This window comes from Gordionus sp. m RMFG-2023, chromosome 3 (assembly GCF_954871325.1).
Source record: "Gordionus sp. m RMFG-2023 chromosome 3, tfGorSpeb1-WG-v2, whole genome shotgun sequence".
Taxonomy (NCBI): domain Eukaryota; kingdom Metazoa; phylum Nematomorpha; class Gordioida; order Chordodea; family Parachordodidae; genus Gordionus; species Gordionus sp. m RMFG-2023.
This window is the reverse complement of record NC_088777.1, coordinates 24051754-24195932: the sequence shown is the minus strand read 5'-3', so window position 1 is coordinate 24195932 and position 144179 is coordinate 24051754. Positions and strand designations below refer to the sequence as shown.

At 27.6% G+C, this 144179-nt stretch overlaps 2 protein-coding genes across 2 annotated transcripts; both read left to right on the top strand.

The window, feature by feature from the left end:
* Positions 1–24884: 24884 nt before the first annotated feature.
* On the top strand, positions 24885–25403 carry LOC135926819 (uncharacterized). Its single transcript, XM_065462749.1, has one exon. The coding sequence runs from the start codon at positions 24885–24887 to the stop codon at positions 25401–25403; it is 519 nt and encodes a 172-aa protein (XP_065318821.1).
* An 18087-nt stretch (positions 25404–43490) lies between these two features.
* Positions 43491–122197, top strand: LOC135926534 (clathrin heavy chain 1-like). Its single transcript, XM_065462443.1, has 33 exons — positions 43491–43606; positions 43648–43855; positions 43898–44047; positions 44091–44206; positions 44248–44412; positions 68765–68878; positions 75762–75935; positions 75979–76176; positions 76221–76421; positions 76471–76563; positions 76615–76800; positions 76864–77001; positions 80069–80233; positions 80703–80883; positions 80962–81032; positions 81075–81293; positions 81340–81482; positions 81543–81665; positions 81717–81828; positions 81876–81998; positions 82044–82189; positions 103338–103521; positions 105518–105710; positions 111378–111535; positions 111629–111793; positions 111900–112056; positions 116749–116867; positions 116910–117044; positions 117090–117333; positions 117386–117570; positions 121473–121694; positions 121737–121800; positions 121845–122197. The coding sequence occupies exons 1-33, from the start codon at positions 43565–43567 to the stop codon at positions 121976–121978; spliced, it is 5028 nt and encodes a 1675-aa protein (XP_065318515.1). The 5' UTR covers positions 43491–43564; the 3' UTR covers positions 121979–122197.
* The last annotated feature ends 21982 nt before the right edge of the window (positions 122198–144179 follow it).

Genomic DNA, 144179 nt, shown 5'->3' with positions numbered 1-144179 from the left:
TTTGGTTTATAGGTGTATTTTTAGGTGTTAAACATTATCCTAAAAAATATTTTGAAAATATTATGATTTGACCGAATGGCGAGCTCAAAACCGACTACTTACTAAATATTCGATCTACCAAATTTGGTAGTAATATTATTTGGAAAATGTTCATTTTTGGTTAATATATCTATAAATACGTGCAAATCATTATCCAAAAAATATTTTAAAAATATCGTGATTTGACCGATAACCGATTTGAAACCGAAATACTGTCTTGCTGGCGTTATACATAGAAAATCTCTTCATATTTGGTTTATAGGTGTATTTTTAGGTGTTAAACATTATCCTAAAAAATATTTTGAAAATATTATGATTTGACCGAATGGCGAGCTCAAAATCGACCACTTACTAAATATTCGATCTACCAAATTTGGTAGTAATTTTATTTGGAAGATGTTCATTTTTGGTTAATATATCTATAAATACGTGCAAATCATTATCCCAAAAAATATTTTAAAAATATCGTGATTTGACCGATAACCGATTTGAAACCGAAATACTGTCTTGCTGGCGTTATACATAGAAAATCTCTTCATATTTGGTTTATAGGTGTATATTTAGGTGTTAAACATTATCCTAAAAAATATTTTGAAAATATTATGATTTGACCGAATGGCGAGCTCAAAATCGACCACTTACTAAATATTCGATCTACCAAATTTGGTAGTAATATTATTTGGAAAATGTTCATTTTTGGTTAATATATCTATAAATACGTGCAAATCATTATCCCAAAAAATATTTTAAAAATATCGTGATTTGACAGAAAACCGATTTGAAACCGGCCCAATGACTAAATACTGTCTTGCTGGCGTTATACATGGAAAATTCTTTATTTTTGGTTTATACGTGAACAATAACGTGTTAAGCATTATCCTGATTAATATTTTGAAAATATTATGATTTGACCGAATGGCGAGCTCAAAACCGACTACTTACTAAATATTCGATCTACCAAATTTGGTAGTAATATTATTTGGAAAATGTTCATTTTTGGTTAATATATCTATAAATACGTGCAAATCATTATCCCAAAAAATATTTTAAAAATATCGTGATTTGACCGATAACCGATTTGAAACTGAAATACTGTCTTGCTGGCGTTATACATAGAAAATCTCTTTATTTTTGGTTTATACGTGAACAATAACGTGTTAAGCTTTATCCTAATTAATATTTTGAAAATATTATGATTTGACCGAATGGCGAGCTCAAAACCGACCACTTACTAAATATTCGATCTACCAAATTTGGTAGTAATTTTATTTGGAAAATAATCATTTTTGGTTTATTTATCTATAAATACGTGCAAATCATTATCCCAAAAAATATTTTAAAAATATCGTGATTTGACCGATAACCGATTTGAAACCGAAATACTGTATTGCTGGCGTTATACATAGAAAATCTCTTCATTTTTTGTTTATAGGTGTATATTTAGGTGTTAAACATTATCCTAAAAAACATTTTGAAAATATTATGATTTGACCGAATGGCGAGCTCAAAACCGACCACTTACTAAATATTCGATCTACCAAATTTGGTAGTAATTTTATTTGGAAAATAATCATTTTTGGTTTATTTATCTATAAATACGTGCAAATCATTATCCCAAAAAATATTTTAAAAATATCGTGATTTGACCGATAATCGATTTGAAACTGAAATACTGTCTTGCTGGCGTTATACATAGAAAATCTCTTTATTTTTGGTTTATACGTGAACAATAACGTGTTAAGCTTTATCCTAATTAATATTTTGAAAATATTATGATTTGACCGAATGGCGAGCTCAAAACCGACCACTTACTAAATATTCGATCTACCAAATTTGGTAGTAATATTATTTGGAAAATGTTCATTTTTGGTTAATATATCTATAAATACGTGCAAATCATTATCCCAAAAAATATTTTAAAAATATCGTGATTTGACAGAAAACCGATTTGAAACCGAAATACTGTTTTTCTGGCGTTATACATAGAAAATTCTTTATCTAAATAAATATTTTATTTTTTATCTATTATATAATATCATATTAATCCAAAAAATAAAATATAATTTTATTAAATTAATTTCGATATAAGACATTTGATACAAAAATTATACCAAAAACAAAAGCGAAAAATAAATATAATTAAACGAGGATCAGATATCCCTAGTATTTTCATCTATATATATCATCATTTCCTCATATATTTTAAAAAATATTTAACAAAATAGAAATTATGAATAATCAATTAAATTATGCGATGTAAAAAAAATTATTTTAAAAAAATTTGGTATTTGTGATGATATGAATAAAAATTAAAAAAAATTAATATTTATATGCGATGTCAATAAAAAAAAAATTTAAAAAATTTGGTATTTGTGACGATATGAATGAATATAAGTTACAAAAATATATTTAAAAAATTTGGTATTTGTGATGATATGAATAAAAATTAAAATAATTAATATTTGTATGCGATGTCAATAAAAAAATTTTAAAAAAATTTGGTATTTGTGACGATATGAATGAATAAAAGTTACAAAAAATTAATATTTAAAAAATTTAGTATTTGTGACGATATGAATAAAAATTAAAAAAAAATTAATATTTGCATGCGATGTGAATAAATTTTTTTTAAAAATTATGATTAGGATGAAGCATTGTTTCGATACAAAAATCTATTGTAAAATTAAAAAATTGATTTGATAAATATGAAAAAGAGTACGAAGTTTAGGGCCTTATTATTTTTCAATTTTAATTTTTTTTATTGATACTGTTCTATTTTTTTTTTATTCTAATTTTTTGACATGGTTTTTTAGAATTTTTAGGCTTTAAAAGTATTAATTCCCCGCATGATGACATGACATTTTCTCTTTCCCGTTTTTTACTTCCTTTTATTAAATTTTCTACCTCTTTTTTTTTATCTTCCTCACTAAATTTCTCCCAAATTGATAAATCTATCTGAAATGACTTATACCCCTCAGCCAAATAAAATTCTCCTCTTCCTATCAAAGCTCTTTCGAGATCTTTTTCTTGTATTTGTACTTTATTATATATTATATCAATTAAATTAATTAAATTACTTGATTGCCAATTTGTACTTTTAAATACATGATTCATGGACTCACAATTGTTGTTAGTCCATAAATCACTTATAATTTTATTTTTTATTGGGATAAACACATGATTGTACAAATTATTTTCTAAATTGTTAATATATTCTATAAAAAAATAGTAGTGATTATTTTCGCAAAATTTTCGTAAATTATTAAGTTTATCAAAAAAAATCTCATCAGAATTGGAAAATATCAAGCCATTGTTACCAAAAATTAAAAATATTATTTTATTTCTTATTACTTCGGGAACCTTCTTAAAATATCTCTAATTTTTACTTATTAATTCTAAAATAACTCTATATTTTAGATTTCTTAATATATATTTAATCTCTTAATATTTCTTGATATATATATTTAATCTCTCAATTTAAATATATTCTATTTAGTATTTTTTTTTTAATTAATTTCTAGGTATTTCTTTATTCTATTTTCATAAAATATAATCCATAAATTTTTTATATATCAATTTCATAATTGGGGAAAATTTTATATTATTTAAATTTGATTTTATAGGAGTAAATTCATGCGATTCGTTAATAGATTTATTATTATAATTACCGCTGATATCATTAATTGGGGAAGAGTTTATATAATGTAAATTTGATTTTATAGGTATAAATTTAGGCGATTCGTTAATAGATTTTTTATCATAATTATCATTAATTGGGAAAAATTTTATATTATTTAAATTTGATTTTATTATAAATTTAGGCTATTCATTAATAGATTTTTTATCATAATTACCGCTGATATCATTAATTGGGGAAGAGTTTATATAATTTAAATTCGATTTTTTAACATTATCCGTATTAGTTATAAAATCATGGGATTCATTAATAGATATAGTATCAAATGAACTGTCAATATTAACTATTTTATCATGTGGGTTGAAATTAAGCTTTTGTAAATAAATAAAATGATTTATAGAAATATTTAAAATATCATTGGGTATACTACAAGATGTCCACATTATGTTAATTTTTATATCAGAACATCTGCTAACATCCCGACCATATATATCAAGGGTATAAGGACTTGGGCTTAATAAATTAAATGATAAAGGGGGACAAAAAGATTTAATAGGCGTATTTAAAGCCCCACTTAAAACAAAAATAATAATCATGCCCGACCAATCCCCTATTTTAAGTATGTTATTTAAAGTATGATTATAAGAATAAAATAAAATACGTTCTCTCATGGAAACTGGTAAAATATAATTAACATTTTCTAAATCATAAAAGTCTCTATTGAGTATGACCTCGATTGCGGCTATAATACGAAAATAAATGTGGTACGTTTCTTCACCGAAAATTGGTAATGACACAGCACGATATAGGCAATTTCCATCCCCAATCGTTTTCCTTGGTGAAAATCTTAATAATATAGTTTGTTTTTAAAAAAATATTCATTATTTTTTAAACAATTAAAAATGATTCAAATAAAAGTTTAATATAGTTCATATTATCTAATCAATATTCATAAAGCAGATTTTCCTTTTAAACGGCCTGGCCGAATTTTTTAAAAAAAATACCAACCCGGGTAGAATTTTTATTTTACAAAATTTTTCGGTACGGCCATTGTCTTTTTTATATTTTAAAAAATTAAAACATGGCCTGCTACATATACCCGGGGAGTTGTAATATATATATATATATTTATATTTACTTCAACAATATTGTTGGTTGAATTCTCTCTAATATATGCTTAGTAATTACATCAACATACCCGACTAATCCATTTGAAGAATGATACATCATAGGCACAATATCTTCACTTTTTATCTCTTTAAGAATTTCGAGAGCCACCTCAGGAGATGGCTTCTCAATTAATCTAATATAAAAAAAAATTAATATTTATAATTTTATAGAACTTACCGATTCATATAGGGCAGGAAATCAGGCATTTTATCACAAAAAGAATATTTATAATTATATAATAATAATAAATTTTAACAGAAAATATTTGTGATTATTTATTTATTTGTTTATTATTTTTTTATGCACATTAATTTTTATTTTTTTTAGGAATATGCCAAATAAAATATTATAATTTTGTATAAATTTTTAATTTTTATGAAATAAAAAAATAACAGGAACCCGAGAATTTTCGATGGAGGTGAGGGGAGGGATGATTTTTTATAGAAATTATTTTTTTTGGAGATTAAAAATTTATTGTAATTAAGATTATCTGAGCTCGGTATTCGGTCATATCTTAATATTTTCAAAAAATAATTTAGGATAATGCTTACTTAACCTTATTGTTAACTTATAAACCAAAAATAAAGAATTCTACATGGAGAGCGCCAGCAACGCAGTATTTCGGTTTTAAATTAACCAAAAATGAATTTTCCAAATAATATTACTACCAAATTTGGTAGATCAAATATGTAGTAATTGGTCGGTTTTAAGCTCGGCATTCGGTCAAATCATAATATTTTCAAAAAATTAATTAGGATAATGCTTAACACGTTATTGTTCACGTATAAACCAAAAATAAAGAATTTTCCATGTATAACGCCAGCAAGACAGTATTTAGTCATTGGGCCGGTTTCAAATCGGTTTTCTGTAAAATCACGATATTTTTAAAATATTTTTGGGGATAATGATTTGCACGTATTTATAGATATATTAACCAAAAATGAACATTTTCCAAATAATATTAACACCAAATTTGGTCGATCGAATATTTAGTAATTGGTCGGTTTTAAGCCCGGCATTCGGTCAAATCATAATATTTTTAAAATATTTTTTAGGATAATGTTTAACATCTAAATATACAAGTATAAACCAAAAATGAAGAGATTTTGATCAATAACGCCAGCAATATGTTCCTTACAAACTTTCTACTATTTTTCGTTTCTAAACCTACTCATTAATTAATTCTCAAAGAAACCTCTATTTTTAAAATTTTTTTAGGTTTTTCACATGTATTTACACCCAAATACAAAAAAAGCGCTATCCAATATTTATTATGGTTACCTAAGAATATATTTTCATATTTATGTATTTAACGCCCTCTTATGGATATAAATTTGTTAAATTTTGTAATTGAAAAATAAAATATAAGTTGTAATAAGCTAGTAAATATATTTTTTTTCCAATAAAATTAAGTAAAATTAAAATTTTAAATTATTTGATATTTATTATCAATTTGTTAATTAATTAAAAATTGATTTATGTAAAATAAAAAAAATGTTTTTGAAAAATTTTTTTAAAAGATATTATATCATCAAATTATGATTAATTGCTTTTTAGCAAGACAGTTTAGCAAGACAGTATTTAGTCATACCGATTATAATGTAATGTTATTATAATATTTTTTCTCTAAAAAAAGCATAAATCAATCAAATATCTCATTAAACATTTTCTTTGTTATTTTTATTTTCATTATTATTTTTTAGCCTTTCGTATTACCAAGCCTTTCGACTTATAAAGCTTGCATATAAAAATCATTTCAAAAATATTTATTTAAAAATATATCAATCTAAAAATATATTTAAAAAATATTTTAACAAAAATTTATTATAAAAATCATATAACATAAAAATAAAAAATATTTAGCTATCAAAAGATATATCAAGAAAAAATTTAATCTTTTTAAAAATATATATTAAAAAAAAATATTAATCAAAAAATCAAGTTAATAATCCCTTTATTTTCGATTTTCAAATAATAAATAATATAAAGTATTAAAAAAAACAAAAATATAATATTTTATGTTTTAATATATTTAAAAATGTTTGAAAAATATATAATAATACTATAAAAAAAAAAGAACGGAGATGGTGTGACGCGGAAACAAAAATGAAAAAGGGACGTAAGTGTTGTCTAGGATAGCTCTTTGGCTAGAAGACTACCATTGAAACTGATATAATTAGCCTTGAGAATCGCTATGGATAATCGTTGACGAAGAAAAAAACCCTCTCGAGGTTCTTTAAAAAAAAATATCAATCAAAAAAATATAATTAAAAAATATATATTAAAAAAAATATCAAGCAAAAAAATTTATTAAAAAAATCATATAACACAAAAAATAAAAAAAATTTAGCGATCCAAAAGATATATCAAAAAAAAATTTATGTAAAAAAAATATATATGTCGTAATTTTTAAAGGGATCATGACTATCCGGGATTTTCACGGGATTTAAAGGGATCCCTTTAAAATTTCAATTTTTTAAAGGATAAAGAACTATACGGTATTATCACGTTTTAATCGTGATAAAGAGGAATCTTATTTTAAAAGCGTTTTCCACTAGTTTCGTTGCGTTTTTTAATTTTCAATGTTGTTTTTTTGGCCTTATGATATAAGATATGTCTAGTATAGGGTATCAATCGATAGCTAATCAAAAGATCTATTCAACTGGAGATCAATCTCTGCCCCATAATGGGCGGTCTAGGGGGGTAGGGGTGGGGGGGTAAGGGGGGGATGTAAAAAATAATTTTTATAATATGGATATCAATCGATAGCTAATCAAAAGATCTATTCAACTGGAGGTCAGTTACTGTCCCATAATGGGCTGTCTAGGGGGGTAGATGTGTGTGGGGGGGGGAGGGGGGGCGGTTGTAAAAAATATTTTTTTAAATATGGGTATCAATTGATAGCTAATCAAAGGATCTATTCAATTGGAGGTCAATCTCTGCCCCATAATGGGTGGTCTAGGGGTGGGAAGGGGGATGGGGGGGGGGGGGGGGGTGTAAAAAATATTTTTTTTGATATGGGTATCAATTGATAGCTAATCAAAGGATCTATTCAATTGGAGGTCAATCTCTGCCCCATAATGGGTGGTCTAGGGGTGGGAAGGGGGATGGGGGGGGGAGTAAGGGGGGATGTAAAAAATAATTTTTATAATATGGATATCAATCGATACCTAATCAAAAGAACTATTCAACTGGAGGTCAATCTCTGCCCCATAATGGGTGGTCTAGGGGGGTAGGGGTGTGGAGGGGAAGGGGGGGTTTAATAAATAATTTTTTATATATGGGTATCAATCGATAGCTAATCAAAAGATCTATTCAACTGGAGGTCAGTTACTGTCCCATAATGGGCTGTCTAGGGGGGCAGATGTGTGTAGGGGGGGGGGGGTTGTAAAAAATATTTTTTTAAATATGGGTATCAATTGATAGCTAATCAAAGGATCTATTCAATTGGAGGTCAATCTCTGCCCCATAATGGGTGGTCTAGGGGGGTAAGGGTGGGGTGGGAGGGGATGTGTAAAAAATAATTTTTTTTGATATGGGTATCAATCGATAGCTAATCAAAAGATTAATTTAACTGGATGTCAATCTCTGCCCCATAATGGGTGGTCTAGAAGGGTAGGGGGGGTATAATATATAATTTTTTCTAATATGGGTATCAATCGATAGCTAATCAAAGGATCTATTCAACTGAAGGTCCATTTCTACCCCACAATGGGCGGTCTAGGGGGTGGGGTGGGGTGTAAAAAATAATTTTAATATTTTAACAAAATTTAAACTTCCGCTCGCTATCAGTCTCTAAATAAAAATTGAATATTTTATTTATATATTTACCCCCCTAATTCTATAAAGGTTTGGTTCATACTCTTCCAAGACTAACATCAAGCGAAAATTCATTGATAGAATATGATCCTAATTAAATCAGTAATAAAAAAATATGCTAGAATAAAAATATAATTTTAACTCCTAAATATTTTAAAGGTTTAATTCATAATGTTACACTTAGTTCAAGGTTCAATGATAACTTATTGATAGAGTCTAATCCTGATGAAATGAGTAAGAATTGAATGATAATAAATATTTTAAACTTAAAATTAAAATGTTTAATTCAAAATTCTATACCAAGCTCATATGGCAATGGGTTGAGAAATCATTCCTTTTCTGATGAAAGTAATAAAATCAATAAATATTTTACTAACTCTACAAATTTAACTCTTCATTTTTATATATTTTTTATTTTAAACAAGATTTCACCATATTTTCTAATGAGACTTGCAATACGTCATACCTACTTTATAACAATAATAGTACTGATAAACCTGAGGGTGTTCTGATTTATTACAAAATAAGGAGGGCAACTTCTTATGAATCCTTTTATAATATTGAATATATTATTTCGGAGGGAACAAATTATAAAATTGGATATATAATATTATGGAAAGATAATTATACAATAAACTCGATTGGCAACAGCATCGAAAATATTTTAACCAGACTACCTTCGTTCATTTCATATTTAATAGATAGGAAGAAGCAAGAGAATGCTTATAAAAATAAAATTAAAAAGATAATATTTTGCATTGGGGATCACGTACTGATCCCAATAAATAAAAATGATAGATCTAATCTATGCCCCAAAAATATTGAGGCCGGCAATATAAAAATGGAGGGAGAGAAATTATGGGCTGGAACTAATTTGGGGAAAAATGATTCCTAATTTTTAAAAACAAACATTCATGAATCAATAAAATTTACCAATTTTACCATTCTTAATAAGACGATCTCCATAATAACAGCATCAAGAAGTACACTTCTTATGGTAATTTTAAATCAATTTGCAATTGCCAAAAAAGTTGCAACAATAAGAGGTGTCAATGTTTTAAAAATGGCATTAATTGTTTTACAAAATGTCACTTAAATATTATTTATGTAAATAATAAATAATTGTTCATATATATTATATTAATTATCGAAATCAATAAAATATGTTGTTGATTATATGGCTTGAAAATAAATATTATAATATAGATGATTTGCTTATAAAGAAGTGCAATAATTTATAACTGCAATAAGAAAAATTTATAATGTCATTTTAAAATTTGTGAAACGATGGTTTCAAATATAGCCGAAATTTGAGATTTAAAAATATTACAAATTATAATAAGTTGCTAGCAAATAATTTTATTTGTAGGCTACAATGAGTTTATAAATTGCAATGACTATATTTAACCCCTGCTTATAATTGTATTTAATAATGAAGTCTAAATGTATTTAACTTTTATTTAATACCCATGTTTATGTTCTGCGTGAATAATAATATTCATTATATCTTAGGATGCCCGCCTAGCCTGGTAAAATTAGTATCATCAAAAGATTTTTTAATTACTATTTATTAGATACCCATAAAAATTCACTATCTTATGGCCAGTTGAAATATAGTATGTTTAGACTAGACCAGAAAATCAACTTTCACCCAAACTCATCTAACTCAAAAACTATTATAGATGCTCTAATTTTTTTTAAGATTAAGAATTGAGCTATACATTGATATTAGTTTTGGTTAATATATTACCTTTAAATGTTTTCTAAAGTTGAAGCAACTAGTTTTGTTTGATGATAAAACCTCGGCCACATTTTACAGCAAAATTTATATATTGTGTTAATTTTTTTTATCGAGATTAAAATAATTTGTGAATTAAGGAAAAAAAATTCCATATCATCATCATTTTCAAGGGATATTCCTTTGTCAATATGATCTGTATCAAAATTATTTTCATTATCATTCTATACTGTCGACATTTAAAAATTTATTTTTTTGAAAAATATATTCTACATATTTTTAAATGTAAATTTAAATTTTAAAATAAAATAAAATTAAAAGATTATTATTTAAAAATAATTATAAAATTGTTATAATAATTTTTGCTATTTATTTAATAACGAGCTACCGTTATCTCTCTTATTAAAAAAATGTTGCACGCTAAAGATATCGATACTAAAAAAAATAGCTATGGAATATCGTGCTAATATAGAACACTGCATATTATATATTACAAGTTCAGGATTGGAACCGAAAAAAGATTTAAAAAATAGTTTTATCTTCATTCTCTTTTATTTCTGTAAATTCTATTTGTTAATAAGTTGACCCCCCTCCAGACCAAGTCATACGCATTAAAACCAATAATGAAGACTTTCAGTCAAACCATATTAAAATTAGCTTTTATTTGATACCCATATCAAAAATATAAATTTTTACACCCGCCCCCCCACCTCCACCTCCTAGACCGCCTATTACGGGGCAGACATTGACCTCCAGTTAAATAGATCTTTTGATTAGCCATCGATTGATACCCATAACAAAAAAAAATATTTTTTACACCCCCACCCCACCCGCTAGACCGCCTATTATGGGGCAGACATTGACTTCCATTTGAATAGATCTTTTGATTAGCCATCGATTGATACTCATAACAAAAAAAATATTTTTTACACTCCACCCACCCCCATTATGGGGTAGAAATTGACCTTCAGTTGAATAGATCCTTTGATTAGCTATCGATTGATACCCATATTAAAAAAAATTATTTATTACACCCCCCCCCACCCCTACCCTTCTAGACCCCCTATTACGGGGCAGAGATTGACATCCAGTCGAATTAATCTTTTGATTAGCTATCGATGAATACCCATATCAAAAAAAATTATTTTTTACACCCCCCCCCCCACCACCCCTATTCCCTAGATTACCCATTATGGGGCAGAGATTGACCTCCAATTGAATAGATTCTTTGAATAGCTATCGATTGATACCCATATTAAAGAAAATATTTTTTACAACACCATCCCCCATCTACCCCCTAGACCGCCCATTATGGGGCAATGATTGACCTCCAGTTAAATAGATCCTTTGATTAGCTATCGATGGATACCCATATTAAAAAAATTATTTATTACACCCTCCACCCCTTACCCCTAGACCGCCCATTATAGGGCAGAGATTAACCTCCAGTTGAATAGATATTTTGATTAGCTATCGATTGATACCCATATCAAAAAAAAATTTACACCCCCCCCCTCCCCCTTGCCCCTACCTTTCTAGACCACCCATTATGGGGGCAGAGATTGACCTCCAGTTGAATAGATCTTTTAATTAGCTATCGATTGATACCCATATCAAAAAAAATTATTTTTTACCACCCTCCCCCCCACCCCCTAGACAGCCCATTATGGGGAAGAGATTGACCTCCAGTTAAATAGATCTTTTGATTAGCTATCGATTGATATCCATATCAAAAAATATTTTTACCCCCCCTAGACCGCCCATTATGGGGCAGAGATTGACCTCCAGTTGAATAGATCCTTTGATTAGCTATCGATTGATACCCATATTTAAAAAAATATTTTTACACCCCCCTCCCCTACCCCCCTAGACCGCCCATTATGGGGCAGTGATTGACCTCCAGTTGAATAGATCCTTTGATTAGCTATCGATTGATACCACCCCCCTTACCCCTACCCCTCTAGACCACCCATTATGGGGCAGAGATTGACCTCCAGTTGAATAGATCTTTTGATTAGCTATCGATTGATACCCATATCAAAAAAAATTATTTTTTACCACCCTCCCCCCTACCCCCTAGACCGCCCATTATGGGGAAGAGATTGACCTCCAGTTGAATAGACCTTTTGATTAGCTATCGATGAATACCCATATCAAAAAAAATTATTTTTTACCACCCTCCCCCCACCCCCTAGACCGCCCATTATGGGGCAGAGATTGACTTCCAGTTGAATAGATCCTTTGATTAGCTATCGATTGATACCACCCCCCTTACCTGATACCCCTCTAGACCACCCATTATGGGGCAGAGATTGACCTCCAGTTGAATAGATATTTTGATTAGCTATCGATTGATACCCATATCAAAAAAATTATTTTTTACACCCCCCCCCCCATCCCCCAGACCGCCCATTATGATGCAGAGATTAACCTCTAGTTGAATAGATCCTTTGATTAACTATAGATTGATACCCATATTAAAAATTATTTTTTACACCACCCCACCCTCCCCCCATACCGCCCATTATGGGGTAGAGATTGACCTCCAGTTAAAGATCTTTTGATTGGCTATCGATTGATACCCATATCAAAAAAAAAAAATTTTACACCCCCCCCCCACACCCACCCCCCCCCCCTCTCCAGACCGCCCATTATAGGGCAGAGATTAACCTCCAGTTGAATAGATCCTTTAATTAGCTATCGATTGGTACCCATTGTTTAAAAAAAATTTTTTACACCCCCTCCCCATAACCCACCACCCATTATGGGGCATAGTTTGACCTCCAGTTGAATAGATCTTTTGATTAGCTATCGATTGATACCCATATCAAAAAAATTATTTTTTACACCCCCCCCCACCTTTACCCCCCTAGACCGCCCATTATGGGGCAGAGATTGATCTCCAGTTGAATAGATCTTTTGATTAGCTATCGATTGATACCCTATACTAGACATATCTTATATCATAAAGCCAAAAAAACAAAATACTCGTGGAAAACGCTTTTAAAATAAGATTCCTCTTTATCACTATAAAAACGTGATCATTCCTTAATTTAAAATCCTAATTTTTTAGTTATCCCTTTAAATCCCGTGAAGATCCCGGATAGTCATGATCCCTTTAAAAATTACGACATATATAAAAAAAAATATCAAGCAAAAAAATTTATTTAAAAAAATTAATATAAAAATCATATAACACAAAAATAAAAAATATTTAGCTATCAAAAGATATATCAAGAAAAAATTTAATCTTTTTAAAAATATATATTAAAATAAAATATCAATCAAAAAAATATAATTAAAAAAATTTATTAAAAAAAATCATCTTACGCAAAAAATAAAAATAAATTAGCGATCAAAAGATATATCAAGAAAAAAATATATATTAAAAAAAAATATCAAGCAAAAAAATTTATTTAAAATAATTTATTAAAAAAATCATATAACACAAAAAATAAAAAAAATTTAGCGATCCCAAAGATATATCAAGATAAAATTTATGTAAAAAAAATATATATTAAAAAAATATCAATCTAAAAAAATATATTTAAAAAAATACATGTACCAAGTTTTTAGTCCTGTATTCACAATCAGCTTTTTATAAGGTTATAAGTAATATAGTAATAGAGTATCTAAACAACCGTCAGTCCTTGATCATATTCATACCAAGCTGCAATAATAAAATTAGTCCTTGGATCATTCTCTCCCAAACCAGCAATAACCAAGCTTTTAGCCCTTTATTCACAATCAGCTGTTTATAAGATTATAATCTAGTATTTTTAGGATCCTTCCTATAGCTATTAATGAAATCTAAACAATTATATTAACAACATGAACCATTCATTTATTATCATACCTACATAATTTTAAAATATAACCAATTACTCAAAATGTATTTATATTTCAATTTTTCCAATTTAAATTTCTTCTTTCAAGAATTTAGTATTTGATTTTTCTTATTTAAAAATGTATATTGTTTTCAATGTATCTATAATTTTTACTATTCCAAAATGCTCTCCTGAATTCTTATTATTATTAATGAATTTATTCAAAATAATCAATTATAACCTCATTATTCAAAATTATTGCTGGCCCATAGTTATTGTTTGAGTCAAATTAATTTTTTCTACTACATGAATTCTTAATTTACCATCCCCTGTATGTCTTCATCACAAATCTGTCCCTCTTGTCAAAAATCAGTACATATAAGGAAAAATGGATGCTTACAAGCAGGGTTTAACATTTGCTCAAAATTCAAAAATCTTCACAGATCGTTGCTCTTTTGAAGATCAAAAAATAGATTTTTTCGCTAAAAAAAATTTTGATAAAAAATATTTTTTGTAAAAAAATCTTCCATAATTTTGAGAAAATATTTTGAGAATTTTATAATAAAATAAAATCTTTTGTAAGGAAATCTTTATTAAAACATTTTTGAAATTTTGATCTAAAATCACAAACATCCATTCTCTCCAAATTACAAACTTCTGCAACAAAATTTTAAACGGTGATGTTCCAAATTTCGTTTCACCTATCCTTTTTGGTGCTAGGCTAATCGCACTTCAAAAGCCTAATAATGATATCAGACCCATTGACATTGGTTCTACCTTTCCTTTCTGAGTTCCTCAAGTAATCTTTTTCCCAGTTACACTAAGTTTTTTTATTCGTGTTATCAACAGCCCTCCACTCTTCAGTTTGATACCTTAAAAATTCCTTCCGTCGAGGGCATTCAGCAGGGAGACCCCCTAGGTTCCCTATTCTTTATCCTTGCATTCCTGGTACATTGATGATGTTATCATTGGAGGATCCAATGTTGAGGTCAATGAAGCCGTGAACATCATCAAGGAGGCCGGATCAGCTATAGGACTCTCCATTAATCCAGAGAATCAGAATTTATCCCTATCAATACAATCGAACCTAATACAAACAAATTCAAACTAACGACTCTTGATGGTCTCTATCATCTGGGAGCCCCCGTTGGTGGTAACTCTGCTATTTCTTCCCCTTTGGATATTTTATTTGAGCTGGCAGATTTATTTTCCATACTTCCCTCTCATAAAGCCTTTTTCCTTGTGAAAAATTTTTTCAATATTCCCCGTATTCTTTACGCACTTCGTTCAACTGCCATATTTAAATTCCCCATTCCACTTGGAGTTTATGAAAATGGGATCAAAATACTTATCGAAAATATCCTAAATCTTAAATTTGATGAAATTGCTTGGACACAAGCCTCTTTACCCACTAAGATGGGAGGTCTAGGTTTCAGATCCCCTTCCGATCTCGCCTTAACAGCTTTCATATCCAGTTGCCTTCTAACTAAAAACATAGTAAATCCTAATTCTTTAAAACTCGACTCGTCTTATAATGAAGCAATCATCGAATGGAAGACTCGAGTAACTGCGGATCACCATCTTCCCGAATCGAATAAGCAGAAGGATTGGGATAGGCCTATTATTACACTCTGCGTTGAATCACTCCTTTCCAGAATGCAATTATCTGACCGTCCTTTATTCTCTTCTCTGCTTAATGGTTTAGGCTATGAGTTTCTCGAAGCTATTCCGTCTGTTAATCTGCAATTATAACTGAATAAAAGCGAACTCACACACGCGATCGGTATTCGATTAAATTGTCTTATTACCCAACCCCACATATGTTCAGGTTGCGGTTCTGCAGTTTTGGGCAATGGTAGACATAGTCTTCATTGTCGCCATGTAAAGGTCGAATTGTAAGACATAATCTATGCAATTCTATCATCCTTAGAGCTCTTAGATCCGCTCAAATCCCCTCCACTCTTGAACCATCTGGTCTTTTCAGATCTGATGGGAAACGGCCTGACGGAATTTCGCAAAATCCTTGGAAGCGCGGTCAATTCCTGGTTTGGGACTACTCTTGCATTGATCCACTCGCTCCATCAAATCAAATAGTTAATATACTCGAGAAAAAGGAGACATTCAAAATAGCGAAATATTCTGAAATCTCAAGAATATATTTTCATCCCATTATTTCCACTACCCTTACTACTTTTGGGAAATATGCCTTATTCTTTTTCAAGGAACTCGGCTCCCACATCCGTCAACTAACCGGTGAACCCCACGAGGGCTTCTTCTTAAGGCAAAGGCTCGCCATCGCAATACACAAGGCTAATTATATTAGCTTCATAGGCAGTCTCATCCCACAAGATGATCCTTCCTAACCTCAATACTTTTTATAACATCGTCACAAACACATTCTCCAATATTTTATTATATATTTCCTTTTTTTTATTATTATACTACTAGATGTATAATCTTTTTAATGTTTTATTCCCTATATTGTGTATTAGAATTACTTATATTTTATGTAATTGTTAAATTACATTTTTTTTTAAATAGAGTTTTTATACAAATTAATATATATTTTAAAAAAAATATAAAATATTATTAATAATAACGAAAAAATTATTAATAATAACGAAAAAATTATTAATAATATAATATTACAAAAATAACACATTGCATGATTTAACCCGGCAATGTGCACAATGCCTGGTTATTTCGGCAAAGTATACATTGCCGAAATAACAAAATCGCCCTGCCTAAATGTGTAACAATAAATTAAATCCGTATTAAAATTGTATACTTCTGCAAATTCCCCACTCCTTCGACACGCTCTCACCGACAAAATCCATCGAAGAGCGTCTCCTATGATTCCTCAGTCCCAGAATCAGCCGGCCCCACCTTCGTCCTCCCAGAGGCTTCCAATTTCTGAGTCATTTACTAGCACGTCCAACCAGCTTCCCAGCTCCCTCTCCAGACCTCCCATATCACCGAGTTCCGCCTCTAACTTCCTCAAATCCTCTACATCCCTCGACCTCTGCTCTCCCACATTCTCTCCAACACTTAACTCCCGGGCTAACTCCTATCCGATAGGCGTCAGATTATTCCAGGTCGTGCCCCCACTTGTTTTTTCTCCACTAGTAATTCTTATTTTTTTTTTAAATTTTTCCTAAAATTTTGTTAATAAACAATTACCAATTTATTTTTGCAATTCCCCTTTCCTTTTCTTGGCTTTCACCTCCCTTCAACAAGCCTATACTATTTATTCGCTTTCACATTTGGGGTAATTAATTATCTCCTAATCAAATATTCTTGTGCCAACGATTGTCACCAAAATAAATATATCACCATATACATTTGGCTACCAATTTTTGACATTTGTTTCTCTCCTTCATATTAATTTATTTCTTTTCTCCCAAAAACCAAATTTCCATATTATCTTTATGCTCCAACTCTTTTTCAATCTTCTTTGTAATTTATTTTCTCACTTTATATTACTAAACACATACGCACACCGCCCAACAAAAAACTCCCCCCCCCCTTTTTTAAAAAAAAAATCTTGATCTCCAAATTTTAGATCTATATGGGAATATATTTTTTCCTGAAGGAATAATTTAACATAAAATTGGCCCTGGTTACATTATCATCAATTTGCATTGGTTTGAAATAATAAAACAAAATATACTTAGAATCAATTTTTCCGACACATCTAGATTAGCACTTTTATGCCCAAAGACTTTTCACTTTTCTATTTCCTCCTTCCTGATATTATCCCGACTATACCATTTGCTCCTCAATTTAGCTTACTTTACCCATAAGATTGATCTCGGAGATTTTTTTATATGTTTATATATATATTTCATTTGTTAGATTTTTTCCATCATTACCGTCAAATATCCTTCCATCACTTGAATGCTATTCCTGTTTCCTTTTGAATAATATCTAAAGTTTTTTGCCACTGCTCATCACCTCCGGACTCTATCTAAGCCTTCCGGGCTCAACCCCCTTTCGTATTTGATCCTGGTGTCTAATCCATTCTCTCCCATCTCTGAACCAAATCCTACTCATTTTTCGTCCAATATTTCCATCTATCACCCCGAATTCCCATTTTCTGCTATTTCCAAATTAAGTGGCCTATACTGTATGTCCCACCATGAATCGATAACTAATTTTCCTCATTTTCTACCTCAACATCAGGTTTCCGCTTTAAAAGGTCCAGTTGAATTCTGGTTCTCCTTCTTAAAAGTTTTTCCAATAGAGATTGTTCCTCTCCCTTTCGACTGTGGTTGTAACATGTCTCCGCTATCCAGATTTCACCTCCCCCATATTTTGATTTCCGTAACCAATTTTTGACCACCACTACCACCCTCTCTGCATGCCCATTAAAACTCAGATTATACGGCGGTGATAAAATTTGTTTCACACCGATTTCCGCGCAAAATTTCTTAAACTCTATGCTAATTATAGGCTGGACCTCCATCCAATTCAATTGTTCGCGCTACCCCGAACAGGACCCATAGATTTTCAAGATTATTACTACTATTTGTGGGCCGTTAACCCTCCTACTGCTTCGTACTGCACCCATTTTGAGTACGCATCTACCACGAATATATATATCTGATTTTCAAAGTTCAAAAGTCGATGTGGAGACGCTTCCACGGCTGTGTGGCTTTTGGCCAAACACTCTTCTTGTCCTTGTGAGGCATCGTGGTCCACAGATTGCACATTTCACTCCTGATTATGTCCTCGATCACTTTATTCATTCCCAGTCACCACACATAATTCTTAGCCCCACTGTTTTATTTTTTCAACCCCCTGATGTCTCGCATAAATCATTGCCAACACCGCATCCTTTAATTTGAACAGTACTATACCTCGACCACCTCGTACCACACATTCGTCCACTATAGCTAATTTTTTCTCTATGTATCTCTGTCTCGCCAAGGTTTCCGCCCCTTTATGCATGCTTTGATTCAGGTCAATTCACAATCTTTTAAGGTTGCCCTTTTGAGTTCCTCCCACGTTACCGGTCCTCCTTTGGCTATTTTGTCCATCGTTCCATTAATCCTTCTTCCTTCTCTTCGTCTAGATCCTTCGGCACCCTCTCGCCTCCATCCTCTCCAGCCCCACATCTAGAAAGAATATTCTGTAAATAATTTTCTCTTCCCCGTCGATATTCCAACTGTACATCAAAACTTCCTACCTGTAACAGCCATCTTTTTAATCTTGTTCACAACATTAGCTCCTTATTCTTTTTCTAAATACATGCACCAGGGGCTTGTGATCAGTATAAATAACAAATTTACATCCAATCAGATACTCCCGACATTACGTCAGTCCAAATACAGCCAACACTTCCTTTTTCCCTGAATACCTTGTTTCCGCTGCTCTAAATATTCTTGAGAAAAACAAACCCGTTCTTTCTATTTCATCTATACAATGAAACAACGCCTCACCTACCCTCTTAATCGAGGCATCTACGGCCAACACCACCTCCAAATCGTTAACATGAGAATTGGTTCCCTTCCGATTCTAGATTTCAACTCTACAAACTTATTCTCCTGTTAATCTTTCCAATCAAACCTTTTCCCTTTCTTTAGCAAAGTATACAACGGCGCCCCTATCTGGGCAAATCTTTCTACAATTCTGTGATTACTTTATTACTAGGCCTCAGCATACTCGTAATTCCCGTCATATTTTTATCCAATGGTATCACCTCTTTTCCCATAATTCTATGCCCCAAATATATGACTACTGTCACTCCTAACAAGCTGATATTGACGGGCGTTTACGTGATCAGTTTATAGTTGGCATGGAAATACCGGGATTGGAAAGAGATGTTAAGGCTCTATATCCCGACAATCTTGATAGAGATAATAATGTATTGACTTTCCAATTTATTCTTATCAGGCGATTGCTTTTGAGCAAGCAGACAAAAAGATAGCGAATAAAAATGTGCCGATTGTTAAAAAGATAAATGATAATAATAAAAGAAATGATAATAATAATTATTATAATTATAAACATCTATTTAAAAGGAATACGTTTGATAGAGGCTCAAAAAAGCTTGATAAAGAATATAATAAAGCCAAATATAATAATACATTTTATAAAGATTATAATAAACTTAAATATTACAAATGTGGGTTTATTCATAACTGAGAAGGATGTCCAGCCACAAATACGGCATGTAACAAATGTAAAAAAATTTGTCGTTTTGCAGTTTATTGCAAATCAAGGAATTTAATTTATATAAGAGTGCATTAAGTAATTCTATTCATAATATATAGAAGATTCAACAAAATCGATGGAATCGAGCAAAACCAACTGCAGGGATTAATGAGTTAGATGTTGAATTTGATTTTGACACTAGAGCACAGGCGTCATTGATCAGAATTGATATATGGACAAGTATTGGACGACCAAATATTAGACCAACAGCCAGTCCATTGACCGCATATGCGGACTATTTGTTAGCCGTTAAGAGCGAGACCCAAGTTAATATTAAGATTGGATCACAGACAAGGACCCTAACAGTGTTAACAATGAACACTAATGTGGCGCCTCTTTTCGATTTACCATTGATAATAGCTTTCAAACTAGGGTAAACGCCAACCATATGGATGCGCTGATTTCAAGGTTACGCTTAATCAGTGTTTATTGTATGACCATCATGTTATTCCTACCTTGACGATTTATTAACGAAATTCCAAGGCGGTAAATTTACCGTGAGAGATCTGAAGGATTCATATTTACAGATGGGGGTAGGAACAGTTTGTATCCAATTATTTTTGAGCGGGGTAGGGGGTAGGCATTTAAGGGAGGTAGACTAAAAGTAGAATAAATTTATTGGTGGGTAATCTATTAAATTTTTAGATGAAATAGGGAAAAATATATTGCTGCAAAAATTAATACTTTTATTATAGACATATTATAATACAATGATATTGCTAAACATTGACCAAATCTATATATTGCATACAATTATAGACATTGTTTTGGAAATAAAACAATTTCTGGATAAGTTTCAGCTCTCCTTTAAAAAGTAATTTAAAAGGGTTAGAGATTCTATCATTAAACTTACATTCATGCCAAACAATATACTATAATAATGCATTGTAAATGTGAGTTCTTTTAATTGAATTCATGGTACCAAAAAATAACTCATTTACGTTCACAATATTTTGATAGTTGTTAGTAGAGCATTAATAATATAATTATTTTTTTTTAAATATATAAAGGGAGTATTATCATAATTAAAAAGGTATAATTAAGAATGTATAAATATCGCCGGCGGAGGCGGTATTTAGGGGAGGGGGGGGGTATTGATTTTTGAGGGGGGTTTGCATCCAATAAATTTCCTGTCATGTAGACGCTGCCGTTAACGACCAATGTCTTTTGGATTAGCAGATGCTACTATATTCTATAGATATATAGATGAGTTGTTAAAAGATTGCCAAATGACAGGCGCATTCTTAGATGACGTAATTATTACTGGCCGAAGAGCATATAAAAAATTTGCGTATCATTTTAGACAGATTACAGAGTGCTGGTTTTAGGGGAAATTGACGAAAGTCCAATTTTTGCTAAAATCGATATTATATTTAGGGTTAATTATTCATAATTCGATATACATCCTAATCCAGAAAAGGTGATGGCTATCATGCACCAAAGCCTAAGAATATATAACAATTTAGATCTTTTCTGGGACTCGTGAATTATCATATATTTATTCGTAATCTACATAGTAAAGCTGCGAAAGTACATGGATTAACGAGCGTGAAGTACCGGCGGTTGACAAAATATGAAAAAAATTTCTTCGAGATTAAAAAATTGTTGTCATCCGAGGAAACGTTAATTCCTTATAAGCAGTTGCCGATAATTTTGGAGTACTAATTCAGGATTAGGGACTGTGTTGTTACATCAATTAATAGACGAAAAGACAAAACCTATTTAGTTCGCGTCACGGACTTTATTAGAATCAGAGAAACACTAATCTTAGATTGATAAAGAATCTATAGCACTTTTATTTGATAGTGAAAAATTTCATTAGAGAAATTATTTTTGGAGAAAGGCTATCTACCTAAAATTTCTAAAAATTGTTTGATTCATTGGACCTGGAAGATAGTTTCTTATGATTTCACAACATACTAACTTTAAAGTAATGTGTGCAATTATATTATTAAAGCTAGCGATATTAGTGGAAAAGAATCAAGATTCTAAACATGTCTTGGAGATTTGAAGTTTTAATTTGGATGACAACATTTGTCAGAAAATATTCTATGATAAGAGTCGAAGCAAGATTTAACTTTAAAAAAAAATATCATTGCATATTGAGCAAATTTGAGATCGTCATAAAGATGAGACTAGAGGTCTTCATTGGGCGGGTTTTAGCACCATAAGCCCGCCCACCCAATGTTTTAAAAAATTTAATCCACCCGCCCACCCATAGTTTTCAAAAAATATATACCCGCCCGCCTGCCTATCAGTATAAAATTCCTTACCCACCCGCCCATTAATCTATAATTTTTTACCCGTCACCAATTATTTATAAAAAAATTTTAACCCAAGCCCGCTTTTAAAAAATTTAATTAAAGCCATTCTTTCAATTTTTTAAGTAACTAATAAAAAAAAATCAACATTACATCTCTACAAAAAGTTTTAATAATTTGAAATTACTATATTATGCATTAAAAAATATTCAATTATAATAATGGATATTTTATTTGATCAAATAAAATATCTTTGAAAAAAATATAAATATAAATTTGATATTATATGTAATTATGCAAAAATAATTATGAATCGTCATTTCTGGACTCAAACACGTTCTTCTTTGTTCTAAAAACATTCCAGCAATTCTAAATCCTCATTAAGAAGAAGCAGTTTCAGGAATTGCCAATAATATTCTTGCTAATCTTGATAACTTTAGCAAATCTTTCTTGTCGTTTCAACTAAAGTAGTTTTAAATATAGAAAATAGTTAATTTATTTTATGAAAAAAGTTTTATGATACCAAAAAAGGACGATTTAATTTTTAATATCTAAAAAAATTCATAAGAACAATTTTTTATTAATATTTAGTTAAATGATTTAAATTTTTTTTTAGCCCGCCCGCTCATGTTTAAATTTCTTAACCGGCCCACCCACCCGCCCAAAGTTTAAATAATTTTTTAATCCGCTCGCCCATTTGCCCGTTCTGGCCCACTTAGATGGGCTGGCGTGGGCGGCATGATCAAAATCCCTCCCAATGAAGACCTTTAATAGAGACATTGTTAATTTTTATAAACAGCGAGAGGAGATAGAATGGAATGGGAGATTGGTTATACTTAATAAATTAAGGAATTCAGTGTTAGGAATGATTGACCAGGGGAAAATGTGATGAAATCTATATTTAGATTATATTATTGCTGACCCAGATGTGATATTTGTTATTGAATGTTTATATTATATATATTTTAAAAGGTTACGTTATTTGAATTATATATTATTATAACTTTCTTACATTTAATATTATCTTATCAAGGTCAATGTAATTGCATATTAGTAGAAGTTAAATGACATAAGCGGTTTTCGGTCTTCGGTCAAGTTTAATATTATATAGAATTATAAGTTTTTTTCTGTTTATAAAAAAAATAATATATTTTAGAAATTATATTTAAAATAATTTTACAGGACTTTAAAAAAAAAGATTGTTCCATCGATGACTACATTGATTATATAAAATATCTACTGAATGTGAAAAATATTCCTCAAACTGACGCCACTTTAAAAAAATTATTTATAGCTTATGGAGGAATAAACATTATAACTGATATCAAAAAATTACTCTATCCTAGGAAAATAGAGGAAGTAAGATGGATTGACATATACAAAATTGCTAAACAACTGTATAAAGATGAAAGAACTATCTTGGCATCTAGAATTGATTTCATTAGATTAAGTCGCGGGCCTACTGAATCCGTAATGAGCTATTTAAAAAATATAAAGGAGCTAGCTCGAAGATGCGAATTCGAAGATAACGTAGAACTAAGAATTCGTGATCAATTAATCGCCGGACTAAAGATCTCACAACTAGATAAAGAACTACGTTTAAGATATCCAGATACTAAATACGAAGACCAACCGTTGAGCTTAAACATTGGCTTTAGCTATGGAACGAGCTGACTTAGAAATAAATAATACTGATAAAATGATATATAAAATCAAAGAGACGAATAAACATAATGATAATAATAATCGGATAAATCAACATGTTAAAAACAATCGGCAGTATAATAATAATGATAATGATAATCAAAAGGATAATAAAGCATATGTAAAAAGAGAACTAGTGGCTGGGTATAATAACTACCACATAATAATAGTAATCGGAGAAAACCATGCTATTTCTGTAATCGGTTTCATGCTATTAGAAATTGTCCCGCCTACGGAAAATTGTGCAGCAAATGTAGGAAACCAAACATTTCGCCGTATGTTGTAAAACTAAAGAAAAGATTTACGGTACAAATTACAATAATAAAGACGACGATTCGGATGTCTCAATAAGAAAAATATACAAATATGGACAACATCTAACAATTGAGGTATTAATAAACAACTAAAAAATTAAAAGGGAATATGATACGGGCTCGGCAGTAACCATTATTAATGAAATAATATGGAATAAAATGGGAAGGCCAAAACTTAGAAGAGCTAAAGCACCAACTACATATGGAAATAATAGAATAAAAATTATGGGCGAAGCTGATGTAAAAGTACAATTAAATGATAAAATAAAATGGCTTCCGTTATTAGTTACACAAACAAATGATGCAGCCCTATTTGGATTTCCGTGGATTATAGAATTTGACTTATCGTTACCAACAAATATAAAAATCAATATGATCAACAATAGATATAAATACAATGATAATGGGAACGTGAATATTGACAAACTATATAAAGAATTTGCTGCAATGTTTGATAATAAATTAGTATTAATAAAAAATGTCGAACCAATAAAACTACAATTGGAAGAAAATACAAAACCAATTGCACTGTCAGCTAGAAGAGTACTGTTGCCTTTAAAATTAGAAATTGAAAATGAACTGAAACGTTTGGAAGAAAATAATATAATAAAGAAAATAGATCCATCAACAACACGAGTAACCTGGGGTACTCTAATGGTAGTGGTACGTATCAGGTGAACTACGATTATGTGGAGATTCCAAAGTAACATTAATTAAATTTCTACTAAAAGACTATCACATTCTACCAACGTTTGAAGAATTAATCGCAAAAATCGCTAATGGAAATAAATATACAACATTAGATCTAAAAGATACATATTTACAAATGAGCATTGACGATGAAAGAATTATTAACAATGGTAACACCAAATGGATACTACCGCTATTTACGATTACCTTTTGGTATAGCTACAGCACCAATAATATTTTAACGATATATAGACGATTTACTGGCTGATTGTAAAGATACAGCAGTTATTTAGATGATGTTATAATCACAGGGAAAAATGATACTGAATATATAGAAAATATAAAACAAGTCCTCAAAAAATTACAAAATGCGGGATTAAAAGTCAAAACAAGCAAAATAAATTTTATGAAAGAAAAAGTATCATATTTAGGATACATAATAGATCAAAATGTACACCCAGATAAAAATAAAATAATAGCAATACAAAAATATCCAACTCCAAAAGATAGACATGACATAAAATCATTTTTAGGTATATTAAACTATTATACACGGTTCATACCAAACTTACATGGAATTCATAGCGAATTACATAATAAAACTAGTAAAAATGTAAAATGAAATTGGACTAAAAAAGATGATGCATTATTTGAAAAAGCAAAAGGAATAGTAACATAACAAAATACTATATAATTTTATAAATCGGATCTTGAGCTAATACTAGAAACAGATGCATCTAACCAAGGATTTGGAGCTGTACTCATGCAAAAATATGATAATGGTAACGAATACCCAATAGCTTACACCTCTAGAACGTTACAAGATGCTGAAAAGAATTATTCCACAATCGACAAAGAAGCCAAAGCCATAGTAAACGGCGTAGAAAAATTTCATAACTATTTGTATGGACGAAAATTTAAAATACAAACACCGCAAACCTTTAATAAAAATGGTGATAACAGAGATTTAAACTCCTTAACAAACCAAAGATTATTACTTTGGGCGTATAAATTATCTGCATATGATTATGATAAAATGTACAAGAATGGCGCTAATAATATAATTGCAGATGCTTTTGCGCGAAACCTAATAGAGAAAAATGATAATAAAATAACAAGCGAAAACAAAACAGTGAAATATATACGAAGTATAACTTATGACTCATTAACTCTATCAAAAAAAGAACTTAGAGATGAAAATGTGAAAGATCCAATTTTAAGAAGATTAAAAATATTATCAAATGGTACAAATATACAAAATCAAGCACCAGAATTACAAGTTTTAGAACAAGAATAGATGAGATATAAAATGATGACTGTATCCTATTTTGGAATGGTCGATTAATAATTTCATATTCACTACAAAAACGAGTTTTACAGATATTACATACTGGTCATCTCGGTATTACATCAATGAAATCCATTACGATACATTATATATGGTGGGAAAAATTAGATAAAGCTGTCGAAAAATTAGTCAACCACTGAATTAGGTGTCAAAAACACGCAGATCAACTACGAATAAGAGAAGAACTAGATGAAACAAAATCAATAATAACAAATAACAATATAAAGTTAGGAGACGCTAAAACAGTAGAAACAATTGAACCGCCAAAAAAGGTGGGCAAACGCGATATCCAACAAGGGAACGAAAGCCAACAAAAAGATTAATAGATGAACTTAAACTTGGTAATAAAAAGATTGATAGATGATCTTAACTTGTGGGAAAGAAGATATGTTATATTTGAATGTTTATATATATTTTAAAAGGTTACGCTATTTGAATTATATTTTATTATAACTTTCTTACATTTAATATTATCTTATGGAGGTCACTGTAATTGCATATTAGTAAAAGTTAAATGACATAATTATAAAATACTATATATATAGGAAACAATTTTAAAATAAAAAATCTATTGTTTTAACTATAAAAATATTGATAGAATAATTTATCAAAATATGCTCTAGGTGTCAGAAACTGAAATTCAAGATGCACCTCAGTATTCTTGGACTGTAGCTAAAGAATCTTGGGAGCTAATCCTTATTGATTTTACTGGACCAGTGGATTCGCAATATTGGCTAATTGGTGTCGTTTCATACTCCAAATGGCTAGAAGTAAATCTAATGTAGAATACATCTATTGAGTCTCTTATAAAACGATTTTAAAAATGGCTTGCTAGGTTTGAATACTGTTAATATTTTATATTTACGTTTTATTTTATCAAATTAACATTATTTTAAAATCCATTTATTTTGGCAATTGATATATTTTTTTGATATCAATTTTAAACGAACATTTTTATTTTACATATTTGGTTATTTAATTATTTATTTATTGTTAAAAAAAGGATATAAAAGGAAAATTATTTTTGGTTAAAAGAGAATAAAATGTAATTTATCTATATTATAATTTTCCGATGCCCTCACTGTTGCATTTTTGCGTTACTAAAAAATGCATTATTCTTTTCGTAAACAAAAATAATGTTTTATTAAAATTAGTAAGTTATTATTTAGATCCCCATGTTCATGAAAAAAAAACGCGTGATAATTGTAGATTTTTTCATACTTTAAGAGTTTTAACAAGTGAGATGTAGAACTTTTTATTTTTAGCTTGGGAGACTATGTAAATGTTGATTAAAAAGGAAATATAATGGAGAAATTATTATGCGAAAAATTATTTTTTTTTGTTAACTTAAATTTAAATTTTTACTTTTTAATTTTTTACTTTTATTTTTCTTATATTAATTTTATTTTTCTTTTATTTTGATTATGTTTGTCACTTTGTATTTGATTATAGTTATTTATTTAATAAAGATTAATAATCAGATTTTAGTATATATATTTTTTATTTTTATTTTATTAGGTTCTGATTCCCAATGTCAAAATCTATCAATTGTGACAAATACGTCATCGTGACGTTATGTCATCGCTACTCATGTCATCGGTAGGTAATATATTTTTATTTTTTTTATTTGTTGATTTTATTTATTTATTCTATACAAACAGATGAATGGAATTTCCAGAATTGATGGTGTACACATACCTTACATGGATTGAGAGATTTGAAAAATCATCTTTGAATTGATAAAAACAATATTCCCTCAACTTTGTAAATATGAATGAAACTTTTTATTTCACTTAATCCTTTCTTTATTTTTTAGATTACCATATCAATTTTCATCTCATATTATCAATTACACATTAATGAAATCTCTACAAGATACTCAACTTGTACATTTATTTTGAACATACTCACAATTTTTGTCAGTACTTACATTACAATTTTTAATACTCATATTTTTCTTTCATAACCAATAATTAAGAAGATAACCAAGTATATTCAAATATTTAAATATTCTTATCCTTAATCTCCAATCCTTATAAATAGCTCTTTCTTTATTTTTTTCCCTTCCCTTAATGAATTTATTTATCACTAAATTTTATTATCTCATTCTTTTCTTTCTATCTCTATTATCTATTAACCACTATTTCTCAAAACCTTATCAATTCCTTTAATTTAGTTTTTATTATTTTTATAATATAATAATTTATACCTTCTTTTTCCCTCCCTTTTTTAATCTTATTTTTTATTACCTTATAATTAATTAACCTTAATCTTAATAACATTACATTCATCATGTTATTTTTTAACTTTTAGAATATCATAATAGGCTTGATAAGTCCCCCAAAAATTTTTTTTGATGATAGCCCTCCAACTACTAGAAATATGCATCTAATATTGACCCATCTACCGGTTTTACATTATTTTAATGTTTGTTTAATTTTAACAATAGTTTATTTATATTTTTGTCTGATTTCTTTATTTGTCTAGGCTAACCCTAATCCCTCACATTGCTACAAAACATGATGAATCTCTTATTAAAGATAAGCAAAAAATATAATAATGATGATTAAACAAACGCCTTACCCATTCTAGAGTTACTGGTAGACAAAATAATAAAGAACTACGCTTGAAATGAACTCATCTGGAGGTTTATTTTGTTTTTTTTATCTTATGTTTTATATCTATGTTTATTTTATTTTCACCCAGTTCTCCAAATTATACTATCACCACTACCACAATCCCTATGCCTCCGCCTATTTTTTAACAAATATAAACATTTAATTCTGTACTATCATTCACATGATTCTATTTTAGAAGGGGATACCAATGCTGACATTGACAGAAATATCGTTTTGCGTGTTCAAACTTGAATGTACAGTACGCCCAATTTCATCAACTTTATTAATGGAAATATATGCAGTAGTTCTGTCGTGGCCTTTATAACGATACTTACGACCGTTTTACGATTGAGTTAACATTGTCGTTCATGATTCTATTTTAGAAGGGGATACCAATGCTGACATTGACAAAAATATCGTTTTGCGTTCTTCTTTTACCAGTCCTAAGGCATAGGCATATCATCTTTCATAATGTGTTTTGTACACTGCTTTGTTAATCCGTCATCACTTTCATTTACAACCCTTAATGATATAAAATTATACATTAATTATTTCCTCTCCAGACGACCGCCCAGATTTATTTTGTCGCTTTTTCCATCAAAAATTAAAATGTCAACAAGGATTTGCTCTTAATTTTATCAAATACATAATAAATAATCTTCATTATTTTTTAAAAAAATTAGGGTATGACTAAATACTGCCTTGCTAGCGTTATACATGGAAAATTTTTCATTTTTGGTTTATACGTGAACAATAACGTGTTAAGCATTATCCTAATTAATTTTTTGAAAATATTATGATTTGACCGAATGGCGAGCTCAAAACCGACCACTTACAAAATATTCGATCTAACAAATTTGGTAGTAATATTATTTGGAAAATGTTCATTTTTGGTTAATTTATCTACAAATACGTGCAAATCATTATTCCAAAAAATATTTAAAAAATATCGTGATTTGACCGATAACTGATTTGAAACCGAAATACTGCGTTGCTGGCGCTCTCCATAGAAAATTCTTCATTTTTGGTTTAATAGTGAACAAAAAGGTGTTAAGCATTATCCTAAATAATTTTTTGAAAATATTAAGATTTGACCGAATGGCGAGCTCAAAACCGACCACTTACTAAATATTCGATCTACCTAATTTGGTAGTAATATTGTTTGGAAAATGTTCATTTTTGGTTTATTTATCTATATATACGTGTAAATCATTATCTCAAAAAATATTTTAAAAATATCGTGATTTGACAGAAAACCGATTTGAAACCGGCCCAATGACTAAATACTGCCTTGCTGGCGTTATCCATGGAATATTCTTCATTTTTGGTTTAATAGTGAACAATAAGGTGTTAAGCATTATCCAAAATAATTTTTTGAAAATATTTAGATTTGATCGAATGGCGAGCTCAAAACCGACCACTTACTAAATATTCGATCTACCAAATTTGGTAGTAATATTATTTGAAAAATGTTCATTTTTGGTTTATTTATCTATATATACGTGCAAATCATCATCCCAAAAAATATTTTAAAAATATCGTTATTTGACCGATAACCGATTTGAAACCGAAATACTGCATTGCTGGCGTTATCCATGGAAAATTCTTCATTTTTGGTTTATAAGTGAACAATAAGGTGTCAAGCATTATTCTAAATAATTTTTTGAAAATATTATGATTTGACAGAATTCCGAGCTCAAAACCGACCACTTATTAAATTTTTGATCGACCAAATTTGGTAGTTATATTAATTGAAAAATGTTTATTTTTTTTTATATATCTATAAATACGTGTAAAACATTATCCCAAAAAATATTTTAAAAATATCATGATTTGACCGATAATAACATATTATGACCTCGGCCTGTAAATTTGTATATTTCATTACTATGAAAAATTTTCTCTGTATTTTTATAAATTTTGAAAATATGATCCGAAAAAAATTTTAAACCCTCTATTATATGATTCCAGTTATTGAATTGATATTTATTAAATCCATTCTTTTAAATTGGCAAGGTCAATGTTTAATTTAATAAGATCTTAGGACTGGGGCATTTGACTCAGGACATGGGTATCTTGTATAATATTATAGAAACGATTAATAAATCAAGTAGTTTGAGAAAATTTAAAAAATATAATATATATTCAAGTCTATCTAACAATGAGTGGAGAGGGTGTGATCGATTTATAAAATATTAAAATTGGTATAAAAATTCTTGTTTTCATCCATAAAGATAACCTTTTCAACTAACTTTTTATTTAAAAGCCTTATGTTTGGAAGAAACTCACGCTTAAGAGGAATTTAAATAGTTTCTGTTCGAAAACAAAGGATGACTATATAATAAATACAAACAATATTATATATACATAAATTATATTTAGTCTCTCTTTAATAAATACTTTTTGTATTTTTTATTTTTTGGTTATTCCTTTCAAGCAAATATATTTTTTATAAACGTAACATCATGTTTAATTAGTTAATAAAATATTAAAATCATAAAATATACAAAGATGCTTTCTACAATTTTTATAAAAATAATAAAGATTTATATAAATCACTATTTAATTATTGTCATTAAATTTTATAAAGTTTGTGGCTAAAGTTAAATGGATTTCATAATAAAAGGAAGGACGCTTTGCAATGCTCTGAATCTATAATTACGTAGAGCATATCTTCGAAAAATATATGATTGAGTTCTTACATGGATAATCAAATTATTTGAAGATCGACCTTTTCACTAGAGATTAATTAAAATCAAAACGAGCGAAGAAATTGAATATTTCAAGTATCGGGATTCTAATTTACATTTATTTTGATCATAAGTAACTCGATACTAAGAAGGCATATTGGCTAGAATCCATACCCTCTCGAGAAGTTCATAGTGATGGGCTTAGAAGTTCTGGCCATGCTTAAAAACTATCATATTCGGTTGCAGTCTCTAGGTTCTAAAGCTTTCAAACTTCGCACATAAATGTTCATGTAATAGAAAATCTTTAAATAATGCTATTTTTTATAAATATCTATTCGCAAATATCTAATATTTTATTTTATTGTTTTCTATTTTGAGTGTAATAAATTGCTGGAATCTTCATCTATAAATCATTGATAAACTGGTATGATTAGAAAGAAAAAAGATGAGAGAAGATATAAAAAGTAGCAAAAAGGAAGAGAGAAGTAAAATATATGAAGAAAGAATCGAGATAAAATAAGATAAAAGAAAATCTAAAGAAGTAAGACAAAAGAAAATATGTGGTCGGCTTTAAGCTCGGCATAAATCATAAACCACGTTATTGTACACGTATAAACCAAAATTGAAGAATTTTCCATAGAAAATGCCAGCAATGCAGTATTTCGGTTTCAAATCGGTTTTCTGTCAAATCACAATATTTTTAAAATATTTTTTGGGATAATGATTTACACGTATATATAAATAAATAAAACCAAAAATGAACATTTCCCAAATAATATTACTACCAAATTTCGTAGATCGAATATTTAGTAAGTGGTCGGTTTTGAGCTCGCCATTCGGTCAAATCATAATATTTTCAAAAAATTATTTAGGATAACGTTTAACACCTTATTGTTCACTATTAAACCAAAATGAAGAATTTTCCATGGAGAGCGCCAGCAACGCAGTATTTCGGTTTCATATCGGTTATCGGTCAAATCACGATAATTTTAAAATGTTTTTTGGGATAATGATTTGCACGTATTTTCAGATAAATTAACCAAAAATGAACATTTTCCAAATAATATTACTATCAAATTTAGTAGATCGAATAGTAAGTGGTCGGTTTTGAGCTCGCCATTCGGTTAAATCTTAATATTTTCAAAATATTATTTAGTATAATACTTAACACCTTATTGCTCACTTATAAATTAAAAATGAAAAATTTTCCATGGAGAGCGCCAGCAACGCAGTATTTCGGTTTCAAATCGGTTATAAATCAAATCACGATATTTTTTAAATATTTTTTGGATAATGATTTGCACGTATTTATAGATAAATTAACCAAAAATGAACATTTTCCAAATGGGCCGGTTTCAAATCGATTTTCTGTCAAATCACGATATTTTAAAATATTTTTTGGGATAATGATTTGCACGTATTTACAGATAAATTAACCAAAAATGAACATTTTCCAAATAATATTCCTACCAAATTTGGTAGATCGAATATTTAGTAAGTAGTCGGTTTTGAGCTCGCCTATCGGTTAAATATTAATATTTTCAAAAAATTATTTAGGATAATGCTTAACACCTTATTGTTCACTATAAAACCAAAAATGAAGAATTTTCCATGGAGAGCGCCAGCAACGCAGTATTTCGGTTTCAAATCGGTTAACGGTCAAATCACGATATTTTTTAAATATTTTTTGGGATAATGATTTGCACGTATTTACATATAAATTAACGGAAAATCAACATTTTCCAAATAATATTACTACCAAATTTGGTAGATCGAATATTTAGTAAGTGGTCGGTTTCGAGCTCGCCATTCCATCAAATCATAATATTTTCAAAAAATTAATTAGGATAATGCTTAACACGTTATTGTTCACGATGAAGAATTTTCCATGTATAACGCCAGCAAGGCAGTATTTAGTCATTAGGCCGGTTTCAAATCGGTTATTTGTCAAATCACGATATTTTTAAAATATTTTTTGGGATAATGATTTACACGTATATATAGATAAATAAACCAAAAATGAACATTTTCCAAACAATATTAACACCAAATTTGGTGATCAAATATTTAGTAAGTGGTTGGTTTTGAGCTCGGCATTCTGTCAAATCATAATATTTTCAAAAAATTAATTAGGATAATGCTTAACACGTTATTGTTCACGTATAAACCAAAAATGAAGAGATTTTGATCACAACGCCAGCAATATGTTCCTTACAAACTTTCTACTATTTTTCGATTCTAAACCTAGTCATTAATTAAATGTCAAAGAAACCTCTATTTTTTAATTTTTTTTTAGGTTTTTTACATGTATTTACACCCAAATACAAAAAAAGCGCTATCCAATATTTATTCTGGTTTCCTAAGAATATATTTTCATATTTATGTATTTAACGCCCTCTTATGGATATACATTTGTTAAATTCTGTAATTGAAAAATAAAATTTAAGTTGTAATTATCTAGTAAATATATTTTTTTTCCAATAATATTAAGTAAAAATAGAATTTTAAATTATTTGATATTTAATATAAATTTTTACTTAATTTAAAATTGATTTATGTAAAATAAAATAAATGTTTTTGAAAAAAAATTTTTTAAAAATATTATATCATCAAATTATGATTGATTATAATAATTGCTTTTTAGCAAGGCAGTTTAGCAAGACAGTATTTAGTCATACCGAAAAAATTATCCTAAATTTATATGTCATTAAAAAAAAATATCTTAAAAAATATATAAATAATTTGCATATAAGTTTCATTAGTGTTTAATGGCATTTTTGTAATTTAAATAGACAGCATTTTTTTTTACTTAACATAAAGAAATATATATCCCTTATCAAATTCTTTATTTCAGAAATGCAAGACATACATTAAATTTATCTGAAAAACAACAATAACCCTATATAATAAACAACATATTTTTTGGATATAATTTTAATTTATCATATAATAAAAAAGTATAAGAGTCGGTTATTTTTATTTTATTTGTCATGATTCTCTAATAAGTGGTTGCCCAGGCCTCCCAGTTTCCTTTAATATGAAATTATGTTTTTTTTAATATTAGACTAATTGGTAAATCAGATATTTCCCTTTCATGTGATGATATTAAAAATTTAATTATCTCCGAGGCGGGAAAAAATTATCAAAATTATAATGGGTAGGACTGGGCTTGGAACCTCAAAATTAATATTTACTTGCACCTGACTTGGGAATATCTTTTACAAATTATTAAGGGTTGAGCTGGGCTTGATAAACTTTTTTAAAATTATAAGATCTTGGATGCTTCATAATATTGTGAGCTTGAACCTGGCATGACATCTATCGTAAAAAATGAATAAAAATCTCATTCCCCGTCATTTTTGACGGGCTTTCTACTAGTAATTAATAAATAAAAGGATAATGTGACTATTTTAATATGAATATTGTAATAATATAAAAAAAGAGAATTCATAATAATTTTATGTTAATTCTTCATGGAGGCCAAATTACGTACGAACTTCGCATAAGTGTTATCTCAAAATTCGATCTAGATTTTGCACTATACTTTCCTAAATTTAGTAGCGATGACACGCATATATAGGGAAATTGCAAAATCTCTTCGACACCAGCAAGATCTCCAACGGAGAAAAGGCCGCGTTGTTTCTCCGAAGTATTCGAGATGATGAATTCATTCAATATCATTGGAGCATTTTGCACTGAGGCAGACTTCCAGGACTCAATCGCTCTTCTTGGCAAATTTAAGCTAACACATCCGTCGAAGACTGAGAATGCCAAACTCTCATTATTTTATGCTACCACTCAAGGCAAAGATGAGACGTTCTCGGCTTGGGTCACACGCGTAGCAAGACTCAATAAAGAATGCAAATTCAATGGCATTCAGCGCATTATTGAGAAAGTGAGAGTTGCTTCAAATTCCAAAAATGTCAGGAAAGCGGTCAGGAGCTCTATGACTATAGAAGATATTCACAATCTAGGTCTAGAAGAAGACACCACGGAGCCAAGTGACATCAAGGGCGTGATGAAAGTTGAAGCCATTCATTTGAATGAATCACCTGGAGTACAAGAAATCACATGGACAGAGCCAAAAATAGCCACGTAACCATAAACCCCATTCAGGACTCTCATGCACATGGTAAATCTCTTATCAAGCAACCCCAGCTCATCAATGACAATCACCACGGACAACATTTAGATGAACGTTACGACGCTGCGACTACTAAACGATTTGATGAACGTTACAAGATACGCTACGACAACGGCCGCGACAAACGATTCGATGGACGGCATGACAACTTCCACGACAATCGTTTTGATCAAAGCTACGTCACTATAATCGCAACCGTTTCGACAATCGCAACGATAACTACTACGACGATCGATACAACAATCGCTGGTACAACTTCAATGGCAACCGCTACGACTATCGTAGCGGATGCCATAAAAGTCCTGATTGACGGGATGACTGCTATAGAGGTGATGAACCAACTATCCACTTCGCGGTCAGCATAGACATAACCCTCAAAATATCAATTGTTTTCCTAAATATTCCCCAAGGCCCAATCATTACAAAAATGACAATAATACCTACAACATCTCTTATGATTATAAAGATCATGATTGTCAATCGAATACAAACCATGCTATGAACATCGAAGTAATCGATGAAGACGACGACTCAAACACAGACCTTAAATAATATAAATTTCAGAATCTGGAATTGTACAATCTGGGGGTCAACGATACCAGCTTTGACGAGTACAACACGGTGAGCATCATAAACATACCCACGTTGTTGCAAGTAGATATCGGTACTATGTACACAATACTTCCGAAGCATTCAGCTAAGACTGTAGGCATAACTACGATGCGTAAGACGGGACAGGGTATGACGGCAGCGCCACCAAGGTATTAGGTCTGGTCAATGTGAACATTAAGTTTGAAGGTAACTCACAAACGTTGAAGGCGATAGTGGTGGATTGTGATGAGATCCCCCTGCTAGGGCGTATGTGGCTCATGTGCCTTCAACAACATATTAAAATCGTTCTTAGTGGGTAACGTAGAGAATGATCTCGATAAGGTAATCTCGACAACAAAAAAGGACCTCGAATCAACTTACTCCTACAAACCTAAAATAGTCAGACAAGAGAAAGTTCACTTGAAACCCGATGCCGTGCCTAAGATCATACCTTCAAGGAGAGTTCCGTGTGCCAAGATTAATGCAACGACTCAGAAATGGAATGGCTGGCTGAAGGACAACATAAACCTTGCACGAGAGGAATCTAGGTGCCCGATACGATGCACAAGCGATTTGAATGAGAAGTTAGCTAAGGGCTGCCTTTACTTTACCAAGCCATCGTTCGGTTTGAAAAGAGACTGCACCATGAACATGGGTGGCGTATTGCGTGGCGATCATGAACGTCAATGGCATTACTACACAACATATCCAAGAAAAACATAAGTCCAATTTCTTTGGATGATCGATATTATTTTATATTAATCTTTTATTTTATCATATTAACATTATTTTAAAATCAATTTATTTTGGCAAATGATATATTTTTTTGATATCAATTTTAAACTAACATTTTTATTTTAATAATTGGTTATTTGATTGATGATTTATTTATTGTTAAAAAAAATATAAAAGGAAAATTGTTCTTGGTTAAAAGAGAATAAAATGTAATTTATAATAATAAATTAAAAGGAAAATATGACTTATTTTAATATGAATATTGTAATAATATAAAAAATGAGAATTAATAATAATTATATGTTAATCCATCAAATACAAAAGTAACAATTCGTATCTGGGGAGATCCGTCGCCACATACGTTCGATACCTTATCATTCAAAAATCAATGAATTAACTAAGCGTATACGCAACGAGAGATTCAATTTCTGATCCAGAAGAGGCTTTGGTACCCATCGGAGATCTTCTTCCAATATTATGTTTGGAAGATAATTTTTTGGATTGGAAATGACTAAATGTGGAATATGAGATTGAAATGGAAAATGAAAAGATATCATGATTTACATTTAAAAGGGCGAGAATTCGAGATTTTAAAACCTCTGTGGTTAAACAATGAGAACACCAAAGATTAGAGAAAGGTAGTGATTAAAGAAAAGACAGGTAGCCAGGATTTCCTAAGGGGGGGGGGTTAAAAAATTACTGGGGCTTCGCCCCCAGACCCGATTTTGGCGGGCTTTTGGCCCGCTTTTGCCCGGCCTTTGGCCGGGTTACTTTATTCTATATACTCATAAAATATTTTTACAAGTAAGGAGGTTAATTTAAATAAAAAAAAATAAGCCTGGAACAAATATGAAATATATTTTTATTAGTTGTTTATTTAAAATATAATAAATTACTTGTATATACATTAATATAAAAGCATGGTAATAATTTATTTCAAACAAGTATAAGAAATTTATTTATAAAAAGTAAGTAGACATATAGTTGATATTCCTCTATTATATAGAATTAATTAGAAAATACTACGTATAATTCCACTTTTACAAACAAATTTGACAGTTAAAGATTATATTACATAAATATTTTTAAAATTTTACTAATCAATACTCTTGATAATAAATATAGCAACAATTTGCATTCAATTATTTAACGCCATCTATTTTTTTAAATATTAAATGATATAAAAAATTGATCTTCATATTATTCATCCCACAATGTCTTTAAAGATATTTTCTGATGTCTTTATCAATATTTTATAGTTTTCTGTAAAATATATAATTCGCTATATTGGTAAAAATTACTTGATTGTCATATGAATTGATAAAATTAGATATAATACTGTAAATCTACGACATATAATATTCCACTGTTTGTATTGTGCTTTAATTTTTTTTATTTAATTTATAATTAATCCCCCCCCCCCCCTACAGAAATTTATCGATTTTTATCTATATCATTATAAGCTAATAAAAAATATCCCCCTCAGTCCCCCCTTCCCACTCCCTGACCCCCAAAAATGTATGCATATATCTTAAACAATAATTTGAAAAAAAGAATGTAAAAGTTGATATATTTTTATAAAACTATTCATCATAAAATATACATTTTTGTAAAAAAGCATTTATATACAAAAAAAAGTGAACCAAAAATGTTTTTTAAGAAATGGAATATATGCTAAAGATAAGTCTTAAGACAAAAGTGAAATGTATTATAATTATTAAAAATAGATCCCTAAAATTACTAAATAATATAATATGTTATAATAATCCTCAAAAAACGTCAATCAAATTTAGCCAATAGTTTTCTTTTAAAAGATATTTGTCCAATAAAAATGATTATAGCGTATTCGGTCCAATAGTAATCACCTTACCAAGCTCAGCATTCATACACTTACCATTTCATTCACTTCACATATCAAAGCAATTGTATCCAGCAACCAAGTATAATTTTTTCAGTTCTTATATATAATTATATTATTTTTATTAGATTCTTAAATAAAATCCAACTACCAATATAAGAAAAAACAAACCAAGTTAAAAAGCAGAATAAGCAAAATGCATTGTTATCATCATTCCAGAGGTATGTGATGCTATATGGAAAACTTTAAAAGATATTCATATGCCAGTTCTAACTAGAGAACATTGGAGAAGGTATTATAAATTTAGATATATTAATATATTTTTAGATTGCACAAAAATATTTTGACCTGGCTCATTAGATGGTAAGCACTTTACATCAAATAAATTTATAAAATTAATAAATAATATTTAATTATTTTAGAGTTAGAAAAACCAATATCAAACACTTTAAAAACTATGAAACCTTATTCTATGAAAAATACCAGTCCAGAAGCAAAACATTATAAGTTAAGTAGTGATTGAATGCACATTTGGCATAACTACTGATAAGTTTGCCATTAATTCTAAATCTATAGAGTGCTCAGTTGAAAATGCCTGTAAAATATATTATTGATTATGAAAAAATTGAATAAACACCTATAATATTATACCTATTCCTGAAAATTTAGGGATCAGTAGAACTTTAAATGCATCAAGTACCAATTCAAGAGGAATAAGATATTTATTTAAAGACTATTTATTTAACATTTGATATCATTATATATTAAACTAGATGATAGCTCATCAAGATTAATGGGGAATAATTTTCTCCTTTATTCAATGATGGATAATTAGAAATTTTTCTATTTAATGGGATCTTATTCAGAAATTTATATTTATTAAGATCAGGGGTTATTTTAAAATTTTTCAAAAATTGCAAATAAATGAATAAAAATTTAGTTCAAATGATTTTTTATTGTGCACATAAATTAAAATTACTAATAATGGGCTAAATATAATTAGCACTGCCTAACCTACTATTGACTCTTAACCAAGTTCAAGAATCTATGAGTCATAAGTATGGATTCTTCATTTTATCTGACTATTTAAATTTTTAATTTTTATAGGTAAATTTTAACTATATAGATGAATAACAATAAAAAATACAAATTCTCTTTCACCTAATAATCCTATCCTTTCAATAAAAAAGGTAACCTTATTTTCCATATTCTTTTTAATTCAATATTCATTTTTTTTTAAATTCAACCAATAAAGGATATGTAATAATTTGTTCTATTAAGCACTAACAAACCTATCATTGAACCCTTAAACCAATACAAAAATTTTCATGACCCAGTTATATATTTTTCATTTTATCAGACTTTAGATTTTTATAAGTAAATTTATACCCTATTTTTTTGTGACATAATAATTTACTATGTTATTTATATATTAAGTTATCTATATTATTTTATATAGATAAGAATAACAATAAATTCTCATATACCTAGAAATCCTATCTTTTCATAAAAATATGATATTCTTTTTTATACATTTATTTTAAGATAAGTCAATTCAAATTATATCTCACAACAGAGAAAGGATCAAATTCAATAATATAAAATTTACATCTATTATTCTATTCAAACAAAATAATTTAATTACTCATTTGCTTTCAACTATTCTTTTGCAAAAAGTTAAATTTAAAAAATTTATATTTTAAATAGCAATAAATAATAATTAAACAAAATATAAAACCTTTTTAGAAATGAGAATAGTTGGAGGCAAATGAATAATATAATCATTTTGTTTGTATAGATGTAAATTTTATATTTTTAAATTTGATCCTTTCTCTGTCTCTGTTAGATTTAATTGAAATGGAATTATCCTAATAAATAGAAAATAAGATTGGATTCCTAGGTATATTGCTTATCTATATAAAATAATATAGATAATTTAAAAAAATATATAAATAACATAGTAAAGTAATATGTTACGCAAAATTAGGGTATAAATTTACTCATAAAAATCTAAAGTCAGATAAAATGAAAAATATATACTTGAGACTCAAATTTTTATATTTATTAAGGGTCAATGATATGTTTGATGGTGCTTAATAGGAAAAATTAATTATTACAGATCCTTTATTGGTGGGAATAATTGAAATAGACTTATAAAATAAATGGAAAAATAATTTAGGAAATAAAGATACCTCTTTTATTGAAAGGATAGGATTATTAGGTAAAAGAGAATTTGTATTTTTAATTTTTATTCACCTATATAGTTAAAATTTTATAAAAATTTAAAATCTCAATAGTAAGATATAAAGAAAAATCCATGCTCATGACTTATAAATTCTTGGACACTGATGACCAGTATAATACTTACCCCTTTTAGACCCCCAGCTTTATTAATATACAGTTATATGTTTTTAAGATTGGTTATTTAAATAAAAAGGCATTTAATAGCTATTCTATAACACTTTATTATTATAAGATAAATCTGATATGATTCGCGCTTGCTCTAGAAGATTTAGGAAAAAAATTCAAAAGATCTTATTATCAAAATAAAGATAGAAAAACTGGCCAAGATCCAAAATATTGCTCTCCTAAAATCCATCTCCTACCTTCACACGGTGAGGAGTGAACAGCAATTCTGACTAACAGGAGCTCTGATAAATAATGTTAGTATTTAGGGTGCTAATAAGATATATTGTTTCATTTTTGTAATTTGAAATATAAATTTCTAAATCACATCTCAAATTATAATTCCCTATCATTCTTGACGGGTGATCAGTGTGATGCTAATATGAGATATTTTTTCATATTCATTTTTGTAATTTAAAATATAAATTTCGAAATCACATCTTATAAAATAGGAAAATTTATGATTCACCCATCATCAAATAAAGGTAATATATATTATTCATCAATCATTGAATAAAAAAGACAATTCATCACTCTTAGTCTTAATGGGTTGGAATTGGCCTGAAGGAGGAGGGGGAGGGGTAAAAAGAATTATCGTAAAAGAACGAATAAAATTCTCATCCCCGTCATTTTTGACGGGTTATCAACTAGTATCAAATATAATTTTTTATAAAGTGAGTAATTTTAATTTATTTATTTTAATAAAAGTAAAATATAATTATAAAACTATTGATAAAATTAAATTATAAATTAAATTAAAAAAAATTAAAGCACAATACAAACAGTGGAATATTATATGTTGTAGATTTACAGTATATCTAATTTTATCAATTATCATAATAATCAAGTAATTTTTACCAATATAGCGAATTATGTATTTTACAGAAAACTATAAAATATTGATAAGGACATCAGAAAATATCTTTTAAAGATATTGTGGAATGAATCATATGAAGATTAATTATAAATTTTATTTTTATTTAAATTATATAGATGGCGTTAAATAATTGAAAGCAAATTGTTGCTATATTAATTATCAAGAGCATTGATTAGTAAAGTTTATTAAAATATTAACTGTAATATATATTCTAACTGTCAAATATGTCTGTAAAAATGGAATTTTACCTAGTATTTGGTAACTAATTCTATATAATAGAGGAATATCAACTATATGTCTACTTACTTTTTACAAATAAATTTCATATACTTGTTTGGAATAAATTATTACCATGCTTTCATACTAATGTATATACAAGTAATTTATTATATTTTATATAAAATAATAAAAATAGATTTCATATTTGTTCCAAGCTTATTTTTTTTTATTAAAATTAACCTCCTATTATGTAAAATATTTTATGACTTGGAGTCTGGGGGCGAAGCCCCTAAAAATTTTCTAATCCTCACGGTGGTTTTATTAATTTTTCAAAAACCAGAATTAAGTCGAGGCCGATAATAAAAAGGATTTACAGAATATTTGAGCTTCTATTTTTTTTTATCAAATTATTCACAAATTTAAAAACTTTTTTCGTTTCCCAAAATTATCAAGTATTCATTCAAACTATAGATAAATATATGAATCATATTACAGAACTTTTTAAAATATATTTTGCACTAAAATATCATTTGTAGTTATAGTCTGTGATTATACAAATATTTTAAAAACACTTAAATATTCTTTTTAGATTTAAAAATATTTTGTAAAAGCCCTCTAATAAATCCACTTTGTCACCTTTGAAACGTTTTAGGATTTTATGACATGACTGATCCATTACCTATAAAATTTCAGGAGCATCTCCAAGTATTACCATTTATAATGATAATTTTTTGATATAGCTTTAGTTGCAAAACATTGGAATAGCTCCTACGAATATCGGATTTACTACTGTAACGTTAGAGAGTGATAAATATATTTGTGTAAGAGAAAAGCTTGATGAAAAGGTTCAAGTTGTTATAATTGATATGGCTAACCCAAATAATCCTATAAGGAGATTTATATCAGGGGACTCTACAATTATGAATCCGAATAGTAAAGTTCTAGCTTTGAAGGGTAATAAAATCTAATTTTATGTATTTTTCATATTTTTTTTAGCTAATAAGACTCTTCAAATATTCAATATTGAAATGAAATCTAAAATGAAATCATATGCAATGGCAGAAGATGTTGTGTTTTGGAAATGGATATCAGTAAATACTATTGGCCTTGTAACTGAAACTGCTGTTTATCACTGGTCAATGGAAGGTCATTGTTTATAAGTTAAATTTTCAATTGTTATTTATTATAGGAGAGACAAATCCTATAAAAATGTTTGATCGTAATAAAGATATGGATTGCCAAATTATCAATTATAGAGCTGATGCCAAACTTCAATGGCTCTTACTTATAGGAATATCTGCTCAAGTTTTTAATTTTGGTCTTACATAATTTAATTAAGCATAAAGAATAATAGAGTGACAGGTATGATGCAACTTTATTCAATTGAGCAAAAAAGATCTCAAAAGATAGAGGGCCATGCAGCTGCATTTGCAACTTTTAGATATGATGAGAATAATCCTGAGCCATCTAATCTATTCACTTTTGCAGTTAGGAATGGAGTGACTGGCAAAGTATATTATATTTTTATCACATTACTATCTTTATTAAGATTAAAATTTTGCAAATCAGTTGAAAATTAATTAAACTTTACCAATTAGCCTAAATTTTATGATTTTACATAAAATAATCCATACACATTTGATACATTACTAATAATTAACAAATATTTTGTTAGGTCAATATGTTGATTTTCTAACTATGGATTTATATATATATATATATTCTTTAGTATTATATTGAAACATCCACTATAAAATTTGAAAGATTATTTTAACCCTCTATTGCAAGACATATCAGGGTCATTCCATGTCAAATCACACTTTTTGACCGACCCCTTTCGATTTCAATAAAAAATCGTAGGCTGGTTATATATGTTCTTATTAGATTATAAACAAAATTTTAGCGCATTAGCAACTATATTAGAAGAGATATTCGGGGTTAAAGGTCCAAAAAACGTCTTATTTTGCTTTTTACTGTTGTTAAATAATTAGTTTTTAATTTAAAACTAAATATTATCAAATATTGAATTTAATATCAATAGCTAATTTAATAATTGATGATTATGGCGAAAACATCAAAATTAATTTTTGATAAAATATGGGTCATCTTATGGTCAGTTGAAAACTTAAAATTAATATTTTGAAATGTATATGATCTCCGATTTTTAATTTTTTTAAGAAATATTATCCGTTTACTATTTTTTAAATAATTTCTTCAACAATTAGCATGGCTGGATATTTATTTAAAAAAATATTGTGAATATTATACTTTAAAAAAATAGATGGCGCTATATATAATAGTTTTAATATGTTAAAATTTATTTTTTTATTGATTAAAATTTTTTTAATATATATATATCATACTAAATCGATTACAATGTGCATTATATATATTTATTTGTAATTCAGATCATATATTTTTAAAATCTTCACAAATTTTGCCTAATTAAGATAGTTTATAAATTAAATAAATCTTACTTCATCTAAAGGAATACAAAATCTGGCTAGCTTGTGAGATTTCTTCAGGAGATAATATATATGTTCGACTGGTGGGAGTAGAAGGATTGACCAGCGAGAGAATATGAGATTTAGTCAACACTAAAATATCATCTTTCAGAGGAAATTTAAATGAGGCTTAAGGTCCACAAGGGTGTAAATATTGGATTTTTACTTCTTCATTTGTATCATTTTTATCGATTATATATCCTAACCACCATTTATCATCATATACACATGTTATATATATATTAATACTTTAAAATATAGTTTTCTCATTTAAAAACGAAACTTGTTTTATATTATATTTTTTGGAATTTAAATATATTTTGGTTTTTAGTCTATTTTGATCAATGGGAATAACCCCGTGATTTTTTTGGGTAGCATGTATGGGCAGTGCAGAATTAAATCTTTTACGAAGGGCTAATTCCTTTGATATATTCTTGATTGGATACATATTCTAATTGAATTCCAATAATTATATAATTTTAATGGGGTTAGGATTTGATTTTTATTTGGCCTTTGAAGACTAGCTCTGGCAACTAATCTTTTGACAGTTCCTCCGATACCGTTACATGCATTTTTGCCGTGAGCAGTGGCAAAGAAATGCCATTTTACAGGAATATTATAATCATATTTATGAAGGCATATGTTCAGAAAATTTTTGCGATTCTTGTATTGAGATGCGGCTTCATCTGAAAAATATATTATTTTTTCTGGTTTAGAATTAAATTTGGCTGTTAAGAAATTAATAATTTTTTTTTGATAAAGGTGGACTGCACTAGTATTATGGCTTAATGATTCGGATAAAATAACAAAATTTATATTTTTTAATTCTTCTCCAGAGTTATAATATGCTACAAATGGAGGTATATCCAATGAAATCCCTGAACTTCATCTTGTAAAATGATGGAATAATTCTCAGAATAATCTAAAATTGTTAAAAATTACCCATCTTTTAAATTTTCCTTGTAATTCTTCAAAAATAAACTTTGTGTTTAGCTATAAATGAGTGACACAGTAAAATTTGAACTTTTTCTAATAGATATTCGATAAAATCATCAAAGGACTTTATGATAGTTTCAAGATTTGCTCTATCCATCGTGATCCATTGTTTAAACGTGACATATTCTATATGATTTCTCTGAAACAATTGGTATAATTGGTTCTTAAGAGATTCTATACCAGGACATTGGTCACAATTTGTTAAATAACATTTTGGTTGAGATGGATTATAAATATTTTGAGCCAAAGGATAGTTATAAGAATTTATACAGTAATCTTTTCCTGCTGTAATTTCAGCTATTACATTTGTCATTAATTTCACATTCTGATGAATGGTGCAGACACAAACAGTGTGTGTGCCACTAGCTCCAACTAAAATACAGTTTTTTGGCCTAAGTTAGGCTAATTTAGAGAATAATTGATATATTTGGGTATTCTTCCTTAAACATCTTGAATATTTCTTTAAGATCATTTAATATAAGTCTTTGGACTGATTCTTTTTCGCCTTTAACAGATACACAATCTTTTATTCCAGGCTGAGTCGGCTTATTTCATCAGAACTATAATTTTGTTATTTTTATTGCTTATAAAATTTTTCAAAATCTTCTAAATTTTCTTTATCTCTGGTTATTTTAATAATTTAAGATAATGACAATTTCATAACATTCTTGGTCTTGATGGGTATGACTTAGTCTTCGGGGGGGGGGTGGAGGGTTAAGAGTAGGCCTGATAATTGATGTGATTTTCGATTTTTCCCTTAATAATTTTTTTGCACATTTAATCCTGCATTTTTGTTCGTGTGCTAGTCGGATTTTTTAATTATTTTTAATTTACATTGAAATATTAAAAAAAATATTAAAATTTTTTATCCTGCGAATATCTAAAGGGAATAAGGTTTACAAAGTTATATAACCGAATTTTATGTTATATTATACTTAAGAATATTTTTAAGCAATAGAAAAATGAATATACTAAATCTTTTATATAGCGCCATCTATTTTTTTAAAACTATAAAATCATAATAATTTTTAAAATAAATATCCAGCCATGCTAATTGTTGAAGATATTATTAAAAAAATAGTAAATCTTAAAAAAATTTAAAATTGGAGTAGAATTCGAATTTAAATATTTTTATATAAATTTTAAACCTTTAGAAAATCTGTCATTCCTTTATTGTTTATAGAATCAAATGACATTAAATCTAAGCAGCACATCAAAATGATTAGAGCTGGAATGAAACAAATTATAAATTAGATGTAGTTTTAACTTTCAAAATAAAGCTTTACATAATTAATTTAATAAATTATATATTAAGTTTATACTTTAAAAGATATTTAAAAACAAAATAATTAGAGCTGGAATGAAACAAATTATAAATTTGATTTAGTTTTAACTTTCTAAAATAAAGTCTAAAAAAATTAATTTAATAAATTGTATATTAAATAATACTTTAAAAAGATATTTAAAAAACATCAAAATATTTAGAGCTGGAATAAAACAAATTATAAATTTGATTTAGTTTTAACTTTCATAATAAAGTTTTACATAAAAAAATTAATAAATTATATATTAAGTTTATACATTAAAAAGATATTAAAAAAATATAATAATTAGAGTTGGAATGGAACAAATGATGAATTTGATTTAGTAGTACCTTTCAAAATAAAGTTTTACATAATTAATTTAATAAATTATATATTAAGTTTATTTATTAAAAAGATCTCAAAATAGAGCTGGCAATAAATAAAATAAAAATCTAGTTGTTAGCTAAATAAAATTAATTTAACAAACCAGTTAAAAAATTTAAATGAATAATAATAAACAATAATACTAACCTAAGAGAAGGGTTGGGCAAATTTTCAGAAAATTGTATTCGGATACAGATACTTTATAAAATTTTGTATTTAAGATACAAGATACTAGGTACTTTAGAAAAATTTCAATAAGATATAAGATACAAGATACTTGTATTTTTTAAAAAAAAGTATCTAAGAGACAAGATACTTTTTTAAAAAACTTTAAATAGTCAAAATCAAAATGTATAAAGCTTTATTTTCTTATCTATAATATAAATTTAAAAAAAAATATTTAAAATAAATTGTAGAAAATAACAAATTTATTATAAAAGATAATGCGATATTCCATTTAATAATTATATAATTAGTAAATAATAATAAATCAGCATCATAAATCAGCATTATTTTTTAATATTTTATCGTTCAATCTTTGACGATTTGGTCTATTAACCATAGCTAAATAATCTTTTAACGAGGGCTGAGGAGGGTAATATTGTGTTATATTTAATAAATATTTCTTTTATATAGTTATAACTATTTAACATATTTATACTCCGCCTGTCATCTTTCATATAATTTTGGACCTTTATTTCAATATCATTTATTGAATTATTAGAATTGGATGTGGTACTTTTAAGGCAAAAGTAATCATCATCTTCATCAATTAAAGATTTCGTTGAAGTATTAATTTCAATATTATTTTTAAAAACAATTAAAACTTCATGTAATAACAAATCCTGAAGGTATTATTTTTTCTTTTTCACCATCAATCCAACGATTTTTAAAATAGGGATGAGAAATAGTTGCCAAAAATGCACTTTTAAAATTGTTATCAAAATCATATATATTTTTAAATCTTTTATTTAAATAATTTTCTATGGCAATAGCTAATGGTTTGCAAAATTGTAGATTGGTTTGAATTAAATTTATAATTTTTTTTAACGACATTCAAAATTGGAGCTGATTCTCCATAATAGCAGTTGATTTCACTCTGTATTTTGTCAATCGCTATAGCCAATGGGGCCATTATATTGCAATATTCTTCTAAATATTGAATTTCAATATCTCATAATTTAGGAAATTCTAATTTTTGACATAATTTAGGAAGTTCGCCTTTAAATTTTAATAAACTATGAAGACTATCATACAAACTATTCCATCTAGTGCAACAAGGTGTAACTAATTGTTTTCCTAAAACTGCTTTGATAAGTTCTGCAGTTTAGGCCTATTATTTGCATTCCATATCTTAGTACATTTAGCTATTGCAGGATGATGAATTTTAGAAATGTTAGGAGAATCCTTAATAGCTCTCTCGACATCTGTTGTGGCAATTAGACTTATCGTATGACACAAACAACGAATGTGTTGAGGCAATGTTATTGAGGCTTCTTTAGACCCTTACAAATAAATAATTTTTTTGAATAAATTTTTTTACCAAATTTACAATATAATAATAAATTTTAAAGAAGTATTAAATAATACTTTCAATGATTTCGAATTCTATACATTCATCATCATTGATGTCAAAGTCATTCTCTACAGCTTCCATAGAATATACAAACTTCTTGAAAGCTTTCTTAAAGTTAGAGCCGTTATCTGTAAAAGTTGCTATAACTTTTACGTCAATACCAAAGTCACGATGAATTTCTTTATTATGATCATCTTGAAGTACTTCAAAAAATTTGCCATTAAGTATGCTTAGTTTAAATTTATTGTTATAATTTTCGGTTGAAGAATCATCTGAAGACGAAGATAAACATATTATTCTATTTTCTTCTTCCATAATTTTAAAATAGACAGATATAAAACGATTCAAATATGGTAGTTCTAATTGTTAGCAAATTGCTATATGACGACCAACGTCATATATCAAAAATTATCTTAAAATATCTAAATTTTGATTAAATTTTTCATTTAAATCTTAAAACAATATCATTTTAAATTTTAATACTATTTAATTAACCAATATAAATTTTTTTGTATCTGTATCTTCTTGAATACAAAGTTGGTTAAGATACAAATACTTTTAAATAATATGTATCTTAGATACTGGATACAAGATACTTTCTAAAATTTTAAAAAAGACAAGATACAAAAGTATCTTGTAGCTTGTAATATCCGCGATACTGCCCAACCCTGCCTAAGAGCCATTTTTTATCTTTTATATTGTTGCATCTTGGTGTTGGCTTTAAAGACATTTTAGATTTTGAATGGATTATTATTATTCATTTTTTCTGTTAGTTTGTGATAATTGATGAGGTGCCGAGATAGATTGCTTTTACACTAAAACATTTTATTTCATATATATAATATATATAAATATAAGTCTAAAATAAAAATAAATTACTGTGAAAATGAATTATGTTTATTCGAATCTTCCTCATCTTATTCGCCAATTTTAAGCAAAATTCACAATAAATATAATCAAGCATTATTGTGCTTTTATTTTCATTCTTCAAAATAAGATTTCCAAAGTACCTCCAGACACAACTTGATTTATGATTAGTAGAGAGAGTTGTTATTTCATAATTGTATATAGGGTGGTTTAAAACGTAGTCCATAAAAATAATTAATATAAATTGTTTGCGGAAATAAAATATGAATAATGAATGTAGATGATATATACTTGTCTATTATATATAGCAAAAGAATACAATTCATATTTTAATTTTATTAATGTTAGTATTCAAATTAAAATAATAATAATTTAATATATAAATATAATTAATATGCTTTCTAAAAATTACACACTAAAAATACCGGCGTGAGCCGGCGGCGCACAGGTCTAGTCATAAGTAAGATTTCTTATATATTTCACTGTTTTTATAATATTTTCCTTTTTCTATTACCTCTTATATTTTTATTATATTTTTTTCAAATTCTTTTTCTTTTTTTTTACATCATAATAAATTTTTCTGAAAAATCGATAATTAAAAAAAATATTTATAATTCCGAGAAAAAATAAATTCCATGAAAAATATTGATAAATTTCAAAAATCGATAATCAAAAATAATATTGATAATTCCGAGAAAAAAAAAATAAATAAAAAAAATGATGAACATAACATCTCTCCTCTTAGAGAATGTCTGTTCTATTCCGCATTTGATCTTGGTGTCTTCTCCATCGGCCCTTGGAGGTATCCACAACGTATATGCACCTCCCAGCACGAGCCACTATTGTTCCTTTTATCCATTTTACCTTGTCGTTGTACATTTTGGCCCACACCGGTTGTCCTATCCTAAATTGACCTCTCTGTTCCGTTTGTGTATCGTTTGATCGGCTTTCTTGGGTGGTCTCTTTAATCATTTCAAGATGATTCCGAGCATTCCGTCCGAACATCATCTGTGCTGGGGTTTCTCCTGTAGTCGTATGCTGGGTGTTTCTATATGCTAATAAGAATTCGTTTAGTATTTTTTTTTTATTTTCGTATCCTGCTTCCATTTCCTTCCCCTTCCGAAGTCGAAGTTGAAGATCTTGGATGTGAATTTAGTCTTGTTGGAATTCGTAAATTGTTCCCTCATCGGTAGCTCTATTTGTTGAATTATTCTGATCGTGAGTCTCTTAATCTTTTTGTTGCCAATTTCTCCTAATTTTATCGGAGGTGCTGATACATCGTCGTCCCAGATGTTATATTGAAATATTTTTAATTTACATATATCGAATTTGTATTTTTTGATTTTGGGTGAATATTTTCCCTTATTTTTGTCCTTTAAAATATTTTTCACTTTTATATTGTCATTATTTAATTTGATTTTTTCACTATTTTTATTTTTTAAAATATTTTTTATATCTTGATAATGTCTAGTTGGAGACTTGGGTATTACATCAATTTTATTACACTCATGTAAAATTTTAGTGGTTTTACCGTATAATTTATCCTTTAATAAATACTTAGAACATATCTTTCGTTTTGACGGGACTTGCTCTTTTTTCTCGATACTTGATACAAGTGCTAAACTGTAAGAATTTACAGAATCGTTAATGGAAGTCATATGACAAGGCATAAAATCTGGTAATTTTTTTGAGTGGGGTGCTTTTTCCCGGAATTTTTTATCGAATATTGTTACGTACTTCTCCGTTAGGGCTTTTAATTCTTGTTCCACATAATATATTTTGTTATTATTATCGTATGTGTTTTCTGTTCCTGCTAATATTGATTCTTTCCATACCAATTCTCTGAATTCCTTTATCCAGTTTATACCTACCAATGAGGGTCCATCAGCTTTCACTATTATTAAGGGTAGATATTTTATGGTTTCTTTTATTTGAACTTTTACGTCCACGCTGCCTATGATGGCGATTTCGTTACCTTCGTACGTCTTTAATTTTGTGTCCGAATCATGAATTGTTTTATTGGAGTTGATTTTATTCCATGTCTTTAATGAAATGATTGATACTGATGCTCCTATATCTAGGATCATGTTTGTTTTCTTACCTTCTATATTTAAATTGATTTTGAATTTTTCTTTACAAGATTTGATATCCACCTAGTATATATACGATATATCTTCCTCTTTGTCTCTTTGATCGCAATATTTAATCAGATGTTTATCGCTACCGCATTTGAAGCAAGTTTTTTTTGTCTGACTGTAATATTGATTGTCGTTGTATTTAAAATTATTATTGTTGGTGTTGTAATTTCCCCTTGTCTTATCGTAAGAATATTGATACTTATTTTTATGATAATAATTATTGTTGTCGTACCAATTTTTATGTCGGTAGTTATCATTGTTATTATATTTGTTGTCATTATTATTATATTTGTTATCATTATTATAATATTTGTTATCATTATCATATTTGTACCGCGGATTAACGTTATTATATCTTCCATAATTCGAGTTGTCATAATTATTATATCTAGTAAATCTGTTATCGAATCTCGTTTGGTGGGGATAATAATTGTCACTGTAGCGTTCCTGAACTCTGTTATTATTATTATTACTATTATACCTTTTATTGTCTTGTATATAGTTTATCTCCTTATTTTCTATTTTGTCTTCCTCTTGTTCCTTTCCGGCTTGACAATAAAATATACCTTTTGTTTTTTCCTTTTCGTCTATCAAGTCCATGGTTCGAAGGAGTTTTTCAATTTCCTCTATACCCATATCTTCTTCGAGTAATAACTTTGTCGTGATATCTTTGCTTTCTAAACCATTAATTATTTGCATTTTTAAGTTCTCTTCATATTTTTCTTTGAATTTGCATTTAAGTGCCAAAGATTTTAGTGAATTTAGAAATTCTAAATTGGTTTCCCCGTCCCTTTGGGTACGTTTATAAAATTGAAAACTTTCCAATGGTGCAATTTTTTTATCGTTGTCTATTAGCGAATCTAGCATATTGTCGTATTTTATTTTATTAATTGACTTCGGAGCGAATTTTAAAATAACCTTATTTAAGTCATAGGTTGATAGTGCCGATATCAACGCTGCTCTCTTTTTCTCGTTGTCCGATATATCATTTAGTGTAAAGTAGGCTTCTAGTTTTATTCGAAAAGTCGTAAATGAGTCATTATTTTCTTTAACAGGAATTGCTGCTGGCATTTTAGACAATTTTATATCAAATTTAAATTTTCTCTTTTTTTTTTTTATATATATTTCCGCGCGGGTTATTCCGTATACATAGTCGCCATTATAATATTTTCCTTTTTCTATTACGTCTTATATTTTTATTATATTTTTTTCAAATTCTTTTTCTTTTTTTTTACATCATAATAAATTTTTGTGAAAAATCGATAATCAAAAAAAAATATTTATAATTCCGAGAAAAAAATTACATGAAAAATATTGATAAATTTCAACGATAATCAAAAATAATATTGATAATTCCGAGAAAAAAAAATAAATAAATAAAAAAAATGATAAACATAACAGTTTTGTTATTCATCATCATTTTTCTCTATTGGGTTTCGCGATAAAGCATCTGCAATTATATTATTAGCACCATTCTTGTACATTTTATTATAATCATATGTAGATAATTTATATGCCCAACGTAATAATCTTTGGTTTGTTAAAGAGCTTAAATATCTGTTATTACCATATATCTATTAAAGGTTTTTAGTCTGTTCAAATTTTAAATTTTCATCCATACAATTTTTTTACGCCGTTTATTATCGCTTCTGCTTCTTTGTCTATTGTAGAATAATTCTTTTCAGTATCTTGTAAAGTACTTGAGGTGTATATTAGAAATTTGTTTCCATTATCATATTTTTGCACCAAATCCTTGATTAGATGCATCTGTTTCTAATATTAACTCGAGGTCTGGTTTATAAAACTGTATAGTATTTTGTTCTGTTACTATTCCGAATAACATGAAACGATTATAAAAATAGCACGGTATTTTATTTTTGAATGGCAGATTAATTATTTCGTACTCACTTCAAAAAAGAGTTTTACAAATATTGCATAAGGGACATCCGGATCTAACTTGAGGAAGAGGATATACTTCAAACGGATATCCTACTTTGGTGGAAACGACAGATTTGCCAAAGCTATCAAGATTAGCAAGAAAAATATAAGAAATTCTTGCAACTAGTGTTTCTTCTGAATGAAGATTTAGCCTTTCTGGAAGGTTTTTAGAACTTTGAATCCAGAAAATATCGATTCATTATTATTTTTGCATTATAATTAAATATAATATTAATTTTACATTTATATTTTTTTCATAAATAATCAATTTGATCAAATAAATTTAAATTGTCCTTAATTTACATTGATTATTTTTTTTATGCTTAAATTATTTTCTTAAATTATAAACTTTTTGTAGAGGTGTAATGCTGAAATATTTTTATTAGATGTTTAAAAAATTGAAAGAATGGCCATAATTAAATTTTATAAGCGGACCTGGGTTAAAATTTTTTATAAAAAATAGGCGGGCGGGTAAAAATTTTAGACTAATGGGCGGGGCGGGCGGGTATATATTATTTTGAAAACTAAGGGCGGGCTGGGAGGGCGGGTTAAATTTTTTTTAAAACATTGGGTGGGCGGCCTCTAATTTAAATACACAATGCGTGTAAAAAGTATCATATTTTTTCAATTTCAAACCTATTACAAAATAGACATATAATTTTATTGTTTGATAAATAAATAATAAAACAAATTTATATTAATTTTCATGAAATAATTAAAAACTATCGTTTTTTGAAGTATAACATAAGATACACTACATTTGGTACAAATCACTTTTGTAACCAATTTACACCCAGCTTTTTTACTATATTTTGGCCAATGTGCTATTAAATCCTGTCATATTTCTTTCTGTGTAATGACTTTTCGGCCCCTTGCTAGATTTTTCTTTATATTTACTGTAATTATGCCAGCATTCATATTTTTGTTACATTTACAGAGTATCTCTACTGTTGAAATTTTAAATGTTATGGCATCTGATCTTTTACAGTAACTTTAAAGCTACTCAATCTCGTCATATAGTCAATAATTTATGAGAATCATATCAAGTATGCGGAATACTATATAGCGATATCATTTACACGATCTTATGTGAATTCGATATAAAACAATCAATGAATCCATTAAATCTACACTAGAGGTCTGCATTGGCAGGTTTTTGGACCAAAAGCCCGCCCACCCAATGTTTTAAAAAAATTTAACCCGCCTGCCCAACCCGTCCATAGTTTTCAAAAAATATATACCCGCCGCCCATTTGTCTAAAATTCCTTACCCGCCCGCCTGCCCGCCCATTAGTCTAAAATTTTTTTCCCGCCCGCCCATTATTTATAAATAATTTTAACCCAAGTCCACTTATAAAATTTAATAATGGTAATTCTTTCATTTTTTAAACATCTAATAAAAATATTTCAGCATTACCTCTATAAAAAGTTTATAATTTAGGAAATTAATTTAAGCATAAAAAAATATTCAATTTAAATTATGAACAATTTATTTGATCAAATAGAAAATTTATGAAATAAATATAAATATAAAATTGATATTATATGTAATTATAATGCAAAAATAATAATGAATTAACATTCTGGATTCAAACACGTTCTTCTTTGTTCTAAAAACCTTCCAGCAATGCTAAGTCCTCGTTCAAAAGAAGCACTAGTTGCAGGAATTTCTTATATTTTTCTTGCTAATCTTGAAAGCTTTGGCATCTCTCTTGTCGTTTCCACCAAAGTAGTATATCCGTCTGAAGTATATCCTCTTCCTCAAGTGAGATCCGGGTGTCTATGCAATATATGTAAAACTCTTTTTTTGAAGTGTGTACGAAAATTAATCTGCAATTCCAATATAAAATACCGTGATATTTTCATAATCGTTTTATGCTATTCGGAATAGTAACAGACCAAAATACGATACAGTTTTATAAACCAGACCTCGAGTTAATATTAAACAGATTAACCAAAGATTTGGAGCTGTACTCATGCAAAAATATGATAATGGTAACGAATACCCAATAGCTTACATCTCGAGGACGTTACAAGTGCTGAAAAGAATTATTCGACAATCGACAAAGAAGCCAAAGCCATAAACGGCGTAGAAAAATTTCATAACTATTTGTATGGACGAAAATTTAAAATACGAACACCGCAAACCTTTAATAAAAATGGTGATAACAGAGATTTAAACTCCTTAACAAACCAAAGATTATTACTTTGGGCGTATAAATTATCTGCATATGATTATGATAAAATGTACAAGAATGGCGCTAATAATATAATTGCAGATGCTTTATCGCGAAACCCAATAGAAAAAAATGATGATAGAATAACAAGTGAAAATAAAACAGTTAGTTATGACACATTAACTCTATCAAGAAAAGAAATGGTACAAATATACAAAATCAGATTTACAAGCTTTTAGAACAATAGGTGAAATAAAAAATGATGACGGTATTTTATTTTGGAGTGGCAGATTAATCATTCCGTACTCATTTCAAAAAAGAGTTTTGCATATATCAGAGACCTGCAGAGGCACCATTTGCACGGCCCGGCCCGGTTTTAAATTTTTTAGGCCCGGCCCGGATATTAAAAAAAAAATTTTTTTACGGCCCGGACCGGCCCGGATTTAAAGATTTAAGGCCCGGCCCGGATAAATTAAAAAAAATTTTTTACGGCCCGGCCCGGCCCGGATTTTAAAATTTAAGGCCCGGCCCGGATATTTTTTAAAAAAAAATTTCAGGCCCGGCTCGGAATTTTTTAAAATTATATTCGACCTGGTATATACAAAAATTCACCTATGAGGTATTTTACCATATTTTTCAGCGAGTATTATCGCTTATTATTTAAAAAATACATAAGCTAATATTTTGAGAATATTATATTGAATTTATAAAAATTATAAAACTGTTATTTATAAAAATGGATATTTTGAGCATATACTATATTTTTTGCATTTATAAAAATAAAACTATTCATAAAAATTAATAATATTTTGAGCATATACTATATTTTATATTGCATTTAAAAAAAATAAAACTAGTATTTAATTTATAAAAATTTAAAATATTTTGAGAATATAATATATTGTATTTAATTTACTATTTAATTTATAAAATAAAAATAAATCGCTATTTAAAAAATTGCATGTATAATAAATAGTATTTGAAAATATAATCTAATTGCACAATATTAATATGATTTATTTTATAATTTTTAAATATTTTATATTACATTTATAGGTTGGTTTTTCAGGTGTAAAAAAAATTATTAATTTTCATGGATTTACCATCACATTTATGTCTTTTTAGATGTGATGTACCATGTTTATAATTATAAGATAATATACTTGAACAATTTTTACATTGTATGTAGCCAATGTTTTTTTTATTTTCATCTATGATGATGTTAAATTTAGCCCATATTTCAGATTTTAAATTATTATTTGTATTTCTAAAAGAATAAATATTATTTTTAATTTTATTAATTATATCATTAGTATTTTGTGCCATGATATTCCTTTATTTGATTGTTTTGGTAAATATTCTAAAAATTTAGATATGAATTATAAAAAATATATTATTAATACTTGAATATTGGGGCTTATTTAAGATATTCCTTTATTTGATTGTTTTGGTAAAATATGTTGTAAAAATTTAGATATGAATTATAAAAAAATATATTAATACTTTGAATAAATTTGCAGGAAATTAATAATTAGATCGAACTGTGGGTGTTAGGTGTGTTAACCATTACCCAATATTATATTAATCATAACTATAATATAATATAATCTTATAACCATTAACTCATAATGTAAAAATTTTTATAAAAAATATTAAGGCCAGGCCCGGCCAGGGTTTAACAATCTTAGGCCCGGCCAGGCCCGGATATATTAAAAAAAAAATTTTTAGGCCCGGCCCGGATATATTTAAAAAAAATTTTTTTAGGCCCGGCCTGGCCCGGATATATTTAAAAAATTTAAAATACGGCCCGGGCCAGGCTTAGGGCCGGGCCTGCAGGTCTCTGGCATATATATTACAAGGAAATCCATTACGAGATATTATATATGGTGGAAAAATTAGATAAAGATGTCGAAAAACTAGTAAAGTGTTCTTCACTTAAAAACGATTGGCACAATAAAAAAAGAAATATTGTATTGATCATAATAAATTATAATTTTCTTTAGTTTGTTTTTGAAAAAAATTTTTAAATTTCCTTAACCCGCCCGCCCATTGTTTAAATTTATCCGCCCGCCCGCCCATAGTTTGAAAATTTTTTTACCCGCCCATCCGCCCGCCCACTTAGATGGGCGAGTGTGGGCGGTCGAGCCGAAACCCCGCCCAATGCAGACCTCTAATCTACACCTCCCATATTTTTATTGTAAAAATTTATAGCTGCTGGACATGGAATTTTAATTTTCCGTCATTCCCTTAACTACCTATATACGTACTAGGACAGTGCCGATATTAAATATCAGAGCGGCAGCGATATTTAGCGTTTTCCAAAAATATCGTGGGTCGATATCTATAAAAAACCGATCCGATCTTTTTATTTTTCTTTTTTTTGTTATTTTATGTTATATATATTTATTTTACATAAATTAAAATATTTTTTTTTTATCTATTATAGTATAATTTTTTTAAATTATAGTCTTAATTGTAGAAATAAAAAAATTAAATTAAATGCTTGATTTTTTAATTACATTTGGTTCTGAAAAGTCAGTATAAATATCGGATCGGTTTTGAACCAATATCGGATTGGTGAAAAATATGTGGATCGACACAGTCCTAATACATACTTAGAATAATTACAGACCTATTATCATGCCATTTGGCAACATGAAATTATACACCATTTATTTTAGCATTCTTCACGATAAAAGATTCACTCTCCATCTTTTTGAATTCTTTCTCAGTTGGAAACTTTTAATTATAAATTCTTTTAGCTCTTACTGTAGCAATAATATAAATTCCCTTTAGGGCGAATAATACTTGTTCTATACAACAGAACCTATTATCTTAACAAAATTTAAAATTGGAATGTAGTGGTACATTTACAAATAGTTGAAATACCGTATATCCGCTAGAATCAATATCTGCTGATCTTTAATTAAGAATTTTCTCATCTGATAAATCACTAAAGTTAGAATCAGAACTACCTTCTGGAATACAGTACATTACTTTCAATTATAAATTCATTTAGCTCTTACTGTAGCAATACTATAAATTCCCTTTAGGGCGAATAATACTTGAAATTCTATACAACAGAACCTATTATCTTAACAAAATTTAAAATTGGAAAGTAATGGTACATTTACAAATAGTTGAAATACAGCATATCCGCTAGAATCAATATCTGCTGATCTTTAATTAAGAATTTTCTCATCTGATAAATCACTAAAGTTAGAATAAGAACTACCTTCTGGAATACAGTACATTTTGACTAAAGATAGCAATAAAGAACATTTAATATAAAAAATATAATCAAAAAAGCCCAAATTCATATTGCATTTGTGCACATTATGTATCTGGGTACACATACTTTAAAACCTAAATTTTAAACATTATTAATGAATATAACAATATATTTATGTAAAAAATTTCCTTTACCTGTATTTAATAGGATTTTTAACTTCCTGTTCCTTAAAAATTTGTACAAGAGAAGTGATATAATTTATAAAATGGAAAAAATGCAACTGTTCGAAAGTTTTGAACTACATATTTTTGAATTTTTATCTTCATAGCCCTCTTTCATTTTTGACAAAATTAACTAAAAATAAATAAAATATATGTGTATCCAGAGAGTTGTTAACCATCCTTTTTAAAAGTAACTAGCTCCCGCTCCCGCTCCTACCTTCTCAAAAGGAACCAACTTCCGCTCTTACATTTTTAAAAGGAGCTAGCTCCCGCTCCAAGTAATGGTGTGCCACTCCATAACCGCTCCTTTAATTTTCATTTTTTTTAGAGGGTATACGAAATAAAATCTTATTTTTTTTTATCAAAAAGCTTTATTTATATTAAATTATCTATCAAAATAATTATAACCTTTTATTAGCTTTTAAAAGTAATAAATTTTAAATTAGAATCTATCAAACATCCACGCCTCTCCCCTAAGACCTCTTTTGCAATACTAAATAGGCACTCCACAGGAGCACTAGAGGGAAGCAGGGTATTGTATTTTATAAAGATATTTTTTAATTCAGGGAATTTATCAAAAATAGTAATTTTGGTATCATTATTTAAAAAATATTTGTCCAATATATTATCTTCTTAATGATCAATATCATGGAATCCAAAAAAATCTTCCAAATTAATTTGTATTTAAAAGAAAGATTTTTTTAGATGCTTTTTTAGATTGAAGCTGCTCACTTTTGAAAATTAAATAGTTTTATTTAAACACAAAAGACATTTTGCCCGTAATTTGTTTGATCATGTGGATTAACAACTTTTAGAAGTTTAAAATATTTTTTGTATGATGGAAATGGAAATTCGATTTCTTCATTTATGATATCTAAATCCATAATATCTAAAACTCTTTTTTATAATAAATCTATAAAATGAATATTAATACGACTTACAAGATTTTTCAAAAAAATTTCAATATAAAAAGGAAAACTTGATGTTTAATATTTAAAATGATAAGTGTCGTACGTAATTATATAATATTTTATTTTAATAATCTAATATTTTAAGGTATTCTATTACAATTAGATAAAACCAATATAAAACTCGGCTAAACATTTAATAATGGATAAATTTAAATTAAATAAAATTTTATTTTTATTGAATTTTAATTAATAAATATTATTAATATTTAAAAAATAATTTAATTTATGCATTAAATTTAAAGGGTTCCACGTCATTACAGAGAAACCATTACAGAGAATGTATTCTACAGAGAAACTTTTATAGAGAAAACAAAAATAGAGAATGCACTTATAGAGAAAACAATTATAGAGAATATCGTTTATAGATAAAATTTTATAGAGAAAGTTTTATATAGAGAATGACGTTTATAGAGAATGCACTTATAGAGAAAACAAATATAGAGAATGTCGTTTATAGAGAATAATTTTATAGAGAATAATTTTATAGAGAATAATTTTATAAAGAATAATTTTATAGAGAATAATTTTATAGAGAATAATTTTATAGAGAATAATTTTATAGAGAATAATTTTATAGAGAATAATTTTATAGAGAATAATTTTATAGAGAATAATTTTTTAGAGAATAATTTTATAGAGAATAATTTTATAGAGAATAATTTTATAGAGAATAATTTTATAGAGAATAATTTTACAGAGAATGATTTTATAGAGAATGATTTTACAGAGAATGATTTTATAGAGTATTTTATAGAGAATATTTTATAATGAATGTATTTTATAGAATTATTTTATAAAGAATGTATTTTATAGGGAATTATTTTATAGAGAATTATTTTATAATGAATGTATTTTATAGCATTATTTTATAATGAATGTATTTTATAGCATTATTTTATAAAGAATATTATTTTATAGAGAATTATTTTATAAAGAATTTTATTTAAGAATATGATTATTTTATAAAAAATGTTATATATAGTCATAGGAAAAAAAATTACAGTATTTGACATAATATTATATATTAGAATTACCTTATATAGAAGAATAATTGGGTAATTTTTGAATTATTACAATCGGTATAGAAAATTATTTGTTTTTCTTTGCACAAGGCTTTTCGATTATTAGATGAATTAATGGTAGAACAAAATTTTTACATGATTTGTAAGGAAAATCATATAGTAAAAGAATATAAAATTTTTTTACAAATTTAAATTTATTATTATATTTATTTAAATTAGTTACTTTCTAAAAAATGTAGCCAGCTACAGTTACGATTTTGTAAATGTAACTAGTTATAAATATTTTTTAGCTAAAGTGTAGCTAGTTAATGGTAACCACTTAATTTGACAAAACTAATGTAGAGATTTTTATTTATAAGCTTTTTTATCTCCAGAAAAATTTATTTAGTTCTTACTTATATTATTATTCTTCCTAAAAATTTTCAATTATAGAAGGGACACACCGATAATCCATTCTTAAGTTAAAAGTTATTTGTCACTAAGAGATAAACAAATTTCGACATTTTATAAGGAATTTTACGAAATTTATTTTTAAAGATAAGAATACAAAAATAAAATATATAGTGTTGTTAAAAGTTACTTTGGCAATGTGACTTAAAGAATATGTTTAATACTATTTGTATATGAAGTTTTTATAAGATAAACCTTGATAATATACTGAGTTTAGCAATATTCATTTCGAAATATCAAATAAATTTTTATTCATAAAAAATCCAAATAAACATAGTATAAATAATATACCAATATAAAAAATACAATTATATGATTAAATTAAACATTTAAATTTAAATTATGGGATAAAGCCCTTAAATAACCCAGCATTTTGACAGCGGAGCCAATAGTCCTAAAGAATATTGTTCCACTTTGTAACAATTCAGGCTATCTTCGTCTTTGAGAGCTAAAAATTAAAATGTTAAAATTTATAATATAATAAATTACTAACTCTATAAATTTCCAGATCGTTGGATGATGGGAACTTATATGAGACGAAAAACTTCGATGCCTGTCCTCTACTTAATTCTTTGTATTCGGTTCACGAGATAGTGTCAATTCGTAGCAATTCCATAGAGAAATGCTAAATATTGGCGACTTCCTCTCCATCGCTATCATTTTTCCAATCCACGTCTCTTCAAAGTATTCTATCAAGGGGGAGAGAATATCCCTATTTTCTTAATAAAATTTAGAGGTCGAATTCATGAATTACATTCTCAATTGGTACATATGCCAGTGACATTAACATTTTTATATACATATCAAAATTTGTTTCAGTTTTGTATGCATTGCAAATTAGCGGATTTTTTTGAACCGTGCGCCATATGCATTAAGACATATGAAACAGGCATCCGCGCAATTACTTAATTTATATATATTTCAATAAATATAATTAAATAATAAATTTAAATTTGTAAATTTTTTTAACATTCTTTTATTAAATGATTTAAATCTTAGCCAATGAATTTATATTAATATAAATATTCGATTTAACGTAATTTAATCGATCCGGCTAGCCCTGAATCTACTATCTACTAAAAATAATTGTAACTAATGGCTAGTTATATTTAAAAAAAGAAAACTATTAACTGTGAATTGTTATATTATCCAAAATTTAACTACTAACTCAACTAGTTGCATTATATTGTCAAAGTAACTTATAACAACACTATCTAATTTATTTTGTATCTTTAAAAATAAATTTCGTAAAATTCCTTATAAATCATGTCAAAATTTTATTCTACCATTAATTCATCTAATAATCGAAAACCCTCGCTTATATAAGGTAATTCTAATATTTAAAATTAAGTAAAATACTGTTTTTTTCCTATGACTATATATAAAATTTTTTATAATATAATCATATCTTTAAGTAAAATTATTTATAAAATTATTCTCAATAAAATACATCTTTATAAAATAAAAAATACCTTTATAAAATAATTCTCTATAAAATATATTCTTTATAAAAAAATTCTCTATAAAATCATTCTCTGTAAAATCATTCTCTATAAAATTATTCTCTATAAAATCATTCTCTATTAAATCATTCTCTATTAAATCATTCTCTGTAAAATCATTTTCTATAAAATTATTCTCTATAAAATCATTCTCTATAAAATAATTCTCTGTAAAATCATTCTCTATATACGACATTCTCTATAAATGACATTCTCTATAATTGTTTTCTCTATAAAAAATTTTCTGTAAAATAATACATTCTCTATAAAATAATTCTCTATAATCGACATTTTCTATAATTGTTTTCTCTGTAAAAGTTTCTCTATAATTCTTTTCTCTGTAATGACGCGATACCAATTTAAAGGAGCGATGGAGCGGCGCTCCTCCACTCCAGCCCTAAAAGGAGCTAGCTCCGGCTCCCGCTCCCCAATTTTAAAAAGGAGGGGCGGCGCTTCAGGTGTTTTTGAAAAAATGTAGCGCCGCTCCTTAACAACTCTGTGTGTATCTAAATACAGCATGCGTATTAAGTTGTAAAAATTTTTATATTAAAAATTATACCTTTTTTAATAGTATGGGTGTTCAAATGTGATATATGCAATAGAGGGTTAAACCAATAAAATTACTAATATCTAGTCATGTGATTTCTAAAATGAGCCTATTTCAAAAATAAAATAATTATTGATTTTTTATTTTGTTAGTATTTAGCATATCCATTTAAAACTTAAATTAATTTATTTTAAATAAAAAGACTTTTATAATGCTATTTTTGGATAAAGATAATTTCCACTTATTATTTTTTGCTTTATGTTCATTTTAAAGGGATAAAAATAAGTTTCCTAATAATACTATTTTAGGGTAAGATATGATAAGTTTCTTATGTCTTTGTTGAAAATATACCATGTTACATTTTCAAATAGATCCAAACCGAACCATTAAACAGCTAAAAACCGGTATTTTCTATCGAACCTAAACCGCTAAAAAAATTTCTAGTCGAACCTGAAAAGATTCGCTAAAATTTCTCTGAATCGGTTCGATACTTATAAAATAATGTGTAAGTTATTACTAGTATATTGCAAAATTTTTAATTATTTTCGAATTGTTTGAAAGATTATTATCAATCACATTTGATTGATAAGTGTCAGTCATAATTTTTATAAACTTTACTATATTGCCATTTTACAACATTTTATAAATATTTTAAGCTTATAAATTATAATGCCTAGAGAAAAAATTAAATCCAATATATAAATTATTTACATATAGTATTATAAATGACATCAAATCTGATATCATTACTGGCAGTGCTGGCTACCCAAATTAGTGTGGGAAGATGTTTTCAACAATTAAATTTATATCATGTGTCCTTATAGATGTAATTTGAGTGAGACGACTTTTGTAAATATATTAATTGCGGGCTTATAAAAATTTTTTTAATAATTGTTCATATTAATATTAATCATTGATATTTATTTGTTATATTTATAAATTAAATATTATTTTATAATGTACAATTAATAAAAATGAAGGTTGTATTATGTATGTGTTTTTTATTTTAATTATGAAATATAAAAAATTCTTCCTTATACATAATTCGAATGTAGGTTTGAATGCAAAAGTGTTCAAACCGGTTTTTAGAGGTTCGAACCGAACCGATATTTTCATTTTTTGCGAACTGAACCTGAACTTTTAACCCTTATTTTTATCCTAACCTGAACCGAACTGATATGCGTTTCGGCTTGGATCCCTGTTTCAAACATAAATATTGCTCCAACAATATTATGCTACCCCACATAGACATAGCCCACCACCTAGTGTTGTTAATTGGTTGTTTGTATAACCCAGATATGGGGTTTGGGTCTAAAAATCGACTAAACAGCTGTGCGCACATACCTCAACCACAGACACGGGGTTCAGATGAATAACGTTATTCCAAATAGTTCAAATAAAAAAATATCTCCCAAAAATATATAGATAGCAAAATCCAATGACATTTTCTGAGGTTAGATAGTAAAGTCGTGCAAGGAACTCAGCTTAGGGTTAAAATATTTATAATCGGGATCACCTATGGCTTAGAAATACTAAAAAAATAGGATTAAAATGAATTATGTTTGTAAGCCGAGCGATTAATTCCATCTATACTATCTTAGTTCAGAATTAGATACGAATTTCTAGCCGGATTTGTTTAATTTCATCGTTATTTTTTAAACACATATTTATTTTTCTTCTAATTTTAGAAATGTATCTTAAACAACTACATTTGATAACGTTAGTTTCTAAATTCGGCAAGATTGAGCTTGAATAGGATATTTAGAATACTTTTGGATCGTTTGTATTTGGGGGGGGGGTGGTTATACAAGCGTCTTTTTGTCCTGCTTATTCTGACGTCAAAATATGTGAAATCTTCATAAAGTTTGTGTAATTGCTATAATTGGGTAATAGCTAATTTACAAGCTCAATCTTCAGGCGCTTGCCGAAGAAAAGCCGTTAACATTGACGATTTTAATTTATATTAATTTCTTCCAAATTTGAGCCCTATCTTTTTAAGAATAACTCCAAAAAGCCAGAGTGATAGTTTTAGCCTAAAACACTTGATCTAGCTATTTTTTAGCCGGCTAATAAAATTAAAATTATCTCAAATTAGAAATATTATAAGTTTTAATTAAAATAAGTTTTTTTTAAAAAATAAGGTTTTTTCAACATTTTCTTTCAAGATTTTAAAAGTAAATGTGTTATTTTAATTATTTTTGTAAACAAAATATTTATATCTGAATGGGTTTTATTTTTAATTTTATCGTCAACATGATTTAAATTATCACATTCACAACACCGAAAAATAATAATTACTAACCTCAAAAATATAAAAGGAAATTTTTTTTTAAATAATATAGTGAAAGTTAAATTTAATAAAAAAATATTTTTTTAAAAAACAATTTTCTATATAAATAATTAAAAAAAAATAATTAATAAACAACTTCAAATTTATAAAAAAAAGCTGAGGATAATTATGGCAAAGTAACATATACACTAAATATAAAGAAAAATGCAAGGGACCGGCAAGTCTTATTACGCAGAAAGAAATAAGACAGGATTTAATAGCACATTGGCCAAAATATAGTAAAAAGGCGCAATGCAAGAATCCTGGGTGTAAATTCGTTACGAAGTGATTGGTATCAAATATGGTGTATCATTATGTTTAACAAAAAAAAACAATTGTTTTAAATTATTTCATGAAAATTATTATAATTTGTTCTATTACATTATTTATCAAATAATAAAATTATATATCTTTATTTTGTAATAGGTTTGAAATTGAAAAAATATGATACTTTTTATACGCATTGTGTATTTAAAATACACACACTGAAATTTTTTTTACGGTTTAAAAAATTACTTTTAGTTTATTAAGGGCCCTTTAAAGACAAAAATAAGTTTTTTTAAAACATTATATCGTTTATTGATATGTCGCGCAATAGAGGGTTAATTTTATTTATAGAATACCAATATCTAATAATAAAATTAAATCAGGATATTGTAAGTATTACCTTAATATCATACTTAGTATATAGAAAATTAAAATCTAGCTCTTTATATATAATTATATGAAAGCATAGTATTTAGTTATAAAAATAATTATTTATATACAATTCTAAAATTTCTATATAAGGTCAATTATATTTAGTTCTAAAATAATTCCATTGATTTTCTTATATATCTATTTATTTATATTTCCTACTATCATTAATATAAAATTTATTATCTTTATAATATTGATATCATTCATTAATATAATTTTATTTTGTTTTAAATAAATAACATGTAATGTTGGAAACTTTTCTATCTGTTATTTATAACTTTGATATAAAAAATATATGTATCAAAATGAATAAATAATAATTTAGATTAGATACGAATATCATATGTATAAATTGACTATCCGCTATTCCAAGAAAATAAGATCACTACTAGCATATATAATATATTTAAACATGATATATAATTCTGGATTTTTTCTAAATAATCTAGATCTTAAAATTCCTTTACTGTATTCTAAATAATCAAACAATCTTACATCTTTAGTTGGAAAAGCTGAAATCTTTCTTTCTTTTTCTTTCTTCTTTCTTTCTTTCTTTCTTTCTTTCTTTCTTTCTTTCTTTCTTTCTTTCTTTCTTTCTTTCTTTCTTTCTTTCTTTCTTTCTTTCTTTCTTTCTTTCTTTCTTTCTTTCTTTCTTTCTTTCTTTCTTTCTTTCTTTCTTTCTTTCTTTCTTTCTTTCTTTCTTTCTTTCTTTCTTTCTTTCTTTCTTTCTTTCTTTCTTTCTTTCTTTCTTTCTTTCTTTCTTTCTTTCTTTCTTTCTTTCTTTCTTTCTTTCTTTCTTTCTATCTATCTTTCTTTCTATTTTTCTATCTTTCTTTCGTAGAAGTTTTTTTAAGGTTTTTTATGGTCCGAGTTGTTTAAGAAAAAAATGCCCTAAGCACATATTTGGAAGTCCCAGTCCATTTTAACCAATTCAATACTAAACCTTGTTATATTTTTATTACTTAATTTTATTCACAATTAAATTTTAATATTATTTTCTATTTCAGCTTCATATCATTGAGCTAGGATCACCACCAACTGGCAATGAACCATATCCAAAGAAAAATGTGGAGGTATTTTTTCCCCCAGAAGCTCAAAATGATTTTCCAGTAGCTATGCAGGCAAAAAATTATTATATTTAATGTAGTGTCTTTTTATTAATTATGGAAATATAGAAATCTTTTGTATTGTATTTTTTGTAGATCTAATTTTTTGTTATTCAAATTCATATGATAATATATATTTTTTTTTCTCTCTTTAGCTTTCACCTTTTCTGGTGGTAAGCTCCTTCAACATCTCTCTCCACTTTATGTTATTCGTACAATCTCTTTTATCTATTTTATACTTCTTTATATTGGCTCTAACTTTATGGCCCCATTGAAGTTTTGGCCTTCCTCTTTTACGTTTGCCCATCACTTCCAATCTTTCAACTTTATTTCCTATGTAGTTCATAGGCCTTCTCATTGTGTGCCCATACCACCTAAGTCTGTTTACCATTAACTTAGTCTTAATGGGCACTACCTTTAAACTATTTAGTATTCTTGTACTGCGCACCTTATCCTTTCTTGTTACCCCAGCAATCATCCTCAGCATTCTCATCTCCATAGTTTGTAGACTTCTCTCGTCTGATTCTTTGGTTGGCCATGTTTCCGAACTATATAGAATAGTTGGTTGTACTATGGAACTGTAAATTTTTCCCTTTAATTTGTGTGGGATTCTTTTGTCAAATAGCACTCCAGATAAAGATCTCCACTTTAACCACCCTTGATTAATCTTATTCTTTATCTCTTTTTCTATTGTGCCGTTTGTTTGTATAGTGGAGCCCAAATATTTGCAGCTTTCAATTGCGGATATCTGCCAATCATTTATATCAATACTCTCCGTTTCATCTCCTCCTATCACCATATACTCCGTCTTTTCTCTATTTACTTTTAATCCGTGCGTTTCTAGGATATTTATCCAATTCACTAACCTTTCTTTCATTTCATCCTTGGATTCGGCAAGTATCACAATATCATCTGCAAATATCATATTCCACGGGACTGTTTGAGGTATAGACTGTGCGAATACATCTATTACTGTAATGAAGAGAAGTGGGCTGAGAGCCGACCCTTGATGAACTCCTTCGGCTATTGTGAAGCCTGCTGAAGTACCTGTTGTGCTACGGACCATTGTTGTATGTCCCATATACATATCCTCTATTATTCTTATATATTTTTCGGGAACTTTTTTGTGGTGTAGCGCCCACCAGATAAGTTTTCTTGGGATTCTATCGAAGGCCTTTTCTAGATCGAGAAAGACCATGTGTAGCTTTTTGTTCTTTTCCCTGTATTTTTCACTCATTTGCCTAATTGCATGGATAGCATCGGTTGTTGATCTTCCAGGCATAAAGCCAAACTGTGTCTCTCCTATTTCGATTATATCTCTTAATCTTTTTTCTATTATTTTTTCGTATAGTTTTAGACAGTGTGACATTAGTTTTATGCCCCTGTAATTTTGACAATTGTGTGGATCCCCTTTATTTTTGAAGATAGGAACTAGATAGCTCTGCCTCCATTTTTGGGGGACCTCTTCATTTCCAAGTATTTTATTGTACAGATTTGTGAGGAGATGTATTCCATCATCTCCTAGTGCTTTAAGGCTTTCTATTGGAATATCGTCTGGACCCCTAGCTTTGTTGTTTTTCATATGCTTGAGGCATGTGATTATTTCTTGTTCTGTTATAGGTTGTACAAGGTTTTGACAAGGGGAGTGTTCGTCGAGATGCAATATGTGGGAATTTAAGTTGAGAAGCTCCTGAAAATATTCTTTCCATCTATTCATTATTTCTTTTTCCTTTATTATCAATTTCCCATCTTTATTTTTGATTACTTTCGGAGCTCCGTTTATATCCCTAGAGTTCTTTTCTCGCTGTTTGGCTAATCTGTATATTTTATTTTGCCCTTCTTTGGTATGTAGATCTTCGTACATGTCATCGTATGCCATAGATTTGGCCCTAGCCACCGCCTTTGTAGCTAATCTCTTGGATTTTTTGTATCTTGACTTGTCATCTGCATTTTTGGATTTGTACCATATTTTATAAAGGGCTTTTTTCTCCTGTATAGTGGTTTGTACCTCTTGATTCCACCACCATAGTTCTTTGAGTGATTTGTTGCCTCCTCTTGTCAAGCCTAGCGTCGATTTTGCAGTGTCTATTAATCTGGATGAAAGGTCTGTCCATATTTTTTCACTGACTTGTGAGCAATTTATTGTTTCAATGTTTGCATTGATTGCAAAGGCATCTGTCATTGTTTTTAATTTGCCCCATTTGATGCATGGTTCCAGTTTTATCTTATTTTGAGTGGATTTATTTGAGATTTGTAAATCCATGATTAGTAGCTTGTGTTGCGCGGCGATATCTTCTCCTGGGATGACTTTGCAGTCTATTACATCTTTTAATCTTCTGCGAGAGATTAATATATAATAATGAAAATAAACATTTACAAAAAATACAAAAATAACAAAACACAATTCAATACATACTATTTATCCCCAATCTATTGGGTTTTGTTCATATTCTTTTCGGATAACGATCTTGACTTATACTTTCTTTCTCCCTCTCCTTTAAATTAATTTCATCGTTATTGCTTATTATGCCCTCTTTGTTTACTCTCTCTTCGGTTCTCTCTTCTCGGGTCTCTCTTCTAATTCGTACAGTTAATATATTTTCGATTCTTTTCCTTAAATGATCAGTATGACGTATAATTGTTTTACCCTTCTATACTTACTTCATATCGTAGTGATTCGAGTATGCTTTTAATAATGGCTTTTTTCCATTTTTTTCTTTATTATTGTAAATGCGCGACCACACTTTTTCATTTATCTCAAATTTTTGAGTGTAGTATTCTAATTTTCCCTTTTTGTTCCCCCGTTCGAATATTTGGTCTAACAATCCTCTAGGTTTAATTTTTAGTAGTATTTTAGCGGGACTTTGTTTAGTTTCTGCCCCTGGTATATTTCTGTAATTGTATAGAAAAATAGCTAGACTGGTTTCTAAATCCCCCACCTCGGTGCCATGCTTGGTGGTTTTGGCCAATATTGAATTGATGTCTTTGGAGGCATATCTTGTTGTTCCTGGCATTCTCTACATTTTTCGACCCATGTTTCTATACCTTGGTTTATATTAGGCCACCAGGCGTATCGTCTTGCTCTCATCTTCATTTTTACCCATCCAATATGTCCTTGATGTATCATGTCTAACACATTGTTTCGGTATTGTTGTGGTATTATCATTTTAGCTCTTCACAATAAACAACCACTCTGCATTATAATTTCCTCTCTCCTTTGGCTATTCTCCTTTAAACATGCATCATAGTTTATTGGCCATCCGTATATTGTATACCTGTATACTTTAGAGAGTACATCATCTCTCTTTGTTTTTCTTTCAATTTCGCTTGCATTTAAAGGTGTTTGTTCTAGAGGTCAGCATTGGGCGGGTTTTTGGACCAAAAGCCCGCCCATCCAATGTTTTAAAAAATTTAACCCGCCCGCTACCCATAGTTTTCAAAAAAATATATACCCGCCCGCCCCGCCCATTTGTCTAAAATTCCTTACCCGCCCGTCCGCCCATTAGTCTAAAATTTTTTACCCGCCCGCCCATTATTTATAAAACATTTTTAACCCAAGCCTGCTTATAAAATTTAATTATTATCATTCTTTCATTTTTTAAGCATCTAATAAAAATATTTTAGCATTACACCTCTACAAAAAGTTTATAACTTAGGAAATATATATAAGTATAAAAATAATCAATGTAAATTATGGACAATTTATTTGATCAAATTGAATATTTATGAAAAAAATATAAATGTAAAATAATATTATATGTTATTTTAATGCAAAAATAATAATGAATCGACATTTTCTGGATTCATCCACTTTCTTCTTTGTTCTAAAAATCTTTCAGCAATGCTAATTCCGCGTTTGGAAGAAGCACTAGAAAAGTTTTATTACATTCTCATAAAAGGAAATTTTTAATAGACAAAAATGTTTATTTATTCTAAGAAAAAAGTTTTATTGTTGTGTTTATTACATAATATAGTTAAGTAAATGTTCTTCACTTAAAAAACGATTGGTACAATAAAAAAAGAAATATTATTATAGATCATTTAAACAATTATTTTTTTTAGTTTGTTTTTGAACAAAAATTTTTAATTTCCTTAACCCCCCCCCCCCCATTGTTTAAATTTCTTAACCTGCCCGCCTACCCATTCTCGAAAATTTTTTTACCCGCCCATACGCCCGCCCACTTAGATGGGCGGGCGAGCCGAAACCCGGCCCAATGTAGACTTCTAGTTTGTTCTCTCACCTATATTTGATCTAGTGTTTCTTCTTTTGATATTGGGGCTCCCTTTACAGGTAATCGAGATATGGCTTCTTGTCGACTACTTTTGAATATTTCATATTGGTAACGTCCTAATAATAAAGCCCATCTTTGTATTCTGGCAATAGGTGTTGTTGGTATATCTTTTCTTGGGGGAAATAAACTCATTAATGGCTTGTGATCTGTTTGTAATGTGAACTTTTTTCCATTAACCCCAAATATGATGGCAAGAGCTTCTCTTTATATTTGGCTATAATTTTTCTCAGTTGCATTTAGTGTTATTGAGGCGAATGCAATTGGCCTCTCCTTACCCCCCTCTATATATGATATTACTGCCCCAATTCCTATGGCTAACGCATCTGTTGCTAATATAATGGGTATTTTTAGATCATAATGTTGTAATATTGGAGTACTACTTATTTCTTGCTTTATTTTTTTATACGCGTCTTTGCATTCATTAGTCCATCTCCAAGCAACTGCTTTTTCTAATAATTTGTATAATGATTTGGCTTTGGTTTAAAAATTTGAAATAAATTTTGAATAGTTTGTTGCTGACTTTAAAAATGACTGTAATTGTTTCAAGGTTGTTAGTTCTTTTACTGCCTCAGTATTTTTTTCGGTAGATGTAATCCCGTTTTTTATGGCCTAAGTACTTAACATTTGTTTGAAAAATTTACATTTTTCTATTTTTAGCTTGATTTCATTTTCATTTAGACATTTTAGTACCTTTTTTAAATTTGCTTCGTGCTTCTCTCTATTTTTCCCGGTTATTATAATATCATCTAAATAACAAGCCTCCTTCAAAACTTTTAATAAATTATCGATATCTTGTTGAAATATGGCTGGAGAAGATCATATACCAAAAGGTAGTCTTGTATATTTAAATAATCCTCTATGTGTATTGATTATAAGATATTTTTGATACTTTTCCCCCACTTTAATTTGAGAGGCATCTGAGACATCTAATATTGGAAATTCCTCTTCTTTTCCCAAATTGTCTAATAAATCTTGGATTCTTGGTATTGGGTATGAATCAATATTAATATTTTGATTTAGTTATTTAAAAATTTCCGCAATGTTTTATCTTTCTTAGAACAATTACTATGGGTGATGCATAAAGTGAATGTAATTTTTTCTATTACTCCTATTTTTAGCAATCTGTCTAAATCTTCTTCAACTTTATCTTTTAATGCTTATGGTACAGGACGTGATTTTCAGAAAATTGGTTTCTTTTTCCATATTATATTTGTGCCTTAAATTCTTTCAAACAGCCCAATTCTTTTAAATAATTGAGGAAATTCATTTTGTATATTAATGTTATTTATTTGTATGGTCCTTTCAGGTATTTTAGTCATTTTGGGAATTTAGTTGTCCAGTTTCTTCCAATGAGATTTTTGATACCCTTTTGTAATTATGAGAGGTAGTTCTCATGTTCGTCCTTTATATTGTACTTTTACTACAGTCTGACCTAATAGTGGTATGTTGTTTCCTGTATAGCCTTTAAGTTTTAACATGCAATTTGTTAATCCGGGACAATTAAGTTTATTTTTCCAATCTATTTCGTTAATTATGCTTACCCCAGCTCCAGTATCTAATTCCATTCTGATATCTTGTTGTTTATTTTAACATTCACCCAAAATTCTGGATTATATTTGTTTGTTTTATTTTTAATAAAATTCACTATTTCTTTTTCAGACTCAAGCAATGTGCCAAATTTTGTTGCATTTATAACAAGTAGCATTTTGAAAAAACAATTTACCCTTCTATGGTTTCTGCCGCAGGAGTGGAAGGGATTTGGTTTTTGTAGATCGTATTATAATTATTATATGATTTGGATTGTTTATCATTATCATTATTAACTTTTTTAATTTTATATTTATATTGTCATTATGTTCCTCTTCTAACTGATCGATTTTAGTTTCATCATTTTGTATTAATTTTGTATTTTATCGCTGTTTCTACTGCAGTATTTGAATAGCTTTATTTATGTCTATATCATCTTCAGATAATAATCTTTGTAAAATTTTAGGATTTTTTATTCCAAATATAAATTTATCTCTTAATGCAGTATTTAAATATTCCCCAAATTCACAAGTCGTTGCTAATTTTCGAATTTTGTATATAGTCTATTAATTTTTCCTCATTTTTTTGATTATATTGATAAAAATTATATCTTTCTTTAGGAGTAGAATGAAAAAATTTGAGTAAAAAGTTATGTATTTCTATTACCTCTTTATTTCCTGAAATATCTGGTGAGCATAAATTTACCAATATTTTATAAGTAACACATCCTATTTTTGTTAATGATTTTTCCTGTGATGATGTTAACCTTGGTTTTGTGTTTTTAAATTCTTTAAATAAGTTATACCATTCTTTGTAACACAAGTTTGAATCCATTAAACTTTTTATCGACTGCGCCATTTTTGTAGTGTCTTTTTAATAATTATGGAAATATAGAAATCTTTTGTATTGTATTTTTTGTAGTAATAGAATTCTCGCAATTTTATTTCATCTCAAAAATAATATGTTACTTTTTTGTTATTCAAATTCATATGATAATATATAACAATGAAAATAAACATATACAAAATAACAAAACAACTATTCAATACATACTATTTTATATATTTTCTTTTTTATAGGTAAGCAATAAATATGGGATTATATACTTAATTACAAAATATGGCTATATTCATATATATGATATTGATACTGCAGCCTGCATATACATGAACAGGATAAGTAGTGAAACTATATTTGTAACAGCATTATATGAACCATCAGATGGAATTATGGGCATTAATAGAAAGGGTCAGGTAAAAAATAAAATTGCTATAACAGATTTATATATTTTTAAAGGTTTTATCAGTTAGTATAGATGAAGAAACAATTATCCCCTACATTATAAAGGTGTTAAAAAATTATGATTTAGCTTTTAAATTAGCTAAAAGAAACAACTTACCTGGGGCAGATGATATATTTGTTCAAAAATTTGAGGATGCTTTCAAACAAGGCAATTACACTGAGTCTGCTATTATTTCAGCTAGTGCACCTAGAGTGAGTAAATTTATATTTAAATATGTTTTAAAAAATATTTTTAGGGGATCTTGAGGACACCACAAACTATTCAAAGATTTCAACAACTTCCTACCCAACCTAACCAAACTGCCCCATTGTTGGTGTATTTTGGGACCCTGCTTGATAAATTTAAGCTAAATAAATTTGAATCTATGGAGCTATGCAGACCTGTACTTCAGCAGGGCAGAAAACAATTAGTTGAAAAATGGATAAAAGAAGACAAAGTTTTGTCTAAATTTATTATACCTCTAAAATATTTGATTTTAATACTAGTTGGAATGCAGTGAAGAATTAGGGGATTTTGTTAAAACCTATGATCCAACTCTTGCATTATCTATATATCTAAGAGCAAATGTACCAGCTAAAGTAATTTCTTCATATATTATTTATAATGTTATCCTTTAATATTGAGCTTAGGTTATATTATGTTTTGTTGAAGCTGGAGAGTTTCAAAAAATTATATTATACAGTCAAAAAGTCAATTACACTCCAGATTACATATCAATACTTAGAAATATTGTCAAAAATAATCCTGACCAGGCTTTACAATTTTCTCAAATGTTGATTAAAGATGATAAAAATTTATTGGCAGATATTAATCAGGTATATGTCAATTTATTAATCTTCCAATATTTTTTTGATCAAAATATGTTAAAAATTTTATAGATAGTTGATGTTTTTATGGAACAAAATATGATTCAACAATGCACAGCTTTCTTATTGGATGCTTTAAAAGGTGACAAACCAGAAGAAGCACATTTGCAAACCAGGCTCCTAGAAATGAATCTCTTATCAGCACCGCAAGTAATCTCGTTTTTACTTATTAATGTGTATTTACCTAGCAGGTCCATGCTAGTTCATATCATTGGCTATTTTCGAATAAGACGTTTTTTCTATACAGAGAAAATAAACACAGTTAACTAACAATACTCGGCATAAGATAGTTTTTCAAAGAAAAACTTGTAATTTTCTTTTGATATCTCATATTGAGTTTTTTTAAAAAAGAGCTTTATTATCCCCACAATACTCAAGATTAAGGGATAGAAGATGAAAAAAAGTTCGTCAGTGTATTTTTTATGACTTCTAAGAGATCATAAATCCAATTGGAAACTAATTAAGTGACACATCCTAGGCGAACCTTTTGCCGTCATGCTAAGATGTTAAAGTCATGCCACCCAGTCATTTATCATCCTCCCTTAAAAGCAGTAGCCCTTACACTCCCTGAGCTAATAAAATAGTAAAAATTATTGCAATTTTTACATCAATCTGGCATGCTTTGAGCACTGTATATCTTTTAGTCCTATTGAAATACACATAAATCTTGTCTAAGATCTCAAAACATTTCTTAGTCCCCTTACAGATTGGTATGAACAATGTTTATATATAATTGATGACAATAGTATAATATAAAAGCTGCCTTTGGGGTCTCAGCAATCAAAACATACACGTTGATCCTTCCCCTCATGCTTGATGAACAATCATAGCTTTACCCAACTAAGAATTTGAGGGGTAGATTTATGGAATTAAGTTTGTATATTATATTTTTAAATATCAACACCAGTAATGTTACCTGTACAATATATATATCAATAATTAACTGGCTTTGATGTTTCACAATTTTCAAAATACCTTACAATCAATGCTATTAGAAGCCTCATATATACCATAAACTATAGTGAGAAGCATCTATTAAATTCAATTTAAAAATTTTTTTTTTTATATAACCATATTTTTCATGGTTTCAAGAAGTATGTTTATATTACGATAAAAGATTGAATATAGTTTGGATTTTAATCTATTTTATATCCCTTCTTTTTCTTAATTTTTTAAAAAAGTAACCCTATCATCATCATACAAGTACAATATTTTAAAAAAAGATTACCCGCACCTGCTTTCAAATTTTGAGAAGCAGTTACTTCATACCTCCCTTGCTGTAGGGGCCACTGCATATTTGATCCAACATCATAGCTCTGCTCAACTAAGAATTGGAGGGATAGATTTATTGAATTAAGTTTGTAAATTATGTATTTTTTGTATCAACATCATTACCAATATATATATTAATAAGCCTTTAACTGGTTTTGGTTTTTTCATTTTTTATATATTTTACGATCAATGCCATTGCTTTTTATTTAAAAACGTCATAAGTACCATCCACTATGATTTAAATATACTATTTCTTTTTAAAAGCCATTATTTTTCCTAGTTTCAAAGATATTATAAAAGAATAGAATAGAATACTCACATTTCAATCCCTTTGTTTTTTGTCCCTTCCATTATCTATGTATAATTAGAGCACTATTCAGAGTCTGCAATAAATTTTGTTAGACCATTTTATTATCTTCATCTTTTATGTTCCCCTCAGAATCCTTGGTTACAAGCAATTAAATAACCAAAACATCTATTATTCTCCCGATTAGACTGATAATTATCACACTTTTTTTGGGGTACCAGATTTTTTAAAATCAAATTTTTATTATAGTCAAGTTTTCATTAATCAGCTATCATAGGTTTATGAAGATTCATTTATTATAATTTCACGTTTGATAATCTGTCATTTATATATGCCTTCATATGTCCTTTTGCAATTGAATATGATCCCAAAACAAGATATATTCATTTTAATGCTATATGAAATTCCATTTCAAATGTTTTGCTCTTAACCATCTTATCATTCTCATCAAAACTTGCCTTAAAAGACTTATTATTATACTTTTAAATCTTTTTCTTAAAATAATAATATATAAAAAATTTACATGTAAATCTATCTTAAAAAGGAACATGAAAAATATTTAAAAAAATGAACAAATTTATAAAATTTGAAAAAAATTAAAAAGGGGAATTCTAGGCTAATAATTCGGACCAAGAATTTGTATGTTTTGTTTGAGGATGTGTATTTATTTCCTTATGGATTTGGAAACCGTTTAAAAAAAATTAAAAGCTGCTTGCCCAAATGAGCAAGGCAATGTAACTATGATGAGTACAAAGTTGTTATCACCCATCATATAAGAATATTTTTGACATTTTAATGACTCGGCCCTGAGAAGAGGATCATGTATAAGCCATTCTATTTGGCCATGTCGAGAAATGGATCACTTAACTCGATGAGAGATGAAATAAAATTATAAAAAGAAATCCAAGGCAATAATTTGGGGATAAAAATCCAAAGCCTCTTAAATAGGCGATGATCGACCAATATTTGAAGGATGATGAAGATTTAAATTTAAGAAATTAAGTAAAAAAAACATTTTTAGTGAGAAAATAAAACATGTTATGAATAGGGTGAGAAAGATTTCTCTGGGATTCAACAATTGTCAAATAATAGTTTAAATGGGAAGAACTGGTTCACTAATTTAGAAAATGGCGTTATAAGAAGAGGACTCAAATTACTCATTTATTTTCTGATAAGCATTGAATTTGAATATTTAGTAATAACCTTGATAATTTAATGATATTTATCTATTTACTAAAAATATGATGTTGATTTTTTAAATCATTGTATAGTTGTGATAATCAATCAGAGAAAAAATTAAGAATAGAAAGAAAATATAACATTAATATTTTATTTTAGATGTTACCTCAGGCAGGACTATATCTTAGATAATATATAAGCTAACTAGCTAAAATTTCATATTTAATTTAACTTTAAGAATATATAACCTTCAAGCAAAATTTTATGAGAAAAGATATGAATTGATACGTGAGTAATTTTACATGGAATTACCATTTTCCTTTTTGACATAATCTAAAAAAGAATTGGTTTTAATTTGGCATGGAAATTTAAGTCTGTATCTTTATATATTTTTTATTAAATAGATTAATTTTTAAATATGTAAGAGAAATGATTTATTATATTTACTAACACATGCAGGTGGCGGATGCTATATTGGGTAATCAAATGTTCACTCACTATGATAGAGCTCACATAGCGCAACTCTGCGAGAAGGCCGGATTGCTCCAAAGAGCCCTAGAGCATTACACTGATTTATACGATATAAAACGAGCCGTTGTTCACACTCATTTATTGAATCCAGACGTATATTGCGAAATTTATTCAATATTATATATAAGAGACTTATTTTACATTTATCTAAACTTTACCACCATATTTTTAGCCTATATTTTACTTTACCTTTTTGTTTTTTACATGCTGACTCGGTTGATAATTATGAGATAATTTCACAGTCATTGAAAATCAAATTGGATCAAAATATTATCATAAGCTCTCCACCCCCTCAAAATTAATTTTAAGGTATTTCGTAATTAATTATAGTTATTATAATCTTAACCATATGGTGTGGGAAGTTTTAAAATTGATATAAATTAAGTTAGAACTTCCAATAGTAATCAAATGGCAATTGGTAAATTCACATATAATGGAACTTGAATAAAGGTTGCTTCTCTTTTGGCCACCATATGTATGTAAATTTTTTTATTGATTCACATATTTTAGAACCAATAATCACCTTGTTGCATGCATTATTTTTAATATATACACATTTTAGTGGTTAGTTAATTACTTTGGTTCCCTATCGGTGGAAGATTCATTGGATTGTTTAAAAGCTATGCTTGCAGCCAATATTCGACAAAATTTGCAAATATGTGTTCAAATAGCTACAAAATATCATGAACAACTAACCACTACTGCCTTGATTGATTTATTTGAATCCTTTAAAAGTTACGAAGGTAATACTAAATAAATAATAGCTTACTTTTTAAAACACAATGTTTTGACTAAAATTGTTAATTTTATCCTATTACAAGGCCTTTTTTACTTTCTTGGATCAATTGTTAATTTAAGTCAAGACCCCGAAGTTCACTTCAAATATATACAAGTGATTTTATGTTTCACATATATTTATACAAATTTTTTTCAGTCGGCCTGTAAAACTGGGCAGATCAAAGAGGTCGAAAGAATATGTAGAGAGAGCAATTGTTACGACCCAGACAGGGTCAAAAATTTTCTCAAAGAGGCTAAGCTTACTGATCAACTACCTCTTATTATTGTTTGTGATCGATTCGATTTTGTTCATGATTTGGTTTTGTATTTGTACAGAAATAATTTGCAAAAATACATCGAAATTTACGTTCAAAAGGTATGATATAACGACAATATTATAAAAATATGTTCATATAAAATAGGTTAACCCTTCAAGGCTACCCGTCGTTGTCGGAGGTTTACTAGATGTTGATTGTTCTGAAGATATAATAAAAAATTTAATCATGGTTGTTAGAGGTCAATTTTCAACTGACGAGTTAGTGGAAGAAGTAGAAAAACGCAATAGGTTAAATGATTTTAATAAGCTTTAACTATTTTAATAAAAATATTCATTTTTTTTCGATAGATTAAAATTACTACTACCATGGCTCGAGACTAGGGTTCACGATGGCGTAAACGAATCTGCTACACACAACGCCCTTGCTAAGATATATATAGATAGTAACAATAACCCCGAAAGATTTTTAAAGTTTTTTATAAATCTCATAGCTAAAAGATTTATAAGGTATAATTTTTTTAGGGAAAATCAATTTTATGATAGCAAAGTTGTGGGTAAATATTGCGAAAAGCGGGATCCACATTTAGCTTGCATAGCTTACGAAAGAGGCCATTGCGATCTTGAATTGATTCAGGTATCTTTGAAAAATTATCTTAATCATTTAAATAAAATCTGAATTAGGTGTGCAACGAAAATTCATTATTTAAAAGTGAATCGAGGTACCTAGTCCAAAGAAAAGATCCGGGATTATGGACCTCAGTTTTGAACGAGAACAACGTTTACAGAAGGCAACTTATAGATCAAGTAGGCTAATTTTTATTTTTGCAGCTTTAATAATTGTTATTTTAGGTGGTCCAAACTGCTTTATCTGAGACCCAGGATCCTGAAGATATATCCGTTACAGTTAAAGCGTTTATGTCCGCCGACTTACCGAATGAGTTGATTGAATTACTCGAAAAGATTGTGTTGGATAGTTCAGTTTTCAGTTCACACAGGTTTTTTCTTAAATACAATTAAAACGCTGTTACGACCATTAAAATTATAATACAATAAAACTTGTTTGGAAAGACCACTCATAACATTTTATTAATGTATACATATAGATATTCAGAGGGAAATTTAATGTTTATTTCATGGAAAATGTAATAACTACCCATTTACGAAATTCAAGGGTTTTCTATAGATTATGAAGGACTATAATATTATTATTAACCTCTAAACATGACAATTTGTATATTTTGACCATTCTAGATGATCAAAACCATTAGCTTTTATAAATTCACATCGTGTCCTTTTTGGTTATATGTCAATATCGCAAAAATTTCCCAAATATTTCCATTAACCCTTTAACGTCTCATTTGTTTTTACATCATATAATATATAATTATATATTTTAAATTTTATAAAGCCTATAGATTTAATTTTACATCATATAATATAAATATAATCAAAATACTTTTGTATTTTATAGGGGTGTACCGATACCCCTTTCTGGAAGCCCCGATATTCCCGATATTAAATTTATATCGGCCGATTACCGATCTGATATCATATCTAATTTTATATTCTGTAAAGATACCAATGGTTTTAATTTTTAATATACTTTTTATTAGTGTAACATTTAAAATTTAACTATACTATAAGCTTTTTTTTTTATTGTTGTCATTTAAATATATTATAATGATCAGTTATAGATTATTTTCAAAATTGCAATTCTAATAGTATATAAAATATTTTTATTGTTAAATCACATTTATATAATAAGTAATAACATTAATCTATATATATAATAAGTAATAAACAAATATATTATGAAATTTGAAATAAATATTTAAAATAATATTTAACATTAATATTTCGAAGATTTCTTTTTATAAATAGCAAAATTTCCAGTTTATCAGAGGCCAGCCTGCGTCGATGGTAACTGTCAATATCACCAATTTCACTAAAAAGTAGTGCTGTAAACGTTACCTCAAAAAAGAAACGCGTTACCGTTACTCGTTACATTGGAAAAAAAGAACTCGTTACCTTTTTAAAAAAGGAACGCGCGTTACTGACTTTTCAAAAAAGTAACGTATTACTCGTTACTTAAAAAAATTAAATATTATATACAAAAATATTTATTTTTTCTTACAATATATAATATAGACAAAACTATAAAAAATAATACATAAAATGATGAGATCTTATAAAAATTTTTCATATATAATATATAATCATAAGATAACATTTTTTTGTAATAATTTTTTATTTATTTTTAGCAATAATTGATTTTCAAAATTTTCATCAGACAAACAAGAGCGCTTAGTGCTCAACACAGCCTTCGCCGTGCTAAACACACGTTCAATTGGAGCAGAGGATGGGAGGGTGGTATTATATTTAATAAATAAAAATTTTAACTCGGGGAATTTATTAAAAATATTTAAAGAAGTATCTTTATTTTGAAAAAAATTTAATAAAACATTTTCACAAGGATTTTCATTAATTTCCTCATCAAAAAAAATTTATCTTTATCAGAAAATATTTTGGTATTTGTTTTGGATAAGGGAATCAGGTCTGCTCTTTCTCTATCAAGATCTTTTCTCAAAATGGAAATAAGATCTTGCATTCTTTGTTTATTCATCTCTGATTTTATCCAGGGCCAATCTAATTTAAAGAGTGGGTGAATCATTGCTGATAGTATATAGGGTTAAATTTTCTTCATCAGAAGAATCAACTATTATAGATGGCATATATTCTTAAAATAAATTATAATTATTCTAGAAAATTTTAAAAATTTTTAATAATTAAACCTTTTTTTATTTGAAACCTCTCATATTGAGCATCTTTCTCGCTCGTTGCTCGATTTTTCTGACATACATATTCATCATTCCTTTGCTATTTTTGCACATCAATCAACAGACCACTCACAGGTGCTTTTGCTTTATTATTGGCAGCATTTTTTTTATTTTTTATACCTATGGCCATTCCCCACGAACGCAGAATCTGCCCATCCTGCATGAAACCAATACATTTAACAAATGATGGAGAATTTTTTGTTCATGGACCAATCTCTAACAGGTGTCCGCATTCAAAACACACGCCTCTTTCTCAGATCACTTACTCGCTTCCCCCCTCTCTCATAGATTCTCCCTTAAACCAAGTAATTGGTGCCTCATTCTCAGATATTTTTCTTAACTCCACAAAACCAAGTATCATAACGAGAATACCCAAAGGAGCGAGAATACAAGTAGCTAAATCTCTTAGCAACTGCATATCTTCTCTTTTGCAAAATTTTAACAAAGAAGAAGAATGGTTAAAATTTTTAAACTTTGGGTACAATACTTTCAAAATACCTGACATATCACTCCAAAAATCATTAACTCAACAAATAAAAGATGCCTGTTTAAACATCAACACTCATCTTCATGAGTCCCAAATCTTCAGACATCCCATAAACAAAAAAAAAATAACCCCACTTCAACAAAAAGCCTCATTGATTTCGAAGAAAATTGACAGTCTTAATATCAATGGGGCCCTCAAACTCATTTCAACCAATGACACTCTGGCGGAATCCAATTTAGAAACCTTAATTAAGCTTCGATTAAAGCATCCCACAACAACATTTATGCCAATATTGCCCCAACCCTTCTCCCATTGTGCAGCAGATTTCACACAGGAAGAAGTAAGGAAAGCAATCCTATCTTTTCATCGGGATTCGGCTCATGGTCTAGATGGGATTAGACCAATTTTTTTACAGGACATTACCTCTCCTGTGATCTGTACACAGGTTTCAATCCTCACTAAAATCACAAACTTAGTCAACAAAATCCTAAATGGAGACGTACCCAGCTTTATTACCCCCTTACTATTCGGTGCCAGACTCATCGCACTCCAAAAACCAAACAAGGACATTCGACCCATCGCCATTGGTTCAACTTACCGTAGATTGGTCGCTAAATTAATCGCATCTAGAATCAAACACGATGCCGCACACATTCTAAGCCCCTATCAACTTGGTGTAGGGATACCTGGTGGGTGTGAAGCTGCTGTGCACTTAACAAGAATTCACCTTGAAAATAACCCAAAAAACGAATCCCTAGTAAAAATTGACTTCTCTAACGCCTACAACACTCTTTCGCGCAACACGTTCCTACATTCAACTTGCTTCAATTTCCCAGCTTATACCAAATTTCTTTTCTCTTGCTACCAATCACCAACAATCTTACAATTCAACAAAGAAAAGATACTTTCTGTTGAGGGTATCCAACAGGTGACCCTCTCGGATCCCTTCTCTTTAGTCTTGGAATCAATGACATGATAAAATCAATAAACTCTTCATGTACTCTATCGCTCCACGCTTGGTATATTGATGATGGAATCTTGAGTGGTCCCAGTAGTGAAATTGCCAAAGCAGTCACCATAATTAAAGAAATGGGCACAGCCATTGGACTTTCGCTTAACCAGAGCAAATCTGAATTCTCACTTTTAAATTCTAATGCTCCCAACACTCACGATTTCAAATTCACATCAAGCGTTGAATTAACACATCTAGGATCGCCTGTTGGAGGACACGAGGCAATAAGCACCTTTCTTCATTCCTCACTTGACATACTCTTTAAACTGGAGGACATCTTTACACTTCTTCCATCACACAAGTCCTTTTTTTTGCTAAAAAATTTCTTTTTTATACCAAGGATTCTTTACGCACTTCGGTCAACTCCAATTTTTAAATATCCTATTCCTCTCCAAACTTACGAAAAAGGAATAAAGGACTTAACCGAAAAAATAGTAAATATCAGATTCAACGAAACTGCTTGGGCCCAAGCAACTCTTTCAACCAAATATGGTGGTCTCGGCATCAGATCTCCACTTGACTTAGCAACAACTACTTTCATATCGAGTAGTCTCTTGACAAAGCCAATAACCACCGCCCATAATTCTAAAGAAGACCTTTCCTTAATCGTTGCTATGGATATTTGGAAAACAAGGATCAATGCTGATTCTCATCCCCCCACAACCCATAAACAGAAAGACTGGGATGCACCAGTGGTTGCTCGCTGCGTTGAATCTCTCTTATCTAGCATGCAATCTACCGACCGCACCCTATTCTCTTCCTTGCTCAATGGTACGGGACATGAGTTTCTTGAGGCCATCCCATCTACCAATCTTCAGCTTCAACTATCCAACAATGAATTTACCCATGCCATCGGCATTCGTCTAAATTGTTCCATCACTCACCCCCACATCTGCTCAGGGTGCAACTCGCCAGTTGACTCGAAGGGTAGACATAGTTTACATTGTCGCTCCTGCAATGGACGATTCATCAGACACAAGCAATGTAATACAATCATCCAACATGCTCTGAAATCCGCCCAAATTCCTTCCACGTTAGAACCACAGGGTCTTTTTAGATCTGACGGTAAACGTCCTGATGGGATCTCTCAAATCCCATGGAGGAGAGGCCAACTTTTGGTATGGGACTATTCCTGTATTGACCCCTTGGCCCCATCCAACCACGCCATCAACATCCTTGACCAGAAGGAACAACTTAAAATTTCTAAATACACAGAAATAATAAACGATCATTGCTTCATCCCAATCATATCAACCACTCTTGGCACCTTCGGCAAACTCGCCTTAGCATTTTTCAAAAAATTAGGATCACAAATCAGCAAACTCTCAGAAGAACCCCGAGAGGGTTTTTTTCTTCGTCAACGATTATCCATAGCGATTCACAAAGCTAATTATATCAGTTTCTATGGTAGCCTTCTAGCCAAAGAGCTATCATAGACAACGCTTACGTCCCTTTTTTATTTTTGTTTCCCTGCGTCACACCATCTCCGTTCTTTTTTTTAAAAGTATTATATATTTTTCAAACATTTTTAATTATACAAATATATTTTGATGTTAAATGATTTTAAATAATTTTCATTAATATCCAGAATATAAATGAAATAATAAATTATTTTTTTTTTTTTTATATGAAAGTAAAACGTAGATATTTTGTGGTGACATATTAATAATGTTCTAAATAAAATTGAAATATTATCGTAAAAAAAAAAAATATAGAATAATAATATTAATATATACTTTGAATTTTGATTGAATATTAGTTAGATTAAAATTTGATTGAAAATAACGAGCTAAAATTTAAATAAGAATGAAAGGAATGGTGGTTGATATGAATTAAAAACTCGGTTATTATTTATATTAAAAATAAATAAAACAATAAAATATGTTTTTTTTATTAATATTTTTTTAAGAAAAAATTTAAAGTAACGTTTTGCGTTACCGTTACCCAAAAAAAAGAAACGCGTTACCGTTACTCGTTACTTCTAGAAAAGGGTAACGTATGACGTTTCTTTTCTTCAAAAAAGGTAACGACGTTAGTAACGTCGTTACTTTTTTGACGTTACCGCAGCACTACTAAAAAGAGATTCTGAAGAGATTATCGCACACTTTTATAAAGAGAATGCTCAAAAAAATAACAATATGACAGATTATTAATATTATTATTAAAAATAAACATGAAAATGGATTTCGATTTTATTTATAAAAATTAATGATTTTAGATATAACTTTTTTTAAAAATTTTATAACATTTTTTTTGTTAAAGACACCATTTTATATCTGATCGGATGGGAAAATTTTATAATATTGGCAGATAACCGATATTTATGGGCGAAATATCGCCCCATCCGATAAAAATATCGGTACATCCCTAGTATTTTATTAAAATTATTAACTCATAATGTTTTATATTTGATCCATTAATATTTTTATAATTTTATCTTTAACATTTTACTGAAATATATGAACGACTATATAACGAATTCTATGAATGATATTTAATAATTCTTAAATTTTTTTTCATTATTAAAGGTAAGAGTATAATATTATGATGACTATGCTCTTTTTTATATCAACTTAAAGTGTATGATGCTAAAATAAGTCATTGGGATTTTAGAACAAAAACATTTTTTTATTTTATATTTATAGTAGTTTTCTATAGTTATAATTATATTTTGCCATAAAATGTGATGTAAATCCAATCAAACCACACGAATTTTGAATTTGACATTCATAAGGTCAATGCCCTCTGATTCATATTATAATTTTACATATATTATATTTTTTAAAAGATTCTATATCATTTATAGATGCCAAATAATTAAATACTAGTCTAGGGCGACATTTCGGAATGAATCTGACAATAAAGTAGATATTTTGCACACCCTTTACGTTGATTCTCCTTCAGCTTCATCAACTCCAACACGAGATAAGTGTTGTTAAAAAGCTGAGTTTTTACGGCTCCGACCTCGAGGTAAGAGCCGAAAAATTGGCTAGGCTCAAGCCGGTTCAAAAGTTGGTTCAAACCGGCTCAGGACATGGCTTTAGTCAAACTTTGAGCCAAAAATTATTTATTTAAATATTTAAAAGAATATAATAAAAAAATTTTTTGTTAAAATTAACAATTATGACAATTGTCACTTTTATATGCTACATCTTTATGAAATTTTAATTTAACATCTTTACAATATATATTTTTACCCATTTGCGTTAAAAAAATTCAAAAAGCTTTAAAAATAACGATTATGACAATTGTCAATTATCTAGGGTACATCTTCACTGAAGTTTTATTTAAACATTTTAGCAATACTTATTTTAGCCCATTTACATCAAAAAAATTTTAAAAAGTTTAAAAACAACGATTATGACTATTGTCACTTTTATATGTTACATCTTAATTGAAATTTTAATTTAGCATGTTAAAAATAAATATTTTTATCCATTAGCTTCAAAAAAAATCTAATATATTTAAAAATATTGATTATGAAAATTGCCAGTTCTCAAAGGAACATCTTCATTGAATTTATAATTTAACATCTTTACAATATAAATATTATTTTACCCTTTATGTCAAAAAGTTTCAAAAATGTTCAAAAATTTACGAATATGACAATTGTCACATTAAAATATTTTTATTAAAAAGATTATATAAAATAACATAAAAAAATTATAAATATTTAAAAATAAATTATTTAGAAAAAAACCACATCTTTTAATATATACTAAAAAAAATAGATAATTTTACAAAGATGATTAAAAACTATAAAAGATTTAGTTAAAAGATTATTTATAATAAAATTCTCAAAAATGATTTATTTACAAAGAAGATTTAAAATTCTTATCAAATCAAAATAAAATGTATATATATATTATAAGGTAAAATCTTTGTTGATATTGAAGATAGAAATATCAATAACAACTTAAGAGATTGAAAGATGGTGGTTAGACCAAAAATAACATTAAAAATGTCCGGGCCGGCCCGACCCTGAGTATATAAATCACGGACTATGTCTAAATATTTTTAAAAAAATCCTTGCCAGGCCTAATTTTCATTTTGAAAATAGGATCCTGAACGGGGCCATGCAAATTACCTCTGCAGCTATCTGATATTAATATTAAAAAAACCACATTTAAAATTTCATAAATAATACTTAATAGTAGTGTTGCGTAATCGGCTAAAAACTACGCCTAAGCCTAAAAATCGGCTAAAAATAAATTAGTCAAGAATTCTGCATCGATGCATAGCATTAATTATTATTTATTTATTTTAGAAAAATAATTTATTTTATTTATATTTAATGTAAATATTTTATTATTATCAACAAATAAACATGATATGATTTAATATTTTTTATTTATCTAATATATATAATCTCCATAATCAAAACGTGATCTTTTTCGTATCTTCCTAATGTATTTAAAATTTAAGGTTACTATATAGTGTAATGTTATTTTTTTGCTCTCTACGAGAGTCGAACACTAGCCTCCCGTTTCAAAGTCGTATGTTTTAAGCATGCACCAACTTGAATATAATTAATTTTAAAATATTAATTGTATATATATATTAATTAATAGCTGATATTTTTAAAATTTTGCCGTTTATCATACTAGCTGACGGGGTTGAAGGATAATTATTTAGTTTGTGTGTATGGTACTAAATATACTTTATTAATAAATTTTATATAAATTTTAAAATTTAGGAAAAAAAAGAGATGAAATTGTTGCAATGTATACCGTGAGCATGTATTAGAAATATCAAAATTTAAATTTGTGATGGAAATCATATTGGATAAAATTTAAAATAGTGAAGCTTTAAAATTTTTTTAATTTTAAATATGGGCTAGACATTGGTCTGAAATTTTTTTTTTCAGAAATCGCCAGGCCTGATTAAAAAACCAAGCCCATGCAACTTATTTTGATTTTATTTTTAAATGAATTATGACTTTTATATTTTATTTCAGTTCTCAACTAACAAAATTATTATGGTATTTGCAGGGCTTGAGAAAAATTTCCCAACAATATGGCTTTCAGAGATTTACCTATCTCCAAGCTTGGGAAAAAATTACAAAATTTTTATGGGTTGGCCAGGTTTGAGAAAAAAAATTTTAGGCCAATGTCTGGTCCATATTTAAATTTAAAAAATTTTCCATATCTATTTTAAATTTTACTCAATATGATTTCTATCACAAATTTAAATTTTATTCTAGATATAAAATTAAATGTAAGATATTGTTATTAAATAAAAATAATATTTAAGACATTGTTATTAAATTACAATAGAAATAAATGGCAAAATTTTATGTAAGTTGCATGGGACTTAGTTTTTTGATCAGGCCATTAAAAAATTTCTAAGCATCTCTATTTTAAATTTTATTCAATATAATTTCTATCACAAATTAAAATTTTATTCTAAATATTAAATTAAATTTAAGACATTATTATTAAATTACAATAGAAATAAATGGCAAAATTTTGGAAAAGTTGCATCGGACGTGGTTTTTTGATCAGGCCTAGCTGTGTCTGCAAAACAAAATTTTGAGGCCAATGTCTAGCCCATATTTAAAATTCAAAAATTTTGAAGAGTCTATTTTTAATTTTACCCAATATGTTTCCTATTACAAATTTAAATTTTGATATTTCTAATACCCTTAATGCTCATGGATTACATTGCAACAATTTTACTACTTTTTCTCCTAAATTTTAATATAAAGCATATTTAGTACCATATACACAAACTAACTAATTACCCCTCAACCCCGTCATTTTTGACGGGTTATTAGCTAGTACTATTATATTTTAAAATGAGAATAAATTTATTTAAATGTAATATTCTTTTTAATACAATTTATTAGTGATTTTCACAATCTTCTTTGTAAATATATCTTTTATTGAGGAATTATATTGTAAATTTTATTTAATAAACAATCTTTTAGTGAAATCTTTTTTATTTATTTTTTATCATTTTTGTAAAATTATATATATTTTTATTAAATCTATATAATTTTTTAAAAATATTTATATTAAACTTTTTTGATGTTATTTTATAAGATCTTTTTAAGTATAATATTTTAATGTGACAATTGTCATAATCGTTATTTTTAAAGTTTTTTGACGAAAATAGGTTAAAATAAGTATTGATTACATGTTTAAATAAAAATTTAGTGAAGATGTACCATAGAAAACTGACAATTGTCATAATCGTTATTTTTAAAGTTTTTTGATTTTTTTTTGACGAAAATGGATTAAAATAAGTATTGATAACATGTTTAAATCCAGAGTTGTTAAAAGATACTTTTTAAATCAGTTTCTAAAAAGTTATCTTGATACAGATATAATTTAAAATGTATCTATGTTCAGATACATTTTTTATTATATTCTTAGATAAGGTTTGAATAAACCCAAATTAGGATTCTATTGTGAAAATTCATGAAATGATCTAAAAAATTTATTGACTCGATATCACATTTATCAAAATATAACTAAAATAATGATTTTTAGATATTAATAATAATATATGATTAAATGATTATAAATAATTATTAGATTTCAGTAACAACCACTGTCTGTCGACAAATATAATTTTTTGTGAAGCTAATGTTTTGATCATTTTTATAAATGAAGGATTTTCAACATTTGAAAATGGCTGAATGCTATCTATAATAAAATCAGTTATTAAATAATCTAAAGTGGTTTGGGTTAAAGTTTGAGGTCTCTTGGAATAAAAATCAATGGACGATGAGCCTAGTCCAATATTTTCTTTAATAGATTTTTTCTCCTTCACCTTTTTTATTTGGATTAATAGTGTTTGATGTTTTCTCTTAAAATTTAAAATTAAAATTGTAAACATTTATTTAGTATCTATACCCTTAAATGTTTTACAATGTTGCAAGTTGAGGTAATGCTAACTGAAATTTGCATATTTTTTGGTAGACATGGCAAACATTTTACTAACAGAGATTTGTTTTCTTTATTTTGAGATATTATTTTAAAATATGGACTATAAATTGGCCATGGAAGAATGTCGTCATTTTCGTCATCAATATTAATCTTAAAATTAATATAATAGAATAAAATAAAATACCAATTCCATTGCAATTAAAAATGGCAAATTCCTTTAGATGGATTGTAATATCAGAATTTGCTTGTTATTGATAACTCGTACATAATATTTAATTAATATTAATATATTCTTTTTTATATATAAATTTTAATATTTACATATATATATATATATAATTTTTTATTATATTAATATTAAATTATATTCTCATATGAAATAAAAAAAATTTTACATTCAAGTATTTTTATTTATAATATAAAAAAGCGTTAAATAAAAGTATAACAAAATGTATCTAAAAAGTATCTAAAAACAGATACAGATACCTCTAAAATAATATCTAGATACAGATACCACATTTTTATAATTAGATACTTTAACAACTCTGAAATTTAGTGAAGATGTACCATAGAAAAGTGACAATTGTCATATTTGTTATTTCTTAAGTTTTTAGATTTTTTTTGACGAAAATAGATTATAATAAGTATTGATAACATGTTATAAAATTTAGTGAAGATGTACCATAGAAAAGTGACAATTGTCATAATCGTTATTTTAAAGTTTTTGATTTTTTTTGACCAAATTTGATCAAAATAAGTAATGATAACATATTTAAATAAAACTTCAGTGAAGATGTACCATAGAATAGTGACAATTGTCATAATCGTTATTTTAAAGTTTTTTGATTTTTTTTGACGAAAATAGATTAAAATAAGTATTGATAACATGTTTAAATAAAATTTAGTAAGTGACAATTGTCATAATCGTTATTTTTAAAGTTTTTTGATTTTTTAAAATAAGTAATAACATGTTTAAATAAAATTTAGAAAAGATGTACCATAGAAATGTGACAATTGTCATAATCGTTATTTTTAAAGTTTTTAGATTTTTTTTGACGAAAAAAGATTAAAATAAGTATTGATAACATTTTTATGCAAAAAATCAAATTATACATTTAATTTAATTTTTTTATTTCTACAATTAAGACTATAATTAAAAAAACATATATTTGATAATATATCCATTTTATGTTGATATGAATTATAAAATTGTATTTAATATATAAAATTATTTAGATTTTTTTAATAAATATGAGACCCTCTAGATTTTCTAGCAATAAGCTTCTACGATGAGTATCTATATCCCCTGCCGTACTGAAGGTAAACTCAGATGATTCCGCAGATAAAGCACTTTGTCTTTTGTAAAATATTTCCATAATTCAGATACCAATATTTAAAAATATTCTTTTATTTAAAGTAAAAATAATAAAATTGGCGTTATTATTTAAAAAGATTTAAAATAATTAAAACTTTGGGTGTTCCTTTCTATTTTTATAAAAAACTTTTAAAATACAATAATTCTATTTTAAAAAAGAATCAAATTTAGAGGCTGTTGTGCATTTGCATTGTTTAGAAAAAATTTATTTAGAAAATATAATAATGTAAAATAAATATACATAACATAAAATAACAAAAAAAAAGAAAAGTTAAAAGACCGGATCGGTTATTTACAGGTATGGATCCGATCCGACATTTTTGGAAAACGCTAAATATCGGAGCCGATTCGATCCGATATTTAATATCGAGCCCTACTTTTTAATTCCATGATTAAGCTTTTCAAAATATTATGAAAGAATATTATTATAATATTAAAGTCAAATGCATCTTTTTACCTTGAAATACTTTATAAGTTTGAACTGCTGGACATTGAGGTTGAAATATTTGTGTTGGGATATAATTTGCATTTACAAAGGAGAGTACCATTAATTTTCTTTATTGGTTTAAAATATATTTCAAATTGGGACCAGACAAGGGTTAAATCATCTTCATCTGAAGAAGTACTATGGACATAATATTCTTAAAATAAATTATAAAAATAATAATATCATTATTAACATTTACTTTGAATTTTGATTGAATATTAATTTCGACACAAAATTTAACAACGAGAATTCAAAATAAAAATGAAAGAAGTGGTTGATATGTATTAAAACTCGGCTTAAATTATTTATATTAAGAATTAAAAAATAGATAAAAATAATTTTATAATACAATAAAAAATGTTTTTCTATTTGTTGATATTTTTTAAGAAAAAATATAAAGTAACGAGTAACGTTTTGCGTTCCGTTTTTCAAAAAAAGAAACGCGTTACCGTTACTCGTTACCTCACGAAGAAGGTAACGAATGATGTTCCTTTTCTTCAAAAAAGTAACGTCGTTAGTAACAACGTTACTTTTTAGACGTTACTTTACACCACTAAATATAATAATAAATAAAAAATATAAAAGATGAATCAATCCTTTTTTATTTTATTTTTTATAGCTGATTCTGATTATTTAATATCCATAGTCTTTTTTTTTAAAAATGAATATTTTTAAATTAGGTGTTATACTCAAAATGATTAAGCAACTGCTGAGTTTTCGGCTAAGCCGGTTTGGCTCAGCCTTTTAACAACACTAGTCGAGAATATATATTGATTAATTAATCATCCCTTTCAAAGGGCGGAGTCCTTTAAAATAAAAACAATATATAAAATCGAAGCCTCATTAATGGGGTATCAAAGTTTTTGCATTGCAAATAATCGACATATTTATGGTAGGGATTATTAGAAGTAATCGGATGAAAGATTGCAAGTTAAAATGCTATAGAGACTTTAAAAAAAGGTCGCTGGAGCTATGTATGTGAAGTTGACAAAAAAGAAAATGTCAAATGGTATGACTAAGTTTGTGCACGACATCCTATCCTTTGTCGGTGTTTATCCGATAGTAAATGTAAAAAGATGGTCACTAAGTACCAAAAAATATATTGAAGTTCCAAAACTAAATATATTAAAAATATATAATGAAGGTATGGTTGGAGTCGATTTACATGATATTCGAGTACTATCTAGTAGATATGAAAGGAAAGAGGTTCTACTTGAGAATCATTTTTCATCTCATTGATATGTGTGTGAATTAAAGAGAATAAATTTATCAAACTTATCCAATTTGAAACATATATTGTTAACCCATTGTTATCGGCAAGGAAAATTAGTAAAAGAAAAGCAGGATACCTTTGAATAAACAGATAATTCAAAAAAAAGTTTTCCTTTAATGGCGCCTATATCTGATATCGGATATGACAACATAGGTCATTAGTCGGATGCCTGCGAAACGAGGTAAAGATGCATAAATGCATACTCCAGAATAAAATTTGCAAAATGTAATATATATTTATGTTATAACTAGACCCGTGCGCCGATACAATCAACGGCGGCGGTTTTTTAAAAATTTTTTATCGGCGTTCAGCGGAGCGCCGATTTCGCCGCCGCCTACTAAATTTTCGGCGGCGGCTGCACAATATTTATTTTAAAAATTTTATTAATGAATTTAATTTATAATGTATTTCATTTTTTATAATTTATGTAGGCGATCTTTTCTAACACATTGCTAACATAGTTTAATTGATCTTAAATTATTTCCTGTCTCACCCCAATTTAAATTTATGTATTTTCTCATTCTCAGAAATAGACTAAGGAATTTTATTTTTACTTAATCAGAGTCATATCAAATATTCTATTGATTTTTATTATAATTAAAATAAATTTGGAATGCAGGCAAAATATGAAGTATGAAATATAATAACGTCGGTCTAGAATTGGAGTGCTCCACTTGCGCAAATGTTTAAAATGAGAAAATCAACATTAAAGTTTAAAATCAAATATAGGAAAAACTTATTGATCAATTTAATTAAAAATTTCAAAGATAATTTATCATATTATTATTAAATTATTTTCTGAAAAATTTTAGCTCAAAAGATTTAAATATAAAATTTATTTGATAAAATAAAATGCAAGTGATGCAAATATAACACTTTATGATTTTTATTGATGTTCAAAATGATCCATTTACATTTTTTTATCCAAATTAACACTATATCTTAATTTTTTTTTTCTAATTTATATATGTAATAATGATCTTTAACAGGAATTCATGAAAATTCATCACATTTTTTAGAAATAAAATCAATAATTGAAACTTCCCTCAAAGTACTCCTTTGAAGAATCTTTTTGTCTGTTTCCAGTATTTTGATATAAATTTTTAAAGAAATAACTAATATGTTTATTAATTATTCAAGTGTTTGTAAGAAAAATTATCTGCAAACTCTAACTTTAACATTCTCCACTTTAAAAAAAATATAAGTATGAATAGTTTTTATAATTTAAAGAATCTTTTACCCTTCTCTTACATGGAGTCCTAACAATAAATTTGCTATAAAATGATCCTTTAGCTTCATCAGCTAAGCTCCAAAAAGCCTCATGAATTTTTACTCTGATCTGGATTCACTTTTTTATGACATTGAAATGTACATTTATTAGAATCATCATTCTGAACCATTCTTGCTCTATATTGATATATGCCTCACCACATCCCCTTATTCTTTTTCTTTCATATGCTTTGCTTCTAGAAGTTGAAGGGTTAGGTAAAATAAATCTATATTTAATGAGCAAGTGATGCTTAACTCTTCAATACTTCGATGGGGTGCATGAAACCCCAGGCTTGCTAGAATTGATATTACATAAAAATGCTTTCAATTTTTTTTTAAATTATCTCATTTTTCAAATTATTTTTATCATTTATTATCATATAAAAGAAAAAAAAAGGATGTCATAATGCTATCAACTGTTCTCTATAATAAAAATATAGATAAAAATGATTCAAACAAGCCTGAGATGATAACATTTTATAATATGACTAAAGGTAGGTTAGATATGGTGTATTAAATGACAAAAATGATATTATTTTAAGAGGTCTTATACACTTCTAACATAATATCAATTAATTCATATAATATAAAAAACACAAAAATCCACTACAAGGAGTAATTTCATAATGTCATAATATCAATTCTTCAATATAAAACATGAAAAGTTTATAGCATTATGACATTATGAAATTACTCCTTGTAGTGGATATTTTTGTGTTTGTTATATTATGTGAATTAATTGATATTATATTAGAAGTTTGTAAGACCTTCTTAAAATTATATCATTTTTATAAAATGTAGTGATATCAAAATAATGAATTATAATAAATTTTAAAAACAATTATTAATAAAAAATTTACCTTGACATTAAAATAATTTAGGATAGATATGGAATGAAAATATTATACTATTCAATATAGAAAAGCCAAAAATTAAAAAAGAAGGGAAATGCAACACGTGATTAAATAAGATAATAGGATAGGCCATGCATATGAAGCAAAAATTACATCGTTATATGTAAATAGCGCAAAATTGACTGTGCTATAACTTTGGCAAAAATTAATATTTTTTAATCGTTTTTATTTTTATATATATTGGAAATAAATAAGTTATTATCCACTTCTAACTCAAAAATTTTGAAAATGTCGAGTGGAGCAATCCAATTCTAGACCGACGATAAGTCAGAATTCAGATTTAGCAAAATTATAATTGTCATGAATAAACAGTATTTTATCAAGATTTGTGGGACATAAAGAACTCCTTTTAGCATTGAGTATTAATCCAGCAATGGAAAAAATTCTTTCGCTGGGTGTACTGGTTGCAGGTACGCAAAGAACCTTCCTAGCTAGATTAGCAAGCATAGGAAGTTCCAGTCGCTTTTTCTTCCAAAAGAGCAATGCATCTTCTGGAATAATATTTTGGCTGAGCAAAATATGGCATTCTTGTTGAAGATTAGTAATATTGTTATAATCGTTAATAGGAAGGGAATGTTTTCGAGCTAATTTCGCTATATAAGAGCATGATGTACCATCCTCGACTTGAATTTCACGCTGAGCATTTCTATCATGCTCTAAAAGTTTTAAATGTCGTATTAGAAATTGCAATGATGTCGTAGAATTTAAACAATATTGAGATTTTGAAATCTTAGATCAAGTAGAGTTGCTAATATCTAATGTCTAGAATATAATTTTATTAATAAAAATATAAAATAACTTGAAGTTCAGTGATCGGAAACCTATGGTCAGGCTTTTTTTTCATATTTTCTTTTAAGGCTATTATATCTGATCAATCAGATTTATTGATTTGTATATGAGCTTCTATTTCACTGCGAAATAATAACCCTAAGTATATTGTAGATCCTTTTTGGGAGGAAATTCCACCGACTCTCGGAATGGATTTAATACTGCATAAAGCTCATCTATCATATCTTATTTATTATTAAAATGATGCTCATAGTCCCCTAATCGGACGCTTCTTTTGACATTGGCCCCAGCATCAGTTATCATTTGTATTATTTTGGCTTTTAAATGGAACTCCTCTTCAATACTATCAATCTCAGATAATATTGTTTCCCCAGTATGCTTTTGAATCACATTTCTAGTTGAGGGTAAAATATTTTAAATCAAAATTTTCATCTAAATGATGAAGAAATGATCGGTCCACAAATCAAAAGTGATATAACAAAATTTTGGTCCAGAGTCAATCAAATTTAAAACATGCGCCTTTATAGATAAATAAACATCGTCTAGTGCACCCCGATTAATGGTTGTCCTATTTGGTAATTCTGACGAGGAATCAATTATCTTATATTTCAAATTTTTGAACAATTTATTTTTTAATCATCATTTTATATAAATTTTAAACCTTTTAGAAAGTCTGTCCTTCCTTTATTGTTTATAGAATCAAATGGCATTAAATCTAAGCAGACATCAAAATATAATTTCGCCCTATTAGATTTCATATTTATTTTAAACATTAAAAAGATATTTAAAAACATTAAAATAGTTAGGGCTGGAATGAAACAAATTATAAATTAGATATAGATTTAACTTTCAAAATAAAGCTTTACATAATTAATTTAATAAATTTTATATTAAGTTTATATATTAAAAAGTCATTTAAAAAATATAATAATTAGAGTTGGAATGAAACAAATGATGAATTTGATTTAGTAGTACCTTTCAAAATAAAGTTTTAAAAAATTATATATTAAATATTACTTTAAAAAGATATTTAAAAAATATCAAAATAATAAGGGCTGGGAATGAAACAAATTATAAATTAGATTTAATGTTAGTATTCAAATTAAGATAATAATAATTTAATATATAAATATAATTAATATGGTTTCTAAAAATTACACACGCCGCACCGCCATAATAAAAATTGGCGGTAAGCCGTCTCGCGTCGCTGATCTCAATCGGCGGCTTTTCCGGCGTGAGCCGGCGGGACACAGGTCTAGTTATAACTAATATAGAAAGTGTTTTTGAGATTTTTATAATAAATAGATATTTGTATTTTTTATGCCTGATGATGCTAAATTGCATCATCATTTTTTTTACTTGTAAAATTAAAAATATAAGTTGGAAATTTTTTGGGCATCTATGGAGTGTATAAATGAATAATTTTAGATATGTACCGATATTTTTTATCTGATCGGATTGGGCCGATATTTCACCCATTTTAAAATACTGGCTATCAGCCAATATTATAAAATTTCCCGATCCGATCCGATACAAAATGGCGTCTTTAACAAAAATAAAATGTTATAAAATTTTTTAAAAAAGTTATATCTAAAATCATTTCAAATCCATTTTTATGTTTATTTTTTTTTATTAATAATAATTAATTAATAAACATTCTGCCTTATTGTTATTTTTTTGCGCATTCTGTTTATAAAGTGTGCGATAATCTCTTCAGAATCAGTTTTTAGTGAAGCTGGTGATATTGACAGTTAGCATCGCGCAGGCTGACCTCTGATAAATTGGAAATTTTGGTATTTCTAATAAGAAATCTTCGATATGTTAATTTTAAATATTATTTTAAATATTTATTTCAAATTTCATATATATTTGTTTATTACTTATTATGTATATAGATTAATGTATTATATAGTGCGCACATATTGAGCGTTTCAAACATTGCGTTGCAAACGCAACATTTTACATAAGTTCTTAAAAAAATGATTTTCTTTTGAAAATTATATTATCGTCTGCGTTTAAATATTCCTTTTTAGGATATAAGTAAGATATTTATATTACATTTTATATAATATTACACAGCGAATAATAATAAAAAGTAATGAAAAAGCAAACCTATTTGCGTTTTTTAAAATGGTTGCTAACGCCAAACTGTAATTTTACCAATTTGCACGAGGTCATTTGAAATGCATTATTTGCGCTTGAAACGCTCAATTTGTGCGCACTATTACTTATTATATAAAAGTGATTTAACAATAAAAATATTTTATATACTTATAGAATTGAATATAAACCAGAGACCTGCAGAGGTACCATTTGTACGGCCCAGCCCAGATTAAAAAATTTTCGGCCCGGTCTGGATATTTAAAAAAAGGAATCCCGGCCCGGCCTGGATTTTTTTTAAAAAAATTTTTTAAGCCCTGCTCGGAATTTTTTAAAATTATATTCGACCTGGTATATACAAAAAATTTATTATTTCGTATTTTATCATATTTCTGCGAGTATTATCATTTAATAAGCAAGTATAATAGCTAATGTTGTTAAACGGCTCGTTTTGAGCCGATTTTTAAAAACTGCTAACTCAATATTTTCGCCAGAAAAATATTGACTAAGCCTCGAAATTTCGATACTATATGTCTAGACCTTTGCTCCTTCTATTAGCAAAATTTTCAGGCTTGCATAATATTTTTCTGGATAAAAAACTGAGTTAGCCGTTTTTAAAAATCGGCTCAAAACGAGCCGCTTAACAAAACATATTTTTTTTTTATTCTAAACAGATATTTAGTATATTACAAATTGATACTATAAAAAATTTGTGTAAATAATATTTTGAGAATATACTATGTATTTATAAAAAAAATAAAAATATTTTAATTAATAAAAAATATAACATATATTATATAATAATGTATTTAATCCTTTGCATATTTATTCCATGGCAGGAAAACTATAATTTTGTAATAGATACTATGAGTGTTAGCTAGTGTTAACTCTCACCAAACATTATATTAATCATAACTATATATAATCATTATAACCATATCTAATTGACGAATATAATAATTCATGTTGTATAAATTTTTAAAAATAATACGGCCCGGCCCCCTGATTTTAAAAAAAGAAATTTTCAGGCCCGGCCCGGGTTTTTTTATAAAAAAATTTTCATGCCCGGCCCGGCCCTGGTTTATTTTAAAAATTTAAAATACGGGCCGGGCTTAGGGTCGGGTCTGCAGGTCTCTGATATAAACTATAACTGATCATTATAATGTATTTAAATGACATAAGTTATGGTATAGTTAAATTATAGATGTTATACTAATAAAAAGTATATTAAAAATTAAAACCATTGGTATCTTTACAGTATACAAAATTAGATATGATATCCGATCGGTAATCGGCCGATATCAATTCAGTATTGGAAATATCGGATCGGCCTCCAAAAAGTGGTATCGGTACACCCTTAAATAATTTATAGAAATTTTTTTAAAAATTATTAAAAAGTTGGGCATCAAAGGGATTAATGCACTCTGACAAATATATTTTAACAAATATATTACAGCTTATACTATAATTAGTTGGAAAAACTAGCTATTGTGCTTACGCTAATATATTCGAATTAGTGCTTCAAACGTTATTTCAAAAAATAAATACTTTATTTGTTACATTTGAAAAAGGAATGCATTACTTGTGAAAAAGAAAGGTGTTACTCGCTATTCAAAAAAAAGATAGAAATTTTTTTAAAAAATTTTGTACCTTTATTTTATTTATATATGAATTTATAACAATAAAAATAAATACATCTAAAAATCTAAAATATTAAATAAAATATATATTATGTAAAAAACATTTAAAAAAATTATCTAATTGGCATGCACCCTTTTTTGAAATTACATTTGACTGGCTTATTTCTAATCCGATTTTATGAGGTCAGATATAGAAGCTCTCTGCAGCTCTTCCAATATTGTGGAAAATTTTCCTACCAAATACTTAAGAAATTTCAGAAATGTCACCAAAATTACCAAGAATTATGCTAATTAATGGGATATAATTATGGTAGATAGAAAGGTGTATTTGAAAATTAGATTCCGCCATCTCTGTGGAATAGTTGTTATAATTAGATGTAATGAATATGTCGATATATGAAGTCTCAGCTAGGGGCTGATCCAGTTGCCAAGGGACGACGGTTATTCTATTTATTTTTTTCCCAGTAGAAAATAAAAAAATAATATATTTAGAATGTACAAGTATATTAAAGGAATCTGAATACTTAACATTAATTATATCAGTTATTTATGTAAAATAAATAAATTTATAAAAAAAACGCGATAATGATTTTGTTGTATTGCATATGCTATAATGTACTTGCTATATTGTTTTCATGGTAATACATTAATAATGAATTCACATATTTTTTCTCTATAATGTATTCGCATTAGTATTTTCCCTAAAATACACTTGCGGTAATGTTTTTACTGTAATATATTCACGATAATTTTTTTGCGATAATACATTCACTGTAGGACATTTGATATATTGTTTCCACTGTAACGCATTCGCGGATCCTTTCGCGATTTAAGTTTTATGGTCTTTTTTCAAATGCATAGTCTTTTTCAATTTCATAGTATCTTTTTTCAATATTAATTAGATCCTGATAGGATACTATGTAACTAAAAAAGTTATAATCAATTAAAATCAGTTTTCTGTCATATCCAACTTTTAAAATTATATACCTATAAAAAACTTCTTAGGTAATCATCTCTGATATCATTAGAAATTTACCCATGCCGTAATTATCATTTATGCTATTTAGAAATTTGCAAAATTTGTTGATTCTCACTGCCATAAAGGCTGATACGCCTCGTGTTATGGATTATATAAATAGGTTGGACAATTACGACGCTCCTGATATAGCCAATATAGCCGTCAATAATCACCTCTACGAAGAAGCCTTTGCTATTTATAAAAAATTTGACGTTAACACTGCTGCCATACAAGTTTAGTTATACTTTCACTATACATTTAAAGTATTTTTTCAACTTTCGATTGTTCGCTCTCTGACAGACTTCTAAGGACGTAAATTTTATTTTTATACACATTCCATCTGAATGATAGCTTATATATAAGCGATATTATACTAAATCATTTATATCATATCGCTAAAAAAATTATATTAGAGGTCTGCAATAGGCAGGTTTTTACCCATATTATTTTTAATAAATTGAAGTAAGTTCAGCTCATTTCCCCTGAAAAATATTAAAAATTTACCCGCCCATGCCCTCCCATTACTTTACAATTTTATTTAACCCGCCCATGTTAATTATATTTTAAAAAACCCGATTACGCCCGCAAGATATGGTCGGGCTGGCTAAAAATATGCTGACCTCTAAATTATATAATGTAAATTTTTTAATAATTGAATTGTTTAACATTAGAATATTAAGTAAAACAGTGTTGTTTAACGCTACTTTCAAAAGTAGTGCCCTAATAGTTACTAGTTTCAAAAAGTAGCTTTAACTATTTTTACACTATTTAAAAAAAATCACTTAATATATTATTTATTAAAAAATTAATATTTGTAATTAAATGATTTTTACACTATTTAAATAAAAATCATTTAATATATTATTTATTAAAAAATTAATATTTGTAATTAAGTGATTTAAAAAAACATATCATTTTTATATTAAGAATTTAACTTCTATGGTTGTTAAACTTAGACGAAAATATATTTAACATACACCATTATTATAGATTAATTATCTAGTATTATATTATATCGTTATCATCACTCTTATTTATCCTATCCATTTCATTTTCTATTATCTGATCATTGGAATTATACTAAAATATAATAATTCAAAATATTTGATATATTACCAGTCTTGAGCCATTTTATTTATTATAGGAATGGACGTGGTGGAGGGGCACGTGGAAGACTATCTTGAGAGCATCTATGACGATCTTGTACTGCTGGCTACAACTGAAACTGAATGAAAGGATAATATCATATGGAAGATGCTTATGGAAACAAATATGTTTAAAAGCAAACGAAGGAAAGACAATGGTGATAATCGATACGAGGGATCAGTAAATAATGAAAAAACAGGAACTTGGCTATGTGGTTTGTGTGGACAGGTTACTAGTAATTTAATCCAATGCACCCGTTGTCAGAAATTGGTGCATAAAAGATTTGGTAAGAAAAAACGCCTGATTATAGCAGATGGCCCTACCTGTAGGTAGAAAAAGGTTGTTTAGATATCGTCAATGGAGCTACTTTGGAGAACGTGGAAATTTTTTGTTATTTGGGCCACAGATTGATGTGTTGATTCCTCTATTGTTGCATATGCCAGATATGCATTGAAGAAGTTCCGAGAGATATTGTCTATTTCAAAAGAAAAACATATCTCTGAAATGGAAAATTTGTATCTAAGCTATGTAAGAAGTTGCATAGTCTATGGTGGTTGAAACTAAATGGGATGAGAGTGGCCAAATGTGTTGGGGTATCTATGAGAGAGAAAACAAGCGATAAATTGTGAGAAAGGATTGGAATAAAAGATATTGGAGTGGTAATGAGTGAAATAGACTGGGGTTGTTTGGGCACTTTGAATGAAAATTGATTGGATTAAAAGATATACTTCGAAGAAGTAATATGATCAAGTCCTCGAGGAAAACCAACGAGGACATAGATGAAAGTGATAACGGGTGATATGAGAATAATTGATTTTACAAATAACAACGCCCAGAACAGGAAAAAGTAAAGAAAAGGGGAAACTGGGTAAACCGCTAATAGACGATGAAGAAAAAGAAACAGTTGCACACATAAAATGATAAAATATTTTATGTATTTATAAATAGTTTTTATAGCACAACGCTACATTTCAAAAAAATTAGTGGGCTACTTTAACAACACTGTGTATTATAGCCAGTTTTGATCAAAAATGATACATCAACTAAAACTTATGATTTTTCTATATTTAAAAATTAATTAAGGTTCTGATTGATAACTTACACAATCTTGATCGAGCCTACGAATTTGCCGAAAGATGCAATGAACCTGCTGTTTGGAGTCTGTTGGCGAAGTCTTACATTCAAAATAATATGGTCAAAGAAGCAGTAGACTCCTACATTAAAGCCGAAGACCCATCGAATTATCTAGAGGTTGTCGATATCGCATCTAAAAATGGTAATTGCAAAATAAATTGTTTAATGTTGGGCTTGTTGAGAATTTTTTCACAAATGTTAAATATTACGAAAAGGCCCCATCTTGTTGAATTTTTTTGCACAAATTTTCTGGCCATCACATTTTTAACTAAGTTAGATTTTGTAATAAGATCATATCATAAATAACTTTCTTAGTTTTTGAATAATTTACAATATTATTATAGATTAGTATTTAACTTATACATCTATGCATATCCACAAATTTTTCACTAATCCGATCAGATATTACAAAAACCCGATCCGATATTTATATTGTTTTTATTTACCATCTATCTTTGAATCATTGTTAGACCTGTGCGCCGATGTCTCAATCGACGGCGGCGGTTTTTTAAATTTTTTTATCAGCGTTCAGCGGCGCGCTGATTTCGCCGCCGCCTACTAAATTGTTGGTGGCTTCGCAATATTTATTTTAAAAAATTTTTTAATGAATTTTATTTATAAATTAATTTATTTTTTAAAGAATTTAATTTATTAATTAATGTATTACAAATTTATTCTATCTTTTCTAACAAATTGCAAACATAGTTTAATTGATCTTAAATTATTTCCTGTCTCACTCCAATTTAAATTTATGTATTTTCTCATTCTCGGAAATAGACTAAAGAATTGCATTTTTACTCAAATCAGAGTCACAACACATATAAGAAATATTCTATTGATTTTTATTATAATTAAAATAAATTTGGAATGCAAGCAAAATATAAGTTATGAAATATAATAAGTCAGTATTCAGATTTAGCAAAATTATAATTGTCACGAAGAAATAGTATTTTATCAAGATTTGTGGGACATAAAGAAGTCCTTTTAGCTTTGAGTATTAATCCAGCAATGGAAAAAATTCTTTCGCTGGGTGTACTGGTTGCAGGTATACAAAGAACCTTCCTAACTAAATTAGCAAGCATAGTAAGTTCCAGTTGCCTTTTCTACCGAAAGATTAATGCATCCTCTTCTGGGATATTATTTTGGCTATATAAAATATGGCATTCTTGTTCAAGATTACTAATATTGTTATAATCGTTACTTGGAAGGGAATGCATACGAGCATTTAGCTATATAAGAGCTTGATGTTTGACCATTATCCTTAACTTGAATTTCACTCTGTGCATTTCTATCATGCTCTAAAAGTTTTAAATGTCGAATTAAAAATTGTAATGATGTTGTAGAATTCGAATTTAAATATTCTGAAACAACTTTAAGATTTGACTGGGATCAAGTAGAGTTGCTAATATCTAATGTTTAAAATATAATTTTATTAATAAAAATATAAAATAAATTGAAGTTCAGTAATGGGAAACCTATGGCCAAGCTTTTTTTTCATATTTTCTTTTAAGCAAATAATATTTGGGCAATCAGATCTATTGATTTGTATATGAGCTTCTATTTCACTGCGAAATAATAACCCTAAGTTTATTGTCGATCCTTTTTGGGAGGAAAGAAATTCCACTGACTCTCGGAATGGATTTAATACTACTTAAAGCTCATCAATCATATCTCATTCATTATTAAAAAGTTTTAAAGATTGTTTTCCTATTTTATTTAAAACATGATTTATAATAATTTTGTTTACACTGCAAACACTTTCTAGCATAATTAATATGCTATGCCAGCAGGTAAGGCAATTTAATTTTAAAGTTTTTGCATTAATTAGATTGGTTGGTGCAATGTCTTCGATTCATCAGACATATGAAAATGGTCATCAAGGTATGGATCAGAATCATCAATATCCAAGATATTACCTGTCTCATAAATTTATTGCAGATATTTATGTTCAGCCTCAATTTCACATTCCAAATCAGCTACTCGATATCTAATGGCTGAAATAATTTCTCTAATTTCGCCTTATTAGATTTCATATTTATTTTAAACATTAAAAAGATATTTAAAAAATATTAAAATAATTAGAGCTGGAATGAAACAAATTTTAAATTTGATTTAGTTTTAAGTTTCTAAAATAAAGTTTTAAATATATATTAAGTAATACTTTAAAAAGATATTTAAAAAACATCATAATAATTAGAGCTTGAATGAAACAAATTATAAATTTGATTTAGTTTTAACTTTCAAGATAAAGTTTTACATAATTAATTTTATAAATTATATATTAAGTTTATACATTAAAAAGACATTTAAAAATATAATAATTAGAGTTGGAATGAAACAAATTATGAATTTGATTTAGTAGTAACTTTCAAAATAAAGTTTTACATAATTAATTTAATAAATTATATATTAAGTTTATACATTAAAAAGATCTCAAAATAGAGCTGGCAATAAATAAACTAAAAATTTAGTTGTTTTGAACTTTCAAAATAAAGCTTAATAAACTTAATTTAACAAACCAGTTTAAAATTTTAAATGAATAATAATAAACAATAATACTAACCTAAGAGCCATTTTTATTTTTTATTGTTGCTGCATCTTGGTGTTAGCTTTAAAAACATTTTTAGACTTATTATTCATTTTTCTGATAGTTTGTGAAAATTTATTAAGTGCCGAGATAGATTACTTGTACTTATATTTTTACTAAAACATTTTATTTCTTAACTAAAGTATAAATATAAGTCTAAAATAAAAATAAATTACTGTGAAAATGAATTAGGTTTATTCGAATCTTCCTCATCTTTTTTCGCCAATTTTAAGCAAGGTTCACAATAAATATAATTAGGCACTATTGTGCTTTTCTTATTTTCATTCTTCAAAATAAGATTTCCACATAGATATAACTTGATTTATGATTAGTAGAGAAAATTGTTATTTCATTGTATATAGGGTGGTTTAAAACGTGCAAGTCCATAAAAATAATTAATATGAATTGTTTGTGGAAATAAAATATGATGTATGAATGAATGTAAATGATATTCACTAGTCTATTATATATAGCAATAGAATACAATTCATATTTTAATTATATTTGTTATATTCAAATTAAAATAATAATAATTTAATATATAAATATAATTAATATGCTTTCTAAAAATTGCACACGCCGCGCCGCCGCCATAATAAAAATCGACAGCGAGCTTGCTCGCGCCGATGATCTCAATAGCGGCTTTTCTAGCAATACAGGAGTGAGCCGGCGGCGCACAGGTCTAATCATTGTCCAATCAATATTTTCTATTTAATAAAAATCAACTAAGTTAATTATCTCATTTAAAATATTTGCAATGTTTATGTGTAAATGCAGAGTTGTTAAAGGATCGACGATCCTGAATTTGATCCCAATTTGGGTAATTTACCCAGATTTATGATTTTCCTTTAAATTAAGGATCTTGGTCGACTGTTAAATATTCGATCTTTTAAAAATTTATTTGTTACTTAAAAAATATATAAATAAATTAAAAAATTTTTAAATAAAATTTTATTATCCATCTCCATCATAATTTAGCATCCTGCACGATATTTTATATTTTTCTCGTAAATTTTATCAAGATAACATTTACTAATTTGATTTACAACATTAAAGTTTTTTTTATTCACTTCAAAATGAAATAAATTATTTGGGTATTTACAATGTTTATTATAGATGAAGTAAATACACATACCGTTATTGAAATGACAGATATAAATGTGATCCTTTTCCTCAGCTCCACATAATAATGTTAATTATCATTTCTTAAAATATAGATTTCCTTCACTCTGAGGGCATTAGCATATTAGCAGCAATACACTCAAAATTTAAGCTTAATTGATCTTATATCAACCTACCCAAAATCTGTTGGTGAAAAAATTATTCATTTGGAAAACCTGCAGGATCAATTACATGCAGATGCTTTGTGGAAAAATATTCGCAAAATGTGCATAAATAATTTTTAAATGATGATTCATTTATTTTGAATACTGATATAAATAATGTTTGAATATAATTTAGAATTTTTTTAATTATTTAAAGGCTAATTTTGATTATAAATAAATATATTAATATTGTTTTATTCTTCTATTATAATTAATTTATTTAATTTTTTTATATTAGTTAATTTATCATCGAGCATTCAGAAATTTATAAAATAAGAAACGCGATCCATTTTCTTAAAAAAGGTTAAACCTGGATTTCTTCTTTTTTTGAAAAGATCATGATCAGAATTCGGGGTGAATGTAGTGTTGTTAAACAGCTCCATTTGGCTGATTTTTAAAAAGGGCTAAATTTAGATACCAACTAAAACATTACCTAAGCCTCGAAATTTTGCCAATAGAAGCCCAGATATTTCTGCCATATGTGGCAAAATAAATAAGCTCGATAAATTTACTTTTGGCCAAAATCTTGAGTTAACGGTTTTTAAAAATTGGCTCAATCGAGCAGCTTATCAACATTCGCTGAATTTGTCGTGTGATATTTTAAAATATTTTTCTTGTTGCAGACAATAAAACAAAAGATAGTGTAAAATTTTTTACTATTTTTTAACACATTACAACAAATAAATTGTATTCCGGTCCGATATTTGTTGAAAACACTAAATAACGATGCCGATCCGATATGTAATATCGGCACAACCCTAGTTATATAGCTTTTAAAACACATTAAAATAAGCATATTATATTTGTATTGAAATGGAATTATTTTAAATATTAGCTTGTTCAAAAAAAATATATCAATTTTTATCTCTATGGTAACCTATTAAAAATAAAAAAAAGCGATTATCCTCTGCCTTATTTTCTGTGCATAAATTGTCCAGCCTGGTCTAGAAATATTTTATGTACGAATTGCGCGCCCAACCCATTAAATTTTTTTGATGAGCCGGGCTTTGTCGATCTCTAATTAGATTAACCCAATCATTTATTTTTTTAAACATTGACTACCAGCTGTTTTCTATACTATAATCTATCATTTATTTCTTTGTTTTCTAATTATTTTTCATATATTCTTAGAATTCGTTTTCCTATAATCTAATTTTTTTTATTTGATGCTGATAATGATGCACCTTATAAGTGCATCGGATTTAAAGTTTCCTAAATATGATGTATCCTAAATTTGTATTTTTAAATAATAAACAAAACCAATAAAATTTTATACAGAATTGTATAAAATTAAAATATAGATAATCAAGGATATAATGATAATATGATAAAAAAAATATGACTATTATAAGTACCTTGAGAATTAATTACATCTCAAAGATATATTTTATTGCTTACCAAATATTCACAAATATAAATTACGATAAAATTTAAAATACGTATTAGTATTATATTACAACCAATAATGGTGTGGTCAAAATTTTAAGCCCGTGGACCTAATTTTAGTTTTTGCTCATTTTACGATAAAATTAGCGTTTATTTGTAAAAAGAATTAAAATACATAAAACGGTATTTTCAGTTCCATTTTTATGAAAATAAAATCTAAAATAAATAAAATCATCGAAAATATATAAATTTTTGGTGTTTAGAATTTTCCTTTGTTATAAAGATAATAAAAAATTTTAAATATTATTATTAAGAAATTAAATAATATATAAGGTAATATTAATATGTAAAAATAAAATAAAACACATGGATCGGATTTTTAAAAGTATCAGCACGTTTTAATTTTAACCTCTTAACAGCACTATTAGTTATTTGTATGAAAATATATTTGTCTGGAATTTTAAAAATCATATATTAGCCATGTATTAACATTTCCTCCTAATTTTTATAGAAAAATGGGAGGATATTGTACGCTATTTGCAAATGGCAAGGAAAAAATCACGAGAAAGTTTTATCGAAACGGAATTAGTATACGCCTACGCCAAAACAAATCGTTTGACTGATATGGAGGAATTTATATCTGGGCCAAATCATGCCCAAATTCAACAGGTTTAAAAAAATTATATCATGACTGATTTAAAATTTTATTAAATTAATAATCATAACAAATTATGGATCATATTATGAGTATTCTATTATTAGATTGGAGATCGATGTTTCCAGAACAAAATGTACGAAGCATCAAAACTTTTATTCAATAATGTATCGAATTTTGCGAAATTAGCTATTACTTTGGTTCATCTGGGCGAATATCAAGGGGCAGTCGATAGTGCCAGAAAAGCTACAAGCACTAAAACATGGAAAGAAGTTAACAATCAATTAAAATTTTTAATTTTTATTAGCTATATTTCTGCAATTTTTAGAATTAATCAGTCACTCAAATTTTATTATATACATCAAAAATTACCAATAGGTGTGCTTTGCATGTGTAGATAATAAAGAATTTAGATTAGCTCAAGTTTGTGGTATGCACATTGTTGTTCATGCCGACGAGCTAGAAGACCTAATTAATTATTATCAAGATAAGGGTTATTTTGAAGAACTTATACAATTGCTGGAAGCTGCATTAGGTTAGATTTAATATTAAATCCGCTTATTAATATGCCCTCATTTTCCATATTTATTAATAAAAAATATTTTCGCAATAATTCTATTACTATTTTTGATTTTATGAGTCATATTCTCATGAATTATTAACCTTACTATTGGTGTTGCGTAATCGGCTAAAACTTAATTAGTCAAAAATTCTGCTAATCGTCCTTCAGCGTTCCGTAATTTATTTATTTTTAGTAAAATAATTTATTTATTTATATTTAAATATTTTATTATTATCAACAAACTAACATATAATATGCGTATATTATATTATGAAAATGGATTTATTTATTTGTTGTTTTTATAATTAAAAAAATAATGCTGCTATTGTATTATTTTTGTTACAATTTATTAGTGATTTTTACACCCAAAATTTTAAGCAAAAAATATTTTTTGAAGTTCCAAAAGATTTTTGAACATATTATGATTTGATAAGAATTTTAAATATTTTTTGAGGAAATCTTTGATGATCTTTTAAAGTTTTTTTTATCATTTTTATAAAATTATCTACTTTTTAAAGTATACTAAAAGAGATGGTTTTTTCTAAATATTTATATTAAACTCATTTATGTTATTTCTATGATCTTATTAATGATAATATTTTAATATGACACTTGTCATATTCGTTTTTTTCACATTTTTGAAATTTTTTGACACAAAAGGGCAAAAATAATATTTATTTATAAATTCAATGAAGATGTTCCTTGAAAAAATGACAATTATCATAATCGGTATTTTAAACATTATATTTTTTTGACGCTAATGGGTAAAAATATGTATTTTTAACATATTAAATTAAAATTTCAATAAGATGTACTTTATAAATGTGACAATTGTCATACTCGTTATTTTTTGAATTTTTTGGACCCAAAAAGTATAAAAATATGATTGCTAACTCTAATAGAATTTCAGTGAGATGTACCATTGATTAATGACAATTGTCATTTTTTAAAGTTATTTAATTTTTTTTTGCATAAATGGGCTAAAATAAGTATTGCTAACATGTTAGAATAAAACTTCAGTGAAGATGTACCCTAGATAAATGACAATGGTTATAATCGTTATTTTTAAAGTTATTTGCATTTTTTGACGCAAATGAGTAGAAATATAGATTGTTAACATAAATAGAAATTTCATATAGATGTACCATAGAAAAGTGACAAACCGCATCGGTGGCTTTATGGGGATATACTTATTTTGTATATTTATTTCTGTCCCGATAAAGGATGTAATAAAATGCCAATTTGCCCGTTTTGGGGGAAAATCTATTTTTACCATATGTTTATAAATTTCAAAATCTTGACATTAAATTTATAGGATGTTGATTGTATCATATTGATAAATAATATTCACATGGTTTTTAAGTTTTTTTCCAAAAATCTTACCCTGAATTCAGACTCAGCACGATTTCGCTGTGAGTATACAAAATTTTTTATTAACTGTGAATGCAGGGTTATATATTTTAATAGATATAGAATTAAAATTTTTACAAATGTATAAATATTATGAACTTGGAATAGAAACCATCAATTGAAGGTTTTTGTAATTTAATAAATATATTAAAAATGCCGATAGACATTGAATTGATGTCTTGTTTGAGGAGATTGTAATTCTCTCTATTTTTTATGATTCGCCAGAATACTTAAAGTTAGATTGTCTAAAAACAGAGGAGAAACGGGTAGAATTTTTTCGTAATAACAATAAATCCCCATGCTTGGAAAAAAATTGCGAATATGTCTTCTCCTTACCTCATTCTAATGCCTCATCCGAGCACATTTTTAGCCTGATGAGGACTGCCTGGAAAACGGATTGCTTTAACAACATTAGAGGCCGAGCTAATGGTTAAACAAATTTATATGTCATGCCAGGAATTTTATAAATATCTCATGAACGACATAAACGTTTAGTTCGATTATTTAAATCTCAAATAAAATATAATTAACATTATATTTAATTCATATTTTTTTATTTATACATTCGCATAAAATAAATATATTTTTTACATTGTAAATCAAAAATAGAGAGCATTGCAATATCCTCAAATAAGGCAGCAATGTCTATCGGTATTTTTAAAATATTTGAACATTTTAATATAGTTTTAGCAATGGCGCCATAAACTTTATTGTCAATTTTTAACTGTAAAGATGAACACATCTGCAGCATAATTTTGTGAATCTTTGTTAAGATTCTTCTGATTGCAACTGCACATTAACAGCATGTAGTAGATTTCCTACATGTGAAATCAATCCTAAATATACCTCTGCCATTCATTATTGAAAAAAATTTTCAAAATGTTAGGACAGCTTTTATGATCTTTATTTAAGAAATATTTAAAGGTTTATAAAATTTTAAAATTCTATAGATGGCGGGTATTAGGAACATATCGCAACCAACATTGTGCTGACTCAATTCTGTAAATACACTCTGGTTTTTTCCAAATTCACTGAGGCATTATTAGATCAGAAAGTTGACATGTAATTTATTGATAATCCCGAATCTGCTATATTTACCATTATATGGCTAGCAATGTCTTTGGATTTTTCACTATTTGAGAGGAAAAAATTTAATACTTTTCTTGGAACATCGTTAATTTTATTGAAATAGCGAAGGATCCCAATGTCTTTGGATTTTTCATTATTTGAGAGGAAAAAATTTAATACTTCTTGGAACGTCGTTAATTTTATTGAAATAGCAAGGATCCAAAAGAAATATTTTAATATTTCCCTTATAAGATATATCTGTTAGAAAATTGCATATGTATGCACATCTTTCAAATCGTCAATAATTGACCTCCTGAATTCAGGTTCTAAAACATTGATGCTATCCTTGCTCATTTTTGTTCTACAAGTAAAGTTTTCATTTATCTTGGAGTCGTTAAATATTATGGGGAAAGATTCTACCTACATTGTAATGATAAGTAGCTCTGTGAATTTTGTACTACAAGATAAGTGATTACAATTGCTGCAACCGTAGTTGCATCTGTATTATTTCTTATTTTTGGAGATTATTTTTGTTTTGCAATGGATGTAGATACACTCTCCTGCACTGATTATAATAATGTGATTGAACAATAATAAATAAAAATATTATCATTGAAATGAGTTCAATATTACCTTATTATGTATTTAAACGTGATACGTGATAATTAAGCGCCTATCCTTATAATGTTATACACACACAAGGTATATTTCCAATTTCGGATGTTTTGCGAGACATTCGCATAAAATATATTTTTTACATTGTAAAATTAAAATCGTTTGTTTTTTTATAAAATTTTATCTTGTTTACATTATTTTTATATTTAAAAAGGATATTAATATATTTTAATAAATCAAGAAGTTATTTTATTTTGAAAAATAGTTACCGAATTTGTATTTACATTAATTATAAAAAATAATAGGAGGATAATTAAGTCAATTCAAAATGCCGGGCCCGGGCTTTTTTAAGCAAATTTTCATATTTCTCTGGCAATTTGAAAATTTTGACCTGACAACCCTGGTTACAACCCTCTTTACTAATCACTATCAAATTTAGCAGCAAAGATTATGAGCATTAAAATTGCCATATGTTTTTTTGTTTAGCCAAATATCAACATTGAAAGTTAAACAACGAAGATTGTGATAATTGGCACTTTTCTAAATTATTTCAATAAAATTTAAACAAAATATCTTTTTTTGAATGATTTCTCAAAAATATATTGGAAAACTTTAAAAATAACGATTATGACAATTTTCACTTTGATATGGTACATCTTAATTGAAATTTTAATTTAACACGTTAAAAAACATATTTTTTATGATAATTGTCATTTTTCCAAGGAACATCTTCATTGAATATATAATTTAACATCTTTACAATATAAATATTATTTTTACCCTTTTGTGTCAAAAAAATAAAAAAAATAACGAATATGACAATTGTCACATTAAATATTATCCTTAAAAAGATCATATAAAATAACATAAAAATGTTTAATATAAATATTTAAAAAAAAACTCCTTAGAAAAAACCACTCATTTAATATACTTTAAAAAATAGAAAATTTTACAAAAATGTTTAAAAAAAACTATAAAAAATCACAAAAGAATTCCTTCAAAAAAGATTTATTTACAAAAAAGATTTATTTACAAAAAAGATTTAAAATTCTTACGAAATCAAAATGTCCAAAACCAAACTCTTTCTAAACTTAAAAAAAAAATTTCTTAAAATTTTGGGCTTGAAAATCCCTAATTAAATGTAACAAAAATAATATTACAACATATCATTTTTTTTTATTAAAAAACATCAAATAAATAAATCCATTTTAATAATATAAAATAAATTATTTTACTAAAAATAAAAAATAATCAATGCTGGGCATATCTACGATTAACCGCATAAAATTTTTGACTAATTAAGTTTTAGCCGATTTTTTCACCTAAAATCTCCGCTACGCAACACTACTTATTATTTTTCATGACATTTGAGCTAATTTATAATTATAATATATATATAAATTTAATTTTGCAAAATGAATTTATCTTAATTGCTTATCATTGGCATTATAATAATATTATTAAAATAAGAATAGCTCTAGGTATAATGTTTAAACTTTTCTATTTTATAGAATATACCATAATCATTTCAATATTCAAGCCACCATACATTATAATTATTTATTAATATAGGGTTAGAAAGGGCTCATATGGGTATGTTTACTGAATTAGCCATTTTGTACTCAAAGTATAAACCGAAAAAGATGAGAGAGTTTTTAGAATTATTTTGGTCGCGTGTCAATATTCCCAAAGTATATTTATTTATTCTGAAACTTATATTTTTAATTATACAGGTTTTAAGAGCGGCAGATCGCGCTCACTTATGGGCAGAATTGGTGTTTTTATATGATAAATACGAGGAATATGACAATGCTGTGACTACCATGATCGCTCACCCTACTGATGCATGGAGAGAAAATCATTTTAAAGTTTAATCTTTTTCACCATCTTTATATAACATAAATATCTATTAGGATATTATTCCGAAAGTTGCCAACATTGAATTGTATTACCAAGCACTCCAATTCTACCTGGATTACAAACCAATGCTAATTAACGATCTACTAACTGTTCTTTCACCAAGACTCGATCACACGCGGTTCGTTAATATGTTTATCAAGAGTAAGCACATCGCACTAGTTAAACCCTACCTGAGATCTGTACAAAACTTAAACAATAAAGCCATCAATGAGGCCCTTAACAATTTGCTTATTGAAGGTAACTTATTATATTTGTATATATTAAACATTTAGATAATTATCGATATTAGAGGAAGATTACAATGGACTAAAAGCGTCCATCGAGACTCATCAAAATTTTGACAATATAGCCCTCGCCCAAGCTCTCGAAAGACACGAACTTGTTGAATTTCGAAGAATTGCCGCCTACCTCTTCAAAGGCAATAATAGATGGAAACAATCGGTTGAGTTGTGTAAAAAGGATAAGTTATACAAGGTAAGTCATTTTTAAAGTACGTATATGCTTCATATATTTTAAAAAGATTTTGGGCAGTGCAGATAATAATATTGGAACATGTGAAAATTTATCCAAAACTAATTATTTTTGGAATAAGTGAGCCTTGATACAATACATTTTTGTCCAGCATGCATCCTGATTAAAAATAAAGTATTATCATAAAATAACCCAAAACAATATAAATATTGGATCGGATTTTCTAAAATCGGCATAGCCTTACTAAATTAGAATAACCATAAATAGTTTCAATCAATAAAATAAATAAAAAATTTAAAATTATTTAACCCTTTCGCGCCCAGCGAGTTCATTTGTCATCAAAATTTTTAATCAATTAATTTTTATATTTAAAGAAACTAATGGTTGGTACTTAGAGATATTAATTTATAAAACAATATTTATTATTTCGTATTTTATCAGTAACCTGTCGAAATCATTATTTTATATCAAAGTACATGTATTTTTTGTTCATGGGAAATATTCCGGGCGCGAAAGGGTTTTAATCATTCAATAACACATGCTCACTATATTAATTCATTTTTTAATTAATTTCTTGGTATTTTGATTTCTATCAACACCTAACCCCAAGCCTGGAAAAACTATAGACGAATATACAGTTAAAATTATACAATAATTTTATTGTATGGACGAAATAAGCAGAATTATGCCAGGCAAGAAAGATTGCGTTTCGATTTTGACCAAAGACGGAAAAAAGAATACCATACATAAGAGATTAATTTTAGATAATTTGAAAGAAATGAGGCCTGATGTTAAAATTGGTTTTTCGAAATTTCCAAGCATTCTCCCAAAAATTGTATACTCGTTGGAGGTAGTGGTACACATGTATGTGATTTCAGCTAACACCAAAATTTTAAATTAATGATCATTGGATCAAATTTAACCAATGATATGTTGCCCTTTAAAACATACAAACATATTTTACACTTAATAATTTGTAATTCGCCTCAACCATCCAGTTATATGGGCAAATGTGATAATTGTCTAGGATCAACACATTTAGGCGATCAAATAGAAATATTGTTTCGTTCTAAGGACATCGACATACAAACAATGGCTATCCGTAGATAGAACCACTCTTCAAACAATAACCAAACCAGTAGGTGAATTTATCAATGCCTTTTTTGAAAAAATGAAATCTTTATTACTCCATTTTTTTATTTCAACGCAACAATCGTTGTATCAACAATCTAAAATTGAACTTAGACGAAGACCAATATTTAATTTTGTGATTTTTAAGAAAACTATAGCTTTATACTTTACTATGAAGTACAAAATTATCATTGGAATAGGGCTCAATCCACTGTTCACCCTTTTCTTATATATTATAAAGATAATTTTGCCAATATTTGTTGCCTAAATTATGTAATGATATCCGAATCTTTGCAACACAATACAATAGCAGTACATAATTTCAACAAAACATTGGTAAATTTTTTAATTAATAAAATTTGTAGGCCAAATAAAATTTTTTATTTTCCGGTGGATCCGCTGCACAGTATAAAAATCGTAAAAATTTTATTAATATTTGCCATCATGAGATGGATTTCGGGGTACAGGCGAAATGGCATTTTTCTGCTACAGCACACGGGAAAAGTGTTTGTGATGGGATTGGTGGCACTGTTAAAAGATTAGCCGCTATAGCTAGTTTACAAGGCCTTACTCAAAGTACACATCATATGAATTGTATGAGTTAGCTAAAGAAAATATTAATGCCATATATTTTGAAGATGACCAAAATAAATTATGATTACGAAGATCTATTACTCAGGGAAAGATTTTCAAAAACTAGATCTATATCTGGAACACACAAAATACACACCTTGATTCCAACAGATCTACATCAATTTAAAATTAAATGTATTCCAATTCAATAGAAAGTACTTTAGAATAGTTATAATTTAATGATGAAAGTATAATTATTGAAGAAATATCAGGATACCTAACGTATCCTTACTATTCTAATTGGTGGTTAGCTTTGTTTTAATGAAAAATCAAAACCAGGAAGATATATATAAAGTTTTTACACCTATCCCGACCTTCTAATTCCTTTACATTTCCAAGTATAGACGACACTCTTTACTTGCCCAAATGTCATATCTTAACATTAGTTTCACTGTTAAATGCTACTGGCCGTAGTTATACATTGTCGTCACAAGAAAGTAAATGCGCTACCGAAAAATTAGAATCCTTTGAAAGTGAGTTTAAATTTAAATTATATCAATTTTTTAAATATTTAGGGCGCCATATATGAAATGCACAAGATTCTGATTCATATATTCAAGAAGTCGAAACTTAATTGAACATATTTTATTAATATTTATTAAATATATGTTATATGGGCAAAAATTTTTATAATAAATTATAAATAAAGTAATAATTTGAATTTCTTTTATCGATAGACAATTTCTATAATTGAATGAAAGCCCCATTTATTGTTATTTTCACTTACAAGATGAATAATCCTTTAAATTATATCAAATAGTTCAAGAAAACCCATTAAAAACTGATTAATATATAATTTTATACAAAGACGCCCCCTTTCGGGAAAATATTTATACACTTTTCTAAACATTTTTATCGATTTTGAGAATGAAGATGGCCGCGTCTCAGATTAATTTTTTTTTATAAATATTAAGGAAGAGTTTAATAATGTCTACAAAATTTTTAAAAAAAATTGAAGGTCGTATTATTTCCGAAAAATCGTTTTTAGTTTTTATATATTAAATAAAATAACCGGAAATTGGAAAAAAAATAAAAAAAATTTTTTTATCTAAAATTAGAATCTTTGTACGTAATTTTGATATTAAATTTGTTATTTACAATTATGTAGTTTTTAAGATATGCTTAATTGAATGAAGGCAGATAATGGTAAAAATACGTCATTTTTGCCATTTTGAACCCTAATATCTTCAAAAATATAAATGTTAGGAGGCTAAAATTTTGGCTATTTCTTAGTTACATTGACCTTTCTTTGCTTACCAAATTTTAAAAAAATCGAAGGGGGTCGGCCGAATTGTGGTTGATTTGTCATGGAATGACTCTTATCCCAATGATGGCAAATTTATTAAAAACTTTTTTTATTAATCTAAAAGCTTCATGAGATTCCAAGCATCAATTCATAGAATCGGTGGATAAAATAGTTTGGTTCAGCCTTTTAATTTTTTAAAAATCAAATTGGGATATACAGCTAAATATAAAATGTAGGGACCTATACCTTTTGGAAGCCCGGCCGATATATTAAATTGATATCGGCCGATAACCGATCCAAATATCTGATTTGTATTCTGTAATCAACTAATCTTAATTTTTAATGCAGTAAAAATCGTTCCATTTAAGTCAATTTTTAAAAACGACCAACTCACTTCTATCCAGAAAAATATTACGCTAGCCTGAAGATTTTGCTTGCTGTCACAAAGGTTTGGACATCTATTAACGAAATCTCGAGTTTTTAAAAATGGCAATTTTGCATCATTATATAGATCACTTATATCATCTACTTTTTAATTGTATAACATCTATAATTTAACTATACAACATAAACCATAAAAATATATTATAATGATTTATAGTGTATATTCAAGAATCTAAAAGTACAAAATATTTTTATTGATAAAGCACTTAGTTATATAATATCATTAATCTATTAATGGGTAACAAACAAATATATTATGAAATTTAAAATAAATTTTCTTAAAATTAAGATGCCATTTTATCTGATCAGAAAATTTTATAATATTCGATAACCTAATCATATATCGTTACACCTCTAATAAAATGTAATAAAATTGTTATTTTTTAATGCTTCTGTTTATAAATATTTAAAATAAAAAAAAAGATATTAATCCATATTATTTAATTGAAAGGATGCCATGGAATATGCTGCTGAGTCTCGAGACAGAGATATTGCGGAAGAATTATTAGAATGGTTTTTGAATGAAAAACGTTTTGAATGCTTTTCAGCGTCTCTTTACCATTGTTACGATCTGTTGAGACCCGATGTTATATTGGAATTAGCTTGGAGACATAACATTATGGATTTTGCTATGCCATACATGATTCAAATTTTACGGGAATGCACTATAAAGGTATTACCAATTTTATAGATTTTATTCAAAATATTTATTTAGATTGACAAATTGCAAGAATCCGAGGAAACCCGTAAAGATATGAAAGCTGAAAATATTGTATTAGGTAAATAATGCGCATGATTTATATTATTGATTTTTGCAATTTAGAACAACCTAGATTAATGTTAACTGCAGGTCCAATCGTACCACCCATATACAACTCGGTTACACAATTTAATCAGGGCGCACCACCTTATGTAAATCAACCGACTCCATTTTCATATGGAATTCCTCATAATTAATATACTTTTATTTTTTTATGTATCCCCTTTTCATAATCTTTTAAAAACATATTTTTATATTTATTCATATTTTTTATCACTTTTTTGATAATACTAATATTACTTAATATATTTTTTTAAAATTATTTGTTATGAATGTTGTAAGATGTAATTTTAAAATTTTTACAGATAATTCTTTTTGTGATACCATTGGGTTATGAAAACAATATAATTTTCGATTATGAAGAATAAATTTATTTATTATGCTTCAGAAAGATATAAATAAAATTAAAATAATTATTCATCAGCAACTGGAACTTTTACAGTAATTATATGATTTGTTATTTCTTAATTTTTTTAACTTGTTTGAGTTATTGTGTAAATAACTTATAAAATTTAGCAAAAAACTGTTATAGATTTATATTATCTCCATCGGGCTTAGTTTTTCAAACCTGGCCAGGCCCAAAATATTTTTATAAAGTTTTGCACGGCCCGAACCCAAATTTTTTTTTAAAAATATAGAAATTAATTTTTATAATTACTCAAAATAAACGATATATGTTATATGGCGTCTACTTTATAAATAAAATCACATATTTTTATTTTACATAAAAAATTCAACATAAAATTGATAAATTTAGATATATTTTAAAAAATTTCTAAGACCCGACCCAGCCCGAATTTTCTTAAAAAACTTTTGCAGATCTCTAATTTATATTATATTTATCTAGTATCACGGTAAAAAAATTTGTTTTTTCTTTCACTAGCGTTTTTCGAATGGATATAAATATAGAGAAGAGTGTAAGAAAATGTATTATTAAAATATACTTGTATAAAAAACAATAATTGCATAAAGTTAAATAATTTTTTAATAAAGTTGCATCAAAAATTTGGGAATGTTTTACAACAAATCATATTGTATATGAGTAAGCTAGTATTTAAAAACATTTTATATATACTTTGTATTATATTTTTGGAAGTGTCTATTTCAATTATGTTGGGGTGTACCGATTAGAGATCTGCAAAGTTAGGCCCGAGGCATCGGGCCGGGCTCGGGCCTAATTTTATTTAGAATAATGGGGTTTGGGCCGGGTCGGATCTTCGAAATTTTTTTAAATATATCTAAATTTATCAATTTTATATTGAATTTTTTATGTAAAATAAAAATATTTGATTTTATTTATTGAAACTAAACGACATATAACATATGTCTTTTATTTTGAGTAATTATAAAAATTAATTTCTATATTTAAATAAATTCGGGCCGGGCCGGGCCGGTCGGTAAATTTTTTTAAAAAAATTTAGGATTCGAGCCGGGCCGGCAAAACTATTTTAAAAAATTTCGGGTTCGGGCCGGGCTGGCATAACTTTTTTAAAAAAAATTTCGGGCCGAGCCGGGCTTGGAAAATTAGCCCCGATGCAGATCACTAGTACAGATACCATTTTTTGGAGGCCGATCCAATATGTATCATCATTTTGTATTCTGTAAGCAATTAATCGTTTTAATTTTTAATGCATATCTTTTGAGTCGATTTTTAAAAATGGCTAACTCACTATTTTTTTTAGAAAAACATTACGCAAGCCTGAAGATTTTGTTCTAACACAAAGGTTTGGACATCTATTAGCTAAATTTTGAGGCTTAGGCAAACTTTTTGGCTAAAATATTCGGCTCAAATGGAGCGATTTTGCATCACTACATCATCTATCTACTCATCTCATATACTTTTTAATAGTATAACATCTATTAACTATACTATAGTAAGTCATTTAAATATATTATAATGATCCCCCCCCCCCATAACCTCCTAAAATTAGAATTATTTTTCTTATTACGAATAATTTTATTTAAAAAACGGTTTTAATTTATAAATAAAATTGTATACATACGATATCAAAATGAAATATATTTAAAAAAAACAAATAAGAATTTTCAATTTTAAATGATAACATGGTTAAAAAAATATATATTAAAAATTATATGTAAAATATTAAATATCAATAAAAATATATTATAAATTTTTTCTAGCTAGATATTTATAAATTTAATAATAAAATTTATATTGTTAAACTAATTAGATAGTTTTAAAAATTTTAATTAATTTTTAAATAAAAGAAAAATCATTTAATTTGGTAATAATGCGAAAGTAAAGGTGATTGCTAATATGTTTGGGATTAAAAATTTTAAACCTAGAGTAGTTTCTAGATAGTCCAATCTCTTAAATATTGATGCATCTACCACTGATGATATTTATAAAGTAAATATTTTTACTCCCCTTATTACATTTTTATTTCAAATTAAAGGAAAGATTTTCACAATTTTATTGTAAACAGCTTTTATTCTTGCCGTTTGAATCTAAATAGACTTGAAACGCGAGAGCATATTAAGAAAATCTCAGTGTTTTATTCTGATGAATTATCAGGATCATATAATAAGTTACTTGTGATGTCAAATTTTGACAGAATAGAGTAATCTTTGAGAACAAAATATGCTTTGCAGGCCCTTTCCATGTTTAGGTTCACTTTAAATTACCTGCCTAATATCAAAACATTGCTTTTTATCTTAGCTACCTTACCGATTAGCACTTGCACTAATCAAAGGTCTTTTTCATCTTTGAAATGGTTAAAAACCTATTTAAGAAATAGCACCGGTGAAGCCGTTTAAATGGATTCGCAATATTAAATATTTATAAGGAGATTATTCTAGATAAAAATTTGATTCTTGATAATTAGCCATATTTCAGAGAAAAATAGACCTCTCTTTATAAATTCAAATCATAAAATTGCTATATTATTATATTCTTAGCATAAAATTTTTATATTCAAACGGTAATTATAATGAATTCTTATTCATAATATTTATATATTATAATATACTATTTTTAATAAAAATAATCCATTTGCAATAAGAATTAGTGATCTGCATCGGGCCTAATTTTTCAAGCCCAGCCAGGCCCAATATTATTTTAAAAAACTTTTGCCGGCCCGAACCCCAAATTTATTTTAAAAAGTTTTGTCGGCCTATCCCGAATTTATTTAAATATAGAAATTCATTTTTATAATTACTCAAAATAAAAGATATATGTTATATGGCGTCTAGTTTTTATAAATAAAATCAAATATTTTTATTTTACATAAAAAATTTAACATAAAACCCGGCCTGAATTTTTTTTAAAAATATTAGGCCCGAACTAGATTTTCCTACTTTTGCAGATCTCTAATAAGAATCATTTGTTTTATTAATATACTCATTTGTATTAATTATAATTGTTAAATTAGATGTTTTTAAATACCGTAGAAGAATTACTCATATATTGTAATTTTATTTTTTTTAAATATAGTTATTTAGAATAAATTTTTAATATAATCTATATAAAATTTCTACATTTTGAAATTTATATTTATTGTATATTATAATTAAAATAAATTAGTTCAATAAAGGGGTGTTATTTATACTAAAGTATTTTAATAATAAATAAAATTTATAATGAAATTATCTGCAAAGTTTTGTTATATGAAAAAATTTAATTAAAATAATTATTTTTAACATAGAATAAGATATATTGAGTGAATTTCTTTCTTCTTTCTACACCGAATGGATTGAATTAATTTACAATTGACTAAACATTGACAAAATTTTCAGAATAATGCTTTCAGTCGTGTATTAATCATAAATTTGACCAAAATTTTGTTACTAATATTTTTTCATTTATGCTGGCTACTATAGTAGTTAGACACTAATAAAGCACAATTGACAAATTTTTAGGTTTGGGGGCGAAGCCCCCCCCCCAAAAAAAATTCCTTTTACCCCCCCCCCCCCCCTTACCATGAATCAGTCCTAAGCTGCGCCACTGAATGATCAGTTATAGTTTATATTCAAGAATCTAAAAGTATATATAATATTTTTATTTATAAAACACTTATTTATATAATAATATTATTCTACATAATAAATAACAAATATATTTTGAAATTTGAAATAAATTTTTTTTTAAATTAAGATTTCATTTTATCGAATAAGAGAATTTTATAATATTACCGATATATTTTAAAAAGATGAAATATAGGCCCTGATAAAATATATCGGTGCATCCCTACAATTAAGGATATTTTATAAAAATAATTGATACGCAAATATTTGTCAATAAAAAGTCAAAATGATTATAATCGTTATCTTACAACTGACATCGCTGCTAATTGTTAATATGAAAAGTTTGCAGGAGTCATTATATAATCATGCAAATCAGACTGAACAAACTTTATTCCAAGGTGATATATGTTGTGTAAATCTTTATTGAGTGACTTCTAGTTAAGTTACAAACTTCGGATAAATTTTATATAGCAATGGCTTTAAGGAACATGTATACAAAGTTTTATTCTTGACCCTCAATATACTCTATGCAAAAAAACTAGACGGGGATTTTTATAATTTTAAGGTAAAAAAATCATAGTTGGTAACGTTTTTAATCTCGCTAAGGTATCTTGGGTTGATATAATATTATTTAACGTTACCAATAGCTCAAGTTGCCTTTTGGATTCAGTGAAATAAATATATGGCCAATTTAACTTGGAACTATGGTGGACAATAGCAGCTAGGTTTAACATCCAGATAATAAAATTAATAATTTATGATAAAACATAGAAAAAAGAGAATATTAATGATAAAATTTATTATGAAAAACTATTGTAAAGACTTCATTTTTCTAAAATAATTTATACATTTCTTTTTTACAATTTTCATTCTATATATATATATTATTTTTTTTATAAATATTTTCATATATAAGGATTTTATAAAATTAAGATTTAAAGAACAATTTAACAAAATTTAAAAAGATATAGAAAAAGAAAAGTACGAAATAACTTTTTTAAAGGTTTAATTATTCACTATCTCTTTTTTTACATATTTAATTTATAAAATATTAGCTGATAAAACGTCAAGAATGACAGGGAATCAGAATTTTCTCCTTATGGATAAATAATATTTTACCTTCAGTTGACGATGGGTGAATCAGAATAGTATAAAAATTTACCGTATTCATTCTACCAAGATTTCTAGTTAAATATATTATGGAAAATATGGAATAAAAAAAATATGATTTGTCTTTTAACAAATTTTCCACATTCAGACACAATGGTTTTTGCCCCCTCATTTCGTATAAAATCTACATTCATCTCAAAGAATTATTTAAATGCTTTTAAAACTTCCTAAATACTCTTTTAAAAAAATACCTGCCATCATAAATTCGAAACAATTTTTAGGGGTGATTACTCACAAACACTGTGGTGGTATCCACCCCATTACAATGGGCTATTTAAAAGATTATTAGCAAAAATAATTGCCACGGGTCAAAATCCAGGGTCTTAACTTATAAAATATAAGTATCAATTAGGATTTGGTGTTAAGGTAGAAGGCAAAATAGTTTCATATGCTGGGTGATTACTCACAAACACTGTGGTGGTATCCACCTCATTACAATGGGCTATTTAAAAGATTATTAGCAAAAATAATTGCCACGGGTCAAAATCCAGGGTCTTAACTTATAAAATATAAGTATCAATTAGGATTTGGTGTTAAGGTAGAAGGCAAAATAGTTTCATATGCCATTTATATTATATCCAAAATCCTCCTCCTAACATGGCTACTATCAAAGTAGACTTTAAAAATGCTTTCAATAGCAAATTTCATAAATTGTTTTTATCCCAAATTTCCTGTTTATTCAAAATTCCTAGAGACATACTGTAGCATTAAAACTCTGAAAGGATCCAGCAAGGAGCACACGTCCTCGTTTATTTTACCTTGGTATTCATTATCTCATCCATTATCTTAAATTTGAATTGGATATAAATTTTTGGTATCTTGATGATGGAACAATCTGTGATGATCTTCCTAAAATAATTAGTTTTTAATTTTTCAAAGCCAATTTGACTCATTCTTAATAAGTCCAAATCCAAAATCTGTTTCCATGATAACAATAAACAAAATCCTCTTCTAGCAACATAAATTTTTTTTATTGAATACATAAATAATAAAAATTAAAAATATAAGGAAATTAATATAATTTAAAAAAAATATATTCAAACATGTTTCAAATATTTGTACATATTGAATGCAATAAGTATATATCTATATATACTTCATTAACATATTATAAGAATAATGGAAATTTTGGAATTAATCTCATCAAAATAAGGTAAATTTCTGATTCACACTTCATATAGGCTTTTCTGATTTATCCATCATCAAATTAAGGAGAATACCAATTCCTTGTCATTCTTGTGAGACATCAGCTAGTAATCATATAAAATGCAAATATTTATTAGATTGTGGGAATGGATCCTTCCTTAAGGGATTTTTATTAACAATGGAAGCAACAAAGCTCCTTGGTAAATTGTTATCCTCACAGTTTTGAATAAGTTCGCATCTTCTCATGATATGGATCCATTGTTCAAGATGATCTTTATATAAGATAATATATTTTGGCACAGGTACATGGGTTAGGTCATATTTTAATTTTTTAAATATACCCAGCTGGGCCTAAAAATTTTAAAGATATCCAGATCGGATTGTATATTTTAAATAGCCATTATTATCTATAAAAATTGAAAATAAATATAATATATTTTAAAAAAATCCAGACAAGGCCATGCCAAAAATTTTAAAAAATATCCAGGGCAAGCTACGCAGGTCTCTGATATATTTATTACCTTCAATTTAAATATATAATCGGAACATATAATTTTCATTTTATTAATTTCATAAAATCTGTAAAAATTATATTTATGTGCTCAATAAAAAAAATATTCCTAAATGAATTTTTATACATTCATTTGCAATTTAAATCCAAAAAATTTATTCTTGCTAGATGAAGGTTTTGTCTAACTTAAACCCGCCTATTCTATAGATATACTGAAAGATATTGGGCTGGTGAGTGGGAGGGTTAAAAAATATTTTTAAAACAATGGGTAGGTGAATTTGAAATATATTTCAGTCAAAATGTGCAACTGACTTCTATTTATTATTAGATATTATTTTTTTATTTCATAATTTATAAGTCTAAGTGAAAAACATTAAAATAATACATAAAGAGCCAAATCAACCTATAAAATAATTTTTAAAAATTGCACAGGCAAGTTAAACAAAATTTTTAAATAAATGAGCAGGCAGGTGCATCAAAACTTGCCCATTACAGACCTCTGGTCAAGATGACATCGGAAACAGCAGATCATAATGTATTTTACCACTGAAAAAGAATCCATTATAGATGATATGTGTCTGTCACTTTTTGTTTCAATGACAACATTTTCAGGCCCAATGGGAATTTAGTTAATGCCCATTCCAAAGGACGGAGCCACCAAGTTGGATTAAGAAAAAAAAATAGCAATTTGGATTAAGAAAAAAAAATGATCTTTGAGATTCGAACCCAAAGCCATTAAATTTGTAAGCGATGCTCTTGCCGATTAGGCCTTAGACGCTTTTCAAAATTCACTATTTTTTAAATATATATTATAAACAGTGTGACATGTCTTTTATATATATTATCATTAAATAGAGGAGTTTGATTATAAAATGAGTTGTTAATATTAATTATTTATTATAGTTTTTAATTTAAATATCTTATGACCAGTTGAAACATACCATGTTTAGACTGGAGGCAGAAAATCAACTTTCACATAAAATCTAGCTCAAAAACTAATAAATATAGATACAGCTTGGATTCAAAATTTATTTTAAGGATTGGGCCTCACATTGATTATAAATTTGTTTGATATATTACCTTTAAACGTTTTCTCAAGTTGAAGCTATTAGTCTTGTTTGAGGATAAAACCTTATGGCACATCTTACAAAGAAATTTATACCCTTTGTTAATTTTTTTATCGAAAATTAAATATTTTGCGAATTTAGGAAAAGAAAATTTAATTTCCAGTGAAATTACTTTGTTATGATACATTTTAATATTTTGAAAACTAGATTTATAATGCATATTTCTGAATTTCAAAATAAAATAATATATATTTTATGTGTATTATATAAAATTAAAAGTAGCGCGCTACTTTAACGACACTGATTTTGAGCTAATGAAATTCCCTCTCCCACAAAAATATATACGTTATATCACTACGAGCAATTTAAAAGAATTATAATTAAAAGTTTTTAATCACTAATTCAAAATTTAAAAAAAATTTCTTTTTATGGAAAATAATATTTATGAGGGGGGGGGGGACCTAATAGTGCTTCCTAACTCAGCCAAATCCTGGATTGCACAATTTTATAATAATTAATTTCGCAGTTTTTAAATCAATTTGTTTAGTTTTTAATTCATGTTTTTCAGTTTTATAATAATTGACTTCACTTTAAATCAATATGGTCAGTTTTTAATTCATATTTTCAATTTCAAATATAATTATTTTTCAATTTTTGTAAAATTTTCCCAAATGTAGTGGGTTTGGTGTTTAATAAAATTAGAATTTTTCCTCATTAGTGTTGTTAAATCTCTTGGTTGGGTCGAATTGGCCTAATTTTTTGTCGAAAATAAGTGAGCCAGACCCATTGCAACAAATGGATCGACTAACTATAGACCCCCTAATATAATATTTTGTATTTTTTGTTCATTCATATTTTTAAAAAAGTTGTATATTCTTTATTTTACCAATCAAGTTATGATCGTAAACAGGGTTGCCAGGCCAGAATTTTTTAATTGCGAGAGAAATTTGGTAAAAATTTTTATTTTGCGGGAGAAATATTAAAATTTTTTGCCGGCGCGTTTATGAAATGAATTAGTTACCACCCTCCCCCAATAATTCTTATAACTTTATATAGATAATAACAAAGTAACAATTTTTAATATTTTTTAAAATAGGTAATGTAGACTATAGAGAATACTCGCATATTTTTTCCAAGTTTAGAATTTCTCGTTATTAAGAAAAAAAATACACTCATTTCTCAAATGCTTTTAGACAATTTATTTTGGAGGATTCTGGAGAATCATAAAAAACAATATAACAATCTCCTCAAACAAGATATCAATATCTAGCAGTATTTTTAATAATTTATAAAATTACAAAATCCATTAATTTATGGTTTTTGTTCCATGGTCATAATATTTATACATTTGTAAATAGAATTATTATAATCAAATTTTGATTATTCGAAAATTGTTTTAGTAAAAATATCTGCTTCATCTAAAAGGCCATTAATTGGGGCTTGAACCATTGAAAATGAAATTTATAACAATAGGGACATAAAATTTATCAATTTTAGTTGTAAAGATTAATACAAATGTAACATAATTTTGTGGATCTGTATTAAAGATTCTTCTGATTGCATACCCTTTCTCCCGATATTGGGGAATATTTCTCGATTTCCTATTTTTCTCTCTTCAGTGTAGGTCTGCCTCTTTACCGGCCAGCATCAACCCTATATCGGTGATTTAAATTTTAATAACGATATAATTTTGTAATATTGTTTTTAATCTAAATAAAAACACATTCATATAATATCGCTTCCACTCTATATCGGCTCTACACCAGCATATCGTGTATTAGATCTACACCCCCCCCCCATCCCTTGATTATAGTCTTTTGTTATATTCGGAATTTCCACATCAATAAAGGATTGTCAATTACTGGCCATCGTTTTCTACTAGATATTGGATATATTCCCATAAAGGATGATCGAGGATAACGGGTTTATTATCATACCACTTACATATTAAAACATTATTATTTATGTCTAATTTAAAATCTACTTATCCACTTCCTCTTTTTTTCAAACTTTTGTCATCTTCCAGACGGTAAACGATATGATCTTAATGCTCTCGACATCAGGACCGTAGCCAGGAATTTTCAGCTAGGGGGGCCAACTGCTTACTTGAGGGGACCACTATTTTTTAAAAATAAAGCAAATAATTAAGCATTCATAGAAATCGTTTACTATTTTTATAAAAATTTATTAATGTAGTATGAATACACGATAATACTATAATATAAATAATAATATTATAATATAATACGACGGTTTTTATTTTTAAATTTTAACATAAATGAATTAAATGATAAATTTTGTGTTATTTTTTTTCATAAGCCATCAATACTAAATTTTGCTTGCATTGATCTTTCGTCAACTCTCTAGTGCTTGAACAACACTCTTTATTGTATAGAAAAACTCCAATTGGAGTCTTTTTCACCATCAAATAGTAAATCTCGAAAATTTATAGGTGTTTTACGTACCCTTGATGATTTATGGGGAGTGAGATTAAATTTTGCTAAAAGTTTTTCAGGCTTAATTTTAAGCAAATCAAAAGAATTATCGCTTCTTTTATTTTTTAATATAATGATAGTGGAATCAATACAATTTTTAGCAACCACTAGATCCATACCTACCTACTGTAGATACTTATTTAGTGGCTCAGTTGTTATTATATCTCATAAATTATAATGGACAATATAACGTAATTTATATTAATGCATTGAGACTAAAGACCAGAGGCTTTGACTGAATAATGAGTGGAAACCTCTGAATTAAGAGTTTTTTTAGAAAAGTAAAATAATACTTTACCAGTAGCCTCAAAATTCTCATAATGATGCGAGATGCTTCTAAATAGTCTCTTAAGAGCATGCATGGCCTCCATATTCACAGGATACGTTAAAGCGCCTAAAAGATTATACAACGCATTGGTTAAATTAAAAAAAATAGAAATGATAGCAACATCATTATACCAGTTTTAACCACAAGATGCAACATGTGGTTGTAGCAATGTATAAAAGGAACTTTTTTATTATTTTTTTTGAAGTAGGGTTTGCACTCCTTCATTTCGGCCAGACATAACGTTTGCCCCAACATATGTCTGGCTTATTATATTCGATGAATTAATTAACTCATTAAGTTTCTTTAAAATGCAAGTAATAATGCTTTCAGCAGAGAGACTGTAAATTAATAATTCCTATTAAATTTTCTTGGACTTCTCCAGAAAAAATATAGCAAATAATTATGCTCAGATTTTTACAACCTTATGCATCTTTTGTCACATCAGCCTTAAGACAAATAAAAGTCATCTCACTTTTGTTATATTTATCTGAAATATATTCAAGCACCATATCTGCCATAATAATTTTGAATCTAGGGTGATTTTTATTAGTCATTTTTGGGTATAAATTTAATAATTTTATTTAATTCAGGATCCTTTTGGATAGTGTATAAAAAAATTGCTATAAATAGTCCAGAAGAATAAATTATGATTTCATCAGTTGCATCATACGTAATTTTTGTTGAATCAATCCCACTAAAAGGTAGCTCCTGTATGCTAAGAAATAGCATCAAATCAAATATTGATTTAAGATAGTATAGATTATATTATTACTTTTATTTTTAAATTTCAATGCACATTTATAAAAATAAAACAAAACAATGATGAAAATACTATTTAAAAGAATATTTAAATTATAATTGACATACTATATCTAAATTCTATATAAAAATATATAATTAAAAGAAGAGAAATTAAAAAAATAATTTAAATAATATATTTAGGTATGGTTGGCGGGGCTTAATGACCCATGTATGGATATGCAATTGGATAGATAAATTTCAATTGATATTCTTTGTCAAAGGTAAAAGCCAACTTTTGGATCACCTGTGATTAAACATAACCAGGGATTCGGAATAAATCCGATATAATTTATAACTATGTTCTTTATTTTCATGAATATCATGATAATTTAATAAAAAGAAAACTAATTCAACCTCAAGAAAATATAGTCCAGTCCAGTCTATATAAAATGTTCCTTTTAATTCCTGTAATTAAGTAACACAAACACATGGTTATTATGATGTTGTGTTATTATTGGATAAAACTATTAGGCAGAAGGAAATTGATAGACTACATGTTTTTTTTTTAAAAATTTAAATTATTTACAAAATATAAAAATATACAAATACTGTTTCTTAAAATTTTTATTTATATATTAAACACTTTAAAATACTAAAAATTTTATTGCGTAAGAAATTTTAAAAATGAGATTTCCAATTGCGGTAGTTTTGCGGAAAATAAAAAATTGCGAGCGTCTCCCGCTGATGGAGGGGAAATGTTCTCTTTAATCTCAAATATTGTATATTTTTTACTTAACTTTACCAACTCTAGCAGCTGAATCAAATTGTGATCGTGAACCAATATTATATACTTGAGGATGAAGAGTTTAACACTAACCTCGAAATAATTATCTTGATTAATCAATTAAAATACGTATTTTTACAAATTGTTCTCTTCTTAATCTGTATATGTATATTACATTACTTTACCAAATCTAGTTGAGAATATCTCATAAAATATCGTCATACTTCCACGTAGGTCCGACATTATATATTTTAATGATGAGCAGCGTTGTGCTGAGACTTTTGGTGGCTCAGGAAAAAACACAATTTACTTAAATCTTTTTGATAATTTTTCGGAAGCATATACCTTATTAAATATTAATCATAAATGAGTATTGCACTTTATAAAAATGAATATAATCATAAATTAAAATATTGCAATTTTATATATCCTCTCCTTTTTATATGCAAAAGAGGATAATATGTTGATATAATCTAACGATGTGACTATATAATTTTCTGAAATTAAAGAGAGATTAACAAGTCGATACAGAATCGTAGGAAAGTTAATTAATTTGCTAGAAGCTGCGTTCTGCGGATGTCACGGTAGTTGAAATGGTTAAAGTAATCCTTAATAAAATCAGGGTTGGGTAGTATCGCGGATATTTGTATCTAAATCTTGTTAGGAATGTGTCTTATATCGAAGATACAAATTATAAAATATCTGTATCTTAATCAACTTTGTATTCAAAAAGATACAGATTCTTTAAAAAATTTATATTCGTTAATTTAAATAGATAGTATTAAAATTTAAAATGATATTATTTTTAAATTTAAATGAAAAATTTAATCTGAATTTAGATATTTTAAGATAATGTATGATATATGACGTTGGTCGTCATATAGCAATTTGCAAACAACTACCATTATTTGAATCGTTTTATATCTATCTATTTTAAAATAAGGATTGTAGAAGAAAATAGAATAATATCTTTATCTTCGTCAGACCTACAGAAGAATATAATTATAAATTTAAATGTTTTTTCAACTCACTCAACATGAACATATCAATGCAAATAATAAAATATGCCACAAATATAAGTGGCTCTGCCTCATCAGCTAATTTTGTCAAGCATCTAAAAGTATATTATATAATTTCAGGGTTGTGCATTTGCAGGTCAAATACGATTCGGTCAATTGACCGATATATGACCGGTCAAATTCAAATAAGTGTTTTTTACGCTAATATTAACTTTATTTTGTATATATATATATGAATATAATATTATAATGAATCTATGTAATATTAAATTTCACTCATTCCATAATTAATGCTTCGCTCTCCGTGGCAGAGTCTTGTTCCGATTCATATTCGATATCATTATTTACTGTTTTCCGAATGAATATTGCCCCAAATCGACCAATTTCTTTCTGAAGAAGAAGTCAAACTAGGAAATGTTAGTAATATTAGCTACTTCTCTTAATGGGAAAGGTGAGAAAAGTGCATTCCACCAACTTGATGCCGAAATCTGATTGTTTCTTATGCAAGTGACCATTTTCTAAATATCTTAGATATTAAATATGCCGCTTTTACTTCTGAAATTTATTATATCACTTAATATATTTTGATTATCACCACCTTGTAAAATACCTAATTCTTGTATTATATCACATGCTTCATAACAGTACTAGTAATGCTCCCCTTGATATTGGGGATCTCATAAATAAGCAGCATTGTGAGCACATGTATTTAAATAATTTTTTTCTCTTTTCAAACATAACTTTAATTTTTTTTTCGTCAGATGGAGAAAATATAGATAATTACATGATTGTATTTTTTCCCAAATAAACATCTCGTTTTTTATGTGGGACAAAGTACATTTATCCCCTTGAACTTTCAACAATGAGGTAACTACAGGTTGGAGTATAGCTAAAAAATTAATTTTTCGTCCAAAATATTTCTTCATTTAATATATTGGTAATTTCTATCGGACAAATATCACATACAGCTTCTTCAACAACTGATCTTTCAGAGCTTTCATACATATTTGTATTTGCTTCATACATTTTATTGACGATGCCCATCTTATTTGGCTAATTGTACTTAATTTAGATGGTATACCATTATGAGAAAATACTGCAGCTGTTATATGTTTAATCTTGAAAAATTTAACAATTTTTTTAATTATTGTAATATGGTATCTGAAGTCGTTCAAATTCTGAAAGAATAACTGCAATATATGCGCTGCACAACCATAACATTGTATATGATTCAGATTTTAGAATTCTCCAGGCTGCTTTTATGTTAGAGGCATTATCAGTAACTAAAGAATATACTTTTACCGGAAATTCATTAATTACATTTTTAAATTACTGGGTAATATAATCTGCCGTATGGCAATTTTTCTCTGTATTTAAAAATTTGTTGGAACAGGCGTCATCACCATAAAATTTATAATACTCTCGTTTCTGATGTTGCTCCCCATCTAATACAATTGATAAGTGAGGAGCTTTATCTATTATATCTGAAACTTTTGCCTCCATTCTTCTGATGCTTTGTCTAAAAGATATCCAGTCAATTGCCTTCGCCTGGGTGTATATAGGACGTAGTTTTTTTAAAAAATTCATGGATGTAGGGATTTTCAGAGATGTGGAAAGGTAAATTGCTCGCATATACATCCTTAATAATTGATTGAGCTCTTTTTTTATTCATTCTATCTATGAAACAGGTTATATAAGATTGATTGCTTGTAGATTATCAAATTCTCCTGAGTCACAAGGCAAAATATTGTCAATTTGATAATCATTCTCACTGATTTCTCCCAATTCTTTATTAGAGCTTGAAGTATTTTTTTCTTCCTTTCTTTCTTTCTTTCTTTACAAATTATATTTGTGAGATTTTTTGTCGAGGTTGATATTATAGAATTTGAATAAAATTTTTCCTTAATTATGACAGGGTACATAATAGTATAACTGCTTAAAAATGCTTTACCATTCTATCAACATGGATAATATAGAACATCTTGCAAAACCTGCATACCGCTTTAACTGATTTATAATCGTACTTCTTGAAAATGTTTACTTGATGCTTTGGTTTGACCATAATCCCTAATATATTAAAATTTAACTATAAAAGATTTTGATTTAATTATTTTATAATTATCGACTTTATTTCAATAACTTGGCATAATATTATAAACTAGCTGATAGCCCGCCAAGAATGACGGGGAATCAGAATTTTCTCCTTATGGATAAATAATACATTTTACCTGACGATGGATAAATCAGAATAGTCAAATGAGAGGAATAGATTATCCGTATTCATTCTTCCATTATTTCTATAAATTTTTAGAGAAAAGGCCAAATATATTATGAAAAATATGGAATATTAAAAATATGATTTGTGAGTTATGATATTTATCAATTCCTTTAACAAATTTTTCACATCCAGACACAACGATTTTTACTCTTTCACTTCGTATAAAATTTACATTCATATCAAAAAATCATTTAAATGCTACCTTTCTAAATACTCTTTTAAAAAAAGGCCTGCCATAAGATTCGAATCAATTATGGGGGTAAACTTGATTATCTCACAAACACTGTAGTGGTATCCACTCCATTGCAGATCTATTTAGAAGATTATTCACAAATAATTGCCACAGGTCAAAACCTAGGGTCTTAAAGTATACATATCAATTATGTTTTGGTGTTAAGAAAGAAGGCAAATAGCTTCACATGCCATTTGTTTTATATCCAAAATCCTCCTCCTGACATGGCTATTATCAAAGTAGACTAAAAATGCTTTCAATAGCAAATTTCATGAACATTTCATATTTCCTGTTTATTCAAAATTCCTGGAGACATACTGTAACATTAAAACTCCTTTATTCAGGCTACATGTCATAGATTCTGACGAAAGGATCCAGCAGGGAGCGCACGTTTTTGTTTATTTTACCTTGGTATTCATTATCTCATCCCTTATTTTAAATCTAAATTTGATTGTATATAAATATTTTGTATCTTGATGATGGAACAATCTGTGATGCTCTTCCTAAAATAATTGGTTTTCAATTTCTTGAAGCCAATTTTAAAACACTCATTCTTAATAAGTCCAAATCCAAAATCTGTTTCCATCATAACAATATACAAAACCCTCATCTAGCAAGATTAATTTTTTATTATGTACATAAATAATAAAAATTAAAAAAATACTAAATTAACATAATTAAAAAAAAGTATACATGTTTCAAATATTAATTCATATTGAATACAATAAGTATATATAATTCATTAACTTATTATAAGAATAATAAAAATTTTGGAATTAACTCTCATCAAAATAAGTTAAATTTCTGATTCACACCTCATATAGGCTTATTTCTGATTTACCCATCATCAAATTAAAGAGAATACTCATTCCTTGTCTTTCTTGTGGGAGAACAGTTAGTAATCATATAAAATGCAAATATTTATTAGATTGTGGGAATAGATCCCTCCTTAAGAATTTTTTTTTTAACAATGGAAGCCATAAAGTACTCCTTGGTAAATTGTTATCCACAGAGTTTTGAATAGGTTTGCATCTTCTCATGATATGGATCCATTTTTTAAGTTGATCCTAATTATAAGAAAATATATTTTGAAACAGGTATAGGGGTTAGGCCATATTTTAATTTTTTCAAATATACCCGCGCTGGGCCTAAAAATTTTAAAGATATCCAGGTCGGGCTATATATTTTAAATAGCCATTATTATTTATAAAAATTGAAAATAAATATAAATTATATTTAAAAAATCCAGGGCAAGCTGTGAAAATGGTACCTACAGGTCTCTGATATATTCATTACCTTCAATATAAATATATAACCGGAACATATGAATTTTCATTATATTAATTTCATAAAATCTGTAAAAATTATATTTATGTGCTCAATAAAAAAATATACCTAAATGAATTTTTAAAGTTAGATTAAGAAAAAAAAAATCTATGCTGGGTTTAACCCAAAGCCATGAGATTTGTAAGCGACGCCCTTGCCTATTAGGCCACAGACGCTTTTCGATTTTTTAAATATATATTATAAATTTTGACTGTGACACGGCTTTTATATATATTATTATTATTATACTAGTAGATAGCCGTCACAAATGACGGGGTATGATAATTTTCTACATACTTTTATGATAGTTGTTACCTGATATTTGAAAATAATATCCAATTTTTATTCTTTATAACCCCCTCCCCCCCCTCCCCCCCAACCCTTCAGGCCAGGTTCAATCCAATGAAACTAAGTGTAAATACTATGGTTTGAGTCAAAATATATTTAAAGTTTTTACTTAATAATATCAATATCATTTATTAATTATTACTGATCACCTATTCCTAATATTTAATATTAAAAAAAATTTCCCAAGCAAGGTACGTCATAATAATTTTGAAAAAATTGTTCCAAGCCCAATGAAAGATCATAATAATTTTGTTAGTTGAGAACTGAAAAAAAATATTTAAAAAATCATAATGAATTTATAAATACATTCAAAATCAGATTTTCATGTGCCTTGGTTTATTGATCAGACCGAGCCCAGGCCTGCAAAAAAATTTGTTTTAGGCCACTGCCTGACCCATAATTAATAATAAAAAATTCCCAAGCGCCCAAGCTGATAATAATTTTGAATAATTTTTCACAAGTCCAGCCCAAAATAATTTATAAAAATATTTTCCAAGTCAACCCATAGTAATTTTAAAAATTTGTTCCCAGCCTGGAGATAGGTAAATCTCTAAAAATCATCTCTATTTTTTATTCTTTTTAACCCCGCCCTACTTTAGACCAAGGCTAACCCATTAAGACTAAGAGTGAATACTATTTTTTTGAGCATGAGCCTTGGTTTTTTGATCAGGCCTGGCCATGTCTTCAAAAAAATAATTTCAGGCCAATGTCTAACCCATATTTAAAATTAAAAAATTTTTAAGCATATGACCATAATAATTTTGAAAATTTTTTCCCAAGCCAGGTCCAAGCCCATATTAATTGTGGAAAATATTTCCCAAGCCCAGCAAAACCCATAATAATTAATTTTTTCCTTGGATCCAGAAAAATAGGTCCAATATAAGGGGTTTATAAGAATTAAATCTGTCTTATATGTACATTCTTTTCATTCTAGAGAAAATTTTTTAAAATAATTTATTATCAAATGCAAGGGAAATATCTGATTTATCACCCATCATTCTACTGGTTAACTCTAGGCATTTTTATGAAATTCATGAATACATATTAAAGTACCATGCCTTTTATAAATTAGTGAAAAATGTTATCCTAATTTAAATTTTAAACAGACAACCACCCCTCCAGATAATATGTGATTTATTACTTAGGTACAAAATATAAAATTAAATTTAAGACCTTGTTATTAAATTACAATAGAAAAAATAAAAAGATATTCTAAGTTAACAAATAATAGGAGGTTAATTCAATCATAGTCAAATTATATATAAGTAAAACAAAAAGGTTATACATTTAATCAAAAATGTTATAGGTGGTTAATACAATCATAGTCAAATTATATGTAAGTAAAACAAAAAGGTTATACATTTAATCAAAAATGTTATAATAAGTTAATTCAACAATTATGAAGTGATGAGAAAATATACAAAACTATGGAATGCATGTAAAAAGGCATCTTCAGAAAAGATAAAAGAGGTATTCAGTTGAAAGTTGCATGAATAACATGGAATACCTATACGAAGCCAATAATGGCAAAATTTTAAAAATATCAGTATGCTAATGACAATTGAGTTGTATTAAATAACAAAACCAAAATCTGCTTCCATAATAAAAATCTCATTGATTTACCAAGTTGCAAAATTACAGACCTAAGATATTTCATAAAAGTGATAATTCATAAAGCATGGCTTTTAATTTAATTCATCCATCATCAAATTAAGGAGATAATTCTAAATTTTTGTCAAACTTCAGTTAGTAATCATAGCAAATATTTACTTATGCATAAAATTTACATTAAAAGATATATAATTGTATAAAATTCAAACATATCCATTCTTCAATAAAATCTTTATTGTAAAAAGAAATTGTGAAAATCTAAATATTAACCCTCTGATGAAATGGTTATGCTATATTTTTTGTCTTCTGGTGAGGTATCTTGGGTATAATCATCCTTAAAAATATCATATATAATCAGATGCCATCATAACCCATTGTTTACCAAATGGCAAAATTACAGACCTATGATTACAGATAGATAGAGGATATTATAATGAAATCACGCGGTCAAGTCCGGCTTCCTATATATCATTTTCCCAAGGATGGAACCACCAAGTTGGATTTAAAAAAATGATCTTTGCTGGGATTCGAACCCAAATCCAATAGATTTGTAAGTGACGCTCTTTATGATTAGGCCTCAAACGCTTTTCAAAAAATAAATTTGTCCAAATGAAAAATAAACAAATTACAAATTTGATACTAAGAATTCTAGTATATATGTAATGGTAGCTTAAATAAATGAATATTTGATATGTGATATTATCATTGGACTGAATAAGCTATGGTTTATTATTGGACCGAATAAGCTATGGTTTAAAAAAATAATATTGGCTATTACGTTGTGACACTGTGACTATATATTCTAGATAGATTATAGATATTATCAACTCCCCAAGGATTAAACCAACAAGTTAGATTTAAAAAAAATTCAGATTTGTAAGCGACGCTCTTGCCGATTAGGCTACAGACGCTATTCAAAATTCACGATTTTTTAAATAATGTGACACGGCTTTTATATATATTATAGATAGATATAAAGATAGATAGATATTATAGATATTTCAGTTAGTTCTAGTATATATACGATGATGTATAAGATGTTAATGGTTTTATGGTATTGGAAGTTTGATAATATATGATTCTAGGTGATTTTTATTGGATGAATATTTTTTAAAAGAATATTAAAAATTTAAAAATATAAGAATATTTTTTTTTTAAAAATAACATTTTTGAAAAGTCATTCATTCATACATACCCCCTACCCTGTTCTCCTTTTTTTTTTAATTCTACTAAAAGGGATATGTCAAGCATTTGTAATGCCTGCCATAGAAATATAACCTTGACCCAAGCTATTTGTTTTTATAAACATAGGCCCAGGTCAAAACCATGTATAAACTCTGGTAAACCCCCTTCAAATGAAATTTTGTACAACAAAATTGAATCAACCCCCATTGTAATTCAAAATTTTTATCCTGATTTTTATGATAATTTTTTAAAGTGGGAAAGGCCACCAACCTTAATCCACCTACCCCTTAAATCAAGGTCTTTAATTTCTATTTTTTTAACAACACTTATTATGGAAGTTAATTCAAATTTAAATTCCCTTAAAGCTTGGGAGAATCTTTTAACCTTTCTTTTAAAGTCTTAATTAAACCTACAGATAAAAATAAAAAAACTATTTTGCATGAAGGTATAAAATATAAAATAGACCATTTTTATGATTTAGAAATGGAAAATTACGTTCCTGATGTAAGGGCTACATCTGATTTTGCCCATAAATGTAAAATTATATCAAAAAAAATAGACCAAGGGGACGTATGTGGAGCTCTTAAATTAGCTTCATCTAATGATAAATTGGCTCCATTTGATGAACATACTTTTACTTTATTAAAAGAATTGCACCCTCAGGCTTTTCCTGAAGATCTTCCCACCCCTATAAAATCTAATATAATCGAAATAGGTAAGGAAGAATTAATTAAAACAGTTTTATCTTTTAATAAAAACTCTGCAGGGGGAGTTTTCGCCCCTCTTATTTCCAATTTTTAATTAACCCTAAAAATCCTTATCAAGATTCATTTGTAAATTCATTGATAATACTTAGTGAAAATATATTGAACAATGATTTACCTAGTTCACCAAATTCTTTTTGGCGCAAGATTAATTGCTTTTTCTAAGCCTTATGGTGGAGTTCGGCCAATCGCAATAGGGTCTTTTTTTAGGAGACTTTTAGCTAAGATAATCGTTGAGCGCATCAAACCTGATGCTTCAAAAATGTTCCAAACATATTAACTAGGCTTTGGTACTAAAGGGGGGTGCGAAATAGCCGCTCACTCTCTTCGCATATATATCGAAAATCCTCCTCCAGACGCCGTAGTCTGTAAACTTGATTTTAAAAATGCTTTTAATTCTTTATCCAGAAAAACATTTTTGAACATTTTTTATGAAAAATTCCCAGTTTATGCAAGATTTATTGAACAGTCTTATGGCTGTAGAACCCCTATCAAATTCGGGGAATATACAATTCCTTCTGACGAAGGTATTCAACAAGGATACCCTTTGGGCCCTCTGATCTTTAGTTTAGGTATACATAACCTAGTTCATTGTCTAAAATCCTCTTTTAATTTAGATTTAAACATATGGTATCTAGATGATGATACCATTTGCGGACCTTCTAAAAATATTCTTGCAGCGATAGAATATATAGAGAAGAATTCTCTAAACATAGGCCTTACTCTAAATAAAGCTAAATCGGAAATATGCTTTTTAAATTCAAATACTCTCAAAGTCCAAGGGTTTAAAATCATCAAAAAAGTGAAATTAATCTTCTAGGTTCACCTTTAAGCAAACTGTGAGGTGTTCGTGGAAAAATTTTTCGAAGGCTTATCAGGACTTGAAACTATTTTAAACGAAATTCCTTCACACCAGAGCTTTCTTTTAAAAAAATATTTATTTTTACCAAAGATTGTACATATTTTTAGATCTTCTTCCTTTTTTTTAAATAATGAAATTATTAATCGTGTTCATGAATTTTTTAGAAGTTTATTAGAAAATATTTTAAATATTAAATTGGAAGATTTTAATTGGGGTTTCTCACAATTACCCTCGAAAATGGGTGGTTTAGATTTATATCCTTTAAATCTTATATCTCTTTCCTCATTTTTGACATCGCGTTTGATGAATAACGCCATGATATCTTCTTTTATCTCTCCTAAAGATAACCTTTTAAACTCAGCCTTGACAGCCTGGGTATCTTTAGCTCCACCTGAAGCTGTCTTACCCACGATCTTAGCACACCAATCTATTTTCGAACCTTTAATTAAAAAATTTTTTAAAATAATCTCATCAAACCCCCCTTTGG

Excerpts from the sequence above, each read along its gene's own strand:
- LOC135926819 (XM_065462749.1), top strand. The coding sequence starts at position 24,885 with ATGGGAAGGCCAAAACTTAGAAGAGCTAAAGCACCAACTACATATGGA.
- LOC135926534 (XM_065462443.1), top strand. The coding sequence starts at position 43,565 with ATGACTGATCCATTACCTATAAAATTTCAGGAGCATCTCCAA. Across the intron at positions 43,856-43,897 it reads TAAAGTTCTAGCTTTGAAGG|CTAATAAGACTCTTCAAATA; the intron begins GTAATAAAATCT and ends TATTTTTTTTAG. Across the intron at positions 81,666-81,716 it reads AACCCCGAAAGATTTTTAAA|GGAAAATCAATTTTATGATA; the intron begins GTTTTTTATAAA and ends TAATTTTTTTAG.